The sequence below is a fragment of the Taudactylus pleione genome, unplaced genomic scaffold (genome assembly GCF_031769625.1).
Source record: "Taudactylus pleione unplaced genomic scaffold, aTauple2 ptg000051l, whole genome shotgun sequence".
Lineage (NCBI taxonomy): Eukaryota > Metazoa > Chordata > Amphibia > Anura > Myobatrachidae > Taudactylus > Taudactylus pleione.
This window is the reverse complement of record NW_028284453.1, coordinates 6,017,833-6,158,534: the sequence shown is the minus strand read 5'-3', so window position 1 is coordinate 6,158,534 and position 140,702 is coordinate 6,017,833. Positions and strand designations below refer to the sequence as shown.

The 140,702-nt window shown below is 45.9% G+C and overlaps 1 protein-coding gene across 2 annotated transcripts; it reads right to left on the bottom strand.

Annotated features, from left to right (window-relative positions):
• Nucleotides 1-21,771: 21,771 nt before the first annotated feature.
• On the bottom strand, nt 21,772-99,964 carry RRAS (RAS related). 2 transcript variants are annotated; one of them, XM_088462588.1, is made up of 6 exons: nt 99,732-99,964; nt 43,694-43,781; nt 33,013-33,115; nt 30,988-31,096; nt 26,716-26,834; nt 21,772-24,446 (listed from the first exon to the last, which is right to left on the bottom strand). In XM_088462588.1, exons 1-6 carry the CDS (start codon nt 99,831-99,833, stop codon nt 24,359-24,361), a joined length of 609 nt encoding a protein of 202 aa, XP_088318714.1. In that variant the 5' UTR covers nt 99,834-99,964; the 3' UTR covers nt 21,772-24,358. The 2 variants fall into 2 exon arrangements, with proteins under 2 accessions (XP_088318714.1, XP_088318715.1); XM_088462589.1 differs by lacking the exon at nt 99,732-99,964 and adding an exon at nt 45,100-45,178.
• Nucleotides 99,965-140,702: the final 40,738 nt, after the last annotated feature.

The following is a 140,702-nucleotide window of genomic DNA, read 5'->3' as shown; positions in this document are numbered from 1 at the left end:
GTTTATTCACAACGATCTTGAGAAAAAAGTCGTCAACCTCCCTCTTGTTGTAACTTCTTGCTATTTTGCGTAGTACAATTTAGGTGTTGGTGCAGACTGTCCAATGGTCCGTTTATAATCCTGTAATCATTCAGAATCAAACAAGAGTTTATGGTCTGGGGGTTCATCTATGTGAGCTGAAAATTTGTGTTGCATCCCGGTCTATTGATTCCTATGCTGTGCTGCTCATATAGTCCACATGGACAGCAATACAAGGCACGGAAGTAAAGCTGGCTACACACTATACAGTAATCTGTAGTATCCAGTGATGTGCGGTCAGGTGAGGCAGTGCCTCTCCTGTCATACTTTGGTATACTCCAGAATTTTGACTATAAAAATTTTAAGAAAATATTTTAAATATATTTGTATTATTCTGATCCTTTTTATAGTCAAAACTCTGGAGTAGAGTGTATGGCAGGTAAGGCACTGCCTCCCCTGGCTTCCTTTTTTTCCGCACATACTTGATCAAAACTCACCAAATTCCCAGCACTAAATACTGCTGCGCCTTTGTATAATGCCCACATGTACCCTCCGGTTCATATACAGTATTATCAGAGCCAGATTTACATACATACATAACCATTTACCTGCATGTCACTGGTAGTATCGACAGTGTATACGCTGCTCCCGTTGACCACGGTCTGGTTAAAACCAGTGGTATCAGGACCCAATATGAGGAGTGCTGTACAACATTCGTTTGACCCAACAGTAAATTGTCTGGCTGAAAATGTAGTGTGTACAGGTTTCCGACCACTAGGCTCCAATTCCTAACGATAGTTCATGTTAAATTATCACCTTTTATTTACATCAGTAATGACATGCCTCTTCTCGTCTCGATGATTCCGTAGTGTGTATGCTGGTGATCGGATGTTCTCAGGTTTGTTTTTTATCTCCAAAAATTGCCTAGTGCCTAGCATTGACTGACAAATCCGTCGGGGGTGTACCCACTTCCAGGCCATATATTTCATTGCTGTCCATGTTGAGATCATACACAGCATGGCATATAGGAACCAACAAATCCCTTTATGATGTTACTTACCTGGTTGGTTTACCGGCATCGTGTTCTTCTTTGTAACGCAAAACTAGTTTTACACATGTGTGGATGAGACCTAATGAGGCCCGTAAACTGGCCGATCCTGCTGCATGTCCTGACCACTAAGTCCAGGATCGGCTTCAAATTTCGATACACAGACAGGTGACCAAATCCCTCTGATGTCACTGCTCAGATGAAGAGACCGGTTCAAATGGGGGATTGCTAGTGTGATTGACTTTGGCGCACATGATCCAATAACTGGATTTTTGGGTGTTATTTATTAACAGTAATTTATATATACTGTGCACATATTTACTCAGCGCTTTGCAGAGAATATTTCAGTCATTCACACCCTTTCCTGGCCCAGTGGAGTTACAGCCTATATTGCATATAAGACACTGTAAATGTAACCTGTATATATTTGTACACGTTCGTTTAGTGTAGAGGTAACTGATGTGTTTTAGCTGTATGTTATGGACGCACTATAGAAGTTACGTGACTGCAACTCCCTCTTGTGTCCTACTGATAAACATTGCAAGGAGGAGATTGTGAGTAGCAGCACTCATGAACGTGGTAATGATATGAATCCCATCAGTGTGTTTATTCCAGGCTGGTTAGGGGCACAACATTTGGTGGTGGTTTAGGATGTGGAGGATTTATTGAGTGCTAACCATCGCAATTAAGCAATGAGTGTTTATTTACCCCTTATAACATCAATGGCATGCATTCACAGCTGCCGAAATTATTCAAATCACAATTCTCATTAAAATATCACTTCAATATTTATAATAGTAACGATACATAGAACTATATAGCCTGAAATGGATGTGTTATAAAGCAAAACCAATTGTCCCGCGCATTATGCAGGGCCGGCTCCAGGCACGCTCCGAGTGTGCGGCTGCACAGGGGCGTCGGATCCCTGCCCTTCACCCACCTGCAGCAGATATTGTTTTATGCTATGGGGGAGGGCGCTGTGAAGGGGAAGCACGGGATGGCACTGGTTACAGGGACAACTAGCGCCGGCCCTGGCTATATGCAGCTGACTTGGCAGGAATGGAACAAAACTAAAGCTGGGTACACACACTAGACCATATGTCGGCAAATCGGGCCAACATATCGTCCACATCGGCCAGTGTGCACTCACTATGTCGGACCATGTGCGCTCCCGCGGGGTCGTTCATCGCATCGACAAATCGAGCCTACATGCTGCTCAATCTGGGAATTTGATGTCATGCTTGTGGAGGCGGCTAGTGAACGACACATCGTGCAGTGTCAAACGACCCCACGGTATGTCGTTCACTGCATCGTGTGTCTGCCAGGTACACGCATCGTCTAGTACGCACAGCTTCTCAAACTTGCTCCTCAGGACCCCAAACAGTGCATGTTTCTACTTCAGGGTCCATAGGGGTCCACAGGGTTGACCTTGGGGTATAGGTTGGGAACCAAATCCGGGCACCACGCAGTTAAAGCTTTTAGCTCCCAGGATGCACTTGGGTCCACTCTCCCTATAACCCCACCCCCAAGCCAGAGCACCTCAGTTTAAGTTGGTGCGCGGCCGGAGTCGGGTCACCGTTTAGTGCAGTGGGGAGCTGATTAGCAGCCCCTAAGTTTTATTTTTTCTAAAGGACAAAGTTTTTTTTTAATTTTTACTTTGGATTCTTCAGAGCGGCAGCGTCAGACTGTCCATAGGACGTCTAAGCTGCCACTCCGTCACCCCGCAGGCGCTGAGATGCCAGTACAGATCTGGGGATCTCAGCGGGACCCCAGAGTCTGTACTAGCCGGACTCTGCGGGTGCCCAGGACTGCTGCCGGATCCACGGGGAGCAGGTAAGGCGCGGGTCACCGCTTGCGGTGATCCGCACATTTGAAATGCAGTCCTGTGCCTCCGGTCTCTGGGGACAGACCGGAGGCGCCGGCAGTGGCGGCTGGCCCCCCATACCCCGTGTGTCCACTAGACCACCAGGGACTTAGTGTTCGTTGCAGGGAGCCGGCGTCCGGGGGGTTAATAGCCGGCCAGGGGAGGCAGCTTTCCCTGTTACAGCGGCTCCTCCCCTCAGCTCAGCGCGCCTTTCAGTATCTATAGTCTGGCGTCGCTGATCTGCTTCCTCCGCGGGCCACGCTTCTTCTGAGGTCTCCAGCGGCCATTTTCTTGTGGTGCAGCAGAAGTCTCTGGAGATGGCAGTGAGTCCAGTCCCCCTGCGTACCTCACAATCAGGTCAGTGTACACAGCGCTGTAGCCTTCCCAGACACTGAATCTGGGTAAGTTGCATGCAGTGTAATAGTGCAGTGTATTATATGCCATGTTTATGTATATATGTGTATATCTGCATTGTATGTGACTTATGCTAGTGCTGACTGTCTGTACTTTATTCTCTCACCTGTCAGTGTATATCTATCCCTTTTCCTTATCTGACCTAATACAGCTGTACTTGGGGTGGTTCTGAGACCTCACATTTATATACTTGTTAATATTTGTGAGGTTTGTCACATACGGTTGCGTGCTGCACGTTGCCATATTTTGAGTGGAACTGTGTGTTGCATACGCTGAAAATGGGTCCCTGCAGCTAATTTTTAGTATCGGTCAGGACCAGTATAGCGCTGCTTGATCACAAGGCTTGGTCAGATATGTCTGACCAGGAGATAGAGCGTTATACTGCACCCATTTTTACTATCCTGCAAGCCATGTGCTGCAGGTGTTAGTGCGGAGGATTTAACTCTTAAAGGGTTCTGTATGTGGCGTCATCGGGTGCCGGCCCCTTTCACGACCCCCTTGGGCGGTTTGTTTTCTCGGGATCCTCTTAATTGCGGATCGCCGGGCGGGCCCCATTGTTGTACCTCACTTGGGGTTACTTCACCATACTGCCCTTTTTCATCTCAGGGTATCTCGCAGTTTCTTGCACTCTTCCCCTGTGACAGAGACTATCGCTCCCTGCAGGGGTTTTTCGAGTATATGAATTCTCCCTGGTGTCACAATAGTCTGTCATGCCCCTTGCAGGGATTACCATAACAGCCACCCTGGGTGGATGTCGTGGTTGACGCCCTGTGGTTACTTCCCAGTTGGCTCTGCCGTGAACTGGATACTGTTTTGGGCTCTTTCCCTCTTACACGGGGGGAAGCCTATTTCAAGTATTATTATCCCTGCTTTAGGGCTGGTGGCAGGTCCATTCTGGTTAGAGTGAATGTTGACCTGCACCTGTATCATACACCCTCAGTATTACGTGCCTTCTGGTTCCCTGTTGCTGACTAGTGGGTGGATCGCATGGCGGGACTCTGGCTGTTGCCAGATATGAGGTATTACAACAGTGTTTGGCCTCCTGTCCCAAATTCCCTGAGGGTCATCACGAGCCCCTCCTGGGGTGGATGGGCGTGTTACTCGTCGGATTACAGACGTTACTACGCATCCCATTCCTGCATGGTTGGATTCTTCTGATCCGTAGGTGGTAACTCTGCCTGAAATCAGTATACTCGCTTTCAGGGGTTGTTACCCATCCTACCATGGCTATAGCATGGTTGGTTAATACTATTGCATACTGAGCTGATGCATTTGTAATGTTTTTTCCCCTCCAACACGTCTGGGGTTCAAATGTATTGGGTCGCTCACGTAATATATGCAGTTGTCATAGGTGGACATGCCTATATTGGATACCAGTCTCCTAACTTTCAGAGTTCCGGCTGCGACGGTATCCTCCATAATACCCTATGGCTGCGCTCTGGGAATGCAGAGGTGCAGATACCATCTATAGGGTAGATCTTGTTGGGTCCTGACCTTGACAGTGGCAGTACAAATTTCCCGCCTTCAGCTATGCCCACTACAGGGCCTCAGACTAAGTCTATTAAGTCTTTTTGTCCTCTGGGTCAGCCTAAAGGTCTGTTTCTTCAACCGAGCAGGCCTGGACTGCCAGCCGATCCTGCTTCTGAACCTACGGATATATCGTCAGCATGACGAGACAGGCCTACCACTGGGAGATGGCGATTTTCTCAGTTCGCCCGGTACTAGTGTCTAGTTGCCGCGGCTACGTGGGTAGGAGGGTACGCCCTCTCTTTGCTCAGGCAGCCTATTTCCATGTGATGGTACGCAGGCCCTTATTCGGACCCGAACAGGGCCTTACGAATCCAGAAAGCTATACAGTTGTTGCGGTAAGAGGAGCTAATTGGGCCATCCCCACTTTCTCAGCGAGGGACTGGTTGTTCTGCTTTCTTTCTGGTGCGGTGGCTGAATGGTCCTCTTTGGCCTATTCTCTGTCTCAATTCCCTGAACCAGTTCCTAAAGCTACCTGGGCTCAGGAGGCAATCCCTATGCTCCATCATACTATGTTTGGAACCTGGGGACTTTATGGTATCACTGGATATACAGGACGCGTGCCTACGGGTACTTACAGAGACCTTGCCTCAGCATGGACTGAGGTTTGCTGTATCACAGCACTTACGGTTTTTCGGGCTCTGCCTGTTGGGACTGTTCTCAGCCCCACGGGGGTTTACCAGCGTTTTGGATTTTCTGACAGTTCTTCTGTTCAGTATATCCCAATGCTCCTGTACCTGGATGGCCTCCTGCTCTTAGCAGGATCACCGGGGTACTTTACAGCCGGGTCAGGTTGACTGTGGCTTCTTCAGGGTGCAGACGTTTAATCAATGGGGAAAAAGTCCTCCCTGCATCCCTCTCTGGGTATTCTTCACCTAGGAGCCCTGCTGGATTCTCAGAATCTGAGAATTCTTCTGGCGTAAGACGGCATCTCCACTCTTCCATTAGGAGTACATGGATGTCTGCGCAGTCGACATATGTCTTTACACTCTGGGATGCATGGTCCACTATTCAGTGTCTGCCTTTGGAAGGGTGGAATGGGCTTAGTTCCATTCCAGGCCTTTCCATAATTGGCTTATCTCCAGATGGAACAAGTTTTTTCTGTTTGATCACTGTTCAAACGATGATGCTCTCCCCGGAGGCAAGTCGGTCCCTTTTCGGGTGACTATGACCATCTCGTCCAGGGTATTCTTTGCTAAGGACAGTGTCTGGTTCGCATCCATTTCAGTGCAGTTGGATGTCTGTCGATTCCACCCTGTCAATTAACTTGTTGGAACTTTAGCCTGTCTTGGGCCTTCACTCTGGCATAGCCCTTGTTTCCCGGTGAACCTGAAAAACTTCAGTCCGACAGGGTCAGAACAGTGGCTTCCTTTTTAGCAATACTGTTCGTTGGGTGGCAATGTCAGGTATGTCCTACATTCGGACATTGTCTGAGGGTCTCCTCCCGACCATCTCGACAGTGTTCATTTCAGGTGCTCTCCATTGGGAAGCGGGAGTCCTCAGCTGTCCCGAGTGCATCCCGGGGACTAGTCTCTTCCCCAAGAGAGGTTTCATCTCCTGGTGAGCAGGGGGGGGGCCTCCTGAGGTGACACTCATGGCCTTCTGACTCTATCACACTATGGTGTTACAGTCCAACTCTGGGGATTCTGAAGCAACCTTCAGTGACTCTTTGTCGGTGAAGTGGTTCTTCCAATTTGCGTACCTGTGTTCTCCAGTCTCCATTCTTCCTCGAGGGAAGTGTTTCAATCGAGATGGAGATGCTTTCCTGCTGGTGGCTCCTGATTGCCCCAGATGTCAGGGGTACTTGGTTTTTCGGAGTCTCTCCATTGATACTCCATTCCGGATGCTTCACTGCCCAGACCTGTTGTCTCAGGGTCCTGGGGTTTGCCTTGGACCTGGGTCGTTTGTCTTTGACTGCGTCCTTACAGTGGTCTTACGGCTTCCCTGGCTTTGTCATCGTTGGAATGATTAGAGCACATGGATCAGCTTTTGCTGGGACCTACCACAAACTGTGGCAGCCATAATTCTTATGGTATTATACCTGTCGATACGATCCTCTGGTGTCCAGGATTTCCAGATATTCTGGCATTCCTTCCGGCTGGCTTGGGTTTCACCCTCGGCCTGGCCTTCCTGACAGTGCAGATCTCTACACTGTCCGTATGATTAAGATATGGAATTGCTCCGCTCTGATATCCAGTTCATCCTTTGGAGTGTTTTCTGGATTATGCCTCCATTTGTCCTCCCTAGGGACTCCTTGGGAGTTAGTAGTGGTTCTTCGTGAACTCCGGGGAAAGTTAATGGAACCGCTGGTTGTGATAGCCATTACATGGTCTATTGCTTTGGCTTTCTCTCTTTCTCTCAGGGAGTTTATATCAACCAGGTGAGTGTCGGAATTGGGAGCGTTCTCATGTGGCTCCCTCTTCTGGAGGGCATCTTGTCAGGGTGTGAGTTGCTCTCACCTTGTGTTTCTTCTTAGTGATTTTTAGGTTCCATATTATTCTGGAACTTATGGTGCGGCCATTCAGTCCCCAGTCCTCTCGGCTGGTGTGGCCTCATTGACTGTGGTCCGGCCTCTGTGGATTTATGTGTTCTGTTCAAGTTCCTGACGGAAATCGGACTCCTTATTGGTGGTCTGAGATTTCTGGTTTTAACAGGAAAGGATGGCCGGCCTATGGCCAAATGTTGGCTGGACGGCCTCGTATGTCTTCTTCAGGGGCCTACCCATGGGTAGGCCTTTCTGTTGTTGATGCTTGTTTTTTCTCGGGCCATGTAACCGTCGTGGGTGGCTCGCTGTGGCGCCTTGCTAGGTGGCCACGTGGTCTTCTGTCCACGCCCGCCCTGACACACCTGGCTTCAAATGGGCTGTGTGACTGGTCACCGGTTTTCCGTCTCCCATTTCCGTGAGTATGGTTATCGAGTGTTCCAGTTTTCTCTCTCTTTTTCTCTCCTCCTCCGGCCTTTGGCTACTTACAAACTGAGGTGCCTCTGGCTTGGGGGTGGGGTTATAGGGAGAGTGGACCCAAGTGCATCCTGGGAGCTAAAAGCTTTAACTGTGTGGTGCCCGGATTTGGTTCCCAACCTATACCCCAAGGTCAACCCTGTGGACCCTATGGACTTCGTAGAAACAGAGATAACAAAGGTAAGTTCTTACCATATCTCTTGTTTTTCCAGGTCTCCTTACAGAATCACAAGTGAAATAATTAGCTGCACATGTGGGTTTTTCAAACTGTCAGTGAGTAATGAATGCAGCTGGCGGACCGAGATGGAGAACTACTGGTCTAGTGTGTACCCGGCATTAGTCTCGATCAGTGGTTCTCAAACTCTGTCCTCAGGTCCCTTCACAGGTCACGTTTTCCAGGTCACCCAGCAGCTGCACAGGTGTATTCATTACTCACTGACACATTTTAGAAGATTCACAGGTGGAGCTAATTATTTCACTTGTGATTCTTTGAGGAGACCTGGAAAACATGCACTGTTTGGGGTCCTGAGGACAGAGTTTGAGAACCTGTGGTCTAGTGTAAAGCTCTAGAAAAAATGGGCCCAACTTATCGATCTATTTTACCTCTCATTGACTGAGCAATTGAATGCAAGAGGGTAGGGAGACGACCTGCAGGATGTACCGTTTTGTGTCGCTTTCTGTTGCACCTCATCAGAACTGTTGCAAAAAAAGTTGTTGACTATGTAATACTGGTATTAGTTATATATGGATTATCATTTCTGTCTTTTATATTCAGACAGATTTTTTTTTTTTGTTGACTTCTAGGGTTGATATAACCTAAGCAGCACAGGCACTGGAGGAGGTAAACTGTATCCATAGGTACGAAATTCTATAATTGGAAATTGTATACCCATATTGGAAAACATAATAAATCCACCTTTAATGATTGTTTTACATCATAAACATGACAAATTATATGCGCCTTTTTTTACTTGTCCTAATTTTTTTTTTAACCTTCTTTTCAACATTAATTATAGTTACTCCCATTTTTATCCAATTTCAAGCTATTTATAGCTTTATTGACAAACTAGCTGGGATACCCGGCATTGCCTGGGTTGAAAAATGGACCTAGGAGTACATCTGCAGCCTTCATTTTTTGCATTGCAGATCAATACTGAAGACCATGGCATATGTAAATATGCTTGTAGGAGATTAGTAACTGTCAGTGCAGGTGCAGTGTGGCAGTTGATCCTCCACCTGTGGAGCTCTGTTTGCCTCCCACTGGTACATACTAGTCTGTGTCTTCAGATCAGTGCAGTTTTAGACACTGGAAGACATCCTGAGCCAACTTGCGTAACCAAAATTTCAAATCAGAAACGCCACGGCCTACTTGGTGGGCACCATGTAGACCTCCATGGCTCATGACAATCTTCAATCATAGCCAAAAACCTAATCCTGGTCAATCCTGGTCAAACTACACAACCATGCCAAATTTGGTGGAGCTAGGTACAAAACTAAAGGTGCATATACCCTTAATGAAAATCGTCATGTTGGATAGTCTGAAATGGACGATGAATGATGACTACAAATGGGAGTGGGCATTTGTGATGATCATTCATCGTTAAAACTCATAAACTGAACATTTTGTTTTTTTTACGATTTATCGATAACGACTTCGTTATCAACTAATCGTTCAAAAAATTGTTACGTGTGTATGCACCTTAACCGTGCACAAAGGACAAACAGAGGGCCTGATTCAGAGCCGGACGCTATTTGCGCTCGCTCGTTCAGAAAAAGGGGCCGGCTATTTAAATTGAGCGCTCGCTCTTTGCGGTCTGTTGACGCCTCTATGTCTGAGCGAGCGAACAAAACATGCGCTCGCTATTTTGTAAAGACACCCCCTGGCCGCTCGCATCCTACGTCATCTCTGCTATTTATTAGATTAATCGAGTACATCGAAAGGCGTCTGAACTGCTCGCAGTGCTTGTGGTTGGATTTTCCTACCGCAATCATGCAAACAGTTCAGGCTAAGAGACAACCAAGTGGCGTGGTCGATGACGCTGCTTTGTTAATTATGCACACCCTTAAAACAACCGTTTTGACCTTTTGGCACGCCTGCGTTCGTATTTCCACTCCCCGTTTTCAAGCACCTTCTCCTGTTACCACCCACAAACGCCTCATCCTGTCACTCAAATTAGCAGGCACTCGCTATTTTGCGAGCGCTCGATTTCCGACCGCAATGACTGGTTGGCGCATGCGCATTATGACCCATACGCATGCGCAGTTGTGCGAACATCGCTCGGAGCGAACAAGCGGTCGCTTACGAGTGGCTCTGAATCAGGCCCTGGCACCCAGTAGTTTTTTCTTTCTAAAAATTGTGTGTTTATTATAGCTGTATTAATCCGTTTAGTTGTAAGGAGATAATCGGTGGCAATGTTCGGTTGCTCACATCCCTGAGAATCTGAGGAATACGTGCGATATTGGTGGCCATTTGGTCCCAGCGTTCTGGCAATTTCTGCGGCACTTAGCAGTCAGTGCCGCTAATTGTATTGCACCCTATCACTTTGACCCATTGGGAGATTATAGATTAATGAGTTAAGGTGAGTATTTTCAATCAGAGGTTTTGAATAAATGTCAGCGATATATAGTATATTTAGATATATTGCCAGGTTCCCAGGACATCTAAGGATGTGACACAGACGTCACTGACTGAAAAACTGCATTTGATTGTTGGATGAAGATAAAGAACTTTATATACATCATCACATGAAATACACTAATATATTTATCATAGACCAGAAATATTGTGTCAGTGTATCTAAGAAAAATAATGAATGCCATAGTTGTGGATGGAAAGTGCAATAAAAATAAATGTAATTTCCATTTTCCTGAAATACAGTCAGTTGCATAAATATTGGGACATTGACAGAATTTTCATATTTTAGCCTCTATTCACCACCACAATGGCTTTGAAATGAAACAAACAAGATGTGCTTTAACTGCAGACTTTCAGATTTAATTTGAGGGTAATTACATCCAAATCAGGTGAACGGTGTAGGAATTACAACGTTTCTATATGTGCCTCCCACTTTTTAAGGGGCCAAAAGTAATGGGACAAACTAAACAATCCTAAATCTAACTTTCACTTTTGAATACTTTGTTGCAAATCCTTTGCAGGCAATTACAGCCTGAAGTCTGGATTGCATAGACATCACCAGACACTGGCTTTCATCCCTGGTGATGCTCTGCCAGGCCTCTACTGCAAATGTCTTCAGTTCCTGCTTGTTCTTGGGGCATTTTCCCTTCAGTTTTGTCTTCATCAAGTGAAATGCATGCTCAATCAGATTCAGGTCGGGGGATTGACTTGGCCATTGCATAACATTCCACTTTTTAGCCTTAAAAAAACTCTTTGGTTGCTTTTGCAGTATGCTTCGGGTCATTGTCCATCTGCACTGTGAAGCGCCGTCCAATGAGTTCTGAAGCATTTGACTGAATATGAGCATATAATATTGCCCGAAACACTTCAGAATTCATTCTGCTGCTTTTGTCAGCAGTCACATCATCAATAAATACAAGGGAACCAGTTCCATTGGCAACCATACATGCCCATGCCATGACACTACAACAACCATGCTTCACTGATGAGGTGGTATGTTTTGGATCATGAGCAGTTCCTTTCCTTCTCCATACTCTTCTCTTCCCATCACTCTGCTACAAGTTGATCTTTGTCTCATCTGTCCATAGGATGTTGTTCCAGAACTGTAATGGCTTTTTTAGATGTTGTTTGGCAAACTCTAATCTGGTCTTCCTGTTTTTGAGGCTCACCAATGGTTTACATCTTGTGGTGAACCCTCTATATTCACTCTTGTGAAGTCTTCTCTTGATTGTTGACTTTGATACATATACTCCTACCTCCTGGAGAGTGTTCTTGATTTGGCCAACTGTTATGAAGGGGTTTTTCTTCACCAGGGAAATAATTCTTCTGTCATCCACCACAGTTGTTTTCCGTGGTCTTCCGGGTCTTTTGGTGTTGCTGAGCTCTCTGGAACATTCTTAAAAAGAAAGAACGCACCGAACAGTTGATTTGGCCACACCTAATGTTCTTGCTATCTCTCTGATGGGTTTGTTTTGATTTTTTGTTAGAGTTAGCATACTTGCCTTCAAGGTGTGGGGATTCTTACTGTCTGAATGGCGCTGTCTGTATTCTGACCATCTGCATCCCGACCACCAGGATCCTGTACCCAACCCCAAATTACACCTCATTGTGGCACAGTGTAATAAAGAACAAAATCCTGTTCAAAACCAAAACATAATAATGGCTACAGCCTACAGTATACTTTGCTATATACATTTTATACCTCACCTGTGCTATACTAATCTTACTATGATTAACTACTGCATACCTTTCTAACTAAGCTGTATAGCCTGACTGTACTATACTGTCCTGCTATGCCTAGCTTTAGTAAACTTGGTATAACTGTTCACCATTTCTATCCCAAAACATGTTTTTTTTGGTGTATATCTGCTCCTACCACTTTATTTATGTAGTTAACTTTCTAGTTTTGGCCAAGGTACTAATTGCCAAAACCTGGATGCACGCAAGATGCCTTGCTTTCACAGATTGATGGCTCTGGTGATAATTGCCTCCACAGGGGTGGCCCTGGGAAACAAAATGGTTGGGCATGAGCGGTTTACCCACATGAGCACTAATTCTGGGTCTAAATAACATAAAACTGGCCTACATATTGGACGTCCTCCACATATGTACTGAAGTTCCCTATCGGACGGATATGTCCCTTCTTAAATGCTTGATCTCTGGCAGGGTAGTACTGCCCACCCTCGCTAGCCACTGACATGGCTTTAAAAGGAAACGGTCACTGCTAGATCCCATTGTAAGTTTGGTATGACTGTCAATATTGTGATCTGCATTTATTGTGAACCTCTGTGACTCTAATTTGATCTATCTGTCTCTACCTGATTTCAGTACCTTTAGATTAATGTTTTTTTCTGTTCCAAAATTGTTTGTTTTGGAATTGGAATTTTTTTATTCAATTTGAAGATGAAGGCCTACTGAAGGAGCTTATGGATTGACAAATGAAAAGCTGCTTTAAGAAGCTTCATGTTTCCCCTGCAACATTACTTAGGTCTAGTGGCTATAGCTTCGGTCTCCAAGGAGCTTACATTTTGACCAGACACACTTTATACATAAACAACAACAAAAAAAAAAAACCTGCATTTGTGAAGCTATCCATGCACCATCTCAGCAATAAGCATGGCTTTAGCAGTAGTCACTAGGAGAAACTTATAGCTGCTCCCAAAAAAAAAAAATGGTTTTGATTGTTCAGAAAAAGTCACAAAAGTAAACCCATCATTTTGAGAACTAGAGAAATTTTACTTCATCTTCCAATTGTCAACACATCAGAGAAGCACAAAAATATCAGGGAAGGAAGCAGTTTATTTATACAGTTTGGTGGTTCTAGATAAGCAGCCTTTTCATTGCTTCAGGATGACTCTTTTCTAGACCAGCTTCTGTGGAGTCCAGTAGTTGGCAGGAGTTCAAAGTAGGCAGAGAGATGGATGCTCACCACTCAGTATCATCGGATATTACAGAACATTTTACAGAATGTTGGAGAATATGACACCAGCTTGTTCCAAGATTTTGTGGACTTTAAAAAAAAAAAAAGCGTCAGGGGCTTCTCAATAGTTCTCCGCCTTTGTGGCTCAATTGATGAATTTTTGCAAGACCTTTCCACATGTATCTATGACATTGAGGAGACATCTTTATTGCTATAGATCTACAAGTGCATCTCCCCATTTCTCTTGTAGCTCAACATCACTTTCCCAGATTATTTGTGCTTGTCCACCATTTCCAGTTGACGGTATTCAAACAGTTGGTAATCAGCAGTTGATACCCTTTCAACAAGACTGCTTGTACAAGCATGCAGCAGGAGGCCCTGCCCCTTATGCGTTTTGTCAGATTGACTTGGGCAGAGGGCCCTGTTCAATATAAATATTTAATGCATTAAGAACCACCCCCTTTTCTTCTTCCATTTAGGTGTGCGTTGTTCCCATGAGGATTTGGGTAATACAGAGGGGAGAGGCAGATCTATCTGAATCGTAGCGCTCAGTTACAATTAATCGATGCTTTACTATGAATGAGCCTTATCCTGTAAGTTGTGAGGTGGGACTTTCATGACTTATTTTTCCAGCAAATCCCACAGATGTTTCGATCAGATTGAGAATTAGGAGGCCAAGAACTCCTCTTTGTCATGTTCCTTAAACCATTCCTGAACAATTTTCACAGTGTGAATTATCCTGCTGAAAGAGGTCACTGCTATCAGGGAATGCTATTGCTATGAAGGTGTGTACTTGGTCTGCAACAGTGTTTAGGTAGGTGGTACTAAGTAACAGCCACATGAATGGCAGGATCCAAAGTTTCCCAGCAGAACAATGCCCAGAGCATCACCCTGCCTCCCATGGCTGCCTTCTTACCATAGTGCATCCTGGTGCCATTGCTTTCCCAGATAAATGAGGTACATGCAGCCGACCGTCCACATGATGTAAAAGAAAACGTGAATCATCAGACCAGGCCTCCTCCTTCCATTGTTCCAGTTCTGATGCTCAAGTGCTGCATTCATGCATTGTAGGTACGTTCTGTGGTGGACAGGGGGTCAGCATGGGTACTCTGACCTGTCTGTGACTACACAGCAAGCTGTGAGACACTGTGTGTTCTAAATGCAATATATTTCTTTCATATCCAGCATTAACCTTTTCAGCTATTTGGGGCTATCCCCAGCACCCCTGGGTGGTGGGTGCCAGGTTGATTATGTAAAGTGTGGTGCATATGAAAATATAAATATTGGCTTTTGCTGTGGAACTACAGTTCCGAGCAAGCCTCCCCCGCATGCTGGTACTTGGAGAACCAAAGTATCAGCATGCGGGGTATTACGGGCTTGCTGGTACTTTTAGTTCCACAGCAAAAGCAATATTAAAAAAGACACACAACACACACGGTAGAAAAGTATAATTTTATTAAAACATACATGCACACATTATCTCACACACCTAGTATCCCTGAAGCCATTCTGTCCTCTTCTCCAGTAGATAATCCAATGGGGGAGTACCTGTGATAAAAATTCCATACTCACCTCCTCCTATGCGTGGATCAGGGCCTCTTCACACAATCCAGGGTCTTGGCAAATAAAAAAAAATAAAAAAACACGATACCCGGACCCTCGCACATTAGTAGTGTTCTCTAAGAATACTACTACCCGAATGACAGCTCCGCCCGGGATTTCAGTACAGAAATCCCGGTACGGAGCGCTCATTGGCTGAGAGAGGCGACTTGAATGGTGAGAAACGAGCGTGCCCTTTTCAAAGATGGCCACCGCAAACCAATCACGGCTCACGATGTCATCTCCCGCCTCCTCGGCTGGCTTATATACTGCCAGCGCGAGTTGCCAAGCACTCAGTCGGCGGCGGGGAGGCAGCAGAGAAGAGCTGCCGAAGAAAGAAGACGCCACGGAAGCCCTGGATCGGCGACGGCCAGGAAAAAGAACTTAAAGGCCGTCACCCTTTAGGTGAAGACGCCATAAAAGACCTGGGGGAGCGGCAGCCATGTAAAAGAGCTTAAGGCTGCCGCCCCCCAGGTGAAGGTCCCGCTAAATAAAATATTTTAAAAAACGGTTTCTGTTTTTTTATTTTAATATTTCTTTTGCAGGGGTACTATAGGTACTAGCAGGCCCTTAGTGCCCCGCCTGCTGGTACTTGTGGTTCTCCAAGTGCCAGTATGCGGGGGATGCCTGCTGGTACTTGTAGTATTACTGCAAAAGACAATATATATTCATACACAACAAATCAAACCAGCATCCATAGCAGTTAGGGGTGATGCTTCGGCTGGGTGGCCCGGTGAAAGGGCTCCCCTGGCTGTGGCATCACGCCCCTGCTAGAAATGGTCCGGTTCTGGTAAATACAGGGGGGCCTTATGCATTTTTTTTTTTCCCCCCTTTTATTTTATTTTATTTCCAGAACCAGGACAGACTCAGAGCCCAGTGCTGGTTGCGCTAAATACGAGGGACCTCTACGTCATTTGTCCCCCGTATTTTGGTAACCAGGACTGGTTCTCAAAAGCCTGGTGCTGGTTGTGTTTCATACGGGGGACCCTAACGTAGTTTGTCCCCTGTATGTAGCACAACCAGTACTGGGGCTCCAAAGCCCGGTGACTGTTGTCTTCTAGGGGGCAGGGCTAAGTTGTTTTTTTCTTTTACGCATTCAATTTTTAACAGATGCGTAGATGGATCTCACTGCTGCATTCATGCATCTGTGACTTATTGATTTGATTTTCTCAGGTGCATACGCACTACCAGTGAGCCCTCTGTCGCCCATTGATGCCCCCTTTGCACTGCACTGCTGCTGCCGCTTCTCCACACTCCTACAGCCGTCTTGCACTCTGCACCTCCCAAACCAACCTCCTGTGCGCTGTCCCCTCTTCCACCTGCGTTGGTATACCATTTTATTGCCCTTGTCCCCTGCAGGTGGCCCAGTTTGCTCATCCAAACCCTGATAGTTAATACATTTTAAAAAAGCTATGAAATTCTATAGACAAAACAACCTTACGGTTTCACATGTCCCATTACGGCTGCTTAGACATGACCTGAAAATTCACAAAACCTATTGATTTTCTGCCACTCACTCTTCAAAAAGCAAAGAAATTACGATCATTAAGGCTGACACTTTAATGAACGTATGCTTTGCGCAATACAAATATGGTATGCCATTACAACCTGTGGTAAACTGCAGATTCAGCACTCTCACAGAATGAGATTGCTGTCACTCACAAAATGGTGGAGCTGCTAATTCACAGAATTGTGTGCTCATTGGAATACACACATGCAGTCTATGCAACTGAGGTTTGAACAGTTATGTGGCTCCCACATCCCATTCAGGGCCTGAATCAGACCCGCTCGCGAGCGCTATGCACTCGCAAGCTGGTCGATGGTGGCCCAGTGCGCATGCGGGCAATCCGTCGCTCCGGGTCTCGTACCAAAGGGGGCGTGCTGTCGATGTTGAGTGACAGCACATCTCCTTTGGTGGGCGGGCCAGGGGCGTGGCTGTCCAGACGGAGGCGTTCCGCTATAGCTGTGGGTGGTCACCCACAGCTATGCGAGCGGCCAGGGGGCCGTTCTAAAAAACAAGAAGGCCGGCCCTGATTCAGAGCGAGCGCTCTGCCAGAGCATCCAGCTCTGAATCAGGGCCTCAGTGCTCACAATCTTTCCATTTGATCACCAATCTCACTGGCTTCCAACATCCTTCTCACTGCATACATTTATCTCATTTAGAATACACGTGCATGTACACTTTCTTCCCCTATATGCCTCCATGCTGCTATATATTCCCCAATCCCTACTGCTGTGTGGTCTCCCAACTGTGATAGTCTGTGTTCCCTCATCCGCAACAATGTTTTTCCCCAGCGGCACCGCCCTTCATCCGTGCCTTCTTCACAGCCACGTTGCTGTCTTTCATCTGTGGCACTCTTTCTTCCTCCATCCGTACTACTCTGATCCCCCAGCCGTGCAACTCTGTCTCTCCCCACCACCCTGGAATATCGCGAGTATGCACGCTTCCGATACCTCAATTAAAAAAAAGCGAGAGAAAAAAAAATCTTCACTTACCTGGCCGGGGGGTCTCCACGGCTCCCGTTGGTATCCTTCCATCTTCTCACTGGAGAGGGAGCTGGTGGGAGGGGCAAGGGCTGCTGGGAGATGTAGTTCTCCCAGCACCCATTCAGGGTGGGGGGTCACACACACACAACACACATTCTGACATACTCACCCAGCTGCAGAAGACCCAACTTCTGACGCTGGATGAAGGAGAGGATGCAGAAGACAGCGCTGCAGAAGGTGAGTAATTATGACTAAGGGCCTGATTCAGACCCACTCGCAAGCGGCTGTCCGCTCGCAAGTGGGTCGATGTTGTGCACTGCGCATGCGCACGACGGCGGGAGCTCCGTCGTGCGCATGCGCCAGACGCGACGAGCGAAGGAAAGTCCTTCGCTCGTTGTGTCTGATCAAAGGGGGCGTGCTGTCGATGTTGATTGACAGCATGCCCCCTTTGGTGGGCGTGCCTCCCTGACGGGGGCGCTCCCAAGGGAACGCCTACCGTCAGAAGCCGGCCCACTGACATCACTAGTGATGTCAGTGGGAGTGATTTTGGCTCTGACATAGCCAAAATCACTCCGGGCCTTGCGGTTGAAAACCTCAACCACATCGCGGCCATCAAACTGCACGCTCGTATAGGCTGTGGGTGGTGACCCACAGCTATACGAGCGTCCAGGAGGACGCTCCAGAATTATGGAGGGCGGCCCTCATTCAGAGCGTGCGTACGGCTCTGAATGAGGGCCTAAGTTAGCTAATTGGATACTTCCAATTGCTTAATTAGTCCTCAAAGGGGGGGGGGGGGGGTGCCTCTGGGGTCCCAGTGATTTTCCCCAAAAATAACGATTTGGGGAAAAATCACACTTGCTCTGGAGGTGCGTGAAAAAAAAAAAAAACCTCCCGGGGCGCAAAAATTTAAAAAAACACGCACCTAATTGAATAGCAACAATCCCCCACCTGCAGGTTAAACCTGGCAGGTGCGGGATTTTTGCTATTCACGCACCCAATTGAATACGCCCCATAGTTTATGTACATACATGAAATTAATTTAGGTTTCATATACACCTTATACACAAAACCTGAAGGTCATTTTATACAATATTTTAAATAATTTTAAGCCTTAACCACTTGCCTGGCACGATCGTATCAGATACGACCATACCAGACTGGGCTTTCCCTGATATGGTCATATCTGATACGACCAGTCAGAAATGGCCACTAGGCGGCTATGGGAAGTTAATCTTCCCGCTGCTGCCTATATCAGAGGGACCTTCTGGTCCCTCTACACCCACGGCTCCCCCTCCTTTGTGTCCCGATCACTGGCACAGTCGGCACCCCACTCCCGGCGAACTTCGATAGAGGAAGCAGCCAGGGCTCATGTAGCCGCGGCTGCGGCTGTTACCCAATCACTGTGGCCAGCAGTGATCGGGCAGTCGGCCCCACCCCCTTCAGTGAGAAGCAGTAGTGGTGGCTCTGGTAGCCGCTGCTGTGCTATGTATCCGGGCCGCCAGCAGGACACCTTCCCACTGCGGCTCCGGAACAAGTGATCACATAGTAATCACATCTGTGTAGAAGCAGCAGCTCTGGTAGCCGCCGCTGTGCTAGGTATCTGGGCCACTCCCTCTGGCCTCAGCTCTTCCTCCTCCCCCATGAGATCCTTTTTTATAAGGGCCAGGCCATAATAATTATACACACACACACATACATATGTATATGTGTGTGTGTGTGTGTATATATATATATATGTGTGTATAAGCAGGAGCAGTTATAGATTAGATATATATACATATACCTTTAGAATGTAAGCTCTCACGAGCAGGGACGTCTTCCCTCGTGCTTCTCCTTACACTTTCTTCTACTCCTTACTCCTCATAAGGGCACCTAACACGTCTCTGCCAACTCCCTGCTGCTTATTGTGAGTGTATAGCAATGTATATAATGTCTTTCACTGTACTGTAAGTTATTTTTATTTTTTTGTTCACTTATTAGTTTTATGTAGTATGTAAGGCACTGCGGAACACTTGTGGCACCATATAAATAAAGGATAATAATAAATAAATTATAATATATATATATATATATATATATATATTCTCGATAGATATCGCAGAGCCTCTCATTAGGGATGGCAACCGACCACTGATGGTCTGACTGAAAACAAGTGGTTTGCCATTGCTGGTGGCAATCCATGTTGCACCATCGATGGCAACCCTCAGTCGATGTTTAGGAAACATCGGCAGTTGTGGTCTACACAGATCTTCTTGACCAACCGCTAAACAATTGATGCCTTCTAACGATGGTTGAATCATTGATGGTACAGCTGTCAATGGCCATCACTACAGTATAACATAAATATTGCTATTTTTATGGTATACTGTGTTTTTAAAAATATTTTTTTTTCAAGTAAAATAGTGATGGATAAGTTTAAAATTATGTTCTTGACCTAATTCAATCATAAAAGAAACCGACAATTTTGGAGCGGTTTTTGGAAAAAGAATTAGTCAGTTAAGTGGTTAAAAGTTTATGTACATTGAACCATCAAAAAAGCAAAAGGTTTCACTATCTGTAAGCTAAAAATAATTATTCCGTATTTCGGAATATTTGGATATGGGATACTGAACCTGCACTTAGGTTTGAAGGACCTCTTGCAAACATCTAAATGTCAACTTCACCGAACGAATGTACCTTTTACTGGTGAGTTTGATAGAAGTTTTAGAAAAAGTTTTGCTCTAATTGTTAAGTTGTTACACACTTTATTAGATTTACATTTGTGTGAGATTAATCTGTGTTGGACTTGTTGGAGATTTTGTTGATTCCTGGAGTTCCGGTTAAAGCACCAATTCTTTTTCCAGGCTGTTATATTTCAGAACTGATTTGTCTCCTTGCGCCTGTGTGGGACATTTGTTTGTTTGTTTTTTTTGAACAAGTGACTGATGATGAGGCGTTAATTGCAGTGACAGGTAAACAAAGCACAGTGCACAATAGCTTTCAAAATTGTTGCACATAATGTAATACATTTGGAATGTTGGAAACTCCATATCGGTTATTGTATAAATATAATGATTTAATTGCATAAATCGGCATTTACAGGTTCATCTTAATCACTGTGGATTATTTATCAATCATTCTATATAGCAGGGGTGGCCAAATTCAGTCTGCCACGACCCCAAACAATTCAACTGAAATGAAAACCGCATCCGAATCCCGTAATCAAAGCTGCAAGAACAGGTAGGAAAGAGCGTTACTGTCTGCCTATTTTACCGATTCAGTGCCATATTTATGGGACTGTTGTGCTCAGTTAGGGCATGGGACAGTCGGGGGGAGGGGGTGTATGTCTCACATCACACTACTCATGAAGGGCATGCTCCGACTGGCAAAGGCAGTGTGTTTGACGGGAGTGTAGAACGGCCTAGCATGGTCTGAAATAAGAGCGCTGTCCCTTACTTGATGGCACAGCCACTCCAATGGCAGCTCCAAAATTGTGATATGTACATTGGCCTTCCTCCTGCCAATCTGGCCTTGCCTATATCATGAGGCCGCTTTATAAATATATTCCAGGGCCGGTTTAGTTCCCTGTCTGAGTACTGGTGTCAGTTTAAGCAGGGAACAGATGGTGCTGGATTGTGCGGGCCATAAATGGCTTTTTTGGAACTTTTCAAATACCAGAGCTATAATGAATATCATAAAAAGTGACTGCATATTAAGCCCTCCATTCTATGTCCATATAACATTATTCGCGGACCTGATGCAGGCCACACCCCCTCCATGTGTCATCACATGGGGCGGGCTCACAATCGCTGGTGATTACAGCAATGCCTGGAGCATCCTGAGGATGCTTCGGGGGGCTGTAAGGGCAGCGGTGTGACAGTCTTAAGCGTCCCAAGGATGCTCCAGGCAGCACTGCTGCATAGATTCATAGATTCTGGCTGCAGGGTGCCCTGCTAGCCAGATGAGGCTAGCAGAAAAAAGCACCGAGAGCCAGACCAAATGATTCCAAGGGCCTTATACGGCCCCTGGGCCTGAGGTTCCCCATCCCTGCTTTAAATTAATACAGAATTTCAACAACTACATATTGTTCTACTGGCCATTACTCGATGGGGAATGCAATGCCACTCTCCGTACTTACCCGATTCTTATCTCCTATTAGCACAGCACAATACACTATATCAGAGATAACAAACCAGTAAAGTGTTTTTCCCCTGTGTGCAGTATTCTGATTACACTTCTTGCTACTCTGAGTAACGTTCTGTGCTGAATTAGTAGATCATAGCGCGAGTAATAATACAGGCTACAACAAGGTAAAACACAGTAACATTAAAACATCTCATTACTTTAATGAAAGTTTTAAAGACAAGCATATGCAAATAAAATTGTGATTATTTTTGGCTCAAAATATACGAAGAACATGGTCTTACTTTTTCTTAGAATAAGACTTAAAAAGCTGTGATACTAGAGTACAGATATCGATACTGCAGGTTTCCATCTGTCCACTAGCCCTTGGTGTAGTACACGCAATAGGAATAGATTGAGGAAGAGACCTTGTAGGGTTAAACTCAATGTACCAGCAGAGACGCAAACAATGCACTTATCAATAATAACACTATGACGTTGATGCATTCATTTAGTCATTTATAACCTTGTGTATAAAATATGATTTTAGTAATGAATTACCAACTGTACCAGTTTCTACCCCCCATTGGTGGTATATTCTATAAAAGTTTACTCCCCTGCAGGCTAGGGGGTATATTTACTAAAGAGCGGGTTTAGAGAAGTGGAGATGTTGCCCATAGTGACCAGATTCTAGTTATCTTCTAGAACAGGGATGGGGAACCTTCTGCCCGGGGGCCGTATCAGGCCCTCGGAGCTTTTCTCTGCTAGCCTCATCTGGCTAGCAGGATGCCTAGAATGGCACCCTGCAGCCAGAATCTATGCAGCAGTGCCGCCTGGAGCCTCCTTAGGACTCTTCAGATGGTCACAACGCTGCACACTGCTCCCCGAAGCATCCTCAGGATGCTCCGGGCATTGCTATAATCACCTGCGATTGTAGCCCCACCCCCACGTACGACGTGACACGGAGGGGGCGTAGCCTGCACCGGGCCCGCAAATAATGTTATATATATCAAAATGACCCTCAGCAGAAAAAAGGTTCCCCACCCCTGTTCTAGAAGGTGCTAGATAAATGTTAAGTAGAATCTGATTGGTTGCTATGGGCAAACATCTCCACTTCTAAAAACCTGCACTTTAGTAAATGTACCCCCTAGGAGATACAGCTTGCACAATACAATTAGAGGAGAATCCAGAGATGGTCAATGTTTAATTACTTTGTGCTGCTGCAAAGTTTCACTTTAAACAGGCAAGAACGAGAGGCCGGCTCTGTACAGTGTTGTAACATTCCGACATCAACAACTGAATAATGTTCCAATACAGCAAAATCAGATAGCAATAGAGGAGCCTGGAATCACTGCATCGTCATGGCAATATATTTGGAAAAAACTCACACAATGGTTTCAATAGTCATGGTCAATGTGTACTACATTATGTATTTCTTAAAAAAAGAAAAAAAAAGCAAGTATCGCAGCAACAGTCAAACATTAGTGTCCTCTTCAGATAGACAGAAATTGTTCCTATATGAGCAGATTTTTTATTTATTTATTTTTGAATTTTTTTCCCCACATTACTAGTGTTCTTTATGAAGGCCTCAAAGTCACAAATGAATGGAATCCCAAATAGTTAATATTAAGCTACCAGATAATGTTGTGTTCTACAACATGAGTCCCACTGTATCCCATGGTGTAGTGCAAACACACTGTTCGCTATGAAAGTACATCCATTTTGTGGGTTAGACCCATATTGAAGGGAAAGCCTCAGTAAAGAAGGGGCAATGATATGGGGGAATGGGTGGTTACCAATTCCTTGGGCCCAGGCTTTTCTGAGGGGCCTGAACTTGCTATGGAGGTAGACCACCACATACGCACTACCCCCACCCTGCTCCCCTTGGCTTTGTGACGGCACGTACAATGTACATAGCTGTTTTCTGAGCAGATACGCCCCCTTGCTTAGCCACCCCCTCTTGTACAGGGCCTGCAAAAGGTCCTCTCGGTGATGCATTCAATTTCTACCATACGAAACAAGGAATTCCAGGACAAAAAAGTATGCAGCTAGTTCTGGGTAATGTAGTGTATGCAAATGAGTGACTGGCTGCTCTGCTCCCCTAGTTATCCTATAGTAAACAGAAAGTCTATTCTGCGACCTGGTCCAAAAAAGAACCAGGCACAGCCTGACCAGACTCTTTAGCTGTATGCTGTTATGTAGTGTAGACATGTAACGAGAGATGGCCGAATAGACAGAGGACCATTCCCAACTAACCACAGCTGGGAGAGGTATGTGTGCCTTTCAGTTATATACGTACACGAGAGAACTCCAAGATGCACGCTCAATGCATACATCAAAGCTCACGGAATAGTAAAATAAGAGAACATAAAATATATAAAATATATATACAGAATATATATTTACATGCAGATCCCAGCATACAAAAATAGAATAAAATAATGTAGCATCAGCACAGATGAAGAGGGTGTGTGCAAACTGCATTTCCTTGTAGTAGATTGAAGCATCTTGCCCTGACGGACAGGAGGTTTTTTTGTTCGGCCTACAGAGGTGGCTCCGGCTCGGTCGGCTGGATCAGCGGGGTAGGGGGATTATGTGATGACTGTTGGATGTAACTTCCAGGTGTCTGCAAGGTTGGCAAGAGGAGTAAGCCGAAAAGGGGACCATTAATGTGCAGCCTGGTGGCAGGGACAATGCCTGGTCTTCCATGAGTGGTCAAAGCACCTCCTTCCCCCCATACTATTGTTGTCTCTGTTCAGGCCATCTGGGCTTCGCACAACGACGGGTTACAGGATCACACAGGGGCAGCTTTTAGACTCTTTCTTCTTAGGGTTCACAGCTGGAGTCGGTGGGCTCTCCAACTCTTGAAATTTTCTACAAAAGACAGAAAAAAAAATTAAATCCTTACATCAGACTGTGTGCAACTTGTGAGGGAGACGGTGCTTTCTCCACAACCCCTACAGAATAGCACGGACCTCAGTATGGATGATTAGCATGGACAGTAGTACATGAGGGAGCGGGGAAAACATCAGATCACTGCATATTACATTAAGATAACCGCTATGGAATTAAATTACTTTTTTGATCACCTGGGTAAAGCAACTCGCTGACTTTCTATAAAACATTTTATATCTCTGATGTGAATGGGACACTGCATAGTCACTTGTATGTATATTGCACATTAGTATGAATGTTTATTTAGTCCAGTCTCTGCCGGAGGGGTTAAAGCTAATCCCTCAGAAGATACTGAATAGTGTTCTCAGAGCTGGGTGTCATCATAGCTATGGGGTGAGGTCAGTGTATTGCTCAGTGAGAGGGTGGAGGAGAAGACTGCATGAACATGTCCTGCTTACAACAAGGGGAACTTCTCAAACTGTTCCCCTCACCTCCTAATCTCTGTAGACTTACACTTTGTGTGCTAGGTCCCCCTTTATGCTGTAATGTATGCACACACACTAATATATATAATCTATATCTCCAAAATAAACAGTGGCACTCGCAGGACTTGTCATCAGCAATATGGACGGTGTACTAATACCAATTCACCAGCATTGTATCCTTATGGTGATTTGGTGTTAGTACACCGTCCGTATTGCTGATGACAAGTCCTGCGAGTGCCACTGTTTATTTTGGATGTGTTACACTTTCTGGCTGGTGGCACCAAGGCAAGCTGTAGTTTGGATACCATTGAGTGCCAGCCTGCTCTGGGTTGATTATATTGAAATGTAGATGTGTAGGGAAGATAGGTGCTCGGTTATTTTGCTAGAGGACATGCTGACTATTTCATGTCTGAAGATGGAAACTGCTTTTTTTCTTCTTTAGTCTCAGTGCACAGCACCAGCCACACACCTGGCTCCCTACACATCAGGCGTGGGGCAGAGGACTATACGATAGCAGCTGGATTGTTTTAGACTTTGGGTGTAATGATCTCACCAGTAACCACCTCAGGGCATATTGTAATAATTAAACTTTGCTGTGAAAAGTGTGTGATGAGCGGATTTCCACATTCTTAAGCTAGCCACACACTATCAGGTTTTTTTGATCGGCACGAAAAACGGGGGCGATTTTTTTTTGGGGGGGGGGGGGCAAATTGGCAGCCCCAATATCTGTACTACACATTATGCAATTTTTTTGATTAGAAGCTACCGATTCTCCACCACACTACACTCATTTTGCATATGGCCACCTACAAGGAGGATGATATAGTGACAGGAGAACATAGGGAATATGGGCAGATTACTCGATATCAGGAAATTGTGACCGATATTTTCATTCTTGGCCAACAGATCGGGTAATCGAAGGAATACGTTTGTGGACGTTTTTAAATCGGTGAAATGCTGAAACGATCGTTCACACAATAATGAAGCAAATCGGCCCAATAATTGTATAGCGTGTACGCAGTGATGTGAGGCAGAGTCTCTCCTGTCATACTTTGACTATACAAATAAGAAAAATTTTAAGAAAATATTCTAAATATGTTCTCTGTATTATTCTAATCATTTTTATAGTCCAAAGTCTAGAGTAAAAAAAAAAAAAAAAAAAAAAAAGTGTATGGCAGGTGAGGCACTGCCTCACCTGTCTACCTTTTCCGCACATCCCTGAACAAAACACAGCACATTTCTAGCACTATATACTGCTGCACCTTTGTATAATGCCCACATGTACCCTCGGGTTCATATATGTATCTGTAAATCTGACTCGGATACTAGCCAGTGCCTCCCCAGCCATTTACCTCACCGCAAGTCACTGGTGTGTAGATAGCTTTAGTATCAGAGAAGGGGAGCCCCGACTTTCAAAGCCATTCTAAGACACCAGACACAACTATGGTAAATTAACAAGATCTTGAATCCTGGCCTATTCACAAGACAACCCAACCCCACTCTGATCAGCCCCCATCCACTACCAGTCTTTATTTTGGAATCATTTCTCAGATGAATCAATCAGTATAAGCAAAGGGAATAATTGTATTTTCTGATTACGGTTCTCACTTCACATGGGTAAATTATTCCAATACTCTGAATAATCAAGGTGTGTGTCATGTTGTCTTCTTACATTATAACTAACGTAGTCGGCAAGACTGTAAGCTCTGCTGGACGCTACATGCACACAATCACTTGATTTATAGATACACATGACCCCTTACCTGATCGCCCTGACCAGCTCGTGGAAAGATTCGTCTACATTTAATCGGATCTTCGCTGAAGCCTCCATATAGGGGATATGATTTTCCCGAGCGAAGCTCAGAGCTTCCTCTTTAGTTACCTGTTTAAAGAAAACACAATCAAATGAAGTGTCCCAGCTAACAATTAAATGACACACAACTTTCTAACAGAGATATGGCAAAATACTATTCAGGATCTGGCACGTCTTCCAGCAATGACTAGAGTCAAAATGCAGGTAGAACATTTTACCAACTAACAAACACACTGATGGTTTTGCCTTCAATGGCGGAGATCCAATGGTTCTACACCATCGATGGTAGAGAGCCTGGCAATGGCTTTTTTTCTCTCTCAGGGACATGGAGCTCAGCCCTGCCACAAACTTGACCCACTAAACCTCACCCCCTACCCCTACCCTATCTCACACACCTCCCACTGAGACTCAGAAGCTAGCTGTCGATGGTGTAAACCAGGGGTCTTCAACCTTAGCCCTCCAGCTGCTGTGGAACTACACATCCCAGCATGCACTGCCACCTTTTTGATATAACAGCATGCTAAAACTATGGCAGTGCATGCTGGGATGTGTAGTTCCACAGCAGCTGGAGGGCTAAGGTTGAAGACCCCTGGTGTAAACCATCGATGTAAATACTGATGACACCATGAATGGAAGAATGGTCATTGGCCATTCCTACTGATAGCAACTATCTGGGTAATTCAATTAATATAGCAGCTCCTTAAATTAATGTTTTTTGACACACTAGGTTTTTACAGCTCGACACTGGTGTGTTAACACATATCCTGGTAGAAAACCTGTGTGGTCATTGCTTACACTCCTCAGTGCTAAATCCATTTAGTGTAGCGGAATAGTAATTTTTGTTTTTCTTTGGTGTTAATCATGTTTGGGAAATAAAAATTTGTAACAATACGCAAAGCTATCTCAGGGTGGCAATTGTTTCAGCTAGGGACACACGTAACAAATTTTTTGTAAACGGTCGTTCCCCAACAGGCTTCATTATGCATGGCTTCAAACCTCCCGTAAATCTGAGACGCACATCATGGTGTTCTGAGACCGTGCAGATCCTTAGTAATCCCTTGTGGCTAAGTGCTGGGCAAGCTGCATACAAACGATGTAGGTGTAAGAGCCAATGAGACGGTTCCAATTGCTTCGTGGGTCACATTTGGCCAATGGAATCTCAGAGCTATCTCGTAATGTAAACATAAATTGCATATACAAAAAGTTACCCTTCTATGAGAGAACCTAATATACATAATCTATAAGTTCTCCCAATATTTGGGTACATGCAAACTACTAGCATGTTGAGACCTTTACCAACCACTAAACCTTAGATACACGTATTAAAATTTAAATAGCACCAGCTTATTCTGTTGTACTTATACGTTACATATATATTTTTATCAATATTATGACTGGTGGCAGTCCCTTCAGATGCATGTTTATTGCAGCTGTAGAAAGATTGGTAAGTTAGTATTATTAATTATAATTGCAATTGACGCTAAAAGGGGACTTGCTGCAAAATTAAAACTGAGAGATGTGGTTTGTTTCTCCAATTCATGCTTCTAAAATAAATCAAATCCATTTGTCCTTTCATGCTGGATCACTTTGTCAGTTAGGTTTAGCTCCAGCATAATAGGCAGATAGCCCAGCAGGAATAGAAAATAGAAATACATTACCCTAATATCACACTGCTCTCTTTAACGGCGTAATATCTATCCTTGAGAGAGTATACGGAAAGTGCTCCTTATACATTTTTATTGGATTATTTATTCAGTTATTTATATTAGTAAATAATTTGCATAAAGCACATGTCATATTGACTTCATTATATTTAGATGCATAAAGTACAAGAGATATAAATGTATTTATCAAAAAATTGTTTCCAAACCCTATGGTAATAACTAAAGATATCAAAAGATAAATCAGTGATTGAAGGGGGAAGGAATAGCTTGCACTGAACGACATAGCAAAATGTAAATGCAATGTCAGACTCTAAACCATGGTGGAAATAAGGAGTCCTCTGGCTGCAGATGAACTACAGATCCCAGCATGCCCTTACACAATTTTAGCATGCCCAGATAACAACAAATGGGGTAGCAGTTGGGAAGCTAACGGACATAATCCCGACCGCCGGCTTCCCGACTGTCTAATCCCGGCAGGGGTCTAATGACAGGCGTCGAAATCCCGACGCCTGTCATTAGACCTATGCCGGGAGCCCGACACCCAGCTTACCAATCGAAGGTAAGCCGGGCGCGGACAGCCGCGGGAGGAGAGGGTTGGGTTTCAGGGTTCCCGGAGGGATTTAGGGTTAGGCTAGGGAAAGGGGGGGTTAGGGTTAGGCACCCCCCCCGGGAGACTTAGGTTTAGGCTCCCAGGGGGGGATTTAGGTTTAGACACCCACCCCAGGAGGCTAAGGTTAAGTTAGGGGAAGGGGCGATTAGGGGTTAGGCACCCCCAAGGGGACTTAGGTTTAGCCGGCGGGGAAAGGGGGGGGTTAGGTTTAGGAACTTGGGGGGGAGGGTAGGGTGTAGAATAGGGTTAGTAAATACTTACCTTTGGACGATGGGGATTTTCACATCTGCCGGGCTGCCGCTGTCAGGATTTGAACCACCGGCCGTAAATCATACGGATTCCCAAAATATGTGGCAGAGCATGCTGGGATATGTAGTCCCAAAGCAACTGGAGGGCTTCTTATTGCCCACACCGGCTCTAAACGGTCCGGGAAGTTATAGGAACTTTTTGCCATATAAAGTAATAATTGTTTCTTTTTACAGATGAGAGTTTTTATCCATAGTTTAGAGCACTGCACCTAAGATATACTGAATTTTATTTATAATTTACCATCATCTCTCCCTGCACTGCCCCAGGCATTCCTCATAATTATATTGTTTCACTCCATACAGTGACTCTAGGGTAGGGCAGCAACGGCTGGCTGGCCAAGGTGGCACTTGCCAGAGGCATCGGCCGTGGAAGGGTCGACACCTGGCTGAGCCACCCATAAATTTTAAACTATGGGATTAAGTCAGCCACCCAATGGAGCAAAGGGCTTTCTGCGAATTACCCCAGCTTTGCCTTTTACTCCAAGCTTCTGGCTCTGCACTCTGTCACGGCGCTTCCTTGATGTCGTGGGCTGGAAATGCAGGGTGCGCAAGATTGAGATGCAGTTGAGCAAGCCCTTTACTTTGCCAGGGTGCCTGGACCCTTAGATATGCTACTGCACTAGGGTAGGGGGCTGCCCTTGCTGATTACATCTGTGTGTAAGACTCTCCATGATCAGCAGCAACTCTATATAGCAGGTTTCCAGATAAAACATCCCATATTTGTATATCCATATTTGTGAATTCTTAAGCAGAGGTTTACAGAATGCAAATTTTAAAGACAGAAGGATGAACCTTGCGTTGTGTGTTTATGCAGCTTAAGAGAAAGATAAGTTGTAATACTGAGAAACACAACGATTTTGTTACCAAGATTTTCTGAACAATTTTCTGTCAGATTATCTATCAGATTTTTTAATGTGTAATGAACGATTTTTTTTTAACTAAACACGATTTTTGCATATTCCCTTAATGAAAATCGTTGAGTTGGTCAGTCTGACTGAACTACAAACGTGAACGCGCATGAGTGATAATCGTTCATCATTTTAATTTAGAAAGTGAATGATTTTTCCAACGATTGCACGATAAATGATATCGTTAACGATAATCGTTCAAAAAATTGTTGTGTGTGTATGCAGCTTTAGAATTCAGGGCCTGATTCTGACCTGCTCGCGAGCGCTATGCGCTCGCAAGCGGGTCGATGGTGGCCCAGTGCGCATGCGCGTGACCCGGATAGCGACGAGCAATCTGTCGCTCCGGGTCTCGTACCAAAGGGGGCGTGCTGTCGATGTTGAGTGACAGCACGCCCCCTTTGGTGGGCGGGCCGGGGGCGTTGCTGCCCAGACGGAGGCGTTCCCATGGGAACGCCTACCGTCTGGGGCTGGCCCCACTGACATCACAAGTGATGTCAGTGGGAGTGCTTTCGGCTCTGAGCCGAAAGCACTCTAGGGCTTGCAGCTTGCCCATCGCGGCCATCTTCCTGGTCGCCCGCTATAGCTGTGGGTGGGCACCCACAGCAATGCGAGCGGCCAGGAGGCCGCTCTAAAAAAAACAAAAAACAGAAGGACGGCCCTGATTCAGAGCGAGCGCTCTGCCAGAGCGTCCGGCTCTGAATCAGGGCCTCAGACACGTATAAGAATTTGCACCTGTCTCTGGAGATCCAAATCTGCCTTATTGCCAACCAGAATCATAGGGAACTCGTCTCTGTCCTTGACACGGAGAATCTGTGTGTGAAACTTGCTGATCTCATTGAAGCTGGAAGAGAACAGGGACACAACGTTTTCCATTTTATTAAGATGTACAGAGACATAATTTGAAGTTAAAACAGGTGTGGGCAGTGCACAACCTTTGCAACCACGGCCAGGGGAGCCAAGAGGGGGCGGGGGGGGGGGGGGCAGTACGAATTACCCAGGCATGCTGTAGTGCGGGGGTGGGGAGGGGCGATCATACATAGAGCTATGTGCTGGGGTGAGTGCTCTATTTTCCAGGATTTAATGACTGATTGTGTGGCAGCTTAAAAACACATAAAAAGCTATTTAGCTCTTACAGCTATACATGCAAATGTAAGCTTGTCAGAGGAGAAGATATCGGAGATAAAGGTGTCACTGTGGAGAAGGCCCGTTTCCCTATGCAAAATAGATTTCCTGTCATTACGGAAGAGATGAAAGTCTCTGTGTTCCCTGGACCCAGTAGAACCAGAGCACGCTGTATGTGGCGACAACGTTCCCGGATGGCTGCACACCTTATATCACAGCGTCTTGGAATACCGAAGACTGTGATCCAATTAGATGTGATATTATAAATCAGACGGAAATATTAAATCCTTCTGATCATTGGAAATGCATGCATTATATTAGGGCTATTTAAAGTTCCCAGACATCACAGACGCCAAGTCTCATTTCCTCTCTGCAACATTAACTATCAAATACTAAGACATGGGAGGGCTCTACGGGCGTACCGTGGGGGGAGAGGGCTCTTCACAACATCTAGATAGTACTATAGCACTATGCAGAAATTATCATCATCATCTTTTATTTAGAAAAGGTGCCGCAAGGGTTCCGTAGCACCTTACAAAGGGTTTAAACTGGCAACAAGAAACAAGTACAGACCAAATATAAATTCACATAGATGAATACAGTGAGCATATAGCATAATTATGTAGAGAAGACGAAGGGGAGAGATCTCGGTTCATACAAACTTACAAAATATTGGGGACATGGGTGCACACGATGGGGAGAAGAGTGTAGAGGAGGACAGTGAGTGCAGCATTAAGAGGAGGGCTGGTAAGTTAGAATGAGAGAGTGAATTTTAGAAGCACACTTGGAGGCTGGATAAGTCTAATGAAGCGAGGGAGGGCATTCCTGAGGTTAGGAGCAGCACAGGGGAAAGCCAGAATGTGGGGACTGGGGGATCACGGAGGAAATTATGTGACACTCATTAGCAGAGCAAGGAGTACTAGAGGTAGCAGGGGCCAACGTAGGATTTTTAAAGTGGGGGTTTCTAGTGTACATTATATAAATACTGTATATACATACACACACATTACCTTGCAGCAGTTGCAGGTTGTAGACGGGAACGGGTACTAGCACCATGACAATGAGCCCCATGGGTCAATCGGCAGGGAGGGGGGGGGGACGGAGCCAAATTACGCAATTCTAATGGAATCGCATCATATCGGCGCCACCTCCTCCCCATTGGCATTTTGCAGCAAGGGGCGGGGCTTATTGACATTGTGCTAACTCTCCCCTCTGTCAGGGGGGAATTCTGGGTACTCAAACCCCCCCCCCCCCCCCACCCCCTGCGTGCACTACTGGGTAGTGTACGAGGAAATGAGGCTGGAGATGTAGGGAGGCGTGTGGGCGGTTGAAAGTTTAGTAGGTAAGAGAAAGGAGTTTAAATTTAATTCTGGTGGTACAGGGAACCAGGGGAGTACATGCAGAGAGGGACAACAGAGGTAGAGTGACAAGAGTCAGGAAGCGAGAGAGGAGCAGATTACAGTAAACAAGGTGGGAAATGATGAGAGCACGAATAAGAGTTTTAGTATGGTGAGGTAGGGCCGGATTCTAGAAATATCATGTAAACATCTGTAAGGTGGATTCCTGCACAAATGTAGGAAGCATGTAAAACTTCTTTTATTGTGGGGAGTGGTTGCGAACTTTGCAGTAACATACCTTCCTCGGTCATTTATTGCATATATCAGCAGGAACCCTTCTCCTGTCCGCATGTATTGCTCTCTCATCGCACCAAACTCCTCTTGCCCGGCTGTGTCCAGAACTAATAAAAAGGTAGAGGACGACATATACTAGTTAATAGGAGATGTAAAAACAAGGCTTGGCTAGGTTACAAGTGTTCAAGCATCAGAGGTGCCAACAGTTTTCATATAGAGCGTACAGGGCGTGAAAAAAGCCAAATACTTGTAGTTTCTTTTGGCTAGACAATTAAAACAAAGGGGCGTTAAAATCGTTCACTAGAGAAATATGGTACTTGGGAAAAAAAATAATGTTTGTTGTACAGTGGGCCTGATTCAGACCCGGACGCTATGCTGCGCTCAATTTTGCGCAATCTGTATGAGTCGCAATGCGCGTGCGCGAACCAGTCATTGCGATGGGAAAGTGCTCGCCCAGTAGCCCGCAGTCAGGCCGCTATATTGAGTGACAGATAGTGCTGTTTGTGGGTGGTAACAGGGGAAGGTGCTTGTAAACGGGGGTGTGGATGTGCGAACGCAGGCGTGACCGACCGTCAGAACGGCGTTTAATGGGTGTGCATAATTAGCAAAGTAGCGTCATTACACACATGACTGGATTGTATTTTAGCCTGAACTGCTCGCAATGTTGTGGTTGGAAAAGGCTACCACAAGCGCTGCGAGCAGCTCCGATGGCTCTCGATGTTCCCGATTAATCCTTCAACTGCCGGAGATGACGTGTGTTGCAAGTGCCAAAGGGGCGTATTTATACAGGTGCGAGCGCATAGTGCGGCCGCTCGCTATTACTTTGTGGGCGGCTTTACGCGACAGTGTGAGCACATGATTTAAATAGCCGGCCCCTTTTAGCCAGTGAGCGACTGCAAATAGCGTCCGGGTCTGAATCAGGCCCAGTGTTAGCAAATTAAATAATATGAGATATGGTAAGAACTTACCCTTGTTATCTCTATTTCTACGAAGTCCATAGGGTTCCACAGGATACCTTGGGGTATAGGTGTGACGTCAGTCGCAGGGCACCAAAGAGTTAAGCTTTCAGCCTCCCAGGATGCACTAGGTCCCCCTCCTATACCCCGCCCCCGGGCCAAGGCACCTCAGTTAGTTACCAAGCCATAGGCCGGAGGAGGAGAAGGAAGAGAGAGAACAAAGATCTGGACACATACAAGAATCACATTCTCACCAGAGGGAGACGGAAAACCGGTGACCAGAGCAAAGCCCATCTGCAGCACAGGTGCGACAGGGCGGGAGTCCTGTGGAACCCTATGGACTTCGTAGAAATAGAGATAACAAGGGTAAGTTCTTACCATATCTCATATTTTCTACTTCAGGGTCCATAGGGTATCCACAGGATACCTTGGGGATGTCCCAAAGCAGTATCCTTTAAGGGTGGGGACGCTCCTGTGCAGAAAGGAGAATCCGCCGCCCGAAGGAAGCATCCTGAGAGGCGAAGGTGTCAAACCTGTAATACCTCACGAAGGTATGGACAGAAGACCACGTAGCAGCCTTGCAGATCTGAACTGCCGAGGCACCACGTCGAGCTGCCCACGAAGGACCCACAGACCTAGTGGAATGAGCCTTCAGAGAAGGAGGGACCGGTAGGCCTTCATGAAGATAAGCTTCAGAAATAGCCATACGGATCCAGGCTGCCAAAGTTTGCTTTGAAGCAGGCCAACCCTTTTTACGGAAGCCAAAGAGGACAAACAAAGCGTCCGACTTCCTAAACGAAGAAGTGCGGTCAACATAAGTCCTTAAGGCCCGCACAACATCCAAAGAGGCCTCACCCACGGAAAGACCCGGTGAGTTAAAGGCCGGAACAACTATTTCCTCGTTAATATGAAACTGGGAAACAACTTTGGGAAGAAACTCGGGCCGAGTGCGGAGCACTGCCCTGTTCCCATAAAAAACCAAGAAAGGGGGTCTACAAGAAAGAGCCCCTAACTCAGAAACACGTCTGGCCGAAGCAATGGCCAGAAGGAAAACAGTCTTAGCTGTTAGCCATTTAAGATCCACTGAGCCCAGTGGTTCAAACGGCGGTCCTTGGAGAGCCCTCAGGACCACAGCCAAATCCCAAGGCGCCACAGGTGGAACAAAGGGCGGCTGAATGCGGAGAACACCCTGCATAAAGGTGCGCACATCCGGGATTGTAGCAATCCTACGGTGAAACCAGACAGATAGGGCCGAAACCTGTACCTTCAAAGAAGCAAGGCGAAGCCCATGATCTAGTCCCGCTTGCAGGAAGGCGAGAATCCGAGACAGACGAAACTCCCGCGGTGCATAACCTCTCGGTCGACACCACTGGAAGAACGTATGCCACACGCGATGGTATATCCTCGCGGAAGACGGTTTCCGAGCTCGTAACATGGTACGCACCACAGAGCTGGAAAACCCCCGGGACCTCAGCATGGCCGTCTCAACAGCCACGCCGTCAAAGACAGCCGAGTCAGGTCCGGGTGAAGGCAAGGACCCTGAGACAGAAGGTCCGGTCGTAGCGGCAACCGCAGAGGAATGTCCACGGACAGACCCTGAAGGTCTGAGAACCAGTGCCGTCTGGGCCACGCGGGAGCTATCAACAGGAGCGTCCCTCCTTCCTGTTTGAATTTCCGGATTACCCGTGGAAGAAGGGAGACCGGAGGGAACAGGTATGCGAACCGGAACGTCCACCGGACGGACAGAGCATCCACCAGAGACGCCCCTTCGTCTCTTGTGCGAGACCCGTACACCGGCAACTTGTTGTTGTGCCGGGACGCCATGAGGTCGATTTCTGGAAGACCCCACCTGTCCACCAGTAGTTGAAAAACGTCCGGGTGCAGGGACCATTCCCCCGGATGAACGTCCTGGCGACTTAGAAAGTCCGCCTCCCAATTGAGCACTCCCGGGATGAAGACCGCTGATATGGCCGGAAGATTGCGCTCCGCCCAAACCAGGATCCGAGAGACCTCTACGAGAGCCGCCCGACTGCGAGTTCCTCCTTGCCTGTTTATGTAGGCCACGGTGGTAGCATTGTCCGACTGGACCTGCACCGGGCGACCCTGGAGAAACCGCTGTGCCTGCTGGAGAGCATTGAAGACCGCACGGAGTTCCAAGATATTTATTGGAAGCTCCGCTTCTGTCGGCGTCCACCTGCCCTGGAACAAGTGTGGACCCGAAACTGCTCCCCAGCCCCGAAGACTGGCGTCCGTTGTCAACAGGACCCAATTTGGAACCCAGAACGGACGTCCCTTGTTGAGGTGGGTCGTCTGTAACCACCACGTAAGGGACAGGCGAACCTCCTGGGTGAGCACAATCGTCTGGGACTTCAGAGACTGAGTCAGCCCGTTCCACTTGGACAGGATCAGGTGCTGCAGAGGTCTGGAGTGAAACTGGGCGTATTCCACCATGTCGAACACAGACACCATGGAGCCCAGTAACCTCATCGCCGAGTGTAAGGACACCCGGCGGCTGTGCAGACAACTGCGCACCCTTGACTGTAAAGCAGAGATCTTGTCCTCCGTCACAAAGATCCTTTGCTGTCCCGAGTCCAATAAGGCTCCAAGATGCAGAATCCTCCGAGACGGGATTAGAGTGGACTTCTGCCAGTTGATTAGCCAGCCGTGCCGTTGCAGCAGTGCAATGGTCAGGTCCAAGTGGCGTAACAGGAGCTCTGGAGATCCTGCCACCAATAACAGGTCGTCCAAATACGGCAACATGCGGACTCCCTGCAGCCGCAGAGAAGCCGCCATGACCGCCATCACCTTGGTGAAAACACGTGGTGCTGTTGCCAGGCCAAAAGGTAACGCCCGAAACTGGAAGTGGTCGCTGCTGATTGCAAACCTGAGGAACTGTTGATGGCGCCAAAGAATAGGGACATGTAGGTAAGCGTCCTGTATGTCCAATGACACCAAGTAGTCCCCAGGTTCCAGCGCCAGAATGATGGACCGTAGGGTCTCCATCCGAAACTTCGGGACCCGCAAAGACTTGTTGAGTGCTTTGAGGTTGAGAATCGGACGATATGACCCATTGGGTTTCTGTACCAAAAATAGATTTGAATAGAAACCCTGGCCCCTCTGGGAGAATGGAACCGCCACTATAACTCCAGCCTGGAGCATAGTGTGCAATACCTTCCGCAGCTCCGTAGCCTTGTTCCGGTCTGATGGGAGACCCGTGGTGAAGAAGCGAGCCGGGGGTCTGTGCCGGAAGGAGAGGGCGTATCCGTGGGAAACCACCTCCAGAACCCAAGTGTCTGTCGTAGTGGTCGACCAACACTGGGCGAACTGTAGCAGGCGGCCTCCCACCCTGGGATCCCCCAAAGGGAGGCCCGGACCGTCAGGCCGCAGGCTTGTCATCTGGCTTGGGGGCCGGACGTCTGGTACTCCATGCCTGCTTCCGGGGCTTGACCGATTTCTTAGGGCCAGCCTGTCGAGGAAACGACTGTGGTTTGGGCCTGCCCTGGGCCCTAGATGACCGAAAGGACGATGGTCCCGAACCAGAAGGAGCAGCGGCCGACGGGAGACAGGCAGATTTGGCTGCCGCCAGCGTGGCCACAATCTTATCCAGATCCGGACCGAAGAGAACTTCTCCGGTAAACGGCAACGCTTCCAGACCTTTCTTGGAATCTGCGTCCGCCTTCCAGGATCGCAGCCACAAGGTGCGACGAGCAGCTACCGCTGCTGAAGAAATTCTAGACACCAGAGTACTAATGTCTAGAGCCGCCTCGTTGATGTAGGTGGCCGAATCACGGAGATTGCCAATCAACTCCGCCTGATCGGCCGGACAGTCGGATTCAAAAGAAGCCTCTAATGAATCCGCCCAGCGCTCCATCGCTCTGGCAACCCAGCAAATGGCCATAGCCGGCCGTGCTGCCCCCCCTGCAAGGGAATAAGCGGACTTCAGGCAGATTTCTACCTTGCGGTCCGTAGCATCCTTAAGGGAGGACATGGATGGCATCGGCAATGTGGCACTACGGACAAGACGGGTCACGTGAGAATCCACCTGTGGAGGGGATTCCCACTTCGCAAAATAATTATCCGCGAACGGATAAGCCACCGCCAGGCGTCTCTGCGGCTGGTATCTTTTGCCAGGTTGTTTCCACGCCTCCTCTAAATGGTCCACCAACTGACCCGAAAGAGGAAAGACTGTGGCATCGCCCTTCACATCTTTGAAAAAGGCATACTTAGATTTAGCCGCTGGGGGAACTTCGTCCTCAATCACCAAGGCTGTGCGGACCGCCCGAATAAGTCCAGGAATATATACTTTGGACTTAGCATCAGCGTCCTTAGTATGGAGAGGTTCCTGATCGTAAGGATCTAGAATCTCCCCATCATCAGACGTCCCTTCGTCATCCTCATAAGGAGCGGACAGAGACGCCACCGGCCTTTTATGAGACCGCATCACAGACTCCCCTTGCAACACATCCGACAAGTGCTGTACAGAACTCGTCAGGGAGTTAACCCACGCTGGCTCCTGAGAACCCGGGAGCGGGGAAATAGGGAGACTGTGGGGTACCACCAATTGTCGTGGGAACCCCTGCATGGGTGACGACACCACAGACTGCTGGGACAAACCCATCGGAGTAAACGCGGGCTGCGGAGCTAACTGGCCCACTAAAGCTGTTAACGCCTGAGCGAAACAAGCCCAGGGCGGCTCCTGTACCGTTGCTGTAACCGTAATAGGCCGCGCCATGGACAAACACTGCCGGCAAAGGCCCTCCGCGCTACCCTCCCCCTCCGCTAACGGTACTTTGCACGTGGTACACTGTAGCCGGAGGGGAAAATCACTTTCAGACATGATGGCACCACGTATGTGACCTCTCTCACCAATTAAGTATTAAATAGGCGAGAGACCACCCTGCAGCACCGCACCGCAAGGGCTTTAGCAGAAAGAACAGGGACAGTAATAAAGCTGACAGTTTAGAGAAGAAAAGATTACAGGCAGCAGCGCTAGCACAGTCACATACAATGCAGAAAAATAACAATTCCTGCACTAACAGCGCTGATCACTCAACTACACAGACACAGGGCCTGGTAGGACACAGCGCTGCATACACAGACCTGACCACAGCGGAGGAGAGGTATGCGGGGGGACCCAGACCATGATGCTTCCGTCCAGCGCTTCCAGCAGCGTTCACCATGCGTTCTGGAGAAGATGGCCGCCGAGGAGCAGAGAGGAGGCTGGCCTGGGGGAGGAGCGCTGCCACAGGACCAGTCGGCAGCATGCAGAGAGGGCTGTGTGCAGCGGGGGAGGCGCCGGCTGTGAGACAGGGAAGGCGCGCTCCCCTGGCATGCATTTAACCCCTGGGACGCCGCAGCGCTACCGCTCTGCTGCGGTCCGCTGTCCCAGGGGGTAGTGGAAGCGCAGGTTGGTCGTCTGGCTCCACGCTGTAGCCAGTCCCCAGGGAGCCCCCTGCCTGGGGACTTAGGACCATGTGATCAGCGGGGACCCACCGCGGGACCCCGCTGCTTACCTCTGTCCCCCTTGAATCCGGCCATGGTCCGGAGCATCTGGGGTCACCGCTAGCTGTGACCCCAGACGCCCACCAGCATCCCCGGATCAGTACCGGCGTTCTGGTACCGGCGGGGTGTAGGGAAGACAGCATGGACGTCAGGACTGACTGTCCATGCTGTTCATCCAGTTGTGCAGCCACAGCTGCATGAAGAATAAGCTTCAGGGGCTCTTCTAGCCCCCACTCCAACAGGTGCACCCGACTCCGGCCGGGCACCAAACTAAACTGAGGTGCCTTGGCCCGGGGGCGGGGTATAGGAGGGGGACCTAGTGCATCCTGGGAGGCTGAAAGCTTAACTCTTTGGTGCCCTGCGACTGACGTCACACCTATACCCCAAGGTATCCTGTGGATACCCTATGGACCCTGAAGTAGAAAATTGAGAGATTTACACATTGACTTTACTGCTAATGTCAGTTTATGTAGGCAGTGAGGGGGGACAGAATGGCCAAGCACATCCCAGAGGTGTAATGTAAAACATCACCAATCAGTATATTAGGTGGATAGGTTGAACTACAGTCTTCTTTATATCCTCGTTTATTAGGCAGACAGAATTGTGGTTTACAAGAAAGCAGTTACTAAGTGTTCATCCCATGCTCTCCCCTGAGGTTGGGAATTTCTCGTTATCTCGATTCCTTGAAACTTATTTGCAAAGATCATTGTGTCAAATTCCAAACATTCCAGAAGAACTCCCCCAGGTCCTTCCAGCACCCCACACCCCCGGGGGCTTCACCTTTATCCCCTGGAATCTCTCCTGCTTCCAGCAATGTAAAATTAGACACTTTCACCACCCCTCCCCTCTGGCAGGGATATGCTTCAATTCTGTTTCATTAAGAGAATGCAACTGGGTAGTGTAAGAGTCTATTTACAGTAGAAGTATGCAACCTGTCGCTCGCTGGCTCTTGTGGAACTATAAGTTCCAGCATGTCCTGTCAACCAAAAGTCTGCTATGGTGTAAAATAAAAAAAGGAATAACATGCCTGTGACTTCTAGGATAGCAAAAGAAAATATTTCCATGTTTTAGCTCAGCATTCTCTTCTGTACAACATGACATCTGCTGTCTGCCCTGACTGAAGGGCACATGCACAAAATTCACCTGCCTTGTATGGTCCACTAGAGAAGTCTCAGCTCGATGTGCGAGTGGTTTCATATTAAAAATGATATATATATATATATATTTTTTTTTTTCATATAAATATTTTAATATTTTTTGCAAACCAACTCTCTCTAAATTCCTGTTCAGATTTTTTAATTTTACATCTAATATTTAGAGTTGTCCTACAAAAATAAAAGACTCAAAGAAACAGAATCGGTATGAATTACCGCCAGTTCAAATACCGACAGCAGCTGGCCGACATGGCTGAAAATCCTGATCGTCCGCAGGTAAGTATCAACTAACCTAACCCCCCTAACCCTAACCCTCCTTAGGGGTGCCTAACCCTAAACTTCCCCCCAGTGCCTAACCCTCATCCCCCTCTAAGTGCCTAAACCTAACCCCCCTCTTCCCCGCCGCCTAAACCCAAGTCCCCCGGGGGGTGCCTAACCCTAAGTCCCCCCCGGAAGTGCCTAACTCTAACCCTCCCTTACCCTAGCCTAACCCTAAGTCTAACCTCCTAGGGGGGTGCCTAACCCTAAGTCCCCCTCGGGAACCCTAAACTTAACCCTTCCTCCCCCCCCACTTCGATCGGGATGCCTGGCGCTGGTCTCCCGGCGTCGGTAAAATGACAGGTGTTAACCCTTGCCAGGATAAAGCAGTCTGGAAGCCGGCTGTCGGGCTTACGTCCGCCGACTTCCCGACTGCATACCAAAGAAACATGTAGAAAAATGCTTCAGGAAGGAATCGAAACCCAATTTCTTTCTACAATCAGGGAAAATACAAGTCCATGCCCCAGTGGGCTTACACTCTAAAGTCCTGGGCATAGCTACAGTGGGTGCATGGGGGCACCACTGCACCACTGGGGACCATAGGCTTAGGGGCCCCCGGACCAGATTATATTGTTGTCTACCAAGTTCCCCACATTTCTTGTTTAAGCAATTGGCTTGACCCGTTGCCCAGCCTGAAAAGGCACGGTAATGTGGCATAATATGAACTGGGGGGATTGTTATATGGAGCAATATGAAGTGGGGGCACTGTAATGTGGCACAATATGATCTGGGGGCACTAATATGCCACAAAGTGAACTGGGGGCAATACAGTGTGACAGAATATAAACTTCGGGTACTACAGTGTGGTATAATATTAACTGGGGAACTACAATGTGGTATAATGTGAACTGACTGCACTACAATGCATAACATTAACTAGGGCACTATTATAGAGCATAACATGAACAACTGCGGTGGAGAGAAGCATCTCTATAGAAGCACTGTGGCCAGTAGCTTGCAGCTGTATCAGACTTTATCCCATTTTGTCTACATAGTAGGGCATGAAATAAATATAAGGCTGAACTTTGTATTTACTTTATTTGAACATAGTACATTTGGTCACACAATGTGAAAGTGGGCCGAGGGAAAATGCCTGCAGTTCCCATTTATGTTAGGACATTATGTACATGTTCTCCAGTGCAATAGCTGGTGCCTGCAGTGCCATCTTAACATATGGGTACACTGGGCAGCTGCCTAGGGCACCACGATTCAAGGGGCCTTCAATCATGGGCCCACGATTGAAGGAGTCCTCGAGCAGAGGCAGGCTTGGTTTGGCGGGGGGCGCATCTACATGGAGTGTGCAGGTGCTCGCTCCGTGCATAGGGCAGCTGGCTGAGAGGCAGGCAGAGAAAGATGCTCCCTGAATTACGTACAATCGGAGTGGCCAGCCAGCATTCGCTACCTGCCTCCCAGCCTGCAACCACAGAGAGACGCATAAAGGGGGGGCGGGCACGCCCTGGGCCCCCCATACTATAATCAAAGCTGCAGTGCAAAGCAGGAACTGCACTGCGAGCTGGAGAAGAGAAGATGGAGGTGGAGTCTGTATTCCTCACTTTACATCATGGTTTTTTTTATGTTTAACATTGATTTTATTAAAAGTACCAATAAATCTAAAGGTTTAAATTTATTGACCATTTACATTTTTATTCCGTGAATGGGTGGGTAGGGGCCTAAGGGCCTGATTCAGATATGTACGCAATGCCAATATTTACGCAGTTGAGCGATTATTGGCTGACTGCAGACGCATCATGGTCACACTGCGCACACGCCAAAGTACCTTAGCTTCTCGCAGTGAGGATTTCTTTGCAAAGTGATTGACATTCAGGGACCGTATTTGGTAGGTGATTCCGGGCAGTGCAAGCAAAAATGCAGGCGCGTCGCGACCCTTTTTTGGGGTGTGTCTCACCTTACAACTGCAATCCCGCATGGAGATACAAATGGTTGCAACAGCTCAGATCAGGCGGCCATTCTGCACGACCACAGGGGTACTCAAGTGGCCGACTATCGAATGATCTGCGATAGCTGCTGCGTATATGCACACAGTTGCTTGGATTTGCGATGGCCCCGATGGGCGTCTCAATATATATCCTGGTGTCTGCGACATTAGCGCATTTTCACACAGCAGCTGCGTTTGCATCAGTGTACATCTCTCAACGAGGCCCTAAGGTCTTTGCTTTGCCTAGGGCCTACTATGCGGTTAGGATGACCCTGGGTGTCTGTGTGAGGAAATGCACGTGTTACAGTCGTATCTGATCAGCGGGAGACAAGTTCATGTTTGTTTGTTTTTTTTTTGGGGGGGGGGGGGATTTGTGCAACGTATATTTGCTTTCTAAGATCTGGCCTTGCTAATATTGCCCAGGGTAAAGCATGTGTTGTAAACAAATTTATTCAAGTGGAAAAGGTTATATTTGCCCTCAGCCAGGGGCAAATCCAGGGGGGAGGGAGCTATCAGTGTGATCTCTCCCCTTCACCAAACAGCCAGTGGAGACTAATCAGCAGCAGCAGTCTCCCTGGTACCACCACACCCCTGCTAGGCTGGGGGGGACACAGGCTGCTACCTCTGACAGGTAAGGGAGGGGGAGCGGGCAGCGGACCAGGGCCCCCGCTGGGACCCTCCATCAAGCCCGGGTAATTAGTACCTGCACCCACTCCCCTCAACACAAATATGCGCAGAACAAACCAAAAGTTTGGAACCTATGAACAAACTGCTTTACTTTTACTTAAAAGAACAAGAAAACAAATCACAGGTACTCACTGTCCAATCGCGTCTGCTTCCCATCGATCCCACATATCTTTGTATAGGAATCCTCAATGGTTGGATCATAGTCGGAAACAAAATATGACTGGATGAGGAGGAATGAAAAAGACATAATATTTAATGGTGTTTTCATACATCATTTAAAATATTTTATATATAAAAGTATTACCCTGGCAGCCCACACCCATTATAGACATGCTTAGACTGGTGGGGTTACTGCACACTTTGTTCCTAATTTTCTCTCAGAAATAATTGAAAAATACAGAACATTGCAAAGAGCACATGTGTCATAACCACAACCAATGACATATCTACTTTCACTTTTATTGACATTACTAGTCTGCTGGAAGTCAATATCTGATTGGCTGCTATTGCCGACAGTGCATCATGGCTCTTTGCAACACGATATTGAAAAAGCCCTATAGAATTGTAGATATTTTTCACAATTTCCCACTATAGTCTTAGAATTTAAAATTCTTTCCCTCAATAAGACTAAATATTTTATTCAAACATTAACAATACCCTCATATTCTCTATGTACTAAGCCGCAACCCCACTGATATTTTTGGGGAAAAAAAAACGCCTATAAAGAGGGGGGTGGGGGACATGCACAAAATTTTGAGGCTTCTGAATTAGAATAATATTTATTTTTGAACAATGTAACATTTTTGTCATTCCTAACTCATAATTACTACAGGGATATCAATAATTATTCTGCTCTGGCAATTGCATCAATAATGCAAAACAGAATTTAAGCAACTCAATCCTGTTATAGGAATAAGTAGAAAATACTGCTCACAAAACATCAGATTGGTTTTTGTGAGGCAAGAATGAAGAAGGAGAAGGATTAAGGGGGGTATTTATCAAAGCTGGGAGAGAGATAATATTGTGAGAGAAAAATGACCAACCAATCAGCTTCTAACTTATATTTTACAGACTGTGTTTGAAAAAGGAATTAGGAGCCGATTGGTTGGTGAATTTTCTCTCAGTTTTCTCTCTTAAAGCTTTGATAAATACCCCCTTATATTTTATTTTTGCACAAAAGCATAATACTTGCAAGAGTGGAAAGTGATTATATCTATTTTCTATTCCTTTTCTTTGCCAAATTAAACAAGTGAAATAATATATATTTGCATTTAAAAATAAAATAGTAAACTCTAAACATTGTATTGGTTAAAATTAGGCCAGGATAATTATTTAGCCTATTAATCCAGTGGGGAAATCAGTGGGAAAAGTAGAAGACTAATGTGCCCCTGGAGAAGTGGGTCGCTTTGACATGTAATAATTAGCAAGTAGTAATAACAATATTAATAAAAAGGACAAAAGCAGAAAGAATGCAACATTTTTCAACATAAGTGACAGGGAAAAGTATATGTGCATTGAATACGGAGGCTTGTACACACTTCTGTCTGTGTATCCCGACACTTGGTAAATGAATCCCTGCTTTTATGAGCATTCAGTAAAGGAGACAAGTAGGCCATAAACAGCGAAGCTCTCTCAAGGACTATAGACTACCAGACAGCAGCAAACAAGGCACAGACCAAAATAATCTACCCCAGACTGTGTCCAGGTCGTACACCAATAAATGGAACAACACAGTCATATATGGAACACACACACACACACACACACACACACCCACCCCCCTTATATAATACACTGCGCATTTCACAACCGAGGCCTGTCTGCAGCACAATACATTGTCATATCACGAGGTAAGAAAAGTGCATGTCACTTCAAGAGAATCTTTTAGAAGGGGCTCTGCCGTTACTAGAGTTTCAGAAATGAAAGTATATATAAACTAAGAGATAAACGAACAGAAAAAGGGCAGCACAATCCATAAATTATATTCTAAGCGGAATTTCATAGCCTCAAATTAATTTCCCTCCCCTTTAGAATGTAAGCTCTCACGAGCAGGGCCCTCTTCCCTTACGTGCTTCTCCTTTTCCTTTCATTTACTGCTTACTTCCCACATCAGCACCTAACACTTGGTAGCTGACACCACGCTGCTTATTTAAGTGTTATGCTTAATATCAGTGAAGAACACAAAAGTTTGCAGGTGTTTTTAACGGAGAAGAAACCACAAACACAAGTCTACAATGTAGACAGGGAAACGTGAAAGAAACTCATGTTTTGGGGAAGTAGGAAGATGTAACCATTACCTATAGCATGTCAGCTACTCAGAATGTATGAACCTGAAACCACACACAAATACACAAGACCTTCTAGAACCGCTGAGCCCAAAAAACTGAAATATGAACCATGACGGTAAAATACATTGCTCAATTTTCATCTTGCAGCTTTCAGAGGGGAATGCAACTGTTTTTCTTGGATGCCTTAACTAAATCATTGCTCCGTTCAGGCCAGAGAGCCACCAGCGCCGACATTGCTGCTCGCCACCTCCAGAAATGTGCGAAAAGTCAGTGTTTTGGTTGTCCTAACCAGGACTTTAGATGGGTTTATCCACTTTACGTGGCTAAATCTGGTGCTTTTGGGCGCAACAAGCGCAATAATTAATGGGCACACAAAAAAAAACAATTGAATTGTTTAGTCAGGTGCCCATTAAATATCACCACCAAAAAAAAAAAAAAAATTGAATTCCCCCTTAAAAGTAGTGTATTTTTTAAGGCAAGTATCCACTTATAGATATACAAACGAGAGCACGATTACGACATTTCTGTCATGCTCTCATTTGTATATCTAGAGATGTGCCTAGACTGAACGTTCACTCGTTCAGTCCAGGCACATCCCTCATCCCCGCACATGCTGAACCTGACGAGATTGTTAGGTTGACCTGCATGTACGGTTGATGTCGGAAGCGACCAGAAGGCACGCGCATCGCTGGTCGCTTCTGACCAAAACATGCCCAATGCATTTGCGATTTGCAAGCGATTACACGATAACGACGTAGTTATCGTGCAATCGCTTGGTTAAATCGCTAAGTGGATACCCCCCTTACGTCTTCCTCTCAGTGTGTGAGAAACCCATCATAGGTTACACACCTGAGAGATCTGCCATAGACTAGCGAAATTCAAAAGACCAAAAAGATCCCGATAGCGCCAGACGTGGAGCATCCACACTACACAATAATTGCTTCTTTTCAAACAATCACCTTGACTCAAAACATTGAGGGGACGTTTTTTTAAATGCAGGATCGGGCCGATCTCTGTACACGCTACAAATTCCTAACAATGCCTTTCTTTTGGGACCAAAATAGCGTGTCCAGCACACGCTATATCGGGAGCCGATCCAATGAGTTTTAGATCGACCGTCGGCCCTGATACTGCATACACACTACACCAGAGGTTCTCAAAGTCGGTCCTCAGGACCCCACACAGGTGTATTCATTACTCACTGACATTTTTAACGTTCCACTGAAGCTAATTTTTTCACATGTGGTTCTGTGAGGAGACCTGGAAAACATGCACTGTTTGGGGTCCTGAGGACAAAGTTTAAGAACCTGTGCACTACACAATTAATGGCTCTGACAAATATAGCCAACAGGCCAATGACTGCATAGTGTGTGTACACAGCTTAACCCTGTCCTCTCTTCCTCTGGTCTGACAATGCACTCAGTTCCCATGTCATAAGCTAGTGATTTGAAACACTCCACATACAGTGGTTAGCAAAAAATAAAAAATATACAGTGCAATGCATAATGAGTTTATAAATACAACTTTCACGGAGAAATACTGCCATACAATTAAATGTATATACCACAAGTAACCCTCATATGACCTCTTGGCACACCTGAGAAGGGTGTATTTGGTTCCAAAGAACACCTGAGAAGGGTGTATACGGTTCCAAAGAAAATCAATAACTATCTCCTCTACAATTTAAACATCCTGCTATTTGTATGGGCAATAAATCAAACTGTCTGGAAATAGGAGGTCACTGGACTTTAAAATTCCAATACTAGGTCATATGTCCGGTCTCACTTTTCTTTCCCTTGCAGGAGTGGGTGGAAGCAGTGACCACCCACAGCCGAGGATCACCACTCTGCTGCAGTGTCATGGGAACGCTTATAGGGAAGAGAGGCCTGCTCACTCTGCAGCTGTAATTGGGGTGCACCGGGGCAAGGGAGGACGTCCCAGCTGTTAGAAAGTTGGTGCAGATACTTGAGGAAATTGATGTATAAGAGCAAATTGAACAATATCGTACACATAGTATATTGTTTTCTTTAAAACAAAACTACTTGATATTACCAAGCTCCCATTGTTTGCACAAATGCGACCAATCCACATGGAAACTTTTATATATGTATTATTTTTGTTTAATTATAACCAAGCACAGTCTTTGGTGCCTTACAATTAATAGCATTTATGAGCCCTGTAGCTCCTCTATGCTCCTGTTAGCCGACGAGCATTTTCCCCTCTCCATCTGGCTTATTTCATGAGAAATTCTCTACCAGACCTCTCTCCCCATCTTTCATCTTACTTCTCCAGTCAGCAGGGTCAGGTCACCTGACAGACACCTTATATAACGGCTATAGCTCCCATTTTGCTCAGTCACCTGGTGCAGGCTTCAGACATAACAGACCTTGCATTTATGTAGGATTTTTTTCCTCAGCTTCCCTGGAAATAAAAGTCTTTTTCCCGTAATTCCACCCTACTCCCGGCCAATTAAAGGGGTGCCTATAAAAAAAAAAATACAGCCAGGTATATGACTGAAAGCCTGTTCATAAGGATGAATGCATGCATTGTATTAGCTCAATCAGGTATTCCATAGCTTTGTACGGTGAATAAAGCATAGGCATTAGTTCTAGCAATGAGCCACAACCACCTGCACTGCTCCTCTTTGGAGAAAAATGTACTTTTCTTCTCACAAAGTCAATATTTTGGCTATTGAAAATAAAACCTGTACATATTCAAAAATTAGATTCTGTTTATAAAAATGAAAAGAAAATGTAAAAAAAAAACTACACTGCAAAATAATAATTGAAGAAAAATATTTGTCAGTCACCTGGAACGTACTAAACATAATGTGGTCGCTGCCGAGTTGGAATTAAATCGGGCGTATGTTGCTCCTACACTGCGTGCTCAGGAAAAATGCACACACATCTGCATGTGTATCTGGTATGTAACTAGTCATCATAGTGAGTGCACTCTTGCACTCACCTATACTAGGTTCAAAAGATACACAGCCCAATAGGAATATTATCGCTTACATTAGACTCTAATGGGGTGAAGTGCACCGATCCTCCTGCTCAGAGGGGCTGTCCTGATTGTGTCTCCTCATTGTTGGCGTGGATATGAATTCTGTGAGATAACGGGAGCAAATAGGTGCCTCCTAGCGCAGAAAATGTTCAAAAAAAAAAAAAAAACACCAATGTGAACCAAATTAAATATGTGATAATATGGATGGCCCTGTAACGAAAATAAAAATTAATGCGCTGATTATTTATTATTAAATATTCCCAGATATCCAATGGATGATCTCAAGAGAAAAGGAAACCAGGAAATCATAGCGTACCAAGTATAATCAATACAATTTATTACTAGATTATAGGGGACACCCTCTGCCTATCAATTGTTAATACACTGGATCAGGATATCAACCCAATGTCTTTCGTACCTGACAATAAGTGATCAGTAGGACTTCACCAGGGTGAATGATCTCATTTTCATATGCCATGCCAATGAATAATTACTAATTATATAAAAAAAAGGGGGAGGCATCTTAAGAAAGTTGGTGGAGTCTGGACAAAAATAATTATGCTAAATAACAGAGGTGATCCTCATATGGAAATATATTTTACCTTCATGAATCAGTAGCCAAAGCCGGTGTCTTGAATGCCTATAGACAGAGTGCTGTGCCCAAACTATAGTGCACAGCTGTAGGGGGAGAAGTACTGAGCATTAGATAGAGATAAAGTGGATGGAGATAAAAGTGCCAAACAATCAGCTCCTGTGACTTAACAGGCTGTGGTCCTCATTTATAAACAAGTTTTATCATTTACAACGAGTGTTAAAACTCATTGTGTATGATAAATGGTGCTGCAGCCAATCAGCTTCCAACTGTAATTTTTCAAACAAATGACAGTTGGGAGCGGATTGGCTGGAGCTCCATTATCATATGCGGTGCGTTTTATCAGTCTTTGTGAATGATAAAACTTGTTGATAAATTAGGTCCTTTGTTTGAAAAATTACATAGGAGCTGATCGGTTGGTACTTTATCTCTCTCCAATGCTTCGTACATCTCCCCCTTATTAGTCACATACATGGCCATTTCCCCACCAAATCGCACTGCCAGTCAGATCTTCCAGATTTTCGCAATTCTGGTGCGTTATGTCGAAGCTGAATAATTGGCTGAGACAAGTTCAGTTTAAAATTTAATTGCAGCGACGCCATCTTGCGAATGGCCGCAAGACTCCATTTTGGAAATGAGATCGCAAGACACCATTTTTGTGGTCAGCGTCAATTCAAGTTATAACTCGGGAGCTAAGAACAGATGGCAAATGTTTTTGTTAACCTACCAAGGGCAACTGGAAAAACAAGCTTTCTGAGTAAAAGTAAATAAGAAAAGACAATGGGTATTTTTACATACAAACTTGGAATCCCTGGATGCAGATAAAGTATAGTTGTGGCAATTGTAATATAATATCTACACAATTGGATTTGTCTGAATCCTAGACAGGATGGCCCCAAATTCCACAGCTTGAGGTGGTAATACATTTGCATTTCACACAAGAGTCTGTGAGAACAAAAGAGGTTTTGTTTTCCTTTGAACACACAACAGGTGGGGGCCTGCTGACAGAGGGCATGTAGAACTACAACCTTCAGCCATCCACACTGCTGGATGTTCACTTCGTGTATGAGAAATTATGCACTTAAATCTCACCCATTAATAACTAGCGTCCTTATATCAAACCCCGAATACTCACACACTACATATTCGCACACAAGGTTCCATTAGCATCAAATTGTATGATTCAAGTTGGTTAAGTTAGTTTAAATGCTAAGAAATATAGTTTTTTGATATCTAAGGTATTATACATGATAAGCAAGGTGTGTTTGGTTTTGTTCTGATGCGTACGCTTTTTACAGAATCCCGGTGTTATCGGTGGAGAGATCGCATCATGCAAACTCAAGTTACGGATCGCAGAACTTACAAGCAACAAAATGTTTAGTTGATGGAATGTTACAGGAGGCGTCACCAGAAAGACTCCGGCTGTTAGAGGCAGGGAAAGTCTATTTGAAACAACCTGTTAAATGTGTCGTTACATATGCTTCTTCTCTGGGAACCAATGAGATCAGCAGGAAGTTCCCCCTTTGTCCTGTTTCAGTCTGGGGGGGAATAAATACGTGTCCGAACACTGGTTTGCCAGTTCATGCTGAATTTTGGGTGAACTGAGGATATCTAGTCAGAAGTCTATCTCTGGGTCCAGAGGCGCAGCGTATGTATAACCGTACTTGGGGCTGTATTATTTCCTTTTACGCCTAACTTGTGTATGTATAGATTGCGTGTAACTGACTGTACTTTTACCTGAATAATACTTGTGCGTTGGAAACACAGATTCCACTCCTGTCTTTATTTGCGGTTAAACTGCGTACGCAATTAGCGTTCTGTTTAGAGGTTTTAGGCAGGGTTTTGTCTTAGAGGTTCTAGGCAGGTGAATCTTAGAGGTTTATAGGAAGGAATATATTAATAGGTTTATTTACAAATTCTACAGTTACATCAGTGCCTATAGAATTTGTATGACCCCCCCCTCCCAAACTTTCGTCCACAAGTTGTCAATTATAATATTAACTGGGAGGAGAACCCAGATTCCCCTGTAACATCTGAGCCACCCCCTACATGGACAAGTGGCACTTGAATTGTATGAAGTGACCAGAGATATCACTTGTCGCTCTTCTGCACAGACTGGAGGCCAACACTCAGCAGCCGACTTGTAAGGGTCACCTAACTTATATATTGACACTATGAGGGTTACAATAAAAAAAAGTCCCGGCTTCATTATCAATACACATGGAAAGCGGGGGCAGGGAGACATCTGCAAATAGATTACATGATCTTCTCTGCATTAAATACTGGAACTATTTAAAATGCAACTTTTACTTACTACAGAAAAAGGTTATAGTGGAAATATATTAATTCAACTCGCATAAATGATTGAGAAGCCTTGAACTCTCGTGTCCATGCCAAAAGAGAATCTAGTAAACTTTGTTAGGAGACACGGAAACGGCTCTGTACGTCTGCAGGAAAAACACATTAGTGCCGAATCTTCACATGTCTGTGGCACAGAAAGTCCAATGACAAAAATAGCATAAAAGGAAACAATATAATTGTTTGGCATGCAAGTCTTTTTAGCCAGGAGAACGGGGTACTTGAGGCTACATACACACATTCTGAGGCCGCTCCAGGAGTCAGGGCCTTCCGTCTATTTATACAGGCAAACAAGAAAGCAAGAGACTGGTATTTTTGTGGTCACTTCGAGATGTGTGTGAACACACAAACATAGCTCCCAAAACATGTATGTTGTTTTTTTGTTTTTAAACACAAAACAGATCTTTAACTCATAAAAGTATTTTTAAAGTGAATGCTTTCATGAGGGTTTTTCTCAGTGTGGGAGGTAATGAGGCAGAGCACTGCTATCCAAATAAGTGAAGTTCTGGTTTAACTATTTGTTTGCAAGCCGAATGCAATTCAAAATCTACGGAGATTTTTGTAGAGATGGGGACCACCAAAAAATAAAAATAAAGAAATACAGCAGAAAAACCCATAGGAACTTTGAATAATTAGGTGTGCTTATTTATTCTACTGGCTGAAGTGGATACATAGAGGGCGTCTTTAGACATTACACAAAGATAAATATTTGTTTTAGTGCAGTTTAAGTTCTAAGTAAAATAAGGTGATGGGAAGAATTCAGGTCGGAACCTCGTGGCCACCAACACAGTTAATTTTCCGTCAAAGCCCATAATCAATTAGAGGCGAAAAGTTGGAAAAGTTTCGCCTGTCCTACTTTCCTCCTCCTTCACCTGTTTCAGAGGCAGAAACTTTACACGCGCCTCCCCGCTTTTCTCCATATTCAATTCCTAAACAGGTGAAAACGGAAAGCACTGTCAGAAGTGGGGAAATCAGTCTGAACCAAAAAAAAAGATGTACTAACATAGGGAACCAATGTAGAGGTGTACGAATAGCCCTAATAAAAGTGTTTGGGGTACTTAAGTTGTTTAAATTGTTTCTTATTAGAGTCTTTGCAAAAGTGATGGCATTAAACAGTATTTTGGGGGGTGAAAATAAGTAGTCCAGTCAAATTCGGGGTACTTGAAAATGGGTGCTAGCATATTTTTAGGTCTGTAAAGTGAACTTTAAAAAAAACTTGAAAAAACACCCTCAAACATGCACCTGCAATCCTTAAAAAACTTGGCCCCTCTTTACAGCACCCCAAGAAGTCTATTTCGCAAATTTTTATAGTTGTCTCACCACTTTTAACTTTTTTGCCCCCAAAACGAAAGTACTTTTTTGGGGTGTTCTGAGGTAATTTTTTTTTTGTTTCTTGTTGATTTGTCCTTTGGGGGGCTGTCCCATGGGTTCTGAGTCATTTCCCCAAGTTTGACCTGCTACTCTTTGGAGATACTTTTCCGCCTATTACATTGCATTGACTTTCCGCTTAGGTGAAATCCTCCTGGAATTGAATATGGAGATACTCTGAAAACAGGCGGAAAGTCCGAATCCATGGAAACTTATCACCAATTTTTCGCCTCTAATTGAATCCAGCCCTAAAACCATAAATTTGTGTAAGACAATTAGTAGTGATGAGCGGTTCGGATTCTGAGGAATCCGAACCGCTCCGAACAGGTGGAATCCGAGTCCACCCGAACGCAAGTTCAGGTGTTCCCGCCTGACTCGGATTCCACCTCGAGGCCGAACGTCACCCGTCCAGCGTCGGATTCTCGCGAGAGCCGGGTGACGTTCGGCCTCTATAAAAGGCGCGGCGCCCGGCTGTCGGCGCCATTTCGCATGACTGCATCCAGACGACAGTCACGCTTAGTTAGGTAGTGATAGAGAGGGGAACAGCGAGACTAGAGTTAGATTAGTTAGAGAGAGTAGTTCTACTTTTTGCCACTGTGTGCTCCGTGACTGGGCTTAGCCCACTGTGTGTATATTATACAAGCTCCGTGACTGGACTTAGCCAACTGTGTGCACTGTGTATTATACAAGCTCCGTGACTGGACTGAGCCCACTGAGTGTATTATTTATATTATACAGGCTCCGTGACTGGGCTTAGCCCACTGGTGTCTATTATACAAGCTCCGTGAAAGGGCATAAGCCCACTGTGTCTATTATACAAGCTCCGTGAAAGGGCATAAGCCCAGTGTGCATACAAGCTCCGTGACAGGGCATAGCCCATTGTGCCTATTATACAAGCTCCGTGACAGGGCATAAGCCCACTGAGTGTATTATACAAGCTCCGTGACAGGGCATAAGCCCACTGAGTGTATTATACAAGCTCCGTGACAGGGCATAAGCCCACTGAGTGTATTATACAAGCTCCGTGACAGGGCATAAGCCCAGTGAGCGCATACAAGTTCCGTGAAAGGGCATAGCCCACTGTGTCTATTATACAAGCTCCGTGAAAGGGCAAAGCCCACTGAGTGTATTATACAAGCTCCGTGACAGGGCATAAGCCCACTGAGTGTATTATACAAGCTCCGTGACAGGGCATAAGCCCACTGAGTGTATTATACAAGCTCCGTGACAGGGCATAAGCCCAGTGAGCGCATACAAGTTCCGTGAAAGGGCATAGCCCACTGTGTCTATTATACAAGTTCCGTGAAAGGGCATAAGCCCACTGTGTCTATTATACAAGTTCCATGAAAGGGCATAAGCCCACTGTGTCTATTATACAAGCTCCGTGAAAGGGCATAAGCCCAGTGAGTGCATACAAGCTCCGTGAAAGGGCATAGCCCATTGTGCCTATTATACAAGCTCCGTGACAGGGCACAGCCCATTGTGTGTATACAAGCTCCGTGACTCCAGCTCATAGTGATAAATTAATATGGATCACGAGAATGAACAGAGAGGAAAGCAGAAACAACAAGCAAATGCTAGCATTGCAGCGGCTGGAAGTCCATCACTTTCATCTAAAGCTGATGCTCAAGGACGTAGAGGGTTTAAAAACTTAGGGAACCTGAAATCAAAAAAATTAGATTTCACAGGGGTAAGGACAAAAAAAACAACCTCTAAAGACTACTACTATTGCAGAAAAACAGAAAATTGGCAACATACCATTCACCACACGTAGCGGCAAGGAAAGACTCAGGCTTTGCCCTTTATTTCTGAGTGGTGGTTCTGCAACTGTCAGTGAGGCATCTTGTGCCTCTCATGATGATAAAAGACCTTTTCAATCAGACTATAGAAGTGTGAAAAAATTTTAAACCAATAAGGCAGTAGATCAAACTGTTTTTTGAAACACAAATGTCAGAAATCCCTGAGGAGAGTCTAAGTGGGTCCACGAGTGGCATTGCTATGTGTAAGCCTGACCTTTCAGAGAAGCCGCACTCCACAGTTTCTTTTCCATCTGTAGTTGTGGGGATGAGCAGTATTGCCGAGGACATAGAAATTGAGGATGCCACCGTGGAATTGCAAGAGGATGAGAGGAATATATGTTCAGCTGACGCTGGCACTAATGAGGATGTTGAGGATGAGGATATTATTTGTATAAGTCAGGCACCAGTGGAAGCAGCTCTTGGCCAAGATAAGAAGGCCATTGCCATGCCTGGGCATAGAACCAACAAATCCACATCTTTTGTGTGGAATTACTTTTACCCAAACCCTGACAACGTTTGTCAAGCCATTTGTAGCCTCTGTGGGACCACAGTTAGTAGAGATAGGGACATTAAGCATCTAGGAACCTCCACGCTATTACGTCATCTGCAGCGAGCTCATGACAGGTGTTTGATAACAGAAACTACAGCTAAAAAAACAACAACAAGCAGTCCAGCATTAGCTAGATGCCTTCTCTCTACTAAATCCCAGCACCTGCAATCTCCGCCGACAACACCTTCCTCCTTAATATCCTCAGGAATGATCAGTGGTAGTACAGCATCCAATTTGTTAATGCTAAGTCACGGTGGCTCCTCCACTTTCCAGGACACCTCAGAAGAAACTGAATCTTTGAGCACTAGGCCTGCTGCTGCTGTTGGATCTTCATCCCAAAAGTGGACCAAGAAGACTACTAGTAGTATACCAAAAAAACGATTGACTGTTAAAGAATCTCTTGCAAGGGGAAGCAAGTCTGACAGCTCTCATCCTGTCGCACAGCAGATCACTGACGCCATGACAGCTATGCTAATATTAGATCTGCGTCCAATATCCACAATTAATGCAGTGGGATTTACACAGTTAACTGAGGTCATGTGTCCCTGGTACCAAATCCCATCTCTGTTTTATTTTACCCAAAAAGCCATTCCTCGGCTGTACCAGGACGTTAAACAGAACCTAATTATTGGCCTGCAAAATGCTATTCTACCCACTGTCCACTTAACCACAGATATGTGGACAAGCGGTAGTGGACAAACTAAAGATTACATGACTGATGGCCCACTGGGTGGGTGAATCGCCTTCAGCAGCAGTATCTAACAAACAACACTAGCTCATTCAGAGGCAGGCAACTCTGTGCATCAGATGATGTCATAGAAACATGGCTTACCCCACTTGGACTCTCCTCAGGATTTGTGATTTCTGACAATGCTACAAATATAGTGAAAGCATTACAGCTGGGTGAATTCCAACACATCCCCTGTTTTGCTCACACAGGGTGTGCAGGAGATGCTGTCTGTGGCCCGAAAAATTTCGGGACATTTTCGTCATTCAGCAACAGCGTGCAGAAGATTGCAGCACCTGCAAGAGCAGCTTAATTTGCCCTGCCATCAACTGAAGCAAGAAGTGGTAACAAGGTGGAACTCAACCCTGTATATGCTTCAGCGGATGGAGGAGCAGCAAAAAGCCATCCATAGCTATACGACAAGCCATGACATTTTTAGATTGTAAGCGCTCACGAGCAGGGCCAGCTACCCTCTTGTGCTTCTCCTTACTATAGTGTCATTTACTTCATACTCACCACTAGGGCACCTAACACTTGGTTGCTTATCTGGGTGATATGGTCGCTAATGTAGCAATATATATTATCCTGTATTGTATTGTTCTGTAAGTCACTTGTATACAATTTGTTTTTGTACTTTGTAAGGCGCTGCGGAACACTTGTGGCGCCATATAAATAAATGATGATGATAATAATAATAATTGGGAGAGGAGGGGGAATGTACCTTAGCCCAGCACAGTGGAGAGTACTTTCTGTCTTGTGCAAGGTGCTCAAACCATTTGAAGTTGCCACTTGTGAAGTGAGTGCTGACACTGCTAGCTTGAGTAAGGTGATTCCCCTGATTTCGCTTTTGGAAAAGCAGCTGGAGAAATTGAAGGATGAGATTAAACAAAGTGATTCCGCAAAGTATGCTGGACTGATAGATCAAGTCCTTTGTTCGCTTCGCCCGGATCCACGGGTGGCCAAGATCTTGAAATCTGATCATTATATTTTAGCAACCATGCTTGATCCTAGGTTCAAGTCGTATGCTGTGTCTTTCTTTACAACTGACCCAGATCTTAAAAGAACCAAAGCGCTCCTGGTGAGCAAGTTGGCAGTTGAAGTGACACATGGCACTACGATGACGTCTCCTCCTTCGGTTTCTCCAGCAGCAGCCACAAAAAAAATTCACCTTTTCCAAAAGACCCAGTGGTGATGCAGTGAAGTCAAATCAACATTTTGACATCTGGTCGGGTCTAAAAGATTTGCCCAACACCAGTGACACCTCTACCGTAACTCCGTCTAATACGATTACCATCCAAAGAATGGTGGAGGATTATTTTCATGACACCGTACACGTAGACATGTCACAGAGTCCCTTCGAATATTGGAAGAAAAAAAAGGCAATTTGGAGACCCTTGTATAAACTGGATTGCATTACTTAAGCTGCCCACCCTCCAGTGTATACTCGGAGAGAGTTTTCAGTACAGCCGGAACCTTGTGAGCGAACGATGAAGGAGGCTACTTCCACAAAATGTAGAAAAAATTATGTTCATTAAAATGAACTGGAAATTTCACGAGGAAAACCTTTCCCGCCAATCACGTCACAGTACAGATACTTCTGTAATGGTGGATTCCAGCGGGGATGAACTGATATTGTGTGAGGAATCGGATGATGTACACACTGATGAGGGTGAGGATGGCAATGATGGTGACATCATGTCACTGTAGACCTGTTGCCTTTAGTAGATTGGAAGATTTTTTTGTGGGGGCCCAAGCAAACCAAGCACTTCAGCCACAAAGTGGCAGTACCTGTCGCTGAAATGCTTCATTTGTTAAAGTGTGCATGTCCTTTTTAAGATCCAACATAAGGGTGGGTGGGAGGGCCCATGGACAATACCATCTAGCACTACCTTTCATTTCTGCCACTGCTGTGTGGCATAGTTTCATAGATGTGCTTTAAACCGTGGTGTCTGTGCCACTGCGCCGCTGCTCTGACGCTTGGTAACCAGTCAGCTCACTGCAACCCTTAGCAAAGAATGGTGAAAACAATAATTTAAGCTGTGAGGTGGTCTAAATTGACTGTAAATGACTGGAAATTAATGTTATTGAGGTAAATAACACTCTAAGAAGAAAAAAAAAGCCCAATTTATATCATTTTAGATTTTTTTTGCCAATTTTGGCAAAAAAATCCAAATCCAAAGCCAGTCACCGCAGTTTGGCGAATCCAAATCCAAACGACGAATTAGAACCAAATCCAAATCTGGCAAAAATGGTCCGGCGCACATCCCTAAAAATTAGAGATGTTGGGCCACCATATTACTCAGGGAAGTGAGCAGCCGGATATCACAGCAGCACGTCGCCTAGACCTGAATACTTCTCCAATTATTTGAAATAGATGTTCCATATACATTTGCTGCCTCATGTGCAAAAATGAAGATCTCCTTTATCTTGGTTACAGCTCACTAACAGTAGCTGCTGCTGGACATTCGGCACTTGCTCTCTCCCACTTTTTTTTTTTTGCCCTGCTCACCTACATTTCTTCTACCAGCTTTAACATTAAAGTCAACGATTAACCCAACACCTGCCTGTAGTAGGCATTAAATGACTGTCATATATACAGGTCAATTCAATTAGATGCAAGTTTGCAAAAGTGAACACGTATTATAAAACTTGAATACATCGCAGCAATGTTTCTTGCTACACCCCCAGTTTTCATACTTATACTGGCGGCTACTCCTCCTCTTCGAAGTCTGTCCGCCTACCTTAGAGTGGGAGCCGTTGGTACCTGGGCTCAGGATTACACTGCACACACGATGAAGAGATGGGATGGACTTCTCAAATTATACAAATTTAAAATTCTTCCAATTGCAATATTATTAATTGGAAAGGGTGCACCAGAGGTTCTGCACTGTGTCCCGGCATTTTCACCTTAAAATAAAGATTTTCCCTACCTTTTCACCTGGTTCAGCAAATGCAAATTTGCTCGGAAAATGGATTGTGAGTTTGGAATTGAACTGCAATTCGCGGAACGATCTTGCAGTGAATACAACATGCGTGACCCAACTCACTCCTAATTGAATTGACCTCAGTATATTTACAAAACAATTAAAAAAAGTATTAGTAGTTGCTTGAATTGACGGTTCACAGCGCACATTTGTTTTGTTTATCTACAAAGCTAAGTGCAGACTGATTTTTCAGAGGCAGTTCCCAGGACCGTGAAGTAGGGAAGAATCTTGAAACAATGGTGAAGCTAGACTTTGGGAGGTGAGAGTGATTTGCCAAGGCCTTTACATCCTGGCTGGTCACATCATCTCTCTCATCTGTTACTGCTGGGAATGTAGATCAGGGTCCGAACACGGTTCCGTTATATGTAAAAAAAAAGTTAAGAATGCAGCAATTGTGTGAGCTACTATGACTTCACTAGCTCAACTCCCATGCAGCACTACCCACACGATCTACGAGGGTGGTTCAATAAATAAGGCAACAAGACCTCTCATTGCAGAAATGTATTCAACTTGTATATATACGTGTAATCAATAGTATTGTCTTGGTACAGATTATTTTTCCACATAGTCTCTATAATTGTGTAAGCATTTGTTCCAACAGTACACCAAGGCATCTATCCCAGCATAGAAATCAGTGTCAAGCACTTGAAGCCAGGACATGACGGCTTGCTGACCTTCACCGTTAGTTGTAAAACGCCTTCCACCCAGGTGCTTCTTCAATGGTCTAAAGAGATGAAAATCATTAGGTGCCAGGTCAGGGCTGTAGAGAGGATGGTCCGATGCCTCCCAATAGTAACACTGTAACAACTCACATGTGCAGTTGGCTGAGGGTGGCCAGGCGTTATCGGGCACCAATTCGACATCTGTACGCAGCAACCTAGTTCGATTTTGACTAATTGCCCTTTGCAACCAAACTCAATGTCACAATAGCAGACAGAATTCACAGTATGTCCCTTGGTGAGGAGATTACAAGAAGCACACCCTTGTGGTCCCAAAACACGATCGCCATGACCTTCTTGCTGATGGCGTGGTTTTGAATTTCTTTGAAGGTGGGGACGAGGCGTGTTTCCATGTCATGGATGCTTGCTTAGTCTCCGGTGTCACATGATGCACCCATGTTTCATTGCCTGTAACAATACGCTGCAGGAACTGCACTCAATCCTCATGGTACCACATCAAGTGCACGAGAGACGACCCCATCCTATTGGTATTGGGAACTTCTGTGAGTTGCATCAGTACCTAGCGTGATCACTTTTTCCTGTGCCCCAGTTGTTCATGAACAATGTTATGCACAGTCCCCAATGAGATGTTCAGTTCGTCAGCAATATCCCTAACATGAATGTGTCTGTCCTCCTGAATCAGACTTTCAATGCGGCACAAACGGTCATCTGTGGTGGACGTAGTTGGCCAACCGGATCGGTGCTCATCTTGAATGTCTATCCTGCTGTTAATCGAAGACAGTGCACCAAACCAAAACCTGTTTCTGTGCCATGACGTTATCACCAAGCAACTCAACAAGTTGTCCTTTTCTGCTGCCCTTTAGAAGCAGAAATCTGATCACACTGCGCACCTCAATGTTTGATCAAGTTTCCGACAGCACCGCCATCTTACAACTGATGTTGGCACAGCATCTGAGGCACAGCCTAATGGCTGTGAGGGAAGCAGTGGTCTACCTGCTCTGGCGGGTGGGAAATTAGAGTGAAATGTTGTATAGAACATTACACACGACGGAGGTCTTGTTACCTTACTTATTGCACCTGCCTCGTATTTTCTGCAAAGCAAGTGTCAGTCATTTTGTATTTGCTCTGCTACTCAAGTGTTTGGTTATAAAAACTCCAGTTATTTCATCTATGTTACTAAACTCAACAAATGTCGCCTTTTATATAGAGTAGTGTCAAATACTGGCTTCACTTGTTAAGAAATTCTGCATACACAGGATTGTGATTACCCCTGGTAGTCTCACAATTAAGTGATGAAGCTAATGTTGGTAAGAACAGCCAAAAAATTAACTATTACATCGAAATCCTAGATGGCATCTCCAGACCTCCCCACTAGGCTACAATATAGTGCTGAGTGGGAGGGGTGTGGATTGAAAGATCTACAGTGTCTAGATAGACAGTGAATAGGTAGACAACAGATAGTCGACAAGCAATAGGTAGACAGGGTCAAATGGTCGACATGGACTTAGGACGACAGGGTCAAAAGGTAGACATTTTTTTTTACTCTAATCCTTACTCTAAAACCCTCCCCCTGGTGCTTAACCTTCTGCAGCCTAACCCTTAAAATCATGACCTTCTGACCCTGTCAACCTAAGCCCATGTCGACATTTTAGCTGTCGACCATTTGCATGTCAATCATCCGTTGTCAACCTATTGACTGTCTATCTAGACACTGTAGATCTTCCATCCGGATACCCAGTGGGAGTGCTGTATACAATTACCAGGAAACATTAGAAGAATCCCTGACCACATCACGTGACCTGCGGAGAGTCTGTATCTGCATAGCAGACTGACTGTGCCTGACAGCCACAATTTATTGCCAACCAGGGAGCTTTTGAGAAGGAAATAATGCGATTTGTAAGAGGGAACCGTTTAAAAAATAAAAACAACCTTCTTAAAATAAAAATATAAATCTGTGGGTTTGCTGCTATAAAACATTGCATTTTATTATTTTGAACTTTTACAACAAAGGATTGTTTAAGACAGAACTACGAAAGAGAACAAAGTAAACTGAGCTCATGCATGGTCTTCATCCCTACATGGGTTATATTTAGAGATTGAGCAGCAGAAAATGAAGTTTGATGCTATTTCCTGTTTATCAATACACCCAGAAATTGTTTATTTGTACAGTGCACTGCACAGAGAGCAGAGAGAATGCAGGTTCAACTAATGTCAATGTCTTTTCCCATGTGAGGGACTGTAATGTATACTGAAATCCCCTGGAACACAGGGATATTACAGGGATAGGGATTGGCCACTGCTCCAGGGGTCTTACCACCCTGTGTCGGCCCGATACATAGTACCCTGTAATTGCAGCCGCGTGCGCCCAAAATTGGGGGCGTGACCTCATTTCCATAGGCCAAGCCCCCTGCGTGACATTTGGAGGCATGCCCGTATGGCACGCCTCCAAATAACGTCAGGTAGGGGGTAAATCCCAGCCCTCCGTCACTGGCTGGGCTTCCCCCAGCCCTCTGCTGTCAGTGAATTGATGCATGCGCGCGGCATCCATTCACACTCCGGAGGTCCGGCACCGCCGCGGTGTTGGGGGGTCCCCAACCTCCCGATTTGACCACCCGTGGGCCACTTCGGCCCACAGGTGGAACAGCGGGACAATACTGTGAAATCGGGATGTTGGGGAGGGGTGCGCCCATGTGCAACCACATTGGTCGAACACCCCTAGAGCCGGCCCTGTGGCCACTGCTAGGATAGCCGAGATTGGTGGGATTCCCTGCGACAGAAGTCTAGGCAGACTTAATTGAGGATTACAGTAATGAACTCAGAAGCAATAGGGCTGAACTGACAGATCTGTCCAATCCCCCAGGGTACTTTTGGGGGCTATCCGATTGCTGCCTGCCAGGTAAAAAGGAAGGTGTAGGTATAAATGATGGCCATGAGAAGCCCTGTGCGCAGAGTTTATAGAACTGCTTGAACAATCAAAGCAGCCACCCAATCAGCTGTATAAATAAAAATAAGCATGAGAGATTTATACCCCTTTGCCATTCGAAACAGGCTTCCAAACTGGGTCAATCCCAAGACAGACCCCTTTCACACCGCGGCACCATTTACACTACACCCGTGTGCAGTGGAACTCTTCTGCCGGCACTTAGAGTTGACATCATCTCCCAGCGTCTGGAAATCCGGACCACCACATGCTGTTACCGGGACCCGAGTCGTCGGACCCGAGTTACCCATTTACACTGCCCCTTAACCCAAGTACTTCCTGTGCCCAACCCTGGTCGCTACCCGGGTTGGATGTCCGGGTTACCGGACGCAGGTTATTTTATTGGGACCTTTTTGAGCCGCGACCCGAGTAGACCTGGCAATAACCCGGGTAATTGTGGCATGGATAAGGGGGTATAAATAACTTTAACCCCCTCACTTTAATACATTGATTTCTGGAAATATATTCTCACCCTTTATTTACATAATTCACAGACACAAAAAAAGCGGGTTCACATTTAGAACAAATTAATAATAACACTAATAATAATTAAATCACTTTAAACTTAGCAACATTAATATATTACTTTTTAAAAGCAATCCAGGGTTTGGCAGAAAAGGTTTCCATTGCTCATTTATACTTTATTTAGAAGAAAAAGAAAAACTATATGTTGGCAGACTAAGATGTTTTTCCTAAAATCATTCACTAGCAGAACAATAGAGTGTAATAAATCTATTATATGTCCAACCCAGTCTAAACTAATACGGTAAATAAAATAGACTTTTAACACTAACACACACACACACACACACACACACACACACACACACACACACACACACACACACACACACACACACACACACACACACACACACACACACACACACACACACACACACACACACACACACACACACACTTTGTGTTTTCCATATTTTGATTTCTTACATCATGGACTCAGAAGAGATTTATTTGTATCACATTGACCAAACCACAGACTACAATGTCAAATATGTAATTGCTAATATATAATATTGATTAGTTGAGTTTAGAGAGTTGGCTGGAGCAGCTGTCTGGGCACATAACCTGTTAAGAGAGTTTAGTAGAGTGTGACCCTTAATAGTACTCTGGGCCTTGGGAGTACTAGTGTTGCTCAGCAGATGTGTGATTGGCAGTTAGTCCACACAGGAGGCAACTGAACCAGGTCTGAGGTTAACCAGGCAGATTGACAGGTGGCTTGGGCACAGGGTGAGACAGGTACAAGCAGTTTCTGTGCTGGATGCAGCCTTGAGTGATAAGGGTATGCTGGGCGTTGTAGTGCGCCAGGCGATGAAAGCGCCTATGCATCTGGCAGCATTGCGGTATGCTCCTAGTGCTATGTGGTGATGGCGCAGAAGATTGGGGGCACACTACGGGATCCTTAATGGCCCTTAATATCACAGAGAATCCCAGTGGCACATCCATGCACTATGGATGCCGAGGAGAAAGATGTGCGGTAAAGGTGAGCACGTGTGAGGTCAAACCCTCCAACTGATCCGCAGCGGGTCCGAGACCGCCGGCTAATCTAATGGATGTAGGCAGCGCAAAGCGCCCCTCATCCAACGGTATGCACAACAAATGTGGGACAGGCCGCTGCACTACTCTATGCCCAGAGGTGGATCACTTTACTTCAAACAATCAGAATGTAGTTCAGAAGTAGATATGGAGAGATTTGTGCTATGAACCACCAACTATGTTTTCTTAATTAGACCGTAGTTAGTTAATTTACAAATTAAGGATAAATCATGTAACATGTACTTCAGAAAGGGACTACGGTCCCAAAATGCGTTGTGCAGATGATCTAAAGCAGGGGTGGGGAACCTTTTTTCTGCCGAGGGCAATTTTGACATATATAACATTATTCACGGGGCTTGGTACAGGCCACGCCCCCTCCATGTGACGTCACACGGGGCGGGGTCACAATCGCCGGTGATTACACCATAGCCCGGAGCATCCTAAAGATGCTCCGGGGAGCTGTAAGGGCAGTGATGTGACTGTCTGAAGCGTTCTAAGGACGCTCCAGGCAGCACTGCAGCATAGAGTCTGGCTGCAGGGTGCCATTATAGGCACCCTGCTAGCCAGACGAGCCTAGCAGAAAAAAGCTCAGAGGGCCAGACGAAATGATTCCGCGGGGCTTATACGGCCCCCGGGCCTGAGGTTCCCCATAACTGATCTAAAGGAATCCAGACCTTCCCACTACGCTGGAGGGACATTGTCTAAGTGCAAAGGAGGAGTAACCAGGACTATACCTATAACTTTTTATGCCCCTGACATTGGAATACCTGATTATGGTGCTTCTACATCTACAATCCTCTAAGCACAAAATCCTAGCACTGAAGCAGACAGCGACACCACAGGGAGGAAAGAGGAACTGCACAGGTTTTGACAGGTGCAGGGTGCTAGAATGAACACTATGGAGAGATTTGCTCTTTGTACCACCAACAATATTTTCTTAGGCAGAATGTAGTTAGTTACATATGCAGAATAGGGATACGTAATACAGGTGCAGGGTGCTAGAATGAACACTACCTCCATCCCTGCTTTTGAACTACAAAAAAATAATAACTGTAAAGATTTTTCTAGACAAAAAAAATAAAAATAAACTATAAAAGTCAGACAATAACAGATCACAGAAGTGCACAACTATTTTTCTAAGCGACCCTGAGATACACCCTGATAAAATTAGGATCACAAGGGTCACATGTTGGAGCCCAGTTCTATTTAATTAGAATGTTTCAGTTGATTTAAAAATAATTACAATGGTCTGCAAGAGGTCTTAGTTGGACAGGGCATTTTCAAACAAGAGCTTCATCATGAAGATTAAAGAATATTTAAAGCAAACTCCAGAAAAGGTGGAAAAATATAAAAATCAGGAGAAGTAGAACAGTCATCTAAGAATTATTTTAGAGCACCCACAATCAAGTGGTAGAAGAATCTACTGTTGCACAAGACCAAGGTTGGGGCATTCTGGAGTCAGTGATAGCCTTTATATTTGACCCAAGTCTAACAATGGCTATCATCCCAAAAAACACCTAGGCCTTAGGAGATTTAGGGGCATATGCAATTAGATTTTTCGCCTACATCGCTGGTTTTCCATGAGAAAAAGTATCGCGCTCGTCCCCGTATTAAATTAGAAAGCGGTGAAACCGGGAACTGACGAATTCGGACCTGGTGAAAGTCCTGTCAGATGTGGGGAAATCAGCATGACACCACCCATTGGAGTTCACTATAGATACCCCCGAATAGGCCTGCTGAAGGTATTTGGGGTACTTAAATGCTCTCAATAGCTGCTAATTAGCACCTTTGCACAAGTTGTGAAGAATAGCATTTAACAGGGTTTTTTTGCAGAAAATAACTAGTCCTCGCAAATTTGGGGTACATGAAAATGGGTGCTAGCATATTTTGAAGTTTCTAAAGTGAAGTTTAAAAGAAGAAAAAAAAAACGTAAAAAATCCACCTGCCGCAAACACCTGCAATCTTAAAAACACCTGGGGCATACTTGGGGACCCCCCTGGCGTCTATTTCGCTAGTTAAGTTTGTCCCCCAACTTTTTTTTCCCACCCCCAAAATGAAAGTTTTTTTGTGGTGTTCTTAAGCTTTTTTCTAACTATTTTTTGACACAGTTTACCTTAGGGGATCTGTCCCAAGGGTGCAGGGTGGTTTCCGCAAGTTTGCATCCCAAAACCCAAATTCAGAACTTTGACAGCTTTCATAGGCGAATATTTTTCGCCTATTCCAATGCATTGACCTTCCGCACCGGCAAAAAGTCTTTGGAATTGAATACGGAGATAAGTTTTCGCCTAGCGAAATGACGTCACCGGCGCATATTTTTAGCCGAAAATGGCTTATTGCGGCTAATTGAATACGGGCCTTAGGGGTATATTTACTAAAGTGTGGGTTTTTAGAAGAGGAGATGTTGCTCATAGCAACCAACCAGATTCTACTTAACATTTATTAGCACCTAAGATATTAGTTAGAATCTGATTGGTTGCTATGGGCAACATCTCCACTTCTAAAATCCCGCACTTTAGTAAATATACCCCTTATATTCCAGGAATGAAATGCACATGGAATAAAGCAAAAGCCACATTAGAGTTGCTATAACAGAATAAACAAACATCGTGGTTTGGCTGTGTGAATGTCCTGGTCTCAATCCTGTTGAGAATCTGAGGAATGATTTGAAAAAGACACTCCACCAATGCTCCCCCCCCATCCAACCTGATGGAGCTCCAGCAATATTGTGAAGACAAAAGGACAAAAAGTGACATGAACACTGATAGACCCCTATGTCTTTATTTACTAAGCAGTGTTAGGAGACAGAGTGAAAAGTGATAAGGTGCCAGCCAATCAGCTCCCAATTGTCATTTTTCAAACGCAGCCTGTAAGATGGCAGTTAGGAGCTGATTGGCTGGTACCTTATCACTTTTCACTCTGTCTCCTAACACTGCTTAGTAACTAGACCCCTTAGACAAGTAAACTCACAGCTGTGAATGCAGGTAACGGGGTTCCGATCACATACAAAAACAATCAAAGGGTGGGGGACCAATAACTGCTCCAAAATTTTTTTTTAGAGGTTTTTATCAGTGGTAAGAATTTAGGAGTGAACTCCAAGTACATCATTCAGTTTTGTCCTGTGAATACGTTCTTTGTTATACAGTATGAAGTACAAACAGTGCCATTTTTAACTCCAGACGTATGATTACAAGGGATCCAGTTTTCCCTCCCTATATCTACTTGCACTTTTTTAAGTAAGTCATTTAATCCGTGAGCTTTTTAAGATGTACAATCCTCTGACGCGTTTTGCTTCCGGTCTGTCAAGCTTTATCAAAGAGTGTATTTGCAGCATGAAGTGTAATGCTGGCCATACACTAGTGCAATTTCGGGGAGTTTGCCCGATTTTCAATTCGTCGTATGATGAATCATGTAGTACACGTCTTTAGGTGGGATACGATCCGATGCGCGCTCCAGCTGCTCTTAAAACGTATCGTATGATCAGATGTGCAGCCCACCATATCTATCGTTATCGTATGCAGATCGTGCCGTGTATTTGTGCATGCGATGCATCGTGTGTCCGACCGGAGTCATTTCAGTGACATTTTGAAGAAGTGTGTGTTCTTTCAATGACCTTCCCTTCTAAACTGCAGATCAATCGTATCATGAGATTGTATGTACATCGTGTGTCAATCGTGCGGCCAGGACTACCAGAGAGCTGCTGGGGAGTTCAATGAATCTTATCTTATGCTGGTCGTACTAGTGCTCAGCCAGCATAAATGTGAGGAGGGGGGGAGGGGGGGGGGGGATTCGGGGTGGAGTTAGAAAAATAAATAAAAAAATTTGCAATGTAATTTTGATTAAAAAGAGAAAAATAATTTTATATACACTATAGGCCAAATCTTAGATCTTATTTTATTACACTGCCAAGTACAAAGACATTAGTAAAACGTCTGCAGGCACAACCTTAAAAACATAACAAAATTGGGAGAAAAAAATATTATTTTTTAAAAAAGGCCTTCCTCTCATTATCCCCAAATAAAAAAGTGTACCTTATAAAATAATATTACTCCCAATTTTGTAATGCATTATCCAGGATTACACCCTCTCTCTTTATTTTATTGTACAATCACCAATTCATTAAGAGGAGCATCAGAGTACACAGAGGCTGAGGGTCTTTTTGTTGAATATCTGAAATGTGACATGTTGCTGACCATTCTAGTGCACAATTACTATTAATATGCTGAATTTATTAGATTGAAAACAGTGAATGTGGCAAGTGTAAAGCTAGGTACACACTAGACTAGTAGCAAACGATGCAATGTCATCAAAGATTTCCCTTGGACTCCCGGACAAACAATCTAGTGCATACACACTGTGCAATCTTCCAAATGACCAAATGATATATCTTGCATGGTTTGGTGGTTAGATCGTTAATTATATACTGTAATGCAGGGGTGAGGAACCTTTTTTCTGCCGAGGGGCATTTTGATATCATTATTCGCGGACCAAGTGCGGGCCACACCCCTCTGCACAACATCACATGGGACAGAAGCCACAATCACCGGTGATTACAGAAATGCCCGGAGCATCTTGAGGATGCTCCGGGGAGCTGTAAGGGCAGTGGTATGACCGCCTGAAGCGTCCTAAGGACGCTCCAGGCGGCACTACTACATAGATTCTGGCTGCAGTGTGCCATTCTAGGCACCCTGCTAGCCAGATGAGGCCAGCAGAAATAGCTCCAAGGGCCAGACAAAATGACTCCGGGGGCCTTATACAGCCCCCAGGCCTGAGGTTCCCCATCCCTGCTGTAATGTAACCATATCGCCTGGTCGTTCGGTAGTGCGTACACACTGCATGATCTGAGGGGAATCGTTAACAAGTTTGACAGATCTTCCTGCATGTATAAAATATCGACAGATGACGCCACAGGAGCGCACATAGTGGGTACACACTTGATAATTTGAACAATTTGTCATTCCGATGTGTCGGAATCGGCTAGATCATTCAAAATATCGTCGTGTGTGTGTGTGTGTGTGTGTGTGTGTGTAGTGACCTTAAAAGCTGTTGAGTTTTATGTCAGCCTCAAAGCTTATTTAAAAGCCTAAACAAATAATTTAAGCCAGGTGAAGAAAAGTCTGCCACTGAATAAATACACTGACCCCTCTAACCTCTCAGGATGGTGTGTTGACTTTCCACAACCATGGTCTCTTATGCCACTCAATGAGCAATTGAATATCTAGATAACGGGCTACTACAAAGCAAGGGAAGGATAGAAATAGACATATAAATGCTTCTATGTTGAAATGTCCTCTGTCAAAAATATCATTAGGACATTATTGGTAACTCTTCCGCTAGCCACAGGACCGTAACTATGGGTGTGCGAACAGTGCATTGCGCAGGGCCCTGGGGTGGCACTTACCACTACCTCGCAGTACCTGCATGCGGCTTGCATGATGCCTGGAACGGCACCTTTAAGCCTTAGTACTACTGCAGAGCCACCCCAGTGTGTCCAAGGGACTCTCCGGGCAGGTACTTCCCAGAGCTGGCGACCGTGCACCCTAGGTGTGACGTCATGGGTTTAGTGGGGCTGGCACAGGGCTCACTGCCTCCCTATTACAGCGCTGGCTAGCTATATAGTACTGCATGATAATAGTCCGATACTGCTGAACAAATGGCTGGTCTGAACAATTATCGATCAGTGTTTGGTACTGAACGATGACCGTTCACAGCTTGAGTATGGCTGAAAAATGGTCTGGAGTGTTCAGATTTCAAACCTGTCCGTTCCACTCAACCGTCGTTCAGCCGAATTCAGGCTGTGAATGGAGATCGTCACCATACATCATGTAGTGTATGGAGGCCCTTAAACTATACAGTCATCACCTCCTGTGTCCCTGTAGGGCGCTGGTCTTTAACCCCTAAACATATTCCTAACACTGAAATGGACCTGCAGAAAGATTTAGCGGACACTGGCGAATTAACCCACGGATCCTCAGTACAGTGGTGATTACACATAGGGCGGAATTCAATTGTTTTCGCGGCCTGGATCTCCCGTCTAAAGTGACGGGAGATCGCGGGCCGCTATTCAATTGTTCCAGCTTTTTGCGCTGACCGCGCCCAAAGAGGTAGGGTTTAGCCACGTAGATCGGCTTACCCCGACCAAAGTGCTGGGCGCGATCGCGAAAAGTGTTGTTTGGGCACCCAAACAGGCCACTTTTCGCCGATTTCAGCTTGCAACCCTCTGGGGCTGCGAGCTGAAATAGAGCACTGGCAGCTGATCGCGTCCGACAGGAGCAACAATTGAATAGCTCCGTCGGGCGCGATGGGGGCTGGAAACAATTGAATTCCACCCATATAAAGAAAAAAAAAATGGAAGATTTGAAAATTCAGCAAGACAACAATCCAAAACTACCAAGAACGGCAGATTAAGGGTTCGGAAAGGCCTCCAGAGAACACCAAGACTTTAATGAAAATCTCTGGGGAGACGCACAGTCTGTAGCAAGAGCATGATGGGGATTAGGGGGTTTCTGAGTGTGAACAAATTCCTAAAGGAAGAATAGGAGAGAGACACTCACAGCTGGGCGTAGAGACGGCATCCAAATGTGTGCACGTGCCACATCTTTTTCTAATCTGATAAATTCAGCAAATAATTTGTAATTACGCAATTACATGTGCAGGAATAGGTTATGTATAAAATTAGTGCCCTGCAGAGGTTGTGATAATTTTTTTTTTTTCACTTAGAGATTCAGTGAAACGTTTAATTTGACCAGGGGCGCCGAAACCTTTGCACGCATGTCACAATCAAGAACTTTGCCTAGGATGGTTATATTTCTACACGTATACGTACATATCTAATGCTGGGCACACACGGCAAGATAAAATGTCTGTCAGGCCGACAGACATTTTATCTGGCCGGCTGCCAGCCGCAGATGTCCGCGGCATACACTGAGAAAAATTTCACAGTGTATAGCCCGACATCTGCGCTCCGCCCCCGGGGGAGGAGACATTTCCCTGTTCCATCCGTAGGAAGGAACACAGGAAATGTCTGTCTGTCGGCCGTGGCTGGGCATACACTGCCCGATGCGGCCGACAGTTACCGGGTAAATATCGCATCGGACGGCATGCTGGACAATCCAGCATGCCCGACCGAGCAATATTTAACCCTCGGTTGCCCCCCCCACGCTACAATTATAGCGCCGATCCGCCGATATCGGGCGGATCGTCCCGATAATTGCAGCGTGTATGGCCAGCATAAGGGCAGAGATTCACAACCTTTATGATGTTGTGACAAAAAGTCATGGGATTCTTTTTTTTTTGTTTATCCATGACACCAATATTTATATAATGTGAGTGAGGTTTCTTATATTTACCTCACATCATTCCACCATAAGCTACATTTTTAGTTTTGGGTGAATGATCCTTAGGGCCGTTCCCAATTAGATGCGATAATGCACACTTCGGGGGTTTTGGTGTAGTTTTTTTTTCACGTCTTTTGTCTAGGTGCGCTCCCGTTTTTCACACCATCCCATTACACAAGACGAGAAGCGGCATTTGCACGAAAACGGTCCGTGGTGTAACCTGCGAAAGGTACAGCAATATTTGGGAAAATCAGTCTGTGCCCCATAAAAAGGATAACTGACATAGGAAATCAATTTAGATGTGTACTATTGGCCCAAATAAAAGTATTTTGGATTCTTAAATTGTGTCAAATGGTTGTTATATGCGTTTTTGTGTAACAGTGGAAAAATAAATGCTGCAGTGATGGGTACATCAAAATGGGTGCAAGTATATTTTTATGTCCTAAAAGTGCACTTTAAAAAAAAATACACTTGGTGCAGCCACCTGCAATGTTTAAAACACACGTCCCATCCATACAGCCCCCGTCCACCCCAAAATACCAGACCAGCTACTTTAAACCCTTTTTCCAACACTAAATATTTTGACCACAAAAATGACGTCATTATTGGCCAAATTAAGAGAATCAAAACATTTTTGCCTAATTTGTCATTAGAGGGGGTATCCAAGGGGTTCTGAACAAAGTCCCTACATACAGTATTCAGCCCAAAATAGGGGTTTTGCACAACTTTTCACCTGTTCCGAGATTAAAACTTTTTGTTGTTTTTTGTCTATGGAGAATTTGCACATGCGAAAACTCCGGCAATAGGATTGCACAATACACATTTTGTGCGAAAAGTTCGTACCGGCAAAGACTTTTTACCAAACTGCGGCTTTTCGCATCTAATTGGATATGGCCCTTAATATAACAAGAGATATGGTAAGAACTTACCTTTGTTATCTCTGTTTCTACGAAGTCCATAGGGTCCACAGGGTTGACCTTGGGGTATAGCTGGATCTGGATCCATGGGCACCACGCAGTTAAAAGCTTTGCTGCTCCCAGGATGCACTTGGGTCCGTCCTCCTCTATACCCCGCCCCGGCCACAGGCACCTCAGTTGGTAAGCAGCTAAGGCCGGAGGAGGAGACTAAACAGAGAGAAGGAAGACTGGAACACACAAGAAACCATACTCACAGAAATGGGAGACGGAAAACCGGTGACCAGCCACACAGCCCATTTGAAGCCAGGTGCGTCAGGGTGGGCGCCCTGTGGACCCTATGGACTTCGTAGAAACAGAGATAACAAAGGTAAGTTCTTACCATATCTCTTGTTTTCTACTTCAGGGTCCATAGGGGGTCCACAGGGTTGAACTTGGGGATGTCCCAAAGCAGTTCAACTAAGGGCGGGGACGCTCCTGTGCTGAAAGGAGTACCCGGCGCCCGAAGGATGCATCCTGAGAGGCGAAGGTGTCAAACGCATAGAACCTCAAAAACGTTTGAATTGAAGACCAAGTGGCCGCCTTACACAGCTGAACAGCGGAGGCGCCACGTCTAGCAGCCCAAGAGGGACCCACAGAACGAGTGGAATGAGCCTTAACAGAGGCTGGCACAGGTAAACCCTCGTGTGCACAAGCCTCACAAATAACGGAACGAAGCCAACGGGCTAACGTTTGCTTGTTGGCAGGCCAACCCCTCTTGTGAAAACCGAAGAGGACAAACAAAGAATCCGACTTCCTAACCGAAGCAGTCCGATCCACATAGATTCTAAGTGCCCAGACTACATCTAAGGAAGCCTCACCAGCTGAAAGATCAGGCGACTGAAAAGCTGGCACAACAAGTTCCTGATTAATGTGGAACTTCGAGACCACTTTGGGCAAAAACTCTGGACGAGTGCGGAGCACCGCTCTGTCCTGATGAAAAATCAGAAAAGGAGGGCGACAGGAAAGCGCCCCCAACTCTGACACCCTCCTGGCAGAAGCAATTGCTAGGAGAAAAACGGTCTTGAACGTCAGCCACTTGAGGTCCACCGCCTCAAGAGGCTCAAAAAGATGACCGTGCAAGACCCGTAGCACCACCGCCAAGTCCCAAGGAGCCACAGGAGGCACGAAGGGAGGCTGTATCCGGAGAACACCCTGGAAAAAGGTGTGAACATCCGGTAGTGTAGCAATCCGTCGCTGAAACCACACGGACAATGCAGACACATGAACCTTCAGAGAGGCCAGGCGTAAGCCGAGGTCCAAACCTGATTGAAGGAACTCCAAGATTCTGGAAACCCGGAACACCTGAGGATCATAGTTTCTGGATTCACACCACTGAAAGTAAGTGCGCCACACCCTGTGGTAAATACGTGCGGAGGCAGGCTTGCGTGCCCTAAGCATGGTACCAATGACTGAACTGGAGAAACCCCTAGACCTCAAGACGGCTGTCTCAAGAGCCACGCCGTCAAAGACAGCCGACCCAGACCCGGGTAAAGGCAGGGCCCTTGAGACAACAGGTCCCGACGCTGAGGAAGAAGGTACGGAGCGTCGATGGAGAGACACCTCAGATCGGAGTACCAAGGACGTCTGGGCCACGCCGGAGCAACCAGCACGAGCGTGCCGCCGTCCTGCTTGAATTTCCGCAGAACCCGAGGAAGTAAGGATATCGGAGGAAACAGATACGCCAGGTGAAACGTCCATTTCACCGACAGCGCGTCTACCAGACTGGCGCCTGCGTCTCTTGTCCTTGACCCGTAAACGGGCAACTTGTGATTGTGACGGGAGGCCATCAAGTCCAGCTCCGGCAGCCCCCACCTGTCCACGAGTAGCTGAAACACCTCTGGGTGAAGCGACCATTCCCCGGGATGCACGTCGTGACGGCTGAGGAAGTCCGCCTCCCAATTGAGGACTCCGGGAATGAAGACTGCCGAGATCGCTGGAATGTGACACTCCGCCCAAGCAAGGATGCGAGACACCTCAGACATTGCTGCCCGACTTCGAGTTCCTCCTTGGTGGTTGATATACGCCACCGTGGTGGCGTTGTCGGACTGCACCTGAACCGGCCGTCCGTAAAGAGCGGGACCGGACGACTGCAGGGCCCGATAAACCGCCCGCAGTTCCAGAATGTTGATGGGAAGAAGAGCTTCTTCCGCAGACCAACGACCCTGAAGTGACAACGAGCCGGTCACTGCCCCCCAACCCCGAAGACTGGCATCCGTCGTGAGCAGGACCCAGTCCGGGATCCAAAAGGGACGCCCCTCGATCAGATGAGCTGTCTGAAGCCACCAAGCCAAAGACTGCCGAACCTCCGGGGACAACACCAGCAACTGAGAGCGGATCCGGTGAGGTAACCCGTTCCATTCCGATAGAATCAGCCCCTGTAGAGGCCGGGAATGGAACTGGGCAAATTCCACCATGTTGAATGTTGACACCATGGAGCCCAAAACCCTCATAGCCTAATGGACCGACAGGCGGCAACTGCTCAGGCAACTGTGTATCCTCAGCTGCAGGGAGGAGACCTTCTCCGGGGTCAGGAAGATCCTTTGCTGCCGAGAATCCAGCAGGGCTCCCAAATGAACCATCCGCTGAGATGGAATCAGGGAGGACTTTTTCCAATTTATCAGCCACCCGTGCGCTTGCAGGCAAGCGACCGTCAAGTGGAGATGATGAAGCAGTACCTCCGGGGAACTCGCCAGCAACAGGAGGTCGTCCAGATACGGTAGTAGCCGTACATTCTGGTTCCGAAGATGTGCGGCCATGACCGCCATAATCTTCGTGAACACCCTCGGTGCCGTGGAGAGACCAAAGGGTAGCGCCCGGAACTGGTAATGGTGTTGAAGGATAGCGAACCTCAGATACCGCTGGTGCGAAGGTGCTATCGGAACATGGAGGTAGGCGTCCTGGATATCCAGGGACACCATGTAATCCCCCGGTTCCATCGCCAGAATGATGGAACGTAACGTTTCCATCCTGAACTTGGGAACTCTGAGGAATTTGTTCAGAGACTTCAAGTTGAGGATAGGGCGATGAGAACCATTGGGTTTCCGCACCAGAAACAGAGAAGAATAGAACCCCGTCCCTCGTTGTAATTGAGGAACGGGAACAATGACCCCTGCTGTCAGCAAGGACTCTATAGCTTCCTGAATCTGTAAAGACTTCGTTGTATCCTGAGAAGGACTCGTGCAGAAAAAACTGGTGGGGCGGTCTGTGCCGAAAAGACAGGGCGTACCCCTGGGAGACCACTTCTCGAACCCAGGCATCCGTGGTGGTATTGTGCCAGCACTGGGCAAATAGAAGTCGGCCTCCCACTCTGGAGTCCCCCAGAGGGAGGCCCGTCCCATCAGGCAGAAGGTTTATCTTCCTGCTTGGAAGAAGGGCGCCTGGCACTCCAGGGCTGCTTCTTGGGCTTAGAAGCGGCCTTGGTCGTCGACTGCCTCGGGAAGGACTGACCTTTTGCCTTGCCCTGAACCCGAAAGGACCGAAAAGCAGAGCTCCGTACCTTGGTAGGAGCAGAAGCCGAAGGGAGGAAGGCTGATTTAGACTTAGCCAGAGTGTCCACAATTTTGTCCAAGTCTGGACCAAAAAGAAACTCCCCATTAAAAGGTAAGGCCTCCAGTCCCTTTTTGGAGTCAGCGTCAGCTCTCCAAGACCTCAGCCACAAAGACCGACGCGCGACACAGCTGCAGCCGACACCCGAGAGGTTAGCAGGCTTGCGTCTAACGATGCCTCCCCAATGTAGGAAGCGCATCCCTCATTTGACCTATCAACGCTCTCTGGATCTCCGGAGCATCTTCCGGAAAGGTATCCTCCAAAGCATTGGCCCAGCTCTCGATGGCCTTAGCCACCCAAGAGATGGACATGGACGGACGGGCCACCGCCCCCGAGAGAGTAAATAGACTTCAAACAAGTCTCCACCTTCCTGTCCGTGGGATCCTTCAGGGAGGAGATCGACGGCAAAGGCAGCGTAGCGCTTTTAATTAAGCGGGTAACGTGGGAATCCACCGCTGGAGGAGTTTCCCACTTCCTGCAATGAGCCTCCGGAAACGGATAGTTCGAAGCCAACCGCTTCTGCGGTTGGAACCTCTTGCTGGGCAACTGCCAGGCCCCTGCCATATGATCAGTCAATTGATCGGACAGGGGAAAAACCGTCGAAGCTACCTTGGCCTTTTTAAAATTTGGGTATTTTGACCTGGGGGCGGGCACATCCTCCTCAATGTGAAGGATGGCCCGCACCGCCCTAACCAATGCCGGCACATTAATGGAAGACTTAGCCTCCATCTCCTGGGCCCCGGCATCCGAGTCAGAGTCTTCATGGATCTCCCCGTCATCCGAAGACACGTCCGTGTCCGTGAACTGAGCCGCCGGTGAAGCCGGAACGGAACGCTTGGACGGCCGTGGGGGCAAATCACTGTACAACATATGTTGAAAAGCCGAAGACGAAGCCGCCAGACTCTGAACAGAGCTGGAGAGGACGTCCACCCAAGGCGGGGGTACTGCTTGAGGATACCCTTGAAAAGGTACCATCGACTGCTGTGGCACCGTGGGGGTTTGCACGTATACCGGCAAACCCGCATAAGGACCCACAGTCTGAGACCCGGGAGGAGACTGCACCAGATGAGTCACACCCGGGGAACGGGGCATGGTAGGCTGGGGCAACGCCCTAGAAGGGGCCGCAGTCGGGACCGCAAGTCGGTCCGCGATTGACGCCAGCACTTGCGTAAACATTGCCCACGGAGGATCCTGCGCCACCAGGGGTTTAGAGGGTCCAGGTACCAACTGGCACCGCCCGCACAGACCGTCCTCAGACAATTCTGCCCCGTCAACCCCTGCCGAACAGCGTCGGCAGGAAAACAACACAGGAGCCTCGGAGCGCTCATTCCCCTCATCAGACATGACACAAACTTTTTTGCAAAAAAAGTGTCTCACCGAAACGAGGTAAGGCGTATAACACCCACGCACTCCCAAGTATGCAACCCAAACAGCCCACAATATGGTACTGAGGAGCACACCGCAGTATGTGACGGACCTCACAAATACGTAGATTTATATAAGTGAGGTACACAGAAAGAACACCCCTCCCCCACGCACCTGAGGGCCGTAGGAGAAGGAAAGGGATAGGTAAAAAGCTGACAGTAAGTAGAAAATAAGCACAGACAGCAGCACTAGCAAAAGTCACATACCATGCAGGAAGATATACTCACTGCACCTTCCGCTACAATCAACCTCCCAGATTCAGTGTCTGGGAGGGCTATAGCACTGCGAACACTGTCCTTTGCAGGGGGAGAGGTACGCAGGGGGACTGGTCCACTGGAAGCCGGCCTGGGAGCTCTGCGATGCTGCCTGAGGAAGATGGCCGCCGGAGAGCTCTGAGGAGGAGTGGCCAGGAGATTACAGCCCAGCGACGCCAGCACACATGAGAGAAGGCGCGCTGGGCTGAGGGGAGGAGCGCTGAAGCAGGGAAGGCTGCCTCCCCTGCTAGTACTAAACCCCCGGGGAAGCCGGTTCCCCGCCAGTACTTACACCCCGGGGGCCAGCGGACACGCGGGGTATTCCTGAAGAGGGGGAGCCCGCCGCCGCTACTAGCGCCGCCGGTCTGTCCCCAGAGACCGGCGGCATGAAGACTGCATTATCCCTGCGTGCAGCGCTGACAGCGCTGCACGCGGCTTACCTGGCCCCTTCAGTCCGGCAGCAGTCCTTGGGTGGTCCCGGAGCCACGCTAGCACTGACTCCGGGGTCCCGCTGCGATCCCCGGATCAGTACCGGCGTCGCAGCGCCAGCGGGGCTGTTGGAGCGGCAGCATAGACGTCCAGATGGACAGTCTGATGCTGCCGCTCTGAAGACAGTAAAAATAAAATAATAAAATCTTCTTCTTTTCTTTTTAAAAAAAAAATAAAAAAAAATAAAGAATAAAGCTTAGGGGCTGCTTATGCAGCCCCACTGCGCAGGGTGACCCGACTCCGGCCGGGCACCAACTAAAACTGAGGTGCCTGTGGCCGGGGCGGGGTATAGAGGAGGACGGACCCAAGTGCATCCTGGGAGCAGCAAAGCTTTTAACTGCGTGGTGCCCGTGGATCCAGATCCAGCTATACCCCAAGGTCAACCCTGTGGACCCCCTATGGACCCTGAAGTAGAAATACGCTTATCTGTTCTAAGGTGCATTTAGAACTGCAAAACACTCATATTGACATTAAACAAAATTATTAAACGGAAGGCAAATGAGGCATTTCTGTAGCTATGTGTAGCTGTACTAAATGCTGGTATTATGTGATGTTAATCGATATAAGGCATGAACTCACTGATAAGAAACTTGATGCATTGTGGGTATTCATGAGCGTTACAGGTGCGGAAGAGTCGGAATAAACGCATTTTAAATCAAGGTCAAGCTGCAAATCCTAGAAACAAGTTCCATTATATGAATAGTTACAGCAGGCCTCAACAAGTCTATACAAAACTAAGAGCCAGGGCCAAAAGATAAGAGCCAGCAATTTTGTGGAGAAAAATGTGCAGTATACGTGTGTAAGAGATTAGGGGTATTATGCTAAATATATTGTACCAAAATACATGAACTGTTTACCCAGCTTGTGCCCAACATAACACTGGTGCACCCCCACAGCAGTATCATTATACTAGTGCCCAAACTCTGACCATCCACAATGTACAGTACCTGTGCCTCCACATACCAGCATATGCCCCAGAGAACACCTACAAGACTTACAGCATACCAGTGTATTCACATGCCAACCTGTACCCTCACATACATTCCAGGGCCCCCATATTGCATGCCAGCCTATGCTCCCACAGAATTCCAGCACCAGTGACTCCATGCAGGATGTGTATGCAGTGTCCCCAAACACAAGACAATTTAGTCAGTAAGCCCCCTCTACGATGTTAATACTGTAACTGGCAGATGCTCATAGCCGACGAGTCCCTGAGTACACGTTTCCATAGGATTGTGATGAAGTTGAATATTTTGCTAGCACAAACGTAGTTATGGAATTATATTTACAGACGAACCACACACATTACTATGAAGTTAGATTAGACAAATGGTGGATGATTGAAGCCACAAAACACTATGCAAATATTTATTATTTTTGGTGGGTGAGGGGAGCGGTTGAAGCCTAGTTCTTATCCATATTTTTACAGTAAGTTTAAATGTTAGCCAGTCTGTTTTGTGTACATACTGTACATATGGCATTAATACTGCCATGCAGCTGGTACCATGTACAACATGGGTAAAACCGAGAGCAGGCATATTTCTTTTCTGTTACAGATATCTTACACACGCACACGCACTAGAGATGTGTGCGGACCACCCTGAAATGTTTTTGGTAAAACCACCCTCAAGAATTCTGGTTCGGTTTCGTTTTTCTATAAAAATTTCTAAAAAACAGCTACAATCATGTGACTTGGACATATTTTTGCTCCTATCGTAACATTCATTTCCAGTCAATTTTGACCACCTCACAAGGGTGGACTTAAATGCAATCTATAATAAGCAAGATTCGGTCTTTAGATCAGAATTCCGAACTTGGCGGGAAGACCCGAGTCGGAACCCAAAAAGTGATCAGAGCTGAGAATTGGAGCCCCAAAGTTCGGGTGTGTTTGATTTTCAGCACAACCGAACTGCTCATCTCTAATATATACACACACACACACCGATCAGCCATTAGATTAAAACCACCTGCTTAATATTGTGTAGAGCCAAAAGAGCTGTGAACGGTTGAGGTATAGACTCCAAAAGACCTCTGTAGGTGTCCTGTAAGTTGGTATGTGGGGTCTCCACAGCTCAGACTTGTTTTTCCAGGGATGCTCGATCGGAAGTGAAGAACTTGGACTCTTTGTCATGTTCCTCAAACCATTCCTGAACAATTTTTGCAGTATGGCCAGGCGTATTATCATGCTGAAGAGGCCACTGCCATCAGGGAATACCACTACGTTGAAGGTGTGTACAATGTCTAGATAAGTTGCGCGTGTCAAAAGTAACATCCACACCAATGCCAGGACCCAAGGTTTCTCAGGAGAACATTGTACAGAGCCTCCGCCGACTGCCTTCCCACAGTGCATCCTGGTACCATCTCTTCCCTAGGTAAAGGAACACGTTATTTTTTTAGACCGGGCCACCGTTGCTCCATGGTCCAGTTCTGACGCTCACATGCCTACTGTATGTGCTTTTAGCAGTGGACAAGGGTCAGCATGGGCACTCCGTCGGGTCTACGGCTAATCAGCACCATAAGCAATAAGCTGCAATGCACTGAGTGTTTCGACACCTTTCTATCATAACAAAATAACCTTTAGCAGATGCCAAAGCAACAAGTAATTCCTTCGGGTTTTTTATAAGAGATATAATTGCATATGGGTTTTTGTTAAGTGTGTCTTTCACGCACACGCTCTAGATGTGATTTTTAACATCCACTAGCTATTTGTTGGAACCTTTTTCTAGGTACTTCTATAGGAACCACTTCTGCACTATTATTTATTCTAGACCATTATCATTATACACTTCTACAGACGCACTTTATTTTGATGTTTTTGTGCCCTATCCGTGTGTGTGTGTGTAATATTATATATATATTATATATATATACACACATATATAAAATCATCTCTCTCTCTCTCGTCGCATAGTGTCACTTCATATACACCTTTCCCTATCTATAAGGTCACTACTACTAACACCATTTAGTTGGTTATGATGGAATCTGTATGTAATGCCAGCTGTCGGGATGCCTACTATCAAAATACCGACAGCGGCATCCTCATGGTTGGTATCCCGACAGGGGTCGGGTCAGTATACTTACCCTCACCCCTCCTCCCCCCAACCCTACCTCGTTTGGGCAGCCATGCTTCTGCATTCCGGCATCAGGATTAAGATAGGCGGTGGTATTTCTACGCCTATCTTAAATTCCTTGTCGGGATTCCCCCGTTGGGGTTTAAACCGGCGGCATCACGGCCGCCTGTCTCACAACTACATTCCGTCACTATGGCTTATTTCACATTCACAGGCATAACCCTTTACTCACATTTTATGTTCACACAGATGGGAATACCCCCTACTCACGGTTTGTCACACATCGTATTCTAGTTATAATGCAAGCTACACACGTTTTATTTTCGGGATATATTTCTAGGTCCATAAGTAGTTTGAAAATATAATCAAACTATAATTTTTTTTTTTTCTTCCCTGTACGAGGTACATCATGTACCTCGTACAGTGAAAATATAACGTACATCTGTGACCTTATTTGAGGGTGTTTATCTATATATGGTCGGACAGAGCTAGTGTTTCTCCTTCTGTGAGATTGAATAATATTTATACATATAGTCACATTGCATATTACCCACGCGTGTTGGGCATCTTCCCCTATGATTAAAGCTGCCCATCCACTAGCAGACCTCAAAACGACTGCACGATTACGACATTGTAATCATGCAGTCGTTTGTCAGTCTGTGATGGGCCTACACTGAACGAGCAGTCATTCAGTGTAGGAACATCAATCATCTGGATCCAAGGGGTTCTGAACAAAGTCCCTACATACAGTATTCAGCCCAAAATAGGGGTTTTGCACAACTTTTCACCTGTTCCGAGATTAAAACTTTTTGTTGTTTTTTGTCTATGGAGAATTTGCACATGCGAAAACTCCGGCAATAGGATTGCACAATACACATTTTGTGCGAAAAGTTCGTACCGGCAAAGACTTTTTACCAAACTGCGGCTTTTCGCATCTAATTGGATATGGCCCTTAATATAACAAGAGATATGGTAAGAACTTACCTTTGTTATCTCTGTTTCTACGAAGTCCATAGGGTCCACAGGGTTGACCTTGGGGTATAGCTGGATCTGGATCCATGGGCACCACGCAGTTAAAAGCTTTGCTGCTCCCAGGATGCACTTGGGTCCGTCCTCCTCTATACCCCGCCCCGGCCACAGGCACCTCAGTTGGTAAGCAGCTAAGGCCGGAGGAGGAGACTAAACAGAGAGAAGGAAGACTGGAACACACAAGAAACCATACTCACAGAAATGGGAGACGGAAAACCGGTGACCAGCCACACAGCCCATTTGAAGCCAGGTGCGTCAGGGTGGGCGCCCTGTGGACCCTATGGACTTCGTAGAAACAGAGATAACAAAGGTAAGTTCTTACCATATCTCTTGTTTTCTACTTCAGGGTCCATAGGGGGTCCACAGGGTTGAACTTGGGGATGTCCCAAAGCAGTTCAACTAAGGGCGGGGACGCTCCTGTGCTGAAAGGAGTACCCGGCGCCCGAAGGATGCATCCTGAGAGGCGAAGGTGTCAAACGCATAGAACCTCAAAAACGTTTGAATTGAAGACCAAGTGGCCGCCTTACACAGCTGAACAGCGGAGGCGCCACGTCTAGCAGCCCAAGAGGGACCCACAGAACGAGTGGAATGAGCCTTAACAGAGGCTGGCACAGGTAAACCCTCGTGTGCATAAGCCTCACAAATAACGGAACGAAGCCAACGGGCTAACGTTTGCTTGTTGGCAGGCCAACCCCTCTTGTGAAAACCGAAGAGGACAAACAAAGAATCCGACTTCCTAACCGAAGCAGTCCGATCCACATAGATTCTAAGTGCCCAGACTACATCTAAGGAAGCCTCACCAGCTGAAAGATCAGGCGACTGAAAAGCTGGCACAACAAGTTCCTGATTAATGTGGAACTTCGAGACCACTTTGGGCAAAAACTCTGGACGAGTGCGGAGCACCGCTCTGTCCTGATGAAAAATCAGAAAAGGAGGGCGACAGGAAAGCGCCCCCAACTCTGACACCCTCCTGGCAGAAGCAATTGCTAGGAGAAAAACGGTCTTGAACGTCAGCCACTTGAGGTCCACCGCCTCAAGAGGCTCAAAAAGATGACCGTGCAAGACCCGTAGCACCACCGCCAAGTCCCAAGGAGCCACAGGAGGCACGAAGGGAGGCTGTATCCGGAGAACACCCTGGAAAAAGGTGTGAACATCCGGTAGTGTAGCAATCCGTCGCTGAAACCACACGGACAATGCAGACACATGAACCTTCAGAGAGGCCAGGCGTAAGCCGAGGTCCAAACCTGATTGAAGGAACTCCAAGATTCTGGAAACCCGGAACACCTGAGGATCATAGTTTCTGGATTCACACCACTGAAAGTAAGTGCGCCACACCCTGTGGTAAATACGTGCGGAGGCAGGCTTGCGTGCCCTAAGCATGGTACCAATGACTGAACTGGAGAAACCCCTAGACCTCAAGACGGCTGTCTCAAGAGCCACGCCGTCAAAGACAGCCGACCCAGACCCGGGTAAAGGCAGGGCCCTTGAGACAACAGGTCCCGACGCTGAGGAAGAAGGTACGGAGCGTCGATGGAGAGACACCTCAGATCGGAGTACCAAGGACGTCTGGGCCACGCCGGAGCAACCAGCACGAGCGTGCCGCCGTCCTGCTTGAATTTCCGCAGAACCCGAGGAAGTAAGGATATCGGAGGAAACAGATACGCCAGGTGAAACGTCCATTTCACCGACAGCGCGTCTACCAGACTGGCGCCTGCGTCTCTTGTCCTTGACCCGTAAACGGGCAACTTGTGATTGTGACGGGAGGCCATCAAGTCCAGCTCCGGCAGCCCCCACCTGTCCACGAGTAGCTGAAACACCTCTGGGTGAAGCGACCATTCCCCGGGATGCACGTCGTGACGGCTGAGGAAGTCCGCCTCCCAATTGAGGACTCCGGGAATGAAGACTGCCGAGATCGCTGGAATGTGACACTCCGCCCAAGCAAGGATGCGAGACACCTCAGACATTGCTGCCCGACTTCGAGTTCCTCCTTGGTGGTTGATATACGCCACCGTGGTGGCGTTGTCGGACTGCACCTGAACCGGCCGTCCGTAAAGAGCGGGACCGGACGACTGCAGGGCCCGATAAACCGCCCGCAGTTCCAGAATGTTGATGGGAAGAAGAGCTTCTTCCGCAGACCAACGACCCTGAAGTGACAACGAGCCGGTCACTGCCCCCCAACCCCGAAGACTGGCATCCGTCGTGAGCAGGACCCAGTCCGGGATCCAAAAGGGACGCCCCTCGATCAGATGAGCTGTCTGAAGCCACCAAGCCAAAGACTGCCGAACCTCCGGGGACAACACCAGCAACTGAGAGCGGATCCGGTGAGGTAACCCGTTCCATTCCGATAGAATCAGCCCCTGTAGAGGCCGGGAATGGAACTGGGCAAATTCCACCATGTTGAATGTTGACACCATGGAGCCCAAAACCCTCATAGCCTAATGGACCGACAGGCGGCAACTGCTCAGGCAACTGTGTATCCTCAGCTGCAGGGAGGAGACCTTCTCCGGGGTCAGGAAGATCCTTTGCTGCCGAGAATCCAGCAGGGCTCCCAAATGAACCATCCGCTGAGATGGAATCAGGGAGGACTTTTTCCAATTTATCAGCCACCCGTGCGCTTGCAGGCAAGCGACCGTCAAGTGGAGATGATGAAGCAGTACCTCCGGGGAACTCGCCAGCAACAGGAGGTCGTCCAGATACGGTAGTAGCCGTACATTCTGGTTCCGAAGATGTGCGGCCATGACCGCCATAATCTTCGTGAACACCCTCGGTGCCGTGGAGAGACCAAAGGGTAGCGCCCGGAACTGGTAATGGTGTTGAAGGATAGCGAACCTCAGATACCGCTGGTGCGAAGGTGCTATCGGAACATGGAGGTAGGCGTCCTGGATATCCAGGGACACCATGTAATCCCCCGGTTCCATCGCCAGAATGATGGAACGTAACGTTTCCATCCTGAACTTGGGAACTCTGAGGAATTTGTTCAGAGACTTCAAGTTGAGGATAGGGCGATGAGAACCATTGGGTTTCCGCACCAGAAACAGAGAAGAATAGAACCCCGTCCCTCGTTGTAATTGAGGAACGGGAACAATGACCCCTGCTGTCAGCAAGGACTCTATAGCTTCCTGAATCTGTAAAGACTTCGTTGTATCCTGAGAAGGACTCGTGCAGAAAAAACTGGTGGGGCGGTCTGTGCCGAAAAGACAGGGCGTACCCCTGGGAGACCACTTCTCGAACCCAGGCATCCGTGGTGGTATTGTGCCAGCACTGGGCAAATAGAAGTCGGCCTCCCACTCTGGAGTCCCCCAGAGGGAGGCCCGTCCCATCAGGCAGAAGGTTTATCTTCCTGCTTGGAAGAAGGGCGCCTGGCACTCCAGGGCTGCTTCTTGGGCTTAGAAGCGGCCTTGGTCGTCGACTGCCTCGGGAAGGACTGACCTTTTGCCTTGCCCTGAACCCGAAAGGACCGAAAAGCAGAGCTCCGTACCTTGGTAGGAGCAGAAGCCGAAGGGAGGAAGGCTGATTTAGACTTAGCCAGAGTGTCCACAATTTTGTCCAAGTCTGGACCAAAAAGAAACTCCCCATTAAAAGGTAAGGCCTCCAGTCCCTTTTTGGAGTCAGCGTCAGCTCTCCAAGACCTCAGCCACAAAGACCGACGCGCGACACAGCTGCAGCCGACACCCGAGAGGTTAGCAGGCTTGCGTCTAACGATGCCTCCCCAATGTAGGAAGCGCATCCCTCATTTGACCTATCAACGCTCTCTGGATCTCCGGAGCATCTTCCGGAAAGGTATCCTCCAAAGCATTGGCCCAGCTCTCGATGGCCTTAGCCACCCAAGAGATGGACATGGACGGACGGGCCACCGCCCCCGAGAGAGAGTAAATAGACTTCAAACAAGTCTCCACCTTCCTGTCCGTGGGATCCTTCAGGGAGGAGATCGACGGCAAAGGCAGCGTAGCGCTTTTAATTAAGCGGGTAACGTGGGAATCCACCGCTGGAGGAGTTTCCCACTTCCTGCAATGAGCCTCCGGAAACGGATAGTTCGAAGCCAACCGCTTCTGCGGTTGGAACCTCTTGCTGGGCAACTGCCAGGCCCCTGCCATATGATCAGTCAATTGATCGGACAGGGGAAAAACCGTCGAAGCTACCTTGGCCTTTTTAAAATTTGGGTATTTTGACCTGGGGGCGGGCACATCCTCCTCAATGTGAAGGATGGCCCGCACCGCCCTAACCAATGCCGGCACATTAATGGAAGACTTAGCCTCCATCTCCTGGGCCCCGGCATCCGAGTCAGAGTCTTCATGGATCTCCCCGTCATCCGAAGACACGTCCGTGTCCGTGAACTGAGCCGCCGGTGAAGCCGGAACGGAACGCTTGGACGGCCGTGGGGGCAAATCACTGTACAACATATGTTGAAAAGCCGAAGACGAAGCCGCCAGACTCTGAACAGAGCTGGAGAGGACGTCCACCCAAGGCGGGGGTACTGCTTGAGGATACCCTTGAAAAGGTACCATCGACTGCTGTGGCACCGTGGGGGTTTGCACGTATACCGGCAAACCCGCATAAGGACCCACAGTCTGAGACCCGGGAGGAGACTGCACCAGATGAGTCACACCCGGGGAACGGGGCATGGTAGGCTGGGGCAACGCCCTAGAAGGGGCCGCAGTCGGGACCGCAAGTCGGTCCGCGATTGACGCCAGCACTTGCGTAAACATTGCCCACGGAGGATCCTGCGCCACCAGGGGTTTAGAGGGTCCAGGTACCAACTGGCACCGCCCGCACAGACCGTCCTCAGACAATTCTGCCCCGTCAACCCCTGCCGAACAGCGTCGGCAGGAAAACAACACAGGAGCCTCGGAGCGCTCATTCCCCTCATCAGACATGACACAAACTTTTTTGCAAAAAAAGTGTCTCACCGAAACGAGGTAAGGCGTATAACACCCACGCACTCCCAAGTATGCAACCCAAACAGCCCACAATATGGTACTGAGGAGCACACCGCAGTATGTGACGGACCTCACAAATACGTAGATTTATATAAGTGAGGTACACAGAAAGAACACCCCTCCCCCACGCACCTGAGGGCCGTAGGAGAAGGAAAGGGATAGGTAAAAAGCTGACAGTAAGTAGAAAATAAGCACAGACAGCAGCACTAGCAAAAGTCACATACCATGCAGGAAGATATACTCACTGCACCTTCCGCTACAATCAACCTCCCAGATTCAGTGTCTGGGAGGGCTATAGCACTGCGAACACTGTCCTTTGCAGGGGGAGAGGTACGCAGGGGGACTGGTCCACTGGAAGCCGGCCTGGGAGCTCTGCGATGCTGCCTGAGGAAGATGGCCGCCGGAGAGCTCTGAGGAGGAGTGGCCAGGAGATTACAGCCCAGCGACGCCAGCACACATGAGAGAAGGCGCGCTGGGCTGAGGGGAGGAGCGCTGAAGCAGGGAAGGCTGCCTCCCCTGCTAGTACTAAACCCCCGGGGAAGCCGGTTCCCCGCCAGTACTTACACCCCGGGGGCCAGCGGACACGCGGGGTATTCCTGAAGAGGGGGAGCCCGCCGCCGCTACTAGCGCCGCCGGTCTGTCCCCAGAGACCGGCGGCATGAAGACTGCATTATCCCTGCGTGCAGCGCTGACAGCGCTGCACGCGGCTTACCTGGCCCCTTCAGTCCGGCAGCAGTCCTTGGGTGGTCCCGGAGCCACGCTAGCACTGACTCCGGGGTCCCGCTGCGATCCCCGGATCAGTACCGGCGTCGCAGCGCCAGCGGGGCTGTTGGAGCGGCAGCATAGACGTCCAGATGGACAGTCTGATGCTGCCGCTCTGAAGACAGTAAAAATAAAATAATAAAATCTTCTTCTTTTCTTTTTAAAAAAAAAATAAAAAAAAATAAAGAATAAAGCTTAGGGGCTGCTTATGCAGCCCCACTGCGCAGGGTGACCCGACTCCGGCCGGGCACCAACTAAAACTGAGGTGCCTGTGGCCGGGGCGGGGTATAGAGGAGGACGGACCCAAGTGCATCCTGGGAGCAGCAAAGCTTTTAACTGCGTGGTGCCCGTGGATCCAGATCCAGCTATACCCCAAGGTCAACCCTGTGGACCCCCTATGGACCCTGAAGTAGAAATACGCTTATCTGTTCTAAGGTGCATTTAGAACTGCAAAACACTCATATTGACATTAAACAAAATTATTAAACGGAAGGCAAATGAGGCATTTCTGTAGCTATGTGTAGCTGTACTAAATGCTGGTATTATGTGATGTTAATCGATATAAGGCATGAACTCACTGATAAGAAACTTGATGCATTGTGGGTATTCATGAGCGTTACAGGTGCGGAAGAGTCGGAATAAACGCATTTTAAATCAAGGTCAAGCTGCAAATCCTAGAAACAAGTTCCATTATATGAATAGTTACAGCAGGCCTCAACAAGTCTATACAAAACTAAGAGCCAGGGCCAAAAGATAAGAGCCAGCAATTTTGTGGAGAAAAATGTGCAGTATACGTGTGTAAGAGATTAGGGGTATTATGCTAAATATATTGTACCAAAATACATGAACTGTTTACCCAGCTTGTGCCCAACATAACACTGGTGCACCCCCACAGCAGTATCATTATACTAGTGCCCAAACTCTGACCATCCACAATGTACAGTACCTGTGCCTCCACATACCAGCATATGCCCCAGAGAACACCTACAAGACTTACAGCATACCAGTGTATTCACATGCCAACCTGTACCCTCACATACATTCCAGGGCCCCCATATTGCATGCCAGCCTATGCTCCCACAGAATTCCAGCACCAGTGACTCCATGCAGGATGTGTATGCAGTGTCCCCAAACACAAGACAATTTAGTCAGTAAGCCCCCTCTACGATGTTAATACTGTAACTGGCAGATGCTCATAGCCGACGAGTCCCTGAGTACACGTTTCCATAGGATTGTGATGAAGTTGAATATTTTGCTAGCACAAACGTAGTTATGGAATTATATTTACAGACGAACCACACACATTACTATGAAGTTAGATTAGACAAATGGTGGATGATTGAAGCCACAAAACACTATGCAAATATTTATTATTTTTGGTGGGTGAGGGGAGCGGTTGAAGCCTAGTTCTTATCCATATTTTTACAGTAAGTTTAAATGTTAGCCAGTCTGTTTTGTGTACATACTGTACATATGGCATTAATACTGCCATGCAGCTGGTACCATGTACAACATGGGTAAAACCGAGAGCAGGCATATTTCTTTTCTGTTACAGATATCTTACACACGCACACGCACTAGAGATGTGTGCGGACCACCCTGAAATGTTTTTGGTAAAACCACCCTCAAGAATTCTGGTTCGGTTTCGTTTTTCTATAAAAATTTCTAAAAAACAGCTACAATCATGTGACTTGGACATATTTTTGCTCCTATCGTAACATTCATTTCCAGTCAATTTTGACCACCTCACAAGGGTGGACTTAAATGCAATCTATAATAAGCAAGATTCGGTCTTTAGATCAGAATTCCGAACTTGGCGGGAAGACCCGAGTCGGAACCCAAAAAGTGATCAGAGCTGAGAATTGGAGCCCCAAAGTTCGGGTGTGTTTGATTTTCAGCACAACCGAACTGCTCATCTCTAATATATACACACACACACACCGATCAGCCATTAGATTAAAACCACCTGCTTAATATTGTGTAGAGCCAAAAGAGCTGTGAACGGTTGAGGTATAGACTCCAAAAGACCTCTGTAGGTGTCCTGTAAGTTGGTATGTGGGGTCTCCACAGCTCAGACTTGTTTTTCCAGGGATGCTCGATCGGAAGTGAAGAACTTGGACTCTTTGTCATGTTCCTCAAACCATTCCTGAACAATTTTTGCAGTATGGCCAGGCGTATTATCATGCTGAAGAGGCCACTGCCATCAGGGAATACCACTACGTTGAAGGTGTGTACAATGTCTAGATAAGTTGCGCGTGTCAAAAGTAACATCCACACCAATGCCAGGACCCAAGGTTTCTCAGGAGAACATTGTACAGAGCCTCCGCCGACTGCCTTCCCACAGTGCATCCTGGTACCATCTCTTCCCTAGGTAAAGGAACACGTTATTTTTTTAGACCGGGCCACCGTTGCTCCATGGTCCAGTTCTGACGCTCACATGCCTACTGTATGTGCTTTTAGCAGTGGACAAGGGTCAGCATGGGCACTCCGTCGGGTCTACGGCTAATCAGCACCATAAGCAATAAGCTGCAATGCACTGAGTGTTTCGACACCTTTCTATCATAACAAAATAACCTTTAGCAGATGCCAAAGCAACAAGTAATTCCTTCGGGTTTTTTATAAGAGATATAATTGCATATGGGTTTTTGTTAAGTGTGTCTTTCACGCACACGCTCTAGATGTGATTTTTAACATCCACTAGCTATTTGTTGGAACCTTTTTCTAGGTACTTCTATAGGAACCACTTCTGCACTATTATTTATTCTAGACCATTATCATTATACACTTCTACAGACGCACTTTATTTTGATGTTTTTGTGCCCTATCCGTGTGTGTGTGTGTAATATTATATATATATTATATATATATACACACATATATAAAATCATCTCTCTCTCTCTCGTCGCATAGTGTCACTTCATATACACCTTTCCCTATCTATAAGGTCACTACTACTAACACCATTTAGTTGGTTATGATGGAATCTGTATGTAATGCCAGCTGTCGGGATGCCTACTATCAAAATACCGACAGCGGCATCCTCATGGTTGGTATCCCGACAGGGGTCGGGTCAGTATACTTACCCTCACCCCTCCTCCCCCCAACCCTACCTCGTTTGGGCAGCCATGCTTCTGCATTCCGGCATCAGGATTAAGATAGGCGGTGGTATTTCTACACCTATCTTAAATTCCTTGTCGGGATTCCCCCGTTGGGGTTTAAACCGGCGGCATCACGGCCGCCTGTCTCACAACTACATTCCGTCACTATGGCTTATTTCACATTCACAGGCATAACCCTTTACTCACATTTTATGTTCACACAGATGGGAATACCCCCTACTCACGGTTTGTCACACATCGTATTCTAGTTATAATGCAAGCTACACACGTTTTATTTTCGGGATATATTTCTAGGTCCATAAGTAGTTTGAAAATATAATCAAACTATAATTTTTTTTTTTTTCTTCCCTGTACGAGGTACATCATGTACCTCGTACAGTGAAAATATAACGTACATCTGTGACCTTATTTGAGGGTGTTTATCTATATATGGTCGGACAGAGCTAGTGTTTCTCCTTCTGTGAGATTGAATAATATTTATACATATAGTCACATTGCATATTACCCACGCGTGTTGGGCATCTTCCCCTATGATTAAAGCTGCCCATCCACTAGCAGACCTCAAAACGACTGCACGATTACGACATTGTAATCATGCAGTCGTTTGTCAGTCTGTGATGGGCCTACACTGAACGAGCAGTCATTCAGTGTAGGAACATCAATCATCTGCAAACATGCTGAACCTGACGTTATCGTCAGGTTGACCAACATGTTTGCCCGATGATAGATGTCTAAACTACCAGCTGTAGCGCACATCGCTGGTCGTTTTAGACATATTTTAAACAATCTGCAAACAATTTTCAAAAACAATTATCGAACGATATCGTTATCGTTCAATTTAATCACCTAGTGGATGGGCACCTTTAAGAGCAAGGTCCTTTATAATCAATGGGAAGAAAGGGTAACCAATGATCCCTGGAAGGGCTGGATACATTGTAATGCACAGGAGGAAGGAAAAGCCCATATTGTGTGCAAGCAAAGTCTTGCGGATCGCTTTGCTATTCTGGACATACTAATGATTTATACAAGATGTGATCAGGCTAAGGCTGGGTACACACGTAAAGATTTTCTGTCCAACCATCCAACTAGTTGATTGGAATGAAAATCTGGTAACGTATGGGAGTAAATGATGATCAGCAATTTGCTCCTAAGTACCAGAAAACAGATGAAAAAGGTAGTCAGACAAGTTTGTTAAATATATGATCGAAACAATTTGTTAAAACAACAGTTTTTGTCCATTTTCCGGCGTTTGGGAGCGAATTGCTGATTGTCATTTGCTTTCATACCTTACCAGATTTTCATTCCAACCAATCAACTAGCTGGATGGTTGGACAGAAAATCTTTACGTGTGTATGCAGCTTAACTGTTACATCCCAGACATCTATTATCCTACTTTTATACTAATGATATACATCCCCCAGGCTCAACAGGAGTATTGTGATTTAATGTTTACATCTGGTTTAATTAGCATGAGTAGGAGGAGACTCAGGGGTCTATTTACTAAGCTGTGTTAGGAGACAGAGTGAACAGTGATAAGGTACCAGCCAATCAGCTCCTAACTGCCATTTTTCAAACACAGCCTGTGGCTGGTACCTTATCACTGTTCACTTTATCTCCTAACACAGCTTAGTAAATAGACCCCTCCGAGCGGTTGGCTGACTATTCCTGTCTCAAGCAAAATCTCCAATGATTGACCACATGCTACAGAGTATGATTGGTTGGAATCCTTGTCCATCAATCCAGCTACTCCGTGATTGGACGCATACCGCTACTTGACAGGGGCACCCGCAGTCTACGTCAGGCTGACAGGTGATCAAGAACATATGATCAATACTTGATGAATATCCTGGATAGGTTTCTGTGGAACACAGGAGTTATAAATTGGTTATTTACACAAGTCTCCTAGGCTGTAGGTCCCATTTAGGTGTTCATTAAAATTATAATTTTCGCCATAACATACTGCAGATTAATACTTCCATTTGTTTGTAATTGTCTCTAATTTAAATTCAGCAGGGCAGACTCACAATTCAGAGTCTGATTACCCCATTAATTATTTATTTTTAAAAAAAAGAAGGGTTAATAAAGATATGTTTTAATTTTTACAAATATCTTGCCTGATTTGACTAGTCACAATTTCTGATTAATGAGTGTCACACAAAAGGAATTACTTGTTGCTTTGGCATCTGCTAAAGGTTATTTTGTTGAGAAGTAGTCATACTTAATTCCTGGGAGCACCCCCAACTTTTCTATGTGGACGGTGTATCAATTATGTACTAAGTTGGTCTATATATACACACACATTATTGATTTTCTCCTATGCAGGCTCACTTTATACCTTTGTCAGACACCTTTCTATCATAGAGAGCATTAACTTTTTCAGCAATGTGTGCTACAGTAGCTGTTCTATGGGATCAGACTGGGTGGGCTAGCCTTTCCTCCCCGAGCATCAATGAGCCTTGGGTGCCCATGACCCTGTTCATAGATTGTCCTTACTTGGACCATTTTTGGTAGGTTCTAACCACTACCGACCGGGAACATCCCAGAAGACCGGCCGTTTTGGAGATACTCTGACCCAGTCATCTAGCCATCACAATTTGGCCATTGTCAAAGTTGCTCAGAGCCTTACGCTTGCCCACTGTTCCTGCTTCCAACACATCAACTTCAATAGCTGCAATAACTGACTGTTCACTTGCTGCTTGATATATCCCACGCCTTGACAGGTGCCATTGTAATGAGATAATCAATGTTATTCACATCAGTCTTAATGGTATGGCTGATTGGTAAATACATTTTTAACAAACACATATAAACATGTTTGTGTGATGACCTAATTGCAGCTGTGGCACACGCACATCAAATCTAGCTAGCTCACATTAGGTGTGACGCGTGTCGCAGCGACCGGGAAGGGGGTGGGGTAGTATAAAGGAGCAGGAGGGGATGGAAGAGCTGACAGATGCTGGGTCCATTTAGTATACACACACACAGAAATAAATACACACACACACACACACACACATACACATACACACACACATACACACAAACACACAGTACATGGGTCATCACATGATAGCTAAGGAACGTACTAGAGCCTTACACATTTGGGAATAAGTTTGCGGTTGGGAATAGTCGAAGAATCTTACCTTAGGCTATGAAACATTAGACAGTGACATCATTATCAGCCACACGGTGAATGAGTCAGTGTACAATTATAATTGTTTAAATTAGCATACGTCCCTAAAAACCCAGTAAACCTAATTTAAACCCCTAATCTGTAACACACGTGGATACTTCTATATAAACACACACAATGGGGGAGATTGAATTCAACGTGATTTTAAATATCCCCAGGAAGTAGGTTCCAGATCTATTCAACTGACCCGATTAGAGGATTTATTTTCGCACCCTCCTAAGGTGCGAGCAGAAATCCGATTTAAGTGCTGACCACGATGCTTTTTTCCAGCTCAGCACAGCGCTAACAGACTCTCGGCCGGCACTTTGGTCGGAGAATGCAGGTTAACGTGACTAAACACCCATCTTAAGGCGTGGTAATCTGCATTCTCTGACTTAAGTGGTTCTAGTCAGACTTAACAGCACGGTCAATTGAATAGCTTCAGGACTCCTTCCCAGGGCTATTCAAAATCCTGCTGAATTGAAATCCCCCACAATGTGATCCATTTGCTGATGTACTGACAGTATTAGCACAGTTATTCGGAAGCTGGGCAGGTCCTTAGTCATAGATGCCTGGGGAATGCATTTTGAGGATAAGAAACTTTTGAATGGATTGATTTGGAATGAATCCTACAACTGGTGATATTAAATGGGAAAAAAAGGCAAAAAATAACCATCCAATCAATAACATCAACATCCAGTTTGACCACATATGTAAATTGAGGTTTATTGTAACTAAACAAAGGAGGTAAAAATGAAAGTTATATGCAGTGAAAGTATTTTTAAAAGCAGGGGTGAGAGAGGAGCAAGAAGATCGTGGGAGGTCTCAGGACAGAGGCACTGGTGATTTTACCAATTACAGGTGGAGGATGGGGCACTGCTCAAAAACGTAGACTAAAAAAAATGAAAATAATAAATAATAATAAAAACCAACTACGGCCGATTAACTAAGCAGATGATTGCTTTAATCATTCCAGTACAAACGTCATTAATGAAAGCAGATGGCTGGATTGGTATGTACACCAGGTTATTAAAGGACTCAGAGGTTTTGCACAAATAAGGCAATTTGACCCAGTTAAATAGCAGTGTTCAACCATTACATCAGCTCGCTAGGCTGCTCCCTCTTTATTTACTACCTTCCTTCACAGACCCTCCTGACTTTTGACCTCTCGTGTCACAACTTGACCACCAGCAATGTTCAGATCAAAGAAATCACTGATCAACACCATTACATGATTTCCTGGCATGTCACCTGAGCAATGTGAAAGGTCAGACAGGGCCACAATCTTTACAGTACAGCAAATATCCCAATCATATGCTTTCACAAGTTTGAATGATTGGAATCCAAGTTCTAACATTAAAAATTGCATATAGAACATTTGTAAAAATGCGGCCACTTTTCCCAAACAGTTTCCTGCATCGGCACGCCACTATTCAGGGCCTTTTAGCTCATCCACTACTACATCACAAGAACCACGGTCATAGGACCAATCATTATTAGACAGTCTGAGTTTAGCTTCACCGGTGGAACTGCGAGTAGTGAATCAAAATGGAGATGCCCCATAATTTAAACGTACCCATTTCCTCTATTAAAGTAGTTTAGGCGACTCTCGTTTTCATACTTTATTTGTTCTAATTTTCTAAATATCTATTCAAGATCAATTATTAGCATCTATGCTACTATTATTGTGTGGTGTACCACAATAATATCCCTGCATCAGCTCCCTCATATTTGGGTGTGCCACTATTTGGAAAATGGAGCAGTAACACAACATAAATACAAGTTATATCCTTTTCAGACAGAGAAAAGGTAATTTGCCAGGTCAACCCAGGTCCTTTTTCTGTTTGTAAAGGTCGACCCGGGTCAAAAGTCCCGGGACGTCAACCCTAGTCGCTACCAGGATTATTTTCGGGTCTGACCCAGGTAGCCTCCTGTGTGAAAGGCATGACACGGGTAGTGCCTAAAAGGAGCAGATTGGAGATGACGTCATCTCCAAGCACCCACTGAGAGACAGAAGACCCGGGTTACTGGAAGACCAGAGTCCGGTGTGAACGGGGACGACCCGGGAATAACACACACATATATATTTCCCCTCTATTTAGTTTGTACGACTATGTTCCTAAAAAGGCGTGGAAGCCGAACTAATCTGCAATTTGTATGCTGCTGGGAGTGCAGGGGATTTATTACAGCTCCCAGCACAATCTCTGCAAGGTAGCAGAGCTGAACAAGGTGGGGCACCCCAGATAAGAACAGTAGAAGTCTCTGGCTAGAGAAAAAATAAATCTGTTCTCTGGAAGGAACACAAAGCCCCTGCATAAACCCCCATCACAGACAGGAATGTGAGAGGAATCCATTCTGTTAGCTCAGTGCCTAAAAGTTCAGTCAAAACCACCCCATGCACAAGACAGATTACAGAAGTTCATGAAACTCTGCAATAGCGACATTACTGCAAATGTGACCGGGTAACCTGACACAGCAGCAACTATGGGCCTGATTCAGAGCCACTCGTAAGCGGCCGCTCGTTCGCTCCGAGCGATGTTTGCCCAACTGCGCATGCGTTCGGATCGTTATACGCATGCGCGAACCAGTCAGTGCGGACGAAATTCATGTGCTCGCAAAATAGCGAATGCCTGATAATTTGAGTGACAGAAAGAGGCGTATGTGGGTGGTAACAGGGGAAGGTGCTTGAAAACGGGGAGTGGAGATCCGATCACAGGCGTGCTTAAAGGTCAAAACGGGCGTTTTATGGGTGTGCATAATTAAAACAGCAGCGTCATTGACCACGTCACTGGGTTATTTTATAGCCAGAACTGCTCGCAAAATTGTGGTAGCAAAAACCAACCACAAGAATAGCGAGCAGCTCATACCTTGGTCGATGTACTCGATTAATCTAATAAATAGCGGACATGACGTAGGATGCGAGCGGCCAGGGGGCGTAGTTTCCCAAAAAACGACCGCAAGTTTTGTTAGCTCGTTCAGACCTAAAGGAGTGAACAGACCGCAAACAGCGAACGGTTCATTTGAATAGCCACCCCTATTTTCAGGACGAGCGAGCGCTAATTGCATCCGGCTCTGAATCAGGCCCTATATCATGACTTTCATACAAGTCATGCATGGATACATGCTTCTGTAATGGAAACAAAAGGCCAATTTGCATTCAAAGTATAATCAACACATTTGGTGCACACCTTAAGGGGCCTACTACACGGTACGATTTGCAAACAATCCAATCTCGTATGCGATTTCCCTTGAATTCCTGTACACTCCCGGACAAACGATATTGTGCCTACACATTGGAACGATAGTACAAACGATATAGATGGGTCTTTAACGACTGCAGATCATTAACAATATATATCGTTTGCAGCAAACAACCTCACAATGCTGCCACAAAATAGTGGAGAGGAGTGGCCAGGAAAAGTAACATCGCATATCATGCATACATATGGAACGATGAGACAAATAGTGTACGATAGGCCGATATCTTTCTGCGGGTTTAATTGATCAGCGACCACAAACACGACAGCGGGAGCGCACATCAGCAACGTTATGTCCACACACAGCACTTTTTAAATGATTTGTGGTTCCAACCGGTCGAAAACGGACAAATTGTTTAAAGAAATCGTACCCTATGTGGGGGTCTATAGACACTGGCAAGCAAAAACTCAATTCAAGAGGTAAAATTCTGGTTTTCATAGAAGGCCTTTGATATATCCGCAATAGTAACAAACACTAACATCCTAGTAAACATTGTTGATCAAAAACTAAAATAGGATTTCTGAGTACAATAAAAATAAAATGTGAGGCCATAAAATGAGTGCAAGTGACAGCACAATTCTCATTGTACAAACAAACAAAAATATAATAAAATAATATTGGCTGCAGCATTAAATGGGAAAAAAAATGAGGCAATTGAGCGAATTAAGGGTTAAAATGAGATTTAAAACAACATTAATCAGCAATGTGCAGATGTGCCCTATGGCTGTAGAAGTCTTATGCAATAATTGAATTACACAGAGGCTGAATCATGGAATAAAAGAGCCCCTTTGGCAGCAGGGATCAGCCGTCCCTGTGTTACACAGCAGCATAATGAGGAGTTAAAAATGACCCACCTTGTATTACACTTAACCCTCTGTGGATTACACGCAGAGCCCAGGTGCCCCCCATCCCCCCAATAGGGCCGTGGGTCTCTCACATTGTACATTTGCCACATTTTTTTTTTACTACCTAGGAGGCGTTTGTAGTAGTTTAATACTTAGCACCTGAGATACTTATGCCAAAGTCCCATAGGAGACTATGTTATTACTGTATTCTTCATACAGTGTTGCAATAAGAAAAAGGTATGCACCATTATTTACAGAAGGTTATTGTGAAAGTAGTACTTTGCAATCCTTTTAAGGAAAAACTCCTAAAGACATAGTACATGCAGAACTGGACCCATGGTCACACACATCCCCCCACTGTGGTAACTTCTCAGGCACAAATGTGGGCACACAGAGAACTAGGAGAGAGTGCTGTATACTAAACACACAAAGAGGAAACAAGAAACTGGCAGAACAGTGGTTTGACAGCTGTTGAACAGAGCTTGCAATCTACAGTACAGGCTTTCACTTATCACCCTACAAAGCAAAGCAGAACCAAACAAAAAAAAAAAAATATATATATATATATATATATATTATAATATTAGGAGGGGGGGGGGGGCATTTATCAAAGCTTGGAGAGATCATTTTCTCTCTCCCTGAGCTTTGATAAATAATGTAATGTAGACACGGCCAGGGTTATCACAATACGGTGATCGTTCCAATAAAACATATCACAGAATCCAGTCCTGTATAGATGGAACATAGCTCAATTATTAACTGTCTCGTTGCCAGACAAACTTCCAAAAGCTCACTTTTCGAGAATGAGGACTGTGTCGGGTGTGCTGACTGTGATTATCGATCGATCTGATAGATAGAATTAACACCGATCTGAGCGCACCGATTCCATCTGGGCTCCGCTGCTACAGCCCTCTACAGTTACACACCCTTCCCCAATGCTTTACAAGCCCCGCAGCTATAAAAAGTTTAGCAGCCAGGGAGAAGCTCTCCACCGTTCAGAACAATGGAGATGAGATGCCCAGAGAGGTGCCCGATGCCATCATCCCCCCCCCCCCCCCCCTATCCCCAGTATACGGGGGCTTACCTGGATGAACTGGATAGTTAGTGCACTTTTCCCCACACCGCCTCCTCCCACCACCACCAGCTTGTACTTCTCCACAGGTGTGGAAGAGTCCTTGGCACTCATGCTCAGCTCCGGCTGTGCAGATGATATTGCAATATAAGAGATATATAAAATCAAGCACTTCACACCAGCAGCAAACTTTCCATGGAGTCAGTTCCAGCAAAAAATATGGCTGCCCTGCCTTACTCCCAGGGCTCCTCCTAGGCCATGCTAATGAGCTCATGAATATTAATGAGGGGGCGACTTTACCGTACTCTGAATCTCTAAACTTAATTTCCCTATTTGGTGAGGGGCTGCAAGGCCATTATCCTGCCGTCTCACCACGGTCCTAGCTCCCCCTGCTACTCGGAGCATTGTATTTCTGCTGCTCTCACTGTAGTAGTCATATTATATACAGCAAGGGGGGGCTCCGTCCCCAGGTTCCTGCCCAGAGTAATCCTGATGTTCTCACTGTGAATTAGTGCTCTGTACACAGCTGGCTCCATATAAGGTGGACTACACTTCTTGTTAGTGCAAAGGGGACATTTCTGACAAATGAGTACTTTTGTAAGGCGTTGTAAGGTCAGGCAGTTAAGTGCCACAGTATGTATTGTGTTATCTAGTACTATTTCACTATGCAGTATGTATTATCTACTGTAGGTGCTTCATGTAGGTCTAAGTATACATCAAACATAATTTTTATTAAGGATTAAATCAGCGCACCTTGGGTTTGATTCATTATGGAACTCAACTGCGATTGCAATAGCGATTACGCACGGCACATAGTCTCACTGCGATAGTATGCTAATCCATTGCAATCGCTATGCCATCGCAGCACAACATAAGGGTGCCCACTTTACCTTACACACATCCGTAATGTTTAGTAAAACTGCGAAACCATAGCTACAATGAGTACCATCGCAGCCTCATGCACACTTGCACAATCCCTGACCTTACTCAGGATTTGCTAACTTCAGCGCACACTATACTAGCTGCGTATGGCATCGCAGTGGTTAATTTATGCACTCCCCTGCAACAGCATTCAAACGCACTGGCACGCCTGCGTCTCGCCGACCACCCCCCCGTCACCTCCCACAAACAGCACTTCCTGTCAATCACAGCAATGGGTCTGCATAGTCACTGCGATCACAGTCCCGATCGCAGCGGCTGGTTCGCACACTGCGATGCATATGCATGCACAGAACGCAACAATCGGCCGATTGCATGCGTAATCGCAGTTGCGATCGGTAATAAATCAGGCCCTGTTTTAAAATAAAATTTGCATCTAACTAAACATAAAATGCAGCTATCCAAAAAAAAGATGCTGCCAGCTCTGCATTAGTAGTAAATGCACCTCCTTAGGAGCAGAGGCGTCAGAGATATGATAGGAGGTGCGGCTTCACTGTGAGCACAAAAGCTGATCAAAAGTACAGGGCACAAATCATACACATTACAGTAAATGGTCGGAAAGATGGGTCATAATTAGGGGGGTTTGCACTGTAGATAGACAGTAATTAGATAGATGTCTAGAATGTCAACAGATGTTAGACAGTCAATAGTGAGGGACAAAAGGTCGACAGGGACAAACGATAGACACACTAAAATTCGACATGTAAGAAGGTTGACAGGTACAAAAAAAAGGTCGACAGGGTCAAACGTTCGACTCCAAAAAATGTCGACACATTTTTTTGTTTCTGTTTTTTAGGGATAGGCAATTACTGGAGAGTTAGGGTCGGGTCTCGTATGATCTTTCAGGTGACCATCGCTGGTCCATCGGGACATCTAAGTAACCATCAAGTTACTCATGATATCTGGCTAAACAACGCCGCCGGGGCCAGTGAAACTAAAGCTGGGTCAGCCCAATGCGTCGTGATTGGTGTCACAACTGGGCGGGCACAGTAATGGAAATGCCCCCCCAGTTGTGACATCAGCTGTCAATCACTGGCGGCCTCTGTAGCAAGTGTACGGACCGACGATTGACCACCCGTACACACAGTATGATGCACCAATACATCTGCAGATATATTGGGTATCTGCTGTGTTGCACAGCCAACGCGATATGTCTTTGAATGACATCGTTTACAGACATATCACTGGAACACACCAGCCGACACGCCCACGATATATCGGCCATTCATTTGAGCGGCTGATATGTCGGTCAGTGTATAACCAGTATTAGTTCCCAGCCGCTGGCTTCAGCACGCCCAGAAAAAGGGGGCCACACGCCTCTCTTTTTGTAACGCTCCCAAACGCCAGCAGCATATCAATTATGCTGTAGCTTTCGGGGCACTGTGACCGATGTCGCAGAACCAAGTCTACACATACGCAGATCTGAAAACATCAGATGTTTATGTGAATATTGATACAACATAAATATCTGAATATCTTTGTTTGTTACTCTTTGGTGAGATACTACCAGACATTTCAACTACCCAGGGGATAAAGTGGGCAGGAACGGGGTGGAACTGCATTCCGTCACTTCTATTTGGAGACTGAAACAGTTCCGCCTCCTCTGACCCACCTCAGCCCGGAGCCGCAGGGAGGCTCCATTTGCCGGTCGCCTGCTGGGATTTTGTTACCAGCGGACACCCGGCTCCCTCCCCACAGTGGCAGTCGGAGACAGGCCCTGGCTTCCGGCTCCCACAGTGTGCAGTGCATTATGGGAGAGACGTCATGACGTCTCTTCCACAGTTCAGAGGAGCAACCAGGCGGACCGGAGGCAGCGGACGCAGGAGCGAGGCTTAAGGTAAGTATTGTTTTTTGGTTTTTTTTGTGTAAGCAGCTTCACTATAGGAGACATAACTTCTGTGGGCATTACTATTGGAGGTACTACTACTGGGGGCATTACTACTGGGGGCATTACTTCTACAGGGGGCATTACTACAGGGGGCACCACTCCTGGGGCACTGCATAAGGGGCTCCACTCCTGGGGGCACTATACACTACCACTGTGGGCACTGCATAAGGGGCACTACCACTACTGTGGGCACTGCATAAGGGCCACCACTCCTGGGGGCACTGCATTAAGGGCACTACCACTACTGGGGGCACTGCATAAGGGGCACCCCTACTGAGGGCACTGCATAAGGGGCACCACTACTGGGGGTACTGCATAAGGGGCACCACTAGTGAGGGCACTGCATAAGGGGCACTACCACTACTGGGGGCACTGCATAAGGGGCACCCCTACTGAGGGCACAGCATAAGGGGCACCACTACTGGGGGTACTGCATAAGGGGCACCACTACTGGGGGCACTACATAGGGGGCTCAACTACAATAGGCATTGCATAAGGGGCACTACTGCTGTGGGCATTATGTGTAAGGGGCACTACTGCTGTGGGCATTGTATAAGAAGTACTACTACTGTGGGCATTATGTGTATTAGGGGCACTACTACTGTGGCCATTGTGTATAAGGGGCACAAATGTGGGCATTGTGTAAAAGGCGCACTGCTGTATGTCATATATGCATAAGGGACACTACTATGTGGTGTAATGTGAATCAGGAGTGAATCAAGATTGTGCTACCATGTGACATAATTTGAATTGGAAATACTATTGTGTGACCACGCCCCTTTCTGTTGAGACCATGCCCCTTTTTCTGGCGCATCTATGGCGCGCACTGTCCCTTTTTTTAAAGCAGCGCCGAGGAGGTGTTCCACTACTTCTCTAGGACCACTTTAAGCACTGCAACTACCTACTTATTTACTAGTGCATGTACCTCGATTTAATTAAATGTTAAAGAAATTACTTTTCAAATCAATCAACTCAGCACAGGGCTTTTTGTACCAGCCAGAAGGTGACATTTTGGAAGTTCCGAAATACAAAATTTTCAAGCATGTAATTCAGTACAATGACCATCATACACCTGTACGTTCTAATGTGCACTACATACATTATAGAAAGGGGGGCATATTTAAAATTTCAGCACCCTGGGTAGGCCGGGCATCACACTCACTGCATTAAACTACTACCTGCATCAACACCATTGTTGGCACCAAATCACCCCTGCAACACTACATACAAACAGCTCCTTCCTCCCATAATCTCAGGCACCAATAGACATTATGGGGGAGATGTAACAATTCTTCTAGAGGGGACAGATGAACTTGACATAGTAGCCACTCAGCTTCTTGATGTCAATGTACTAGATAAATGACAAGTAGAAGTCGTTTGGTTGCTATGGGAAACTTCTTCACTTGTCCTCTTTAGAAGGTTTGATACACTTCCCCTTTTCTGCGTGGCGCAGGGAAGTGGGGGCTCATCTGGACAACTCTGTGGACCAAAGACAGGTGCTCCTACAACAAATATCAGGCAGCCGTGCCCCCCCGAGCCTTGTGGACTGTGCTCCACCCTGAGTACCGCCCTGTCATTGCCCAACATGCCGCCATTATTATGAAAACTTGTAACATAATGCTTCAATAGCCACAGCCCACAACACAGCTACGTATATCCTCAAGATTGATAACAATGCTTTGCAAATAACGTTAATATCAATAAATAAGAAAATAAGACAATAATTTCTTTTGAATACAGTAACGAACACGCATGGACATGTAACTCCGCTTAATAACATCTTCCGGAGATGGTATTCTTCTTCTTCTTCTTCTACATACTGTAAGAATATTCACCATTTTCTAAATAATACATTTCTAAGTATAATATCCCTTTAAAAATAAAAATACAGTATGGTTAAAAAAATAAATAAAAGGTGGAGCATATTATTAATCATCATGTAGATATGTGGCCGGGGTCCCAGTTCTATGACTATATCCATGCGACCGGTTTTATGAAATAGTTCTGAACCACGTCCTGCATTTGTTACACAGGAAAGAGAGTAATCAGTACTAAAGTAATAGAATTATGCTAATGGTTTAGTTATCTCGATTTCCAATTATAATACTGAACAACTCCACCCTCCATGTACAGCAAATATGGGGGGGGCTCGTCGCAAAGGTGTTGTTCCGAGATGAAGACCAACTCAAGACATAGCATTCGGCTGTGGTGGACTAAAGTTAGTCATTACTAAATATTATATACTATCTATATACAATATATATATATATATATATATATATATATATATACATACACACAGTAAAAAATTGCTCTTTATATTGTTATATACACTCTGGTGTTGGACTTGAAATCAATATTGGCAACAACCCCAGGTACTACACGGAAATGAGCATATTATCATATTAAAAGGAACATGATTCATGTTTGGACGGTATTGCACAGCCGCAAGGAAGCGGCTGTTCGTAGACGTCGACTCGAGTAAGAGTCAACTTACTCAGACTGGCAGTCTGCAAAGGCCAGGAAATCTGCACCCACCGAACCAGAACCTGTCTTTGCCACTCATGAAAAAAGGGCAACGCGCTCCTGTTTTCAAAAACGCTGCCAGACACTCCCCCTTACGCCCCCCAGGCGCCACAGCAAGTCAATCATGCTACGGCTTGGGGGATCTGTGAGCGAGATTGCAGGACTCATTCCGCACAACTCCGATAGTATGCTAATCCATTGCGATCGCTATGCTGACGCAGCACTACATAAGGACGCCCACCTTACCTTACACACATCTGTAATGTTTAGCAGGACTGCGAAACCATCGGTACAGTCGAGTAACCGTCGCAGCCTCACGCACACTTGCACAAGCTCTGACCTTACTCAGAAATTGCTAACTTCAGCGCACGCTATTAGTACTCAAGCTGCGTACGGCATCACAGTGAATAATTTATGCACGCCCTTGCAACGGTGTTCACTTCAAACACACTGGCACGCCTGCGTTTCTCCGACACCCCCCCCTTACCACCCACAAACAGCACTTCCTGTCAATCACTCTGCGTAGTCACTGCGTTCTCAGTGGCTAGTTGGCGCGCACACACTGCGATACATACACATGCGCAGAACACATAACAGAATCGGACGATTGCATGCGTATTAGCAACTGCGGTCCTTGCTGAATCAGGCCACAAGACACTACACCATTGTTTCTGATCCACAGCATTATCTGTAAGCTCTTTGTATATGAGGACAGAAGAACTTGGGAAATAAAATCTACTTGGGAAATGTGCAGACAGGGTGAACTGAATTGGACAGTAAATTATTGGACAGTGGCGTTTCTATAATGGGTGCAGGGTGTGCGGGGCTCACGGGTCCCCGGGTCCAGGGGGCCCCCGCACCGCACACCCTGCACCCATATAATTTAAAACTCACCTGTCCGTGGTCCCGCGTCGGGTATCAGCACTGCACAGAACACCAGAAAATGGCTGTTGCAACCATTTTTCCGGGGTTCTGCGCATGCGAAGTAGACTCCGGGCACACTCTAATGCCCAGAGTCTACTGCTTCTGCGGTGGCCGGCCAGCCACATCAGTCAGCTGCCAGCCGCTGGGGAGAGAGGAGGGGACCCTGCATGGAGAATGCACACGTGCCCCCTCCTCTCTTAAGACGCCTCTGTTATTGGATATGGGTCATGTGGTCTGACATGGTAGGGTGAGCATATGGAGCACAAAATCATGGATCCTTCTTGCACTGTTACAATCTGCTACCATTTAACCTTCAGGTACTAAAAGATGCAGTGCATCACTTTTGGGCTAATAGTCCCCAGGAAACATACAGACAGTCAGTAGAATCCATTCCTAGATAATACCTAAACTTTTTGCCATGTATGAGGGGAAATGTAGCTCTAGAAGGTCCACTGAGACTATTATCATACATGAATTGTTAGATGCACCGATTGTCCCTGGAAACTGTTGGACACAATGTTGGGAACGATGAGTAAGTTCTGTGGGCCATGAGCTCATTTTCCATATGTCTTTGATCATTTACATTTAAAGAGCTACACCCAAAACAAGAACATGTAATGTTAGACGTGGAGTGTGATACAAATGTGTAAGACATACTTGCCTACAATTTGAATCTCTCCTTCGGGAGAAGCCCAGAGGAGAGACGCAGTTGACTTGAGCCCGACGCTACGCGTCACTAAGCCATACATGCCTACTCTCCCGGAAGTCGCGAGAAACTCCTGATTTTTCGGTATAGGAATATAAAAATTGTGTAACTTGTCAGCTCATAAGTGTTATCAAAAATGTATCCCACACAAAATCCAAACTAAATTCCGCTGTATACACATGACATTAGTGTGTTAAGTATTCATAGTTATATTGTCACCTAAGTAGATTTGGCCATAGGACTAAATAAATAAATAAATACATACATACATACATATATACATAAATAAATAAGTCACAATAAGGCCTGAACGCCAAACACTATCATGCATAGTAATTCAGAACAATTGTCATTAAGTAATTAGAAATATGGGTGTTGGTCCTCTCGAAGGTCACTACTGCAAATAGAATAAATATATATATATATATATATATATATATACATATATACAGTATATACAAAGTGCATCCGGAAAGTATTCACAGCTTTTTCCACATTTTGTTATGTTACAGCCTTATTCCAAAATGGAATAAATAAATTTTTGTCCTCAAAATTCTACACACAATACCCCATAATGACAACGTGTAAAAAAGGTTTTTGCGATTTTTGCAAATTGAATTAAAAAAACAACAACTAAGAAATCACATAAGTATTCACAGCTTTTGCTCAATACTTTGTTGATGCACCTTTGGAAGCAATTACAGCCTCAAGTCTTTTTGAATATGATGCCACAAGCTTGGCACACCTATCTTTGGGCAGTTTCGTCCATTCCCCTTTGCAGCACCTTTCAAGCTCCATCAGGTTGGATGGGAAGCGTCGGTGCACAGCCATTTTCAGATCTCTCCAGAGATGTTCAATCGGATTCAAGTCTGGGCTCTGGCTGGGCTACTCAAGGACATTCACAGAGTTGTCCCTGAAGCCACTCCTTTGAAATCTTGGCTGTGTGCTTTGGGTCGTTGCCCTGCTGAAAGATGAACTGTCGCCCCAGTCTGAGATCAAGAGCGCTCTGGAGCAGGTTTTAATCCAGGATGTCTCTGTATATTGCTGCATTCATCTTTCCCTCTATCCTGACTAGTCTCACAGTTCCTGCCGCTGCAAAACATCCCCACAGCATGATGCTGCCACCACCATGCTTCACTGTAGGGATGGTATTGGCCTGGTGATGAGCAGTGCCTGGTTTCCTCCAAACATGACGCCTGGCATTGACGTCAAAGAGTTCAATCTTTATCTCATCAGACCAGAGAATTTTGTTTCTCATGGTCTGAGAGTCCTTCAGGTGCATTTTGGCAAACTCCAGGTGGGCTGCCATCTGCTTTTTACTAAGGAGTGGCTTCCGTCTGGCCACTCTACCATACAGGCCTGATTGGTGGATTGCTGCAGAGATGGTTGTCCTTCTGGAAGGTTCTCCTCTCTCCACAGAGAAATGCTGTAGCTCTGACAGAGTGACCATCGGGTTCTTGGTCACCTCCCTGACTAGGGCCCTTCTCCCACAATCTCTCAGTTTAGACGGCTGGCCAACTCTAGGAAGAGTCCTGGTGGTTTCCGAACTTCTTCCATTTACGGATGATGGAGGCCACTGTGCTCATTGGGACCTTCAAAGCAGCAGATAATATTCTGTACCCTTCCCCAGATTTGTGTCTAGAGACAATCCTGTCTCGGAGGTCTACAGACAATTCCTTGGACTTCATGCTTGGTTTGTGCTCTGACATGCACTGTCAAGTGTGGGACCTTATATAGACATTTGTATGCCTTTCAAAATCATGTCCAAACAACTGAATTTACCACAGGTAGACTCCAATTAAGCTGTAGGAACATCTCAAGGACGATCAGTGGAAACAGGATGCACCTGAGCTCAATTTTGAGCTTCATGGCAAAGGCTGTGAATACTTATGTACAGTACATGTGATTTCTTATTTATTTATTTTTAATGAAATTTGCAAAAATCTAAAAAAAAACTTTTTACACGTTGTCATTATGGGGTATTGTGTGTCGAATTTTGAGGACAAAAATTAATTTAATTCCATTTTGGAATAAGGCTGTAACATAACAAAACGTGGAAAAAGTGAAGCGCTGTGAATACTTTCCGGATGCACTGTACATTGATAATGTTGTTTTTTTGGGGGAGCGCATAATCTGGATTGTACAACTCTATATGGGATTAAATACCCCCTCTGTATAGTATAATTTTTGTCCCTTTTACATAGAGTTTTGTGAGGTGATAATGGTGAATTTTATATTCCTCCTATCAGGCCTACTATAAGACCTTTTCAACCTGAGTTCACCTAAATACTGCTAATAACTTTCTTTAATTTTAGTACACAGTGTTTTTTTTTTTTTTATAAAACATAAAAATCACATTTAAAACATATTCTCATATATATAAGGTAGTAAATAAGGTGCACTCACCAGGGACTTTCCATAAGTATAAAATACTTATTTATTCCTTACTGCATAGTCACAAGTCGTCACAGGTCGACGTTTCGGTTAACAAATGTAACTTTCCTCAGGACAGGCTTCCCAAACCACGAGACATGCCATGCTGCACAGTGTACTGAGGGCCTGATTCAGAGCCGGACGCTATTTGCGCTCTCTCGTTCAGAAAAAGGGGCCGGATATTTAAATAGAGCGCTCGCTCTTTGCGGTCTGTTGACGCCTCTATGTCTGAACAAGCGAACGAAACATGCCCCCTGGCCGCTCGCATCCTACGTCATCTCCGCTATTTATTAGATTAATCGAGTACATCGAAAGGCGTATGAACTGCTCGCAGTGCTTGTGGTAGGATTTTCCTACCGCAATCATGCGAGCAGTTCAGGTTAAAAGACAACCAAGTGACGTGGCCGATGACGCTGCTTTGTTAATTATGCACACCCTTAAAACGCCCGTTTTGACCGTTTGGCACGCCTGCGTTCGGATCTCCAATCCCCGTTTTCAAGCACCTTCCCCTGTTACCACCCACAAACGCCTCATCCTGTCACTCAAATTAGCAGGCATTCGCTATTTTGCGAGCACACAATTTCCGACCGCAATGACTGGTTGGCGCATGCGCATTACGACCCATACGCATGCGCAGATGTGCGAACATCGCTCGGAGCGAACAAGCGGCCGCTTACGAGCGGCTCTGAATCAGGCCCTCTGTCCTGAGGAAGGTTACATTTGTTAACCGAAACGTCGACCTGTGACGACTTGTGACTATGCAGTAAGGAATAAATAAGTCTTTTATACATGTGAGTGCACCTTAATTACTACCTTGGATATGTTTTGATGCTGCCCAGGAGGGAGCATTGGGGAAGCACCCCAGGCGGATGTTAAATTTTTTGTGTGCGCCAGCTTATATTCTGGACTATACTGCATACTTGCCTACCCTCCCGATTTGGTCGGGAGCCTCCCGAAAATCGGGTGCCGCTCCCGACCTCCCGGGAAGGCAGGCAAGTCTCCCGGAACCAGCCGCAGCCATCCCGCACCCCCCCGTTGGCGGCCACATAGTATGCAGCCCGGGGGATCAGATGACGCGATTCGCGTTAAAACGCGTCATCGAAGCCCCGCCCCCCGCAGTACAGTGTCTGTATTACGGGCTCTGCACAGCTGGGGGCGGGGCCACGATGACGTTTTGAGCCGCCACGCCCCCCGCTCCGCCCAGCCTAGGTAGGCAAGTCTGCTATACTGGATGCACCGGAGCAAGTTGCTTTCTGATTTATAGGAGTGCCGGCAGATTGTGATTTCCTTATTTATATAATATATATATATATATATATATATATATATACACATTATACATGACATTTATGTACTGTACCTATTCTATAGGTCTATAGCACATTGTTTCCTTTGCTGCCTAACTGGTATTATTTCTATTAATCAATTGGTGATATTCTTATTCAATTATTATTGCCAGGCTTATTGTGTGTTCATTATTTATATATATATATATATATATATATATATATATATATATATAATCCAAAAAGGTCCACACTCTCGTCTTCAATAATAAATTGCTGGGGTGACACACCCATATGGGATCACAATAATCCTCTTCATGCAAAAGTAGAAAAAATAGAAAAAAAGGAGAAAAAAAGGGGGGGTAAACATTTTTACTGAGATATAATAAAGAGATGATTTTAAGAAGACTGGTGAGTACTACCCCCCCACCTTTTTTTCTACTTATATATATATAATATATATTAGGGATGTGCAGGCTCGGATAGGTTCGAGTATGCACGTGGAGTTCGGATTTTTCCCTCCAAAAAAAGGGAACTCAGAAAGAGGCAAAACGTCATCTTACATGAACGAACATCATCATTCCTGGACTTTTGTCCGAGCCTGCACATATATATATATATATATATTAGGGGTGAGCGGGTTCGGATTTCTGAAATCCGAACCCCCCCGAGCCCCCCCCGATCCGAGTTCGATCCGAGTCAGGCTCGACTTTTCCCGCCTGACTCGGATCTGAAATCGAGGCAAAACGTCATCATCCCGCCTTCCGGGTCTCGCGGGTTTTGGATCCTATATAAGGTACCCGCGTCGGCGCCATTTTCTCACTCGGCTGTGGACAGTGAAGAGGGAGGGTGGGAGTTAGGGCTGGCTGGGCTGTGTAGTGTAGTGTAGTGTAGTGCAGAGTAGTGTTGTGCTGTGCTGCGCTGTGCTGCTGTTGTCCACTACTTCAAAATCCATAGGGGCTGGCTGTGTTGTGCTGTGCTGCTGTTGTTAATAGGGGCTGTGTCCACTACTTCAAAGTCCACAGGGGCTGGCTGGACTGTGTTGTGCAGTCAGTTCTCCATAGGGGCTGTGTCCACTCAAAAGTCCTGTGCAGTGTCCCAGTCCTAAAGGGGTGCTGTAGTGTTGTCCAGGGGGTGCTCTGTCCATCAGGGGTGCTCCCCCCAAGTGCTAAAAAAATTATATTTTTTCTGTGTTTGTGAATTGTGTGCGCAGTAGCCGCACGTGCATCAACAAAGTAGTGCCAAGCGTGCGCCTGTGTCATAAGTAAAGGGCCGGCTGGCTTGACCGTTAAAGGGTGCTGTAACCCCCAAAGTACACTCCAAACCAAATAACAAAATATTTTTTCTGTGTTTGTGAATTGTGTGCGCAGTAGCCACACGTGCATCAACAAAGTAGTGCCAAACGTGCGCCTGTGTCATAAGTAAAGGGCCGGCTGGCTTGACCGTTAAAGGGTGCTGTAACCTCGAAAGTACACTCCAAACCAAATAACAAAATATTTTTTCTGTGTTTGTGAATTGTGTGCGCAGTAGCCGCACGTGCATCAACAAAGTAGTGCCAAGCGTGCGCCTGTGTCATAAGTAAAGGGCCGGCTGGCTTGACCGTTAAAGGGTGCTGTAACCCCCAAAGTACACTCCAAACCAAATAACAAAATATTTTTTCTGTGTTTGTGAATTGTGTGCGCAGTAGCCACACGTGCATCAACAAAGTAGTGCCAAGCGTGCGCCTGTGTCATAAGTAAAGAGCCGGCTGGCTTGACCGTTAAAGGGTACTGTAACCCCCAAAGTACACTCCAGTCCAAACCAAAAAAAAAAATCTTTTCTGTGTTTGTGAATTGTGTGCACTGTGGCTGCACGTGCATCAACAAAGGAGCAGCGCCAAGCGTGCGCCTGTGTCCCATAAGTAAAGAGCCGGCTGGCTCATTTCTTAAATGGTGGTGTAACCCACAATGTGCACTACTCTCCAGCAAAAATAAAAAAATATTTTCTGTGTTTGTGTGCGCTTTAGCCGCACGTATATATCAATATAACATAAATGGAGGACCAAACTTTCTCCGATAAAAATAAAATAGGGAAAGATCAAGAACCACTTCCTCCTAGTGCTGTTGCTGCTGCTGGGAGTTGTTCATCATCCCAGAGAGGAAGTAGGAACACCACCACTTTTACTAAACAATTGACCCTCCAACAGTCCCTAGCGATGAGGATGAAGTACGACAGCAGTCATCCTGAAGCAAAACGTATAACTGAGGCCTTAACTACTATGTTGGTGTTAGACGTGGGTCTGGTATCCGCCATTAGTGCAGTGGGATTTAGACAATTGATGGAGGTAGTGTGTCCCCGGTTCCAAATCCCGTCTAGTTTCCACCTGCATCCTCAAAGCAGCAGCGACAAGCGTGCGTCTGTCTGTTAAAGGGTGGTGTAACCCTCAAAGTGCGCTCCACAAACAATTAAAAAATTCTTATTTTTTTTTCTGTCTTTATGAAATGTGTGGGCTGTAGCCGCACCTGCATCCTTAAAGCAGCAGCGACAAGCGTGCGTCTGTCTGTTAAAGGGTGGTGTAACCCTCAAAGTGCGCTCCACAAACAATAAAAAAATTCTTATTATTTTTTCTGTCTTTGTGAAATGTGTGGGCTGTAGCCGCACCTGCATCCTTAAAGCAGCAGCGACAAGCGTGCGTCTGTCTGTTAAAGGGTGGTGTAACCCTCAAAGTGCGCTCCACAAACAATAAAAAAATTCTTCTTTTTTTTTCTGTCTTTGTGAAATGTGTGGGCTGTAGCCGCACCTGCATCCTTAAAGCAGCAGCGACAAGCGTGCGTCTGTCTGTTAAAGGGTGGTGTAACCCTCAAAGTGCGCTCCACAAACAATTAAAAAATTCTTATTATTTTTTCTGTCTTTGTGAAATGTGTGGGCTGTAGCCGCGCCTGCAGCCTTAAAGCAGCAGCGACAAGCGTGCGTCTGTCTGTTAAAGGGTGGTGACACCCTCAAAGTACGCTCCACAAACAATAAAAAAATTCTTATTTTTTTTTCTGTCTTTGTGAAATGTGTGGGCTGTAGCCGCACCTGCATCCTTAAAGCAGCAGCGACAAGCGTGCGTCTGTCTGTTAAAGGATTACATCGGTGACAGCATCCAAGTAGGCATGTCAGACAGTCCGTACCTGTACTGTCAGGAAAAAGAAGCAATTTGGAGGTCCCTGTACAAACTGGCTCTATTTTACCTGAGTTGCCCCCCCTCCAGTGTGTACTCCGAAAGAGTGTTTAGTGCAGCCGGGAACCTTGTCAGCAAAAGGCTTAGGAGGTTGCTTCCACAAAATGTGGAGAAGATGATGTTCATAAAATGAATTATCAACTCTTCCAGGGAGACCAGCCTCCAGAACGTACAGAGGGACCTGTGGTTGTGGATTCCAGCGGGGACGAATTAATACTCTGTGAGGATGAGGATGTACACAACACTGAAGAGGGTGAGGAATCGGAGGATGAGGACGACATCTTGCCTCCGTAGAGCCAGTTTGTGCAGGGACAGATTAATTGCCAGCTTGTTTTGTGGGGGCCCAAACGAACCAATCATTTCAGCCACAGTCGTGTGGCAGACCCTGGCGCTGAAATGTTTGGTTTGTTAAAGTGTGCATGTCCTGTTTATACAACATAAGGGTGGGTGGGAGGACAATTCCATCTTGCACCTCTTTTTTTTCTTTGCATTATGTACTGTTTGGGGCCTAGTTTTTCAAACTGCCATCCTGTCTGCCACTGCAGTGTCACTCCTAGATGGGCCACGTGTTTGTGCCGCCTACTCGTGTCGCTTAGCATAGTCATCCAGCTACCTCGGTGCAACCTTTTGGACATAAAAACACTATTGTGAGGTGTGAGGTGTTCAGAATAGACTGGAAATGAGTGGAAATTAAGGTTATTGAGGTTAATAATAGCATAGGAGCAGAAAAACACACAAATTCTGTGATTTTATCTGTTTTTATGCTTTTAAAAAAAAAAAACAGATCCAAAACACAAAACCCAGAACCCAAAACACGGAAGGGTGGTTTTGGCAAAACCAATCCAGATCCAAAACACGAAGAAAGATCCAGATCCAAAACCAAAACACAAAACACGAAAATTGGCCGGTGCACACCCCTAATATATATATATATATTGAGGATTTTATTTACAGTACATCTGTTTTATAATTGATTGTTATTTTTGAGAATGACTCCTTTTGGAACTGTTCCTATGCCCCTGTACAATAATGAAGTAGTAGTAATCAGTGCTTGGACCCCTGCAGAGACAGAGAAGGGGAAGGTGTAATCATCGCAGCTCACATTCTTTGTGTGTGTGTGTGTTCAGGAAGTGAGTCACAGATCGTCACTCCCCTTAACCTACCCATAGCTAAAAATGCCAGGAACTTTGTGCAGTAAGACTTGGCCAACGTCTGGTTAATTCCTTGCACTATTCCAGCACACCACCCACACATGAACTGTGTCACTGGAACAGCAATATAGGGATTACACAGCATTCCGTCTCATGTCCAGAAGAGGACTCAAGCTTCCAGAGTAATAGAGCTTTTACAAGGGAATCGGGTGAATTTTACTTACAATTGGATAAAATACTTGGGGGTCTATTTACTAAGCAGTGTCAAGAGAAGTGAAAAGTGATAAGGTGCCAACCAATCAGCTCCTTACTGCTATCTCACAGGCTGTGTTTGAAAAATGACAGTTGGGAGCTGATTGGCTGGCACCTTATCATTTTTCACTATTCACTTTTCACTTCTCCTAACACTGCTTAGTAAAAAGACCCCTTGATAATTAAAATCCAGTCCCCATACTTTATCTCTTTGTATTGCCTTTTGTACTAAGGGTAAAAAAATCAATCAATATTTTAATACCCCCTTGACCCGGGAGAGTGCATTGAAAACGCCCAACATTTTCCCCTATATTTTGCTTCTTTACTGCAATTTGATCATGGGCGGTAATGTCATGCCTAGATCGCATAGCAAATGTGATCATAAATAAATGGGCCCCTATGTGTTCCTCAGAGACCTGTACTGCCTTTGGGGGGAGATGTATCAAACCTTCTACAGAGAGGAGAAGTGGAGAAGTTGTCCATAGCAACCAAACAGCTTCTATCTATTATGCTATAGAATTTACTTGATAATTCTAACTAGAAGCTGTTTGGTTGCTATGGGCAATTTTTTCACTTGTCCTCTTCTCCACTCTTTAAAAGGTTTAATACATTGGTGTTAATGTATCAAGCATTGAAAAGTGTGGAGAAGTGGACCAGTGGAGAAGTTGCCCATGGCAACCAATCAGCATTGAGGTAGCATTTATCAAGTACATTCTATAAAGTTATAGGTAGAAGCTGATTGGTTGCTATGGGCAACTTCTCCACTGGTCCACTTCTCTCTTTTCACTACTTGATACATTAACCCCACAGTCTCTGAGGAAGGAAGAACTGGCAGGTACCATGTATGCAGACTACATCACACATCCTGCACTCAGGGCCCAGTGCATGCTTTCAGAGCCGGTGTCCGGACAGGACGAATGCCAGGGACTCTGGTTTAGCATCATGGACCTGTGTAAATGTAAAACATCAGTTTGCTTAGATTTTCTCTTCTCTAACCAGGGCTGGATTAAATATTAAGCAAGGCACATGATTGAGGCATCAAGGGAAGGGGGGCACCACAGAAATTTTCCTCTGACGGATTTACCATGGACCATAGGGTACAAAACTGCAAATGGTGCAACTTTCCACAAAGTTTCCACAACAGGGGCTATATACAATAATAAAATAGTAAGAAGAGAGGTTAATGATATACATTCATCTTGGGAATACAACAAAATTAGAATCTGGTAACTGGTAAACTGCCACACGGTCCACCAAGGCTCAGGTGGTCGTTCTTGTCTTAGTCATGGCGGCTGTCCCGATCAGTCATCAACTGAGAGAGAGAGCAGCGGCGCTCAGTACAGTGTTTCCAGATTGGAGGGTGGGGGTGTTTTCTCCAAATTTGGGGGGTTTTAAAGATCTTGGTGACAATTGTAGAGAACTTTTCTTAGATTTTTTTTTTTTTCGGGGGGGGGAGCAAAATATATATGGGGCCACCTGATTCTTTTAAGTGCTTAGGGCCTCTAAAGATCTTAATTGAACCTTGTCTCTAACACTAACAAGCTCAGTGTTATACCCCTTTTACATCAAATTCCCGGATCCAGTCCAGGTCACTGAACACGGGTTTCAAGCCATGTCACATTGGCTTGAAACCCGTTTACACCGTAGGCTGGACAAGAGTTATTGCCGGGGATTCTCCTCTGCCAGTTCTTGGAGATGACATCATAACCAGGAGCCGGTAAGCCGGCTCTCCTAACGGGACCCGGGTTGGATGACCCGAGTCATCTGTTCACACTGCAAGGTTACATGGCTTGTTCTCATGTTCAACCCTGCTCACTACCCGGGATGGATTGCCGGGTCACTCGACCAAGGTATCCAAACCTGGCCCCGTTTACACTGAGCCGTAACCAGGGCCGGGCTGGGCCGGGGGGCAGGGTGCCATGTGCCCCCCGGGCCACATCGTTACATAGAGTCCCGGGCTACCTCCACATGTATTCAGGGACGCCTGTGTTTTACTATTTACCCGGGCATGCTAGGAGGCCCAGTTCTCGCAGGCAAACTCCAAAAACTTTCAGTTTTCAGAGTTTGATGAATATCAGGTGGGCCTATCGGACCCCTGATGATGAATGGCTCCTTAACTTAAATATGTGGAAACTAGCATTTCCGCATGGTAAACAGGCCATTTTAGTTATGATGAATAGGCTCCTGTTTCTTTCATTTTGTTGTAGTTATATGTCTGCACACCTTCTAGAGTTAAAGGTACCAGCCTTCTGCACAATTTTAGCATTGTATAGCACTGACACGAATTAAGTCAGTGGTGTAACTAGCAGTGGCGTAACTAGGGTATTTGTAGCCCAGGGCAAATTTGAAAAGGGAGCCCCCCCAGCGCCCGATATTTGCGCGCGACTGTGGCGCGTGCGGGAAAAAAATGGGCGTGGTCACTTAAAAATGGGGCGTGTCAACATGAAACACCCCTTTATTTTCACGCTGAACATTCCTGTCCATATGCACCTTAACCCCAGTAGTACCCCTTATACAGTACCCCCAGTATGCAGTTGTGGTCCCTCTTATGCAGGCCCATAGTAGTGCCCCTTATACAGTATCCCCAGTAGTAGTCCCCCTTATACAGCCCCCATTAGTTCCCCTTACTCAGTGCCCCCAGTAGTGGTCCCCCCAAATGCAGTGTCCTATGTAGTGCTCCCCCTTATGCAGTGCCCCCAGTAGCAGTCCCCACAATGCAGTGTGCCCAGTAGTGGTATCCCCTTATGCAGTACCCTTTATATAGTGCCCCCAGTAGTAGTCCCCCCCCTATGCAGTGCCCTTTATATAGTGCTCCCAGCAGCAGTCCCCCCCCATGCAGTGTTCCCCCTGATGCAGGCCCCCAGTAGTGACCCCCCTATCCAGTGGTCCCTGTAGTGGTCCTTCCTGTTATTGCCCACAGTAGTGGTCCCCCCAGTGCAGTGCCCCTAGTAGTAGGCCCCTTTTATAATGCCCCCAGTAGTAGTCCCCCCCCCTCCCATGCAGTGCCCCCAGTAGTGGTCCCCCTGATGCAGGCTCCCAGTAGTGATCCCCCCTATCCAGTGCCCCCTGTAGTGGTCCTTCCTATTATTGCCCCCAGTTGTGGTCCCCCCAGTGCAGTGCCCCTAGTAGTAGGCCCCTTTTATAATGCCCCCAGTAGTAGTCCCCCCCACCCAAGTAGTGGTCCCCAGTTGAGGTTCCCCCTCCCGATTAAGTGCCCCCAGCAATAGCCCCCCCAGTAGAGGTCCTCCCAATAATGGTGCCCCCAGTAATAGCCCCCCCAGTAGAGGTCCTCCCAATAATGGTGCTCCCAGTAGTAGCCACCCCCCCGTTGTGCCCCCAACCCCAGTAGAGGTCCCCCCAGTAGTAGCCACCCCCCTCCCCCGTTGTGCCCCCAGTAGTGTAGGGGAGAGTTTAAAAAAAAATATATATATATATATACTCTCCTGAATCCATGCTGCTGCTCCGGTCTGCGACACCGCTCCCGCCGCCGCCCGCCAGTCCTCCCGGGCTGGCGCGCTCAGCATTATGGGAGACATCATGATGTCTGTCCCATTACCCACTGCAGAAGCTGGACGGAAGTCCGGCTCTTGCAGTGTGTGCTGCAGCAGTCAATGATAGTCTATCTGACTCTCATTGGCTGCTGTTTAACACACGCATCGCTGCCAGCGCTGGCGGCGATGCGTGTGTTATGCACAGCCTGAGCCCGCCTCCTGGCGCTATTGGGCAAGCGCTCAGGGGGAGGGAACGGGCTCAGGTGTGCAGCACAGGACCGGTGCTGGAAGCCTAGTGCCGGTCCTTTGTAAATGTGTAGCGCTGACCGCACTTACTGCGGTCGGCGCTACACTGGTGGCTAACTAGGGCGGGCCGGACCGTGGTCGGCGGCGCCCCCCCGCGCTGCCGGTCCCACGGCGCCCAGGGCACGCACCCCGCTCGCCCTGCCCTAGTTACGCCACTGGTAACTAGTACTTTGTGGGTTGTATGACAAAATTCCCTGGTACCAATGCATTGGAGAGATACCTCCTACTGCAGTGGTTGTACATTTTATACAACATAGTAGTTCCCTAGTTAATCTTATGACCCATAGTACTGCTATAGTGCAGATTATGCTAAACATTGCCAATAGGTCATATTATACCACACTGTAATGCCCCCAGTTTACATTTTGCCATGGCGCAGCCACACCCCCTCCGGTGGGGGCCCTGGAAGTTACTGTACTGGAGCTCTTGGCAGCCCTGCCCGTAGCGACAAACAGCCCTGGTGGTACGTTGGTTGATATGGCCACGGTCCCTCTGTCGGCATTTGCGACCGCATCAGTATACTCTTCTGTTACATTTATGCTGTGTCCTACAGGGCTACGGAAGCCCTGTAGGTCCACATTTAGTAAGAGACAGCTGTGGCTGTGATACTGCTAGGCATAGACGGCCGTATTACCATTGGAGGCTGTGGCTGTGCTCAGTGACACAACCAGCACAACCATTAGTGACATGGCCGCACTGAAGCTAGTGGCCGTGTCGCCCAGAATCTCCCCAGAGTTTTCCAGGTGCCCTCAATACACCCACAATAAAAATATATCTCAATCTAAATAGGAGGCTCCCATAATTATTAATATTAAAATATACGGGAGTAATTACTGATTGACTCATGTGAGTCTATATGCCTGATTCTGAGCTGGTGCAGATACGGCTGCATCTTATGCTAATTTCGCAGATGATTTTTTAAATACTGAGACGCCAACTTGCGGTGTCTTGCAGCTGTGTAAATCTATCTTGGCGTATCTTTAGGCGCACCATCGGGCGATTCATCAAGCTTGAACGAGCTCCATGGTTAGTGCAGTTTCTGTATCTGAGTATGGCGTCCTATGTGAGCAATTGTGCGTCTTCAGACACAGCCGCTATCAGCAACACTGGCGCGTCTGCCTAGCCACCTCCCTGCTACCTTCCAGGAACACCCACTAAAATCCACACTACCAGCGTCTATATTTGTTCTTTATTTTTTATTATTTTGCTGATGAAAAAAAAATGGTAAGGAGTTCCTGTATGCATGAATTGCCTTATGTACTAACATAGGATTCAAGTGTCATATTTGGGAATGTGGATGAGTCTGCTAACATATAAGGATAGATAGATAGATAGATAGATAGATAGATAGATAGATAGATAGATAGATAGATATTAGATAGATGGATAGATAGATATTAGATAGATAGATAGATAGATAGATAGATAGATAGATAGATAGATAGATAGATAGATATTAGATAGATGGATAGATAGATATTAGATAGATAGATAGATAGATAGATAGATAGATAGATAGATAATAAAGTATCTTTTTGCTAAACACCAGGTCTAGTTTTTTTTTAAATAAATATTTATTGTACTGAAAAGTAAAATTGAAGGAAGGACCGTTACTTATGGGCCAATGTTCTGGACTTGCCCCCCCAGGCAAAAAGTTGCCAGCCAGCAATATCCTGGGTTATTTGGCCAGTGTAATAAGAGTTTGATCTGTTAAACTGGCCACACACTAGACCAGTGGTTCTCAAACTCGGTCCTCCCCACACAGGTCACTTTTTCCAGGTCACCCAGCAGGTGCACAGGTGTAATCATTACTCACTGACACATTTTAAAAGATCCACAGGTGGAGCTAATTATTTCACTTGTGATTCTGTGAGGAGACCTGGAAAACATGCACTGTTTGGGGTCCTGAGGACCGAGTTTGAGAACCTGTGCACTAGACCAACTTACATCCAACCATCCAACTAGTTGATTGGTTGGAATAAAAATCTGGCAAGGGATAAAAGCAAATGACAATCAGCAATTGCTCCCAAACGCCGGAAAATGGACTAAAAACTGTTGTTTGAACAAATTGTTTTGATCAGACATTTAACAAACGACCATTTTCATCTGTTTTCTGTCATTTAGGAGCAAATTGCTGATCATCATTTACTCCCATACGTTACCAGATTTTCATTCCAAGCAATCAACTAGTTGGCTAGTTGGATGAAAGTTGGTCTAGTGAACAGGTTCTCAAACTCGGTCCTCAGGACCCCAAACAGTGCATGTTTTGCAGGTCTCCTCACATAATTACTAGTGAAATAGTTAGCCCCTGTGGATCTTTTAAAATGTGTCAGTGAGTAATGATGAATACACCTGTGCACCTGCTGGGTCACCTCCAAAAAGTGAACTGTGTGGAGTCCTGAGGACCGAGTTTGAGAACCACTGGTCTAGTGTGTGGCCAACTTAAGGCTTTGCAGAGCTGCTACAGCCAGAATGAGTGTGATCAGACCATTACAGCCAGATCACCGCAGACACTGGGCCTGTGTCTGCTGAAGGTGGGGAGAGCTAAGTGGTGGAGACAGATCTGTACTGGTTCTGTGATTGTTTTTGCAATCACAGTGGCTGAGAAGCAGCAGCTCACGTTTGTTGCTACAGAGACTTTTACCTCATATTAAAGGGAGGGGGCAGGAGTGATAGACCAAAGGCTGCAGCCTCTCACAGCGGCTGGTAGGAGCCAATTTAACCCATGCCATATTTTTCAGTGCTTCACATTTTATTTTCTAAAATTTTAAGCATCATCTACTTTCCTTGGGAATCTCCTCTCAGTGCTAATGTCTATAGTTGAGCACTAATTTAGTAAACAGCCCTAATGCGGTTTATACAGGTCTATGCATTAAAAACATGACACTATAATATTAATATTACATATTCATAGCTATTAAGCAATCTCAATGTACTTGGGGACAAGTGTCTGTTTCATTAGGAATTGGAATAAATATTGATTGTATAAATCTCGGTTGTATTGATATTTATTTATTAATTTATTTTCCAATAGGAGGTGATTTTACTATCGACAGTATGTTTCCAGTGTTTATTTGCCATGTTTTTTTCTTCAATATCGCCTATTCTGATTGGCTCCAGCGGGTGGCCAGCCCCGAACTAACCACTTCCCACTCAGGACTTCACTGTACACTGTTTTTTTTTTTTTCCCATGAATGGCGGAAATATTGAAACAATCTATATATCTTATACGATTGCCATCACTAATTTTAATAACATATTTAGAGTAATTTATTGGTGCTTTGTGTGGCGGATGTTTTGTTATTTTATTCTATATTTTTGTTTTAGCTTAGTACATTGTTGATGATAACTACAATTTGAATACAGCTTTGAAGACATAATGCTATGTGAGGGTGAGCGTTTTACAAAATGGAGGTGTGTCACCCCCTTTTTTTATGTAGGTGTGCTGAGGCCAGGGACTTCTGATGCAGATTTCCTGGCCCTGGCAAAGGAGTTCCGGTGAACATTCTGAGTAAAGATGGTCAATGGCTGCCCGATGGTGATCTGATGCTGCAGCAGCATTTGGATCTACAATGCCGGCAGTGTGCGTCTTTAGCCTTCAGACGCATCCTACGGCATTAGCATTTTTTGTATCGTTACTGAGATGCAGAAACTATGCAAATAGCGTACAAGTCGGAATCAGGCCTATAGTGTGATTTCTCTGCATAATGCATGATGCCAAGGCCGTGCCAGCGAACAAGCCCTCGCTCTACTCAGCCTATGGGCTGCAATCAATAATGAGCATGGATCTATAAGACTTAGCAAAACAGCATGATTACAATACTAACATATAGAACTGGCACAAACTACCTTTCAGAGACCACATCTTACATTTTTGCCCTGGGCCCTCTGGTGTCTAAAACTGCCCTGCAAGTCCGTCCGGACACTATAAATATTGCAAGATGGTCAGCATTGTTTTGCTGGGTACATACTAGGTGAAATGTGTACCCAGCGACACAGGGGCGTCTTTAGAGAGGAGGGGGTCTGTGTGCATTCCCAGTCCAGGGGCAACCTCCTATGTTCCCGGCGGCCGGCAGCCGACTAACGCAGCTGGCCAGCCACCGGAGCATTAGTAGACTCTGGGCACTAGAGTGTGCCCAGAGTCTACTGCGCATGCGCAAAGCGCAGGAAAAATGGCTGCGGCGGCCATTTTTTCGGATTTTTGTATAGAGCTGACACTCGGCGCGGGACCTCGGAGAGGTAAGTTTTAAGTAATATGGGTGCAGGGTGTGCGGTGCAGGCCTCCTGGACCTGGGGGCCCATGTGCACCGCACACCCTGCACCCATTATAGATACGCCCCTGCAGAGACAGCAGATACATAAACACGATAGCACTTATTGAAGTAAGGGTGCATATGAATATATAATTGTAAACACTGCATCACTATTGCGATCGCGGCTGAGATTACGAACGCAATTCTGCTGCAAAAATATGCTAATGAATACTATCGCAATGCCGTCGCACAGCTGGCATAGAGACGCCCACTACCTCTCACTACTGCTATCTCACATCTGTAATACCTTGCAGTCCTGCATATACATCGCTAACATCGAGTACCATCGGCCCCTCACGCACAATTACAACAGGCCAGACCTTACTCAGAAATTGCTAACCTCGTCGCACGCAGGGAGTACACAAGCTGCGTATGCCGTCGCAGTGGCTAATTTATGCGTGCCCAGGCAATGGCATTCAAACGCAAAGGCACGCCTGCATTTCTCCAACCACTCCCCCGTCACCACCCCCAAACGCTGACGTCTCGTCCCTTGGTCTGCCATGGCTTTGTATCTGCGTAGGTGATCGCAGTGCTTGCTCACGCTCGCTCGCTGCGATGCCTATGCATGCGCAGTATGCAACAATCACCCATCTGCGTACGCTGTTGCAGTTGCGATCCGTAATGAATCAGGCCCCCGGTCTACAAAATAATTTAAGATGCAGAATCAAAATTCAGTCTCATATAGGACGGAGGTGTTTCTAAATCTATCATCTGATTCATGAATTCCAGATTCCGAGCACAAAGCCGTTTTATCTAGGATGATTAGTGTGAGGGAAAAACTGATATATTTACATCATGTGTCCGTTTATGTGTGTGTGCTTAACCTAGAACCTTAACCTGGAACTATTTATGCAGTGGCACAACAGACAAGTAAATTTGCTATACCATCAAAAATAAATATAAATCACATGCACTGTGTGCGACATCTTTGTAGTTGTAGACAATCCCCAATAATAACCCTTACACGTATCTACATATGCCTGCCGATGGAACCAAGAGCTGTGGTTTTCTTTAGAATCTGGCCACACATGATAGATACTTGCCCACTCTCTCAGGACATCTTGGAGACTAACACGGACTCCGGGAAGATTTGATCACCCTCCCAAATTCTGCCCACTTCCCAGTGAAATGGGCATGATGGCGTGGGGGCGCAATAATGTAATTCTCAGAGAATCACAAGTCCTAATGATGATAGTGCCCATCCCTGCCCCACAAAGTAATAAGCTGCTTCTCCTCTCCGTGAACTATCCCAGAGGGAAAGATTGCAACGTTGGCAAGCATGATATTGCTGTCTGGAACACAAACCTGTGGCGGACCGAGACCTGGATCCTGCGCCAGGCTACTGTTTTGGTTGTCTGGTGTCCAGTTATTTTTTTGAACTGCAGTTTTTGATAGACATTTCCGAGGATTTGTAGTTACTCAATGAGCTAACCAATCAGTGATCAAGAAAATGGGTGTAACCCAGTTGCACAAGAGCTTTAGGAACCAATATCTATTTCTGAAAATCCCCACAATATCTATTACAATAACTAAAGAGAGGGGGGTGCTACCATGGACGCATTTATATGAATGGCATAAGAGCAAAGTAGTGGACTGAAATGTCCAAAAGGGGTACACTAAAGAATCCTTCTATTAAAACATAACTTGTATTATTAATAAGATAATAATGCAGTATTAAATAACAATGAAAAACAACGAAAATTGGTTAAAAAAGTAGAAAGTATGTGACAAAGTACGAAATGTGTGTATAAAATTGTTACGGCGCCCTTGCCACTCCACCAAATGTCATATAAAGGCTAATTGTACGGTGTTTTCTATCTGTATCTCACACACTCCTGGTCAGAAATAATAATCTTTGTGCTTCCGATTAACAGATTATATATATTGAAAGATTAATGCCATTTGATTGATGAGCCAGTATTAAATTGTACCAAAAACTGACAGCTATTTAAAAATAGTTACAATTGTAAACTTAGTTATTTCTGTATAATTCCTTACACTGTTGAACCCTTGATCCTAAAGATGACTAGCATCTGTATATCTTGAGTTCAATGGACCTCATTCAGAGTCGGTCGTTGCGGAAAAGGGTCCGGATATGCAAATGATGCTCTCGCAAGTTGCGTCCTTAAGATCGCATCGTTAGCTGGCCGACCAAGGGGAGGATGCGGCCGTAAGACAAAAAATACGCCCCCTTCTCGTACGCATTACACGTCATCTCCGGCCATATAAGGATTAATCGAGACCATCGGTAACCATCGGAACTGGTCGTAGAGCTTAAGGTTGACCATACCCTCTCTTAAGCACTACGATCAGGTCAGTGTACAAACCACCCATGTCACGTGTGCCATGACACTACTTTGTTAATTATGCACTCCCATAAAACGCTGTTCTCATAATTAGGCATGCCTGCGTTCGGATCTCCACTCCCCCGTTTTCAAGCACCTTCCCCTGTTACCACCCACAAACGCCTCATTCTGTCACTCAAACTACCGACCTGGCTGTGTTCAAGGAGAGAGAAATTTCTGATCGTAGCAGCTAGTTTGCGCACGCGCATTGCGAACTTTACGCATGCGCAGTTTAGCGAACATCGGTGGCATACGACCGTGCGGCCGCAACGACCGACTCTGAATGAGGTCCAATTTGTGGGAACCCACTAATCACTGGCCAACAAAAAAATGTTTTTAGAATGTTTCCTTTACTTCATGAGTGAAATCTTACTAATTTTGGGGTGAGAAAAACGAATATGACAAAGAAAAATATTTATTAGCTCTAGTTTCTGTGATATACAATAGGTGGAAGTATTTTATTTTAACGGATTAAGAGAAAATGATACATTTTAATTACATATGCTAACAACATTGAAAGTGCATTTGAAATTTTTTTAATGACAGTTACATTCTATGAGTTCTAAATTGATGGAAGAATACCTTGCAGGTAGTTTGGTGTGAAGAAAATCATGTGGTCGCTTCATGAGATCGTTTTCTTTTGGCTTGCCTCTTGTAAGTGAGTTCCGGAGCATCCCTACACAGAGACCAGCAGTAATCCGCAAGCATTGCTTCATTCCAACGGCCCTGATATCTTTGTTCCATTACAGAAATATCCTGATGGAATCTTTCTCCGTGTTCTTTACTGACATCTCCACAACTAGGAGGGAAAAAGTATTGGTGGGAGTGGAGAAAATGGATTTAAAGGGACATGTTGCATCCGAGTTGATGGTATTTTTCCAGAAGTACTGTTACCAACTGAGTGTAGTTATCATCTCTTTTGTTGCCTAAGAATCCATGAATAACTCCCTTTTAGGCTTCCCAAACTTCCTTTTCTTTCCCTTCCAAAACTCGGTCAAACACAGGATCCTTTACAAGTTGTCAAATTTGTGGCCCAACAAAAATACCTTCCTTAACCTTTGCATCACTCAATCTAGGAAATTTGTCTCTTAAGTACTTAAAGGCCTGTCCTTCCTGGTTCATAGTACCTTTAACAACATTTTTCATCAAACCCAGCTTTATATGAAGGGGTGGAAGAAGAACATCTTTCGGGTCCACGAGAGACTCGGCAACGACATTTTTCTTGCTAGAGTCAAGATTTCTTGCAGGCCAGTCTGCTTGAATGTAATGTGATTTCCTATCCCTACTGTCCCACATACATAAAAAAGCAGCAGTATTTAGTTTACCCCAGTTGCATTTCTAAGAGTACAGCAAGGACTTTTAGATCGCCACAGATTTTCCACTTGTGATCATCATATTTAATTGAGTCGAGGAGGGCTGTTATGTTTGCATAAGTCTCCTTCATGTGAACTGCATGACCAACAGGAATAGAAGGAAGACAGTTGCCGTTTTTGAAGTATTACAGCTTTCAAACTAAGCTTGGCGGAGTCTATGAATAGCCTCCAGTCATTTGGATCATGGTTCAAATTCAAACATTTCATCAAGCCATTAATGTCGCAGCAAACAACCACATTGTTTTTCTTCTAAAAAAATGGAAGCAGATCCCTCTGACGTTCTCTGTACCATGGGGGCCCTAACATCACGTTGGAGAAGATTCCATTGCTGTAGTCTTGACCCTAGAAGTTCTGCCTTCTCCTTTGACAAGTCAAGGTCTTGAATGAGATCACTCAATTCCCCTTGACTCAGTCATCTTTTTCCTCAAAATCAGGGTCAAGGGATGCGGAAGGCTTGTTGGGTTCTTCATCTTCCACACTGTCTTCATTTTCTACTTCAAGCTCATAATGTTGGGGTGGAGTAGGAACTGGTAAACTATCTGAATGTGGAATAGGTCGTATAGCAGATGAAAGATTTGGGTATTGAACTGTTCCTCTTTTCTTCATAGACAATCCTGCCTTTATAGGTGGAGTCAAGCAGAAATAGCAGTCATCTGTATGGTTTGTAGGCTCCCGCCAAACCATAGGCACAGCAAAACCCATAGATCGTTTTTTATTTTTCAGCCACTCTCGTAGTATAACTGAACAAGAGATGCAATATACAGTATATGTGGAACCCATGACTTATCCTGGTTTCCATACCAAAATAATGCAGATAGGCAGTCTTCACAAGAGGCGTTAGATTGCGTTTCTGTGACGAAAATGTTATTTCACCAAATATGTTCCAAAAATTATTCACTAAATTTACACATTTTCGTGGCATTTTGATTTGACAAATTGTACACTTCAAAAGCACTCCAAAACCAGAAATTCTGAAAAAAGAAAAACAGAAACAATATTAATCTCACAGTCACAGCAACAGTAAATATATTTATAAACTACAAACATCTGCAGAACGTTATGTTATGTCAGTTGAGAGGTGTGACAACTCCCAAAAACAAAATTTCCCCCAAACTAAAAATGTAGACTCTAAAAAATGACATGTCACTGTATCTCCAAAGCAAGAGCTAATCGGTAATTTTTATGGTGATTTTTGAATTCAGCTGGTGAAAATACCAACGCCGACAACGCTAATTTTGAGCCCGAAAAATTTTCATTGTTGTGCAGTGTAATTATACCAGTTAATAGAAGCAGAAGGACAGAGAAATAAAAAAGAGAATTGCAGTATGTGTGAAATTATGTTTTATGGTGACAGGTTGAGTTGTTACAGTTAATGAATATAGGGCATCATACAGCACGGATCGCAAGTCTGTAATCGCACGCACCCGCTTGCTGCAAAATGATGCAAATGAATGCGATCGCTGCATTATACCAAGACTCCCACGGTCCCACCACTGTATAAAGCTGTCCACTTCCCATTACATACATCTGCAAGTCAGCGAAAACATCGGTAACATCGAGTAACATCAGACCCACACGTACCGTTGTGGTTGAGCTGCCCTGTCTCAGAAATTGCTAAACTGCCTGTCGGTGTCTTGAGCTCAGGCTGCGTATGCCATCTTAGAAGCTTAATTATGAACGCATTGTAACGGCGTTCAAACGCACTGGCACATCTGCCACTCTCCACCCACAAACGACACTTCCTATCAATCAGTTTGGGATGGGTCTGCATAGCCGCTGCATTTGCATTCACGATCGCGCACGAGCACTTTGACTTATGCGCATACGCACAGCGCAAAATATCGTCCAGGTGCGTGCGAATGCAGACTTGCGATCCAAACTGAATGAGGCTCATAGACAGGAAAAAAAGTGAATAAAGTGTTTGTTTATATTACCATTGGATTTGCACTATAATCTGGATTTGCATCAAATATTCTCTTTCTCGCTGGCGTCCATACTGAGAGGATGGAACCCTGAAACTCTTCTGCATTTACTAGCAGTGTCAGCTACACTAAGTACCCCAAGTACACTATACTATCACTGCTGTATTAGGGTGCATTGATGCTACCAGACATCGGCGTCCACTACACCCATACTGTACCATCAGATATACTGTAGCCAAGTATACGACTAACAATTATCCACCATTGTCTGTTGCACACTCTGCCACGCATTACATTGTAACTGTACTCTGCTAATAGGTTATGGGTCCAGTGCCCAGAACTCAGCATTGTGTTAATTCTATACTAATATCAGTGACCCCCTATGTACAGTGCTAGGTAATCTGCATTCACTGTGAACAAAGCTCAGAGAAAACATACCACAGATGCAGGGAAATGGTCATTAAAGGTACATTACTCTTGTACGGGTTGGGTACGGTATCCCGATGGTCAGGATGCGATGGTCAGAATACCGACAGTGGCATCCCGGCAGTCAAAATCCCTACAGAATTAGGTAAGTAACCCTAACTCTTACCCTAACCCACCTTGCCCGCAGCCTAAGCCTAACCCTTCTTCCACCGCAGCCTAATCCTCCCCTCCCACAGCATAACCCTAACCCTCCCCCTATTGTCTAAACCTAACCCCTAAACTCAACCTTCCCTCTAACCCTAATACTCACCGACAGGATGTCGGCGGTTGAGATTCTGACAGCCGGGATTCTGATAGCCGGCTTCCTGACATTCGAGATGCCAACTACATTCCCCCTTGTACTGTATTGGGTGATGGGTCTGTGGATCACGCTGCGCTTATTCCTGTTATAAGGACTTTGGAGGGACTGTGGGGGAAGGACAGGAGAGGCGGTATTAGGATAGCGAGGAATGTCGACATCAGTCATCACGAAGTTGGGGAATACCCCTGCTGATCTGCCCATTGGCTGATAAACAGAAAAATAATAGAGGTCTCAATATTGTAATACAAACATAAGGCATTACATTAATAACAAATACATATTGCTGTTGCATTATTCTTTCTGCCCATTCATGCTTCTTTGCTCCCTGTGGGCTCTATTTATTAACATTATTTTTACTAAAATAAAGTGAAAAAGGGTGTTTTCACACCCTTTTCACATTATTTTAGTTTCACCTGTAGTTACTATAGGGCAATTGGAGTAGAGTTAGTAAAATTCTACTCCAACCCCTAAGTATCACTTATTTTTAGTAAAGCAGATCGCATTTCCCATAATTGTAATGGGAAATGTGATCCGACCATAGTTACTAAAAAGAAATTGTAAAAAAATACCGGGGGAAGCCCTGTGATAATAACGCCACCTGGAGGTGGTGTTATCCAGGGTCTCCCCCCGGTTACCGGGCTCCCACTCTGCTCTAACAGGGAGAGCAGAGGCGGGAGCCGGTACCAGTAATCAGCTGTGTGGTCTAAATAGACCGCAAGCTGATTGCTGTAAAAAAAAGAAAAAAAAAATGAAACATTTTTTTTTTACTTACCTGACTCCAGGGACCGGTGATTGGGCCTCCGGTGATGGCTCCTCTCCGGTCAGCTGGTCTCCCACAGTGCACTGCGGCCCGGTCATCAGGTGATCGGGCCCCAGTGCAGTATGGGAGATCACCTGACCGGGAAGCCCGGAGAAGATCACCAGAGGCCAGGAGGATGCAGGTAAGTGTAATGAAGGGAGGGGGGGGTCCGCGATCACGGGGGCGGGGCTTAGCGCCAGGGGGCGGGGCTTAGCATCGGTGGGGGGTAGCAGCGACGGTGGGTCGGCACATGCGCGGGCTCTTAGTCGCGGTATTTTTTCCGAAAATACCGCGACTAGAGTGCGGATGGGATCCGCAGGGATAGAGCTTTATCGCAAGCTCTGTCCCTGCAAGGGATTTATAGTAAATCCCTGTGATATTGCCTGAATTTGCAATGCGAATTCACTCGGTAATATCACACTACAATCCGCATTCAATATGCGGATTGTAGTAAATAGAGCCCTGTGTGAGGCTGCATCAGTTGGAATAGATCTCCATTCTCCAGCACACTACATCCAATCAGCTTGCTTGATGAGAATGAGGTGACTATTGAGGGTCTCAGTGGCCAACGTAGGTAAGTACACTAGTGCTAGGTTCTATGCAAGCATATTAAAATATGAGACATGGAGCCTTCAGATAAATATAACTAACCTCTCATAAGTAAACTATTATTTTATCCCCTTCAAAGCACAAATAACTGTGCAAAAGTTCTCTGATCCCGGAGTACACAACAATAGCTCTAGATTTGGCTAACACCTCCTTAGACCTCTTATGGTACAATATAAACAGGTGTATGGGTCTATACCCTCCATTTAACAACACAGAGCAAAATTGTTTTTATTTATTAATGAACAGATATTTATATAGTGCAGACATTACACAACATTTCAGTTCCTGACCCAGCGGAGCTTACAATCTATAATCCCTATCACATGGGCACACATACACAGTAGAGCTATTATTTTTTTGTCAGAAGCCACACCGATAGGCCATGACCAGGAATTGAACTCATGACTTCAGTCGTTGTGAGGCAGTAAAGCTAACCACTACGCCATCCTCAGTTGTAACCAATAGCAAACAAGCAACTGTAAGCTTCAGGCATTGTAGCAGCCACAAGTCTGTATGCTGATTTCCAATTTGTTGCTAAAGGTTACAACACGTATTCTGCTTGCATGTTTTTATTAAGTAAACCCCTGGTGCAGATTGCTATCAGACTGGAGAAGTGCTCCCTGTAGGCTTGCTGCAGTGCAGATCCAGACAGCAATATGACATCATCTAATTATAAAGAGGATATATTCAGCATAATGGTACTGGTCCCTAGCATTATCATAATAATCATCACTAGAGCTTTATCAACGTTAATTATAGACTTAGCCAGACGGGCAGCATTTTCTATACTGCACTTTGCTGGGTATTATTTACTATACTTTTAAGTAAATTCTCTTTAAGACCCATGACGTCAAGTATTAGAGCATAAATACAGGTGTCAAAGCGGCAAACATTTGTAAGATCATTTACAGTATAAGATATTCAACAAAGTTTTTATATATAATTTTGCATGTTTCTGGGGATAGCAATACCCCTTCTTTAAACTGCAGCAGGTGATCCCTCTTAGGCCACAGGTTCTCAAACTGGGTCCTCAGGACCCCAAACAGTGCCTGTTTTCCAGGTCCCAGAACCACTGCCATAAAGACAGTAGCGGCTTCGCAAAAAGATGAAGCTGCAACTGAAACTGAGGGCCTGATTCAGAGCCGGACGCTATTTGCGCTCGCTCGGTCAGAAAAAGGGGCCGGCTATTTAAATTGAGCGCTCGCTCTTTGCGGTCTGTTGACGCCTCTATGTCTGAGCGAGCGAACGAAACATGCGCTCGCTATTTTGTAAAGACGCCCCCTGGCCGCTCGCATCCTACGTCATTTCCGCTATTTATTAGATTAATCGAGTACATCGAAAGGCATCTGAACTGCTCGCAGTGCTTTGGTAGGTTTATCCTACCGCAATCATGCGAACAGTTCAGGCTAAGAGACAACCAAGTGACGTGGTCGATGACGCTGCTTTGTTAATTATGCACACCCTTAAAACGCCCGTTTTGACCGTTTGGCACGCCTGCGTTCGGATCTCCACTCCCCATTTTCAAGCACCTTCCCCTGTTACCACCCACAAACGCCTCATCCTGTCACTCAAATTAGCAGGCACTCGCTATTTGGCGAGCGCTCGATTTCCAATCGCACTGACTGGTTGGCGCATGCGCATTACGACCCATACGCATGTGCAGTTGTGCGAACATCGCTCGGAGCGAACTTGCGGCCGCTTACGAGCGGCTCTGAATCAGGCCCTGAGTCCAATTCAAAATCATCCCCTAAAAGTTTTTATTTGACACAAGATGGAAGACATCTTGACATTAGAGCACCTCCATCTCTGGAATACTTTACATTTTCTATAGTACAGGAAGTCATTTTCTGAAGAGACAATAAATACTAAGGGGGCATATTGTTTGAAAAATAAGACTACCTGGTTTTAAATGAGGAGGGTACCCCTGAGCGTGTACTTCAAGTGCAGCAGTAAATAGCATCGGAATGCACCCTATCAGTGCGCATGTACCTTATAAACAATACATAATCATGCAGTAAGGTCATCTGTTCTTGGAGAAAGGACAGGCAGCCCACTATTCAGTATTACTTTAGGTCAACAAATGGTTGTCAGTAGGAAATTGATGCTCTATAACACAGGTTCTCAAACTCAGACCTCAGGACTCCAAACAGTGCATGTTTTCCAGGTCTCCTCACAGAATTTCAAGTGAAATAATTAGCTCCACTGTGAATCTTTTAAAATGTGTCAGTGAGTAATGAATACACCTGTACACCTGCTGGGTGACCTGGAAAACGTGCCCTGTGTGGAGTCCTGAGGGATGAAGGCCTGATTCAGACCCGGACGCTATTTGCGGCCGCTCGCTCTCAAAAAGGGGCCGTCTATACAAAACATGCGCTCGCTCTTTGTGGTGTAAGGACGCCTCTATGTCTTAGCAGGTGAGGGCTTATTGCGCTCGCAATTGTTTAAAGACGCCCCCTTGCCACTCGCAACAAATGTCATCTCCGGGAAATGTAGGATTAATCGGGACCATCGGGTGCCATCGGAGCTGCTCACAGCACTTAAGGTAGACCTAGCCTCCCACAAGCAGTGCGAGCAGTTCATGGTAAAATCATCCAAGTAACATGTTCAATGACGCTACTTTGCTAATTATGCACACCCATTAAACTCCGTTCTGACGGTCAGGCACGCCTGCGTTCGCACATCCACTCCCCCGTTCACAAGCACCTTCCCCTGTTACCACCCACAAACGGCACTATCTGTCAATCAAAATAACGGCCCGACTGCGGGCTATGGGCGAGCACTTTCCCATCGCACTGACTGGTTTGTGCACGCGCATTGCGAATTATATGCATGCGCGGATTGTGAAAATCGCTCAATGCGAGCGAGCGCAGCATATGGAACGGGTCTGAATCAGGCCCTGAGTTTGAGAACTACTACTCAAAACAAAACATTAATCTTGAACATTCATGATTAAAGAACTCAAAACAAAAAGGACACATAATAAAACAATAGAAGACCACAGACTTTGGAGGTCATCATGGAACTTAAACGTACCATGTTACCAGTGGCGGATTTTACCTAGGGGCTGCGAGGCCGCAGCCCCCCCCCCCCCAGTAAAATCAGCCACTCCAGTCAGCCAGTTCAGTCTGTGACTTCACTAGCTTCACTGTAACTGGAGGTGGCTTCCTATTGGAAACGCCTCCTGCCAGTCATGCTGAAGACAAGCAGCCAGGGGGAGGTGTCTCCTCCCCCTGGAACTGCCAGTCCAGGCTGCGATTACCAGAGAGCGGCATCCAGTAGAAGCCGATGCTCTGCCTTTCAGGCAGCCCTACAAGGCTTCTCGGGGCTGTAACCAATGCAGCCCCGAGAAGCTGGTGATATGCACATTCGCGGCGCCACCACCACTTATGTGCATGCACCGGTCCCGGCGTCTGCCAGATTAGTTGAGCAGGCGTCGACACGCAGGCTAGCAGCACCGGCAGCCCTCTCAGGTAAGAGGGCAGGAGCCGCTGCTGATTGTGTCTATGAGATTTCTCCCAAACCCACTTATGGAATTTTCTACCACATCCAATTAGACATAGAAACACTTGGCCCATCTAGTCTGCCCCATTTTTAAACATATTGTTACCTCAACCCCTATTGATCCTTACTTCTTCTGAAGGATATCCTTATGTCTATTCCATGCATGTTTAAATTGCTCTACTGTCTTAGCCTCTACCACCTCTGATGGGAGGCTATTCCACTTGTCCACTACCCTTTCTGTGATAATTTTTCCTCAAATTTCCCCTCAACCTACCACCCTCCAGTTTCAGAACATGTCCTCTTGTTCTAATACTTATCTTTCTTGGAAGAATGTCTCCTTCCTTTATCTTGTTAAAACCCTTTATATATTTGAACGTTTCTATCATGTCCCCCCTTTCCCTTCTCTGCACCAAACTGTACATATTAAGATCTTTTAGTCTTTCCTGGTACGTTTTGTGTTGTAGACCTTGCACCATTTTAGTTGCCTTTCTTTGTACAGTCTCTAATGTATTAATATCCATCTGGAGATATGACCTCCAGAACTGAACACAGTATTCAAGATGAGGACGTACCAATGACCTACACAGTGGAATTATCACTATGCAACCAAGCATCTGACTTGCCTTCCTAAATTGCTTTGTTACAATGTTTGCTTGCCTTTAAGTCACCTGAAATAGTGACTCCTAGATCCTTTCCTCTTCAGTAGTTTCCAGTATAGTGCCATTAATACTATATGTAGCCTTTGGATTTCCGAGACCCAAGTGCATGAACTTGCATTTTTTGGCATTAAACTCTAGTGGCCACATCCTTGACCATTCCTCTAGTCTACCTAGATTATCAATCATTTGTTTTACCCCTCCTGGTGTGTCTACCCTGTTGCATACCTTTGTGTCATCTGCAAAAAGGCATAGTTTCCCTTCAATACCATTTGCAATGTCACAAATGAAGATATTAAAAAGCACTGGTCCAAGTACAGATCCCTGAGGTACTCCACTGGTAACATTTCCCTCTTGAGACTGCACTCCGTTTACTACAACTCTCTGTTTCCTATCCTGCAGCCATGATCTTCATTCAACTATCTTTGTATCCAATCCCATGCTTTCCAGTTTATTTAACAGTCTGCGATGTGGAACTATATCAAAAGCCTTACTAAAGTCTAGATAAGCTATCTAGACTTTATCTATTTCCTTAGTCACCCAGTCAAAAAAGTCAATAAGAGTTGTTTGACATGATCTCCCCCCAGTAAATCCATGCTGTTTGGGGTCCTGAAAATTGCTAGTTTTGAGATTATCTACGACTCATTCTTTTTATGAGTGTTTCCATCAATTTCCCTACTACTGATGTTGATGGAAACACTCTTAAAAGAAAGCGTCATAGACTCTTCCACAGACATCAAGGGGTATATTTACAAAAGTTCAATTTTGTATTTGATTTTATGTTTGAATTAACTCAACAGAAATCGAATCAAATCGAATGTAGATATCACCGCCAAAATGTAACATTTACAAAAATTAGACTTTGAGTTTTATTTTAAAATAAAATTCGATATTGTTCGATTTTGACTAGTAATTTCTTGTTCGGTTTTGGATGTCCATTTCAAAATCGATAATAAAATCACCTATAAAATCGAACACAAAATACACAAAATAATAGACCTGCTTCATGCTGCTGATTTTGGCATGGTTGTTTTATTTTTAAAGCATTAAAATAAAGAAAAAAAATTATGTGGTGTCCCTCGTATTTTCAACAACCAGCATCGGGCTCTTACTAATGGGGGTGTAATACCACAGCAGTCAGCACCCCACACTAGTCACCAGAAATTCATGGGGAAGAGGGGACCCCTCGCCAGGTAATCCCAGGAACGGGGCTGAAGCCCGGGGCTATCTCCCAAACACCTATATGGTGGGTGCGGGGTTGATAGGTGTATGGCCGCTCCACAGATCTGGCTCTTATTGGCTGTCCAGGTCTCTGACTGTACATTGTATAGTTATTGGCGCAGACACTTTCACTATACCTATGTCTTTTTGAGGGTTTTTGACAGCCCCTCGTTTGTCAGCTGCAAGTTTCTGTACAGGGCAATTTCTGCTAAACAGCGCACCTCACTTTTTTATACTCTCTGATTGTACGGGCACCTTAATTATTAAAACAAGAGAAGATGTGAAGTCAGCAGGTACACAGACAGACGTTTTATTGTTTCTTATCAGGAAATAGACAAAGAGTGAGAGTGATTCACTTCCATATTATGCAAGCACTACTTATATTGGAGCCAAGTGTTGTCACATGAGTCATGTTCCCAACCGGAAATGAATAGGACAGGTAGAAGCCTGCTCCCAGTTCTCAAACACTGACTGAGCACCATCTGTATTGTGAACCTGTGACATCAGAAAAGAAGTTTTGACAGCAGAATCGGCAGGGCCAGATTAGCAATGGGGTGCCGAGCTGGCCCATCGGATGGCCATAAATCATAAGTATTCAAATTCTGTTTTCATTTGCCTCACAAAAATAATGGATATTTTTCTTTGACATATTTAGGGTGACATAGAGGCTAGTAGCATTAGGGGGGGGAGCACGCCCACACAGCACTGGCCACACCCACACAACACTGGTCACGCCTCCTCCACTTCTCCTAATAGGTCCTTGATCATTTTTAAACCTAGGGCCATGTGGCCCTTACGGGTCTATTTATCAAGCAGTGAAAAGTGTGGAGAAGTTGCCCATAGCAACCAAACAGCCTTGAATTAGCATTTATCAAGTACAGTCTATGGGCAACTTCTCCACTGGTTCACTTCACCACACTTTTTACTTCTTGATAAATAGACCTCTTCATCCGGCCGTGAGAATCAGGGAAAATCCTGGACAGAGCGGGGACGCTAAACCCTGGGAAAATATCCTCTAACGCCACTTCCACACTTTCTAGTTTCTACTAGTTTCATATTAACGGAGTAAAATAAAATACAGCTTTACAATTTGTAAGCTATTATCTATTTGTTTATTACAAACTAACAGGACAACATTTCAACATAATGGTTTTGAAATAAAATTCAGAGCATCACACTAACGTAATTTAGCTGTCTGGCCTTTCACTCAGTAATGAAAGCTGAAATGTGCTTGGAATTGACTTGGGAAAAAATAGGAGGTATCATCAGTGCACAGAGAGATGTAATGTGCTCTGCACTCTAGACAACGGCAATGAGCGGAATGCTCTGCACAACAGTCCCCTATTCAGGGGGAAGATACTTAACCACCGCACACATGTTGCAATTACCAGATAATAGGTCTGTAGACAATAAGGTCACCCACGTAATACGCAAAACTTCACAGACTCTACAGGTACCAAGTTATACACTTTTACACCTAAATTCCGGGTCTGACCCGGAGATTGGAACAGGGATCAGACCCGGAATTTAGCTGGCGCCAACCCATGATATTCCCGAGTCGGCGCCATTCACACCGGAGTCGGGTATGCATAGACCCGGCTTTTCCGGCGTTAAAGTGGATGCTTGGAGATGGCGTCAGCTCCAAGCGCCACTGAAGCCAGACCAATCGGCCGGCATGCGGGGGTATGTGTATCACTGTATTTCATACATACCTACTTTTTAAGATGACGTCTGGCAGATCTAGGGAGGTCCAGGTAGAAGCTGCAGGGGTGGTGTGCAGTGGTTATCACCATTGGGGCTAAGGGCCTGATTCAGACCCGTTCGCTAGGATGTGTTTGCACACAGCCATCAGCTGCCAAAGTAGGAAAATGCCGTGATCGCTGGCAAGACATTAGCACGCCCACTATGTCTTGCCGTGCAATCGCAATATGTATTTAGATGCCCACCAGCCTGACACAAAACGCCCACTTTCCCTTAGTAACACACGTCATCTCCAGGAATGGCGTGGAGATGCACAGACACGCATGCTAGCGAAGAGTCTGTATACAGGGTGCGAACGCTTCCCGATCACATAGACTAGTTTGCGCACGCGCACTGCGTCTTGTACGCATGGGTAGATTGCAAACATTGGCAGGCTACGTGCGAACACATCCTAGAGAGCGCGTCTGAATCAGGCCCTAAGTTACTTGTGTACATCGTTTTCCAATGGTTTACAGCCATCAATGTTTTTCTTGTGATAGTATTTTTTCACCATTTGATGGTGGCTTTCCGGTGATAGCCACTATGGAATGGTGTGGACGCGATGTCCGTCTGATGTTTAACAGCTGAATCAGCTGTTTAATAATGAGAACTGCTGCGGGTTACTAATGCGCATGTGAATGTTTCATTTGCACATGTGCGAACCATCTGAGTGTCTTTTTTCATCTAATTCTTTTGATGCAAGGGTTAATTACCATCGCATTAAAGAGTTTTGATGGCAGATGCCCAGCCATCATTTAATGGTGGGCTTCCGCTGTCCATCCAAACTTGTGTTGCTTTTTCTGGCATTACATTGCAGGGGGTGGCAGCTAGTCTGGGAGTGTGGGCAAGTATGCTGCATCTTACGCTCCATATGGCCACTCTTATTTCTTTTCAGCTTATGACCTATACTCTTCCCGCTACAGCAGCTGCGGTTACCCTAGGCTAGATACCATTGATGTAATGCATGTGTTCTGGTGCTGATAATGCCGGCGGTCAGAATCGCGGCAGCGTAATCCCGACGGTGGAAATCCTGACGCATGCCGGTAAGTACTCTAACCCTTCCCCTAACCTTACCACTAACCCACCTTTCCCACAGCCTAACCCTAACTCACCACTCACAGCCTAACCCTCCACTCCTGCAGCCTAACCCTAACCCTTCCCCTAGTGCCTAACCTCTGACTTAAAATCTAACCCTAATATATACTGTTGAGATCGCAGCCGTTGGGCTTCTGACTGCTGTCGGGCTACCAGCATCATCCCATTCTATAACGCTAGTAAAAACACCTATGAGATGCTACATTTTTCAATGGGTTTAAATCATACTTGCCAACGCTCCCTGATTGTCAGGCAGACTCCCTGAAATAGTAGCATTCTCCCTGACTCCCTGAAGAGTCCAGTAATCTCCCTGATTGCACATTACCCCCATTGCAGGCTTGCCTACCCTCCTGATTTGGCCGGGAGCCTCTCGATTTTGAGGTGCCGCTCCCGGCCCCCCGGAAAGGCAGGCAAGCCTCCTGGAAGCCTGCAACCCTCCCAACCTCCCCCCCAGAAAAAACTAGAAACCCCCGCAGTGGAGGGGGCGGTGACGCGATTCGTGCCGAAAATAATGGCATTGTGAAGAGGGGGCGGGACCACGATGATGCGATCACGCGGCCCTGCCCCCAATGTGACGACAATGCCGCCCCCGCCCCAATGTAACGTCACTGGCCACCCCCGCTGTTAGCCGACAATCAGCTCCCTCCCGGAAGGCTGGAGCTGATTGTCGGCAAGTATGCCCCCATTGTGAAGCTGCTATATATTGAAAAAAAACAAAGACGAGACTCCCGGTGCACGGGGCATCCAGTATGGCCGCCTTTTAGCTGCTCTCCCGAGTGCAACACCTAAAATCAACTCTAATCCTGCACTTCTCAGGCACTTTTGGGGTCAATCTATACAGCACTGTGCAGATTATGTCGTGAGGATTGTTCTGGATTCAATATTGCCTCGGGACATCATTTATCCACCGGAGTCTGGCCACTTGATGTGGTGGCCTGCATGATCATCATTTGGCGTGGAACTCAGCATAGGTGTTGGAGCGGACCTATAGCTGCCTACTGCTTTTATTGCTGTTCCTTGCCCACACATCCAGCCATATGCTACTGACGATCTCTGACTAGCTACATGTATCTTTAACCATCTAGACACAAGTTTTCCCAGTGGCTGCTCACAGGGTACCGGCCTGCTGCTTCTCCTGACCTAACCTACTTACCCTCGGCGTGGGATCCCAGGCTGAGACATACCAGTGGCTGCTGCCCGATGATCTCTCCATGCTGATGCTTATGGTGCTGGTACAGATCCGCTGTCCACCGCCCACTATTTGAGAGTGGAGCTCCTGCAGTTTGCTGAATCCCCCTGCGCCTGAGAGGTTCCGGTGGCGGCTGCCCGACATTGTTTGTTGAAACTACTTTCTACTAACACCACCTTATATTCTTCTTTATTTCCTTCCTTGGTCCCTTCCCTTCCTTGTGTACTATCCTTGTCCTCCCTATACCTTCTTTCCATCTCTTGTTCTTTGTCCATCCTACTTATTTTCTTTATAACCCTTCTTACCCTTTTTTTGTCAGTGGTCCTGGA

What these genes read in the sequence shown, in the direction of transcription:
- RRAS (XM_088462588.1), bottom strand. Translation starts at nt 99,833, where the DNA reads ATGAGTGCCAAGGACTCTTCCACACCTGTGGAGAAGTACAAGCTGGTG. An exon ending in TAACTATCCAGTTCATCCAG is followed by an intron (nt 43,782 to 99,731) that starts GTAAGCCCCCGT and finishes CTCCTCATCCAG; the next exon opens with TCATATTTTGTTTCCGACTA. An exon ending in GCAATAAATGACCGAGGAAG is followed by an intron (nt 31,097 to 33,012) that starts GTATGTTACTGC and finishes GTTCTCTTCCAG; the next exon opens with CTTCAATGAGATCAGCAAGT.